This window comes from Anolis sagrei, chromosome 5 (genome assembly GCF_037176765.1).
Source record: "Anolis sagrei isolate rAnoSag1 chromosome 5, rAnoSag1.mat, whole genome shotgun sequence".
NCBI classification, from domain to species: domain Eukaryota; kingdom Metazoa; phylum Chordata; class Lepidosauria; order Squamata; family Dactyloidae; genus Anolis; species Anolis sagrei.
The window spans coordinates 102,484,989-102,629,167 of record NC_090025.1 but is presented as its reverse complement, the minus strand read 5'-3'; the positions used below and the strand labels follow the sequence as shown (position 1 = coordinate 102,629,167).

Here is a 144,179-nt window from a genome sequence, read left to right as displayed (position 1 = left end):
CACCTATGAGGATGCTTGCCATAGATGCAGGCGAAACGTCAGGAGAAAATGCCTCTAGACCATGGTCATATAGCCCAAAAAAAACTCCCAACAACCCAGTGATTCCGGCCATGAAAGCCTTCGACAATACATTAGCCACATTGGCCAGAACTGATTAAAATCATGATACAAAACATATGAGGTATACCAGGTGGTGGGTGGTGTTAGATTTTGGTAACTACACAAATGTTTTCCCCAAGGTTGTGTTCTATACAAAGCAAAACTCAATCCTACGTGAGTGATCATTGACTTATGTTGACCTCCTGAATTTCATATGTTTTTCTCAGACAAGGAATATGCAGAGGTGGTTTTGCCAGTTCTTTCCTACAAAATAAAGATAGCAGTGGGAAAGAAATCTCATAGTTGGAATAAAGGGCTGAGTCACTTTTTAAAGTATAAGCTTTTAAACCCCACAATTCTTAGAAGCAGCTCTAAGTATCTTAGTGGCTTCACCTCCTGAAAGCAACATAAGCTGTTGTAACATCTTCTGGTGAAATAAAACTTTAAACTGTATCCAACATTAGCAGTGCAAGGCCCTGGGTCACAGTCATTACTTGGATGGGAGAGAAAGGAGCTCTGAGTGCACTACTAAGCACTAGGGTTCAAAAGGCCAGAGGTTTTAAAAAGTAGTCAGGGAATAAAATGCAATTGCTAAAATTACATGCAGAGAACCTCATCTCTCTACAAACCAGCCACCCAAGTGAGCGCTTACTTACAATGTAAATTCTAAAACCAACCATGAGAATTTAGGACATGCTACTGCTGTTAACTGATACTAATATTTGCTAGGTCGGAGAAACAAATTAACCAATGACTTTATTTATATTGTGGAGCCCCCGGTGGCGCAGTGGGTTAAAGCACTGAGCTGCTGAGCTTGTTGATCGAAAGCTCGCATGTTCGATTCCGGGGAGCGGCATGAGCTTCCGCTGTCAGCCCTAGGTTCTGCCAACCTAGCAGTTCGAAAACATGCAAATGTGAGTAGATCAATAAGTACCACTCCAGCGGGAAGGTAACGGCGCTCCATGCAGTCATGCTGGCCACATGACCTTGGAGGTGTCTACGGACAACGCTGGCTCTTCGGCTTAGAAATGGAGATGAGCACCACACCCCAGAGTCAGACATGACTGGACTTAATGTCAGGAGACTACCTTTACCCACCTTTACCTTTTATTTATGTAAAAGGGACATATATTTCTAGCGTACCTTTTTGTCAAAGATGGAACACATGTTGGGCATTACGCAGGATTTCTAATCATGCAAATGTGTTGTAGTACAGCGCGATAGTAACGTTACTACTACTGGTAGAAGGGAGAAGAGGGTTGCACAGGTGTTGGAGGAGGAGCAGCAGCAAAAGCGGATTAGAGACATATTCATGGCTCCTCCAACTGATTCTGAGTCCTTCGAGGGTTTCTCAGATTGTGAAATGGGGGAAGGAGAGAAAAGCAGGGGAGTTAAGCGGGCTACTCGAGAACAAGAATCAGATGAGGAGATCCAAAGGAAGCGTATCCGTGATATACTTAGCGATCTCATATGGCCTACTGTATTTTAACAATTTGTTTCTATATAATATTTTATTGTCTTTTCCCTTCATTCTCAGTATTATTTCACCAATCTACACCCCCCCACACACACACACACATTAAAAATATCTTTGTTTTACATTTTTATTGTGACAGAATTTTTGCTTCATTTATCCCAGTCCATTTTCAATATTTGTCTTGTACACTAGACCATCAACCAAACACAAAAATGCAGCCTATATGAGAGATATAGATAAAGACTTTTGTGGTCTTATCTTTGTTCAGTCATCAACATAGATTTGATTCTTACTCGAAAAATTTTTCTATTATGATAACAACATCAATGTCCAACAATTGTCAGAAGGCATTTTATATTGGTTTGCTGGTTTCTTTCCTGAGAAGTGAATATTTCTCATTGGCTTATCTTACCTCTGATATACAAGCACCCAGGCCATTCAGGACAATTTTATACCTCCATGCAGAGGCGGCCCTAGGTAATTTTCAACGGTAAGCAAACAGTATTTTGGTGCCCCCCCCCCCAACTGATCACTGGTATATATTGTCTGTTCGTCGTGGGAGTTCTGTGTGACATATTTGGTTCAATTCCATCATTGGTGGAGTTCAGAATGCTCTTTGATTGTAGGTGAACTATACATCCCAGTAACTACAACTCACATGTGTCAAGGTCTATTTTCCCCCAAGAGCGCCTCAGGAGCACCCCTGGGCAAAATCAACTATACTACGAATGCTTACTTTGCGTAATGGGTTGAGCCACCCCTGCCTCCATGCTACTTGCAAATATTAATTCAGCTACAACCTACAATGTTGCAAAGTTCTGTGCAGCAGCATACAAAATCCATCAGGGGATGACTAATCCCAAAAGTTAACTGTGTGTCCAGTAATCTTCCCTGAATCTACAATTTGGTGATGGATCTGGGCATTGGATATTTTTACCCTGTTTCCCCTTCCGCTCCCTCACCCAAATTGTGCTTCAGTAGTTATATTTATATTTTTAATGTACCAAACATACCAAGTTTGTATGAAAATGTGACTCTATTTCCTGTGCTGGTCAATGACCGAAATAAATGATTTGATTTGATTTGATCATTGGTCCTCAAATTTGGTTTTCAAATTATTAGTAAAAAAAAAACCCCAAAGGTTACTCAAACAATCAGCATGCATTATCTGGCATAATCTGGTCTTGTTGTTGACTCATGTTTTAACTTCTTAAAAGTGTGGGGAAATCAGCTGTCATGTCTTTCATGATGACTTAACAAAACCCACAAGCACATATTTCTCATCAAGGGTAAGGGCTGCGGCATTAGGGGAAAAGTTTTCTTAATTTATTGCTGCCATAGACTGAATAATTCATCACCCTTCAGGACCCAAGTAAAAGGTGACGTGCAATTATTTTACGTTTTTCTAGTTGTTCATTATTCAGCTCAGCATTTCATGTCATTAGTCATCTGTAAGCAGTTGCATCGGAAAGGTACAATGAAATCAGCAAACTTATTTATTTCCTATATTTATACCCCACCCTTCTCCCCCTGAAAGGAGACTCAGGGCGGCCTAACAAAAGCATCATACGATACTAGCATCATAAAAACAACCACAGGACAATCAACATTCTTTAAAATTAAAACAATTAATTAAGACACATCCATTAAAATCAAAATCCAAAAACCAGTCCAGGTCTATTCATTGCCATAAGTTGTGTGATCTTCTTCCACTTGCTGCTCACTGATCAAACGCTTGGTCCCATAACCAGGTCTTGATTTTCCTTCTAAAAGGCAAGAGGGAGGTGGCCAATCTGATATCTCTAGGGAGGGTGTTCCATAGGCGAGGGGCCACTGCTGAGAAGGCCCTGTCTCTCGTCCCCATCAACCGTGTTTGTGATAGTGGTGGGATCAAGAACAGGGCCTCTTCTGAAGATCTTAAACTTCGTGATGGTTCGTGGCAGGAGATACGTTTGGACAGGTAGTCTGGGCCAGAACCGTTTAGGGCTTTAAAGGCTAAAACCAGCTCTTTGAATTGTACTCAGAAGCTGATAGGTAGCCAGTAGAGTTGACGTAATAAAGGAGTGGTATGTTCCCTGTACGTCGCCAAGGTCGTTTGCATTGAACAAAACTAACCCAATTTAAAAAATGCTAAACCAAGTATCCCCCATCCTGTAAATGTGCATTTGGTTTTCTGTGGCCTAAATGTCATGATTTGTGCCTGTTGGGAGTTATAAAATTGGGGGGAGGGGATTCTAAAAGAAGAATAATTCACATACTATTTATTTATCGATCCCTTTGATCATCTGGGGAGGCTCTGCTCTCGATCCCACCAGCATCACAGGCGTGGTTGGTGGGGACAAGAGAGAGGGCCTTTTCGGTGGTGGCCCCTCGACTCTGGAACTCACGCCCTAAAGACATCAGACATGCCCCAACCTTGGCAGTCTTTAGGAGGAGCTTGAAGACGTGGTTGTTCCAGTGTGCCTTCCCGGAATAATTATCCCATAGCACTTTGTCCTCCAAAGCACTTTACACTTTTTAGATCTGCTCGTATGCCCTTCCACAAACGTCACTATCACCTTTCGTCCATGTCCCAGCATTATTTCCATTTTAACTTTACATTTGGCCTTCCCACTGTTTTTAATTGCATGTTGTCTTATTGATAATGTTGTATATTTTATTGTCTATGTTTTTATTTTAATTGCTTGTACTGTTGTTGTTTTGCTTGTATTGTTGTATTCGGGCTCGGGCTCGTGTAAGCCGCACCGAGTCCCTTGGGGAGATGGTAGCGGGGTACAAATAAAGTATTATTATTATTATTATTATTATTATTATTATTATTATTATACTAACATAGGATTTGTAGTTTGGTGAGGCACCAGAGCTCTCTAGCAAAAAAAAAAAAAACACCTCTGAATTAGATTTGAATTAGATCAAAATTACATCTATCGTCAGTTGTTATGCTGCATTCTAAGGTCAAGGGACTGAAGAGAACCCAAGGCTGTAGAGCTGGATGAGTGGTCTTCATCCTTTGCATAACTTCAACCTCCCTTAAAAATTAACTTTTAGTATTGACCCACATTTTACAATTGCCCATACTTGTAGGTAGGTAAAGTTAAGGTAAAGGTTTTCCCCTGACATTAAGTCCAGTTGTGTCCGACTCTGGGAGCTGGTGCTCATCTCCATTCCTAAGCCAAAGAGCTGACGTTGTCCGTAGACACCTCCAAGGTCATGTGGCCAGTATGACCGCATGGAGTGCCGTTATCTTCCCGCCGGAGCGGTACTTATTGATCTTTTTACATTTGCATATTTTCGAACTGCTAGGTTGGTAGAAGCTTGGGCTAACAATGGGAGCTCACGCCGCTCCCCAGATTTGAACCTGTGACATTTCAGTAAGCAAGTTCAGCTGCTCAGTGGTTTTACCCACTGTGCCATGGGGGCTCCATATTGTGGGTACTGCTCTTGAATTGGCACAGCGGGGACCATGCTAATTAAATATTCAATTACTGTCACAAACACAAAATAAATTTGCATGAATTCATTGGGTTCACATTTTGAAGGTCAATATTTTGAAGGTCAACCACTTTACATTACCACTTGAACTCATTTGCATATCAATATCTCCATTTATCCATGTTTCTGATCAAAGTCCAAATATTGTTAAAAGCATACAGGTGAACATAATATAGTTTTATATATTGTTTGCATATTTTACAGATCTATATAAATAAAAATGTAATGTTCATTTGTAGGATTAACATAACTCAAAACCACTTAATGAATCGCCGCTAAATTTGGCCACAAGACACCTACTAACCCAAGGAGTGACCACCACGCAAAAAAATTGATTTTGTCATTTGGGAGTTGTAGTTGCTGGGATTTATAGTTTACTTACGATCAAAGAATATTCTGAACTCCACCAACAATGGAATTGAACCAAACTTGGCACACAGGGCTCCCATGACCAACAGAAAACACTAGAAGGGGGTGGTGGGCATTGACCTTGAGTTTGGGAGTTGTAGTTTGCCTACATCCAGAGAGAACTGTGGACTCAAATAATGATGGATCTGGACCAAACTTGGTACGAATATTCTGTATGCCCAAATATGACCACAGATGGAGTTTGGGGAAAATGGACCTTGACATTTGGGAGTTGTAGTTACTGGGATTTATAGTTCACCTACAATCAAAGAGCATTCTGAACCCCACCAATGACAGAATTGGGGCAAACTTCCTACACAGAACCCCCATGACTAATAGAAAATACTTAAGGCCACCCAGTCCAACTGCCTTCACCAGGACAAGAAAACGTAATCAAAGCCCTCCTGACAAAGAGCCATCCAGTTATAGATATAGATAGATATATATGGTTTACTCACACAGATATAGTCTCATAGATTTGAAAGGGACTCCTAAGAAGGACAATGATATGTTGCATGTTCCAGAGTAGGCAAACCAAACAATCTCCACATCAACACTGACAAAGAAACAACAAGAAATACTGTTTACCCACAAGGATAAAGAAATTACATATATTAGAAACCAACACTTTCTCATTACTTTATTTTCCAGACCACCAGACAGGGGACGGCCAGTATCTATGTAAAAATGTTTTTTATAGAAGAACATGGATGCATTTTGAAACATGGATAAAACTGCACACTTTGGGGAAAAATTGCATTTAAAAACAGAATGAATTTTCATGTAGATGAACAGTAAAGATAATTTGCAAACAGTAGTGGAAAAAACAAACTTAATGTAGGAAAAAAATATTTCTACCTACAGAATGATAGAATCACAAAGTTGGAAAGAGACCACAAGGTCTATCCAGTTCAACCCCCAGTTCAACCCCCTCAAAGTATACACAAAGCGCTCCTAACAGATAGCCACCCAGTTTTTCTTTAAACTCCAAAGAATGAGTCTCCACAATAGAATGAAACAGAATATTCCATTGTTGAACTGTTCGGTTGTGGATAATTGGTGGGTGCTGTGTTGCCTAGAGGGAAGGATTGTTGGCTAATGAGCCCTTCCTTCCCGAATTTCCTCCCTCTACCTCCCCTTATGAGCTTCCAACTGGCTTAAGGAAGTGAATAAGCTTATAACCGTGTCAGAGAAAAACTTCCATTCTAAAGAAGAAATTTTTACACACAGCAACTCAACTATTATTGGCGTAGCAGCTTTACTATTCAACACTGTCAATATATTTTCACACTGTAGATATTATTAAAATTAATTCACAACTTTACTCAAATCAAGTTCATTGAATCTACCTTCAGAAGAAAAATCCCATTTTGGCTTTAATAATAATAATAATAATAATAATAATAATAATAATAGTCTTTATTTATTTATACCCCACCACCATCTCCCCAAGGGAACTTGGGGCGGCTTACATGAGACCAAGCTCAAAAATACAGCAATGCAAATAGACAACATACAATGACAGTAAAATATAAAAATAAAAGTACAAAATAAAATACAAGAAACAATATAAATAAGCTGGTAGTAAGCATTAAAAGGTTTAAAACACTATGTGAGAAGGCAATGTATTGTATCTGGACAGGGGATCAGAAGGACAAAAGTAGGGTTTAATTGCACTAGTAGGTAAAAGATAAAGTGCTTCCGAGGGCATTTTTTGCAAGGTTTGATCAGGTCAGGGTTATAGTTCAGTTCATTATTCCTTGAAGGCACACTGGAACAGTTAAGTTTTCAAGCTTTTCTTAAAGACTGCCAGGGTGGGAGCTTGCCTAATTTCTCTGGGGAGTGAATTCCAGAGCCAAGGGGCCACCACAAAGAAGGCCCTCTCTCTTGTTCCCATAAGTTGTACTTGTGATTGAGGCGGGAGTGTGAGAAGGGCCTCTCCGGAAGATCGAAAGGATCATGTAGGTTCATAAAAGGAAATGCGGTCACAAAGGTAGGCGGGTCCCAAACCATTCAGGGCTTTGTAGGTAAGTACCTGCACCTTGATTTGGGACCAGAAAATGAGCGGCAGCCAATGGAGCTCCTTAAACAGGGGGGTAGACTGCTCCCTGTAATTTGCACCTGTTAGTAGACTGGCTGCCACTCATTGGACCAGTTGGAATTTCCAGGCCGTCTTCAAGGGCAGCCCCACGTAGGGCGCATTGCAATAGTCCAATCTAGAGGTAACTAAGGCGTAGACCACTGGCAATTAATAGAAATGTATTACGTTTGTCATACACTTCTTTTAAATTTAAGAGAGAGGATAGAACCATAGAGTTGCAAGAAACCACAAGGGCCATCTAACCGAAATCCCTGCCATGCAGGAAAAGCATAATCAAAGCACATCTAACAGTTTACTATCCAGTCTTTGCTTAAAAACCTCCAGGAAGAGACTCCACCATGCTCCGAGACAACATATTCCACTGCCGATAAGGTCTTGCAGTGAGGAAGTTCTTCCAAACATTTAGGTGAAATCTCTTTTCCTGTAATTTGAATCCATCCCACTGTGTCCTACCACTTCATCACATTAAATAAGGGAACCATTTGGCAGAGTAGAGCTCCATTTTGAAATGAAGCAAATGATTTCCCTACCTTCATCACACTTTAAATCGATCAGTGTTACTCCACATTCTTTGAGTTTATTTTCTATCACACTACAGAGATTTGGCCCTGTGCATCTCCCCTATGTTCTTTGTTGAACAGGCGAAATATCAGGAGATAATGCTGCTAGGACATGGCCATACAGCTTGGAAATCACACAACACTCCAAAGTCTGTGTTTCATCATCCCTTCATCAACATCCTCGCAGAGCTGAAACTGCTGGAAAAAACCTTCCAGCTAGACAGAGTACAAGAATTTAAAAAAATGGCTAAGTAGTGTAAAAGGTTGTTGTTGTTTATTTGTTCAGCCGCTTCTGACTCTTCGTGACCTCATGGACCAGCCCACGCCAGAGCTCCCTGTCGGCCATCACCACTCCCAGCTCCTTCAGAGTCAAGCCAGTCACTTAAAGATACTGTCATATGTTCTGCAGTTGATGGTGCTTGGTGATGGAAGGGTTAATCTGTAAGTAAGAGTTCATGGGTGAAAGCCATTAATGGTGGAGGTATGCAAGAGATAGGTTGTTGTGAATATAAGGAGCAAGCTTGGAAATGAACTTTGGGAGAAAAGTATTGTCATATTTTGGTGGTGGATGCTGCTGGTTTTTCCCCCAGGTCTGTTGGATTTTTGGTATCCTGACCTGTTTCCTGTAATCTTAGAACCCTGGAACCTTGAACCTTTGGACTGGCTTTTGACTACTGTATAGATTCTTCATCACTGGACTTTGTTTATTGAACTCTCGGCATTTGACCACTGGACTGGACCCTTTGACTACGGTGTAGCTTTTGTTATCAGTTTTTGTTTATTCTGTGGCTGAGTGCTATCTTTATGTTTTATATTTTTGTCTATTAAAACAGTCAGCAAGTAAGTGCTGTTTTAATTAAACTGTTTGATAAAACTGGGAGTTTGGTTCATCTCTACCTAAATAAGGCAGAGCCCTGGCAACATGACAGATACCACCCATCTTGACCATGGTTAGTCCCTCTTCCTTTTTCCTTCCATTTTCCCCAGCATAATTGTCTTCTCTAAGCTTTCCTGGCTTCTCATGATGTGGCCAAAGAACTTCATCTTTGCCTCTAATACCCTTCCCTCCAATGATCAGTCAGGCTTTATTTCCTGAAGTATGGACTGGTTGGATCTTCTGGCAGTCCAAGGCACTCTCAGAACTTTCCTCCAACACCACAGTTCAGAAGCATATCACTTCCTTCGCTCAGCCTTCCTTATGATCCAGCTCTCACATCCATAGGTTACTAGGTGGAATACCATTGCTTTAACTATGCAGATCTTTGTTGCCAGTGTGGATCAGTACAACTAGTGTAAAAGGACTTTGTAAAAAAGATCTTCTTTATCAGATTGTTTATTAATTGAGGTATTTTGAAGAAATTCCTACAGATAAAGCAGCTGACACAAATATAAGGTGTGCATTATCATTGTATCCTAAATACCCTAAAGTCACCAGATCCTGTCTAATCTGGGAAGCTAAGAGAGACCACCAAGGAATAATGGGTATTTTAGGCTGTATTTCGGAGGGAGAAACTGGTAAAAGTCTCTGAGCATTTCTTGGCTAAGAAAACCATATGAAATCCATGGGATTGCCATAAATTGACAGGCATAAAGATACGTATTTCCTCTTCCTCCTCTTTCATTACAGTGATGGTGATTACTCATTACTTCTCAACATCTTTCTGCTAGACACTAAGATACATGCACATGCCTCTTAATTTTCAAGTATGACTATCACATTACTATCTGTCTGATAGCATTATGTGCCAAGCTTATGAAAACGTGCACATGATTCCTGTTGGAAAACACAGAAGCCCTTTTGTGAGATATCCAACAAATTCAGATCATTTTACCATTGCTGCTCTCTTCCTGGCAAAGAAACCTACCTTGAACACAATGGATATTAAGTTACTGGATAGAGACTGACCCCCACCCCACCCCCTCTTACCCCACATGAATAGCAAATGACAGGGTGGTGATGGAAAGTTCTGATGGGCAAGCACAAGAAAGACGGTTGTTCTTCGTCAAGAGGGATTGACTTTTCTTATCTGCTCAAATGTTTTCTCTGTGAATAGATGCATCCTTTCATTACTTTAATATGAAAAATGTCAAATTGTCTTTTGCCTGCACTACACAGCTCTTCAAAGAGAGCATCTATGGACTCATTGTGAATGCTTTGGTTATCACATAACCCCATGCACGCAGTTCAAAATTGAGATGCAGAAATTACTATAGCACACTTCTCCTCAACTGATATTGTCTTTAACAAGGAGTCGGACCAAATGAAAACTGGGGCTCATTTGCACTGACCACTTTGTTTCGTTCTGAGCTGAAATAGCAGAAACTGGTTTGACATTTTGTGGATAATTAGACTGCAGTTAATACCAGAAGTTCACGGAAAAGATGGTGATTACACTACTACTGGAATGTAGCCCTGAACCCATTTCTAAATCCGCAGGTTTTTCTCCTCGAACTTTCCTAAGGGAATGTGCATCACCACATTAGCACTGCGCTGCCAGTGGTGAGCCTTCCTTTGCCCACAGTTGGCCCTATTGGCCAGATGTTGAACTGGGAAGTGGTCACATCACATCTGCCAGCGCAACCACACACTGACCAATCACCCAATACAACTGCACACTGACCGCTCCTCAGCTTGCCTTCGTGGCTGCCCACACTGAATTGGCACTGGCAGTAATAAGTGGGAATAATAACCCCCAGTGCAAAAAGGCATAGGAATCTCTGGACAGCTACTTCTTACTATCATAATTATGGAAACAGTTATTTTTCAGATAGAAGAGAGCAAAGAGTGACTGCATGAGGCCCTAGCCTCCAAACTTTAAAAGGAATTTTATTTTTTTTCCTACCATTCCCACTCCAGAAATTGCAGGTCCTGCAAACCTTATTTATTTGTTTATTTATTTACTTATTATTTCCGGTATTTCTACCCCGTCTCTTCTCAACCCCCGAAGGGGGACTCAGGATGGCTTACAATTAGTAGCGATTCAGTGTCGCTACATATACACAATTACAATGATCCCACAGTGATCAAAATACATAAAACAATAATTAAAACAGTACAAAAAGCATTAAATAAACCAGTAAACAATATCATCACCTGTAGCGCCTTTCCAGTCAATTTCTAATCACAGTGCTAAATTATGTCTGTTGTCCGAAGCACTGGTCCCAAAACCACAACTTCAATTTCTTCCTAAAAGCCAGGAGGGAAGTAGCTGATCTTATTTCATTCGAAGCACGTTCCACAGGCGGGGGGGGGGGGGGGGGGCATGGCCGAGAAGGCCCTGTCTCTCATCCCCACCAAATGCATTTGCGATGTTGGCGGGAGCGAGAGCAGGGCCTCCCTGGATGATATTAAATTACGAGGTGGAATGTAGAGGCAGATGTGTTCGGACAAGTAAGTTGGGCCAGAACTGTATAGAGCTTTATAGGTCAAAACCAGCACTTTGAATTGACGTGGAGCTGACAAAACAGGGGGGTGGTATGCTCCCTGTATGTCGATCCTGTTAGTAATCTTGCTGCCACCCGTTGGATGAGTTGAAGTTTCCGAACCATCTTCAAAGGCAGCCCCACATAGAGTGCATTGCAGTAATCTATTTGAAATGTAACCAGAGCATGGACGACCATAGCCAGGAGCCACAATCTTTTTTAAAGGCCACAGGTTCTTCCATTCGCTTTTTAACCACCTCCTCCTTTTCCAAACTTGAAGTGGATTTTGTGTCACTTCTCTTTTCATTTTGCTATTTTTGGTTTGAGATTTTTGCATTTGGGGCATGCCACCTGTGTCATTCTGGGGTTGCACGGGGTCACTGAAATTGCTCATTTCTCATTTAAGAAGTAAAGGAGGCACCAGTCAACATCAATACTTTCTTAAAGGTATTTTCCTCCAGGTACCAGCCCATGCTATATGTGCGGTTATCCTACTGAAACTGAAACCCAGGTGGGAAACTGGATCTTAGGAGATCCCTTAACTTTCATCCAAGGGACCATTCATTTCTCATGGCCAGAAGTAAATTTCTAGTCCCAATCTTCAGGTGGAATCTCCTTTCCTGTAATTTGAACACATTGCTCCAAGTCCTTGTTTTCAGAGCAGTAGAAAACAAGCCTGCTCCCTCTTCTTTATGACATATTTTCAAATATTTAAACATGGCAATCATATCTCCTCTCAACCTTCTCTTCTGCAGGCAAGACATCCAACTCTTTAAGCTGCTCCTCATACAGCATAGTTTCCAGACCTTTGATCATTTTAGCTGGGGAAAAAGGCAAAACAATTGGGTAGCTCCAAAACACACTTTCCTCTCTGTCATGGAGTAGAAAGATTATTGCAATGCTTCCCCTCCACTTTGAGAGAAAGCCAGCATCATTTGAAGGTGCTCAGCAGGCCCCATCTCAAAGAGGGAAAAGCCCTCCCATGTGAAGAGGTCCCTAGAGGCACCTGGCCCACATAAGAGTCAGACTGGTGGCTCAGAAAAACACCAGAAATTGGTTTAAGCAGATGGGCTGGGACAGGTGGACCACCCTACACCTGGGCAAACCAAATGATTTTGTGGTCCTTATATGTCTTGTGGACTGAACATTCTCCACCTCTGTATTACTGCCTGTTAGGAAATTCATGCCAAAATTGCCATGGGTAGAAAGAGCCCAAATGGCAGAGTAAAAGCATAGTAATTAGAACCCTATTATTCACTGGGACAAGGAAGGAGAAGGAGCAAGAAGGGAAAGCCTAGCTCAAACATAGTAACCTGCCTCTCACCTCCTGCAGTGCTGCCAATTCAACAGTCCACCATCCCCAAGCCAACCATGCAACCACAACAAACCAGGCAAAACAGATCCACACAAATCATGATGGATCCAGCCTCAAAAAGAGCAAAAAGAGAGCCAGAGGAGGGCAGACAGGCCATCAAAGGTGTTCCCTCACCCACAGCAGCCACAGCCACATGGCCTGCTTTGATCTTTGTTCAAATCCTGCCTTGAAACATATCCAATGTTCACATCATTGACTCTTGAGGTCTTTTTTGTACTTTAATATCCTTACTCTTCATCTGAGATTCAATATTTGCAAGAATTGTTAAAGGCAACAGATGTGAGTCAGTACTTGGGTAAGACACCAAGGGCCAGATCAAAAAACGGGGGGGGGGGGGGGGGGTTTGTATACAGCGGGCCAGACATTGTCCACTCCTTTTGTAGAGCATTAATACCTGTGGAATTTTTACAGGTTCAACATTTCTTTTTATATACCCATAATGTAGTTCTATATATATGTGTGTGTGTGTGTTAATAAAAATATGTTGAGAAATGATTCCCAACATAATTTAAAACAACAGGAAGATGGGGAGAGACTGATGAGCTGGAGGCTGCTGCTCAAGGAAACAAACTACAAGATCTGCAGGAAGAAGTGAAGGAGAAGTTCCTGTGAGCAAGGACTGAGATGGGGAGAACAGTACATGAACAACAGCAACAACAACAAAGCCTTCTGTAGTGATAGTATGGAGGAGCAACTAACAGCAGAGATCGAACAAGATGAGGATAATAACCAGGTTTTGAAAAATGAAAACATGAAAGAAAAAGGTATGTAATACAAGGAAAATATTTGAAATTGAATATTTTATTTTTTATTTTATTTTATTTTTATTTATCGTGTCATCAGCTACCATTGTATTACAATTCTAACAGAGCAAAACAAACACAGAGATTAAAAAGAAAAAGGAAAAAAACACACAGATTTTGCAAATTTGGTATTTGGTTAAATGTCCTTTGACCAGTATCTGGCCACTTGGAGTGCCTCTGGGGTTGCCGCAAGAAGGTCCTCCATTGTGCATGTGGCAGGGCTCAGGGTGCATTGCAGCAGGTGGTCAGTGGTTTGTTCTTCTCCGCACTTGCACGCCGAGGATTCCATCCTGTAGCCCCATTTCTTAAGATTGGCTCTGCATCTCGTGGTGCCAGAGCGCAGTCTGTTCAGCGCCTTCCAAGTCGCCCAGTCTTCTGAGTGCCCAGGGGGGAGTCTCTCATCTGGTATCATCCATGAATTGAAGTGGTGGGTTTGAGCCTGCCACTTTTGGACTCTCGCTTGCTGGGGTGTTCCAGCGAGTGTCTCTGTAGATCTAAGAAAACTATGTCTTGATTTAAGCCGTTGACGTGCTGGCTGATACCCAAACAGCGGATGAGCTGGAGATGTCTCTGCCTTGGTCCTTTCACTATTGGCTGCTACTTCCTGGCGGATGTCAGGTGGTGCAATACCGGCTAAGCAGTGTAATTTCTCTAGTGGTGTGGGGCGCAGACACCCTGTGATAATGCGGCATGTCTCATTAAGAGCCACATCTACTGTTTTAGTGTGGTGAGATGTGTTCCACACTGGGCATGCATACTCAGCAGCAGAGTAGCACAGCGCAAGGGCAGATGTCTTCACTGTGTCTGGTTGTGATCCCCAGGTTGTGCCAGTCAGCTTTCGTATGATGTTGTTTCTAGCGCCCACTTTTTGTTTGATGTTCAGGCAGTGCTTCTTGTAGGTCAGAGCACGGTCCAAAGTGACTCCCAGGTATTTGGGTGTGTTGCAATGCTCCAGTGGGATTCCTTCCCAGGTAATCCTCAGAGCTCGGGATGCTTGTCTGTTCTTAAGGTGAAAGGCGCATGTCTGTGTTTTAGATGGATTAGGGATCAGTTGGTTTTCCCTGTAATAGGCAGTAAGAGCACCTAGAGCTTCGGAGAGCTTCTGTTCCACCATCTCAAAGCTCCCTGCTTGAGCAGTAATGGCACGATCATCAGCATTGAAAGATATGGACTAGTTATATTTACTTGAAGTTAAAATTAAGATCTGGAAGAGAGATTTATACAATATACAGTACAAGTAATTCAAATTTGTTAAGAAGATTAGAGTTATGGTAATTTAAGATCAATAACATAGGGCTGGGTGAGATTTTATTTTTTTAGATAAAAAGATAAGATGCAGGAAATGGAAAGGACTAATAGGATATGTTTGTCAATTAATGACCTTGTTTCACTTTAAACATTTTCTTGAGTAATGAATTTATGAGGGTTTTAAAAATAATGATTTGAGTTTTGTTTGGAGAAGTTATTTGGTGGTATTATGTATTATTTCAAGTAGTTATTTGTACAGATATTGTGTATTACTCATGTATTTGGATGTTATGTACTAGGATAGGTTTAGGGGTACTGACAGGAAAATTTAACAAGAAGTTAATAATAATAATAATAATAATAATATAATAATAATAATAATAATAATAATAATAATAATAAACAACTTTATTTATACCCCGCCACCATCTCCCCCAACGGGGACACAGGGCGGCTTACATGAGGCCAAGCCCGAACAACAAATTACAATAGAATAAGATACAAATTGCAATAAAATAAACAACGTCGCATTAAAGTATAAAACATATAAGCATATAAACTGTTGCAACTCAGGATAATATTCACCTTGCTCCAGACACCACACCAAAGCTGTAGGCTTTTGTAGTTTATTGAAAAAGGCAAAATCAAAATAAAGAAATAGAAATGCAATAGGTCCATAGGCAAAACAGAGACTTAAACTTATCTTCGGATATTGATTTTGCAGGCCATGTATAATTTATTGGAGTCTTATTTCTTTTAATTGTTCTTTAATTTGTTATCAAATCAGTTCTCTGTTTTAATTGTCTAAATGTTTGTTTACGTTGTTATTGTTTATTCGTTCAGTCGTTTCCAACTCTTCATGACCTCATGGACCAGCCCATGCCAGGGCTCCCTGTCAGCCGTCACGACCCCCAGCTCCTTCAGGGTCAAGCCAACCACTTCAAGGATACCATCCATCCATCTTCCCCTTGGTCGGCCCCTCTTCCTTTTTCCTTCCATTTTCCCCAGCATCATTGACTTCTCTAAGCTTTCCTGTCTTCTCATGATGTGGCCAAAGTACTTCATCTTTGCCTCTAATATCCTTCCCTCCAATGAGCAGTCAGGCTTTATTTCCTGAAGGCTTTTATGCTTTCTTCTTTCACCTTGAATAGAAGACTCCTCAACTCCTCCTTGCTTTTGGCCATCAAAGTGGTATCATGTGCATATCTAAGGTTGTTAATGTTTCTTCCAGCAATTTTTACCCCAGCCTTGCATTCGTCAAGTACCGCACATCACATGATGTGTTCTGCATACAAGTTGAATAGGTTGGGGGAGAGTATACCACCCTGCCGTACACCTTTCCCAATCCTGAACCAGCCCGTTGTTCCATGGTCAGTTCTTAGTGTTGCTACTTGATCATTATACAGATTCCTCAGGAGAGAGACAAGGTGATTTGGTATGCCCATCCCACCAAGTACTTGCCACCGTTTATTATGATCCATACAGTCAAAGGCTTTAGAATAGTCAATAAAACAGAAATCATGTTTTTCTGAAACTCCCTGCCTCTCTATGTTCTATGTTTAATATGATTTTAATTGGTTTAATTTATAGTTATATGTTATCGTTTTAGTTATTATGCTTGGCTTTGTATATATGTTGGAATTGAATCTTGTCATTATTTGACGTACACCATTTTGAGTTTCCCCAGAGGTGAGAGAAGTGGTATATAAACACAGTAAATAAATATCACTAGTTTCAGATCTTGTTGGGCAACTATCCTATTTGCATGGATTCGGAAAGGGGCCGTTGCTTCCCTGGAGCTTGGTTTCCCTTTGTTTACACCGTTGCTTTAAGAACGCAGTTCCGAACCAGATCCAGTGCTGCCCATTCCGTTGCCAAGGTCAAGGTGGAAGGGAGACATTCTGCTTCCCTGACTCGGTCTGTCTCCTGCCATTTTGTTCCTTCTGTTGCTATCATCTGCGAAAATGTCCTTCAGAGTGATCCTTAAAGTAAGTATAAGGCCATAAGGTTTTAATATTTTTGTGTGTGATTGCTTATATGTGAGTTATATTAATTGTACTGTTTTATTTGCTTGCTGTTTTGTTGTTTTACTGTTGTGTTGTTGGGCTTGACCTCATGTATACCGCCCTGAGTCCCCTTGGGGAGATGGTGGCGGGATATAAATTATTATTATTATTATTATTATTATTATTATTATTTATTAAGGCCAATACTCATATCTTCTTAGTAAAATAATCTTTATTTATTTTCTTAAAACAAATACAGAAATTGATAGAGATAGTGTTGGAAACTTTTAAAACTTGTAAAAGTTTCTCACTATGCTGGGGGGAAAAGAAGAGGGGGAAAAAGGGGGGGAAGAGAGGGGGTGAAAGTATAGATATCGTAGAAAGTATCCAGTTTGTCCTGTTGTCCAGGGTCTCATTGCGTTGAGGGAGCTCTGGTTTCTTATTGTGTGTGCAGTGTAAGAAAAGAGATTAGAAATGCATAGTGGGGGGTGAGGTGGTGTGTGGTTATTGTAGATGTTGTGCTTGACTTCCTGGTATCCTCTGGAGGATTTTAATCCTTTTCCTTCTTCTTTCTTCTTTCTCCTTCATTTTTTGTCTTGCTCTCCCCTAATTCTATGTTCTCAATCCTGTCCCTTTAAATGATTATTTTCATATTCTTTTCTTTTATTAGGAATGTTGTTACATGCTTCCAATCTATTTCCGCCATCGGAGTGCCCTTCTTTTTTGATAATATGTACGTCTGCTTATCCATGTTTCTTATGTCTAATATTTTGGTTAACCATTCTTCTTCCAATCTTAATCCAATTTTCTTTGAGCTCCATTGCTTTTGAATATTTTAATTTCCTATTCCATACTTCTTCCCATTCTTCTTTCCTTATTTCTCTTCCCAGATTATCCCTCCATTTTTTCATATAATTTTTCCTTCTTCTTTCTTGTTTTCTTCTTCTATAAGTTTCTTGTATATTTTAGAGATTAGTTTATTTTCTGTTTGCATTATTTTGTCCCAAAAGTTTTTTCCTTCCTCAAATTCTTTTTCTTTGTCATTTTTGAAATGTGCTTTAATTTGTTCGTATTGGTACCAGGAGATTCTGGAATTTATACTTTTTAATTCCTCTTGAGTTTTCATCTTAAATTCTCCTCCTTCCTTTCTTATTATATCTTTATATTTGGGCCAATCGTACCATCCTGTTATTCTTCTCTGTGATGCTTCAAGTGGAGATAGCCAAGTTGGTATCTTTTCATAGAATTTATTTTTATGTCTGTTCCATATTTTGATTAAAAAGGAACGAACGAAGTGGTCTCCGAAGTTTTTTTCCTTTTTCGCCTGATCATATCCAACATATGCGTGCCATCCTAGTCTTAACCCTTCTCCTTCTATATTTAGAATTTTCTCCTTCTCTAGTTTAATCCAATCTCTTATCCAGATCAGCGCACAGGCATCGTGGTATGATTTAATGTCTGGGGTTGCTAGACCTCCTTTGTTTTTCCCTTCTATCATGTTTTTGTAATTTATTCTTGGTTGGTTTTTTTCTGCGAAATGAATCTCATTATATCTTTTTTCTAATCGTTTAATACTTTTTGATTTCTGATTATAGGTAAATTTTGAAATAAAAATACTAATTTTGGGAGTATTGACATCTTTATAGTTGCTATTCTCCTGCATTGGCGTCTGCAAACCAGACCATAAAAATTTAGTATGGATTGTTTCAAGACGCACTGCCCAAAATCTTCAAAATAGCTACTATCGTGTTTCTGAGTTGCCCATCATTCCTGAGGCTGGATGCTCTGATGGAAGCGAGAGTGAGGATTCTTGTGAAGATATGAGCTGCGGAGAAGAAAGCCTGAGCAGCTCTCCCCCAAGCGACCTGGAAGGCTCCTTCTTCTTTGACCTCAAACCGAAGTCAAAGTGGCCGGCTCTCTCCTTTGACTCCTAGGTCGGACTCTTAGTGCATTACAGTACTTAGGCAATACGTATCTGAGCACCCTCTGGACCTTGGCACAAGGCCTCATTGAGTCTTCAAAACATGTACTGCGCTTTCCTCCTTAGTGCGATAAATCAGATTGTAGCAAAGTAGCATTTAGGGGCCGTCTTCATCGGCAAGTATTAACGAGTGCTTGCCGCCTGCCATCAGGCGATACGATAGCTGGCGTGCTTGATATGCACTTGAATGCTCTGCTGAATTTAGAGACTGAGGCTTAACAGTGAAGTATTTTGGGGACAGGCTCGGTTGCAAAGAAGTATATGTTTTTTTTCTTTTCTTTTTTGACTAAAGTACTTTAACCAAAACTTTCATTGTGCATACTTTCCAAGAAAAAGCATCCTTGTTGCTTTAAAACTGTTCACTTTCAGGAATTTCATTCAAATTTAATCAGGCATAAACTTAGATTATTTAGGGAGGAATAAGCTGCTCATTTAAAATATGTTCTAGGCATCGTTGGTGTTAAAAGATCTATAGGCCAGCTTTCATATCCTCAAATTAGGGATAAATTGTATTCAGAAAGTTTAGTGTTAATGTAAAAATATAGGACATATTACTTAAATTAGAACTGTAAAGTTCCAACTTCCCTTTACCTACTAACTCCCTCAGTTCATTTCAATCTTTTTAAAATTGTCATAAGTAAATCCATAGTCATAATATGTTTGTATGCTTAAGTGAAAGCTGTTGGCAGAAAGGTGGTAAAATGTGAAGTTGATAAAATGGTTGTTAATAACACTTAATTGCTTGCCATTTTTTTTCTTTTAAAGCTCAGACTTATATAGTTGCGTTACTTAGTATCTTGACATATCTGCAAAAAAAGAGATTTATAGTCCAATGATGTGAAAGCAAGGTCTTGGTAGAAATGAAGCAGCAACAAAACTTAGGATTCGTAGCATTGTGTAGCCATCTTGAAGTGCAGATGTGAATGGTGTTGATGTGTGGTGTGCTCTGATTTTTTTAAAGCAAAAAAAGTTTACAAAAATTTGTAAAAAATGTAAATTAAAACCTGTATATAAAAATTTTTTTAAAACAAAATAAGCTGAAAAATATTGTATTTTTACAGTGTGTATGTAACTTTCTTATATGTATGTTGCATGTAGATATTAATTTATTGTATCCTGTATCCTGTACATGAAATACATACTGTACATTGAAGGCTTGCCTTTTTGGTACTACATGCCTGAGTGTTAAGACGTTTTCTGAAAGCTATTTTCTCTCAAAAGATGACTCAGATGATCTCTGCTTCTGTTCAATAAAACCAAATGCAAAAAATGGATTTGCAGGGGTTTTGCTTTGGCTGAATCCTGATGTCTTTTGAAACATATGTATCAATACATTTGCTGAATCTCATATACAATTTAACAAATCAGTCCAAATATATGTTTATTTTTTCATATACTAAACCAAAATAAAAATGCAGGGATAATAATAATACTTAATAATAATAATAATACTTTATTTTTAACCTGCCCTATCTCCCCGAGTAGACACATCTTTTTCAATTGACAAATTCAGTAAGAGGCTTATAATGCATATACACTAGAATAAATGAAATTTTAGAAGGTATTTAGCCTTCTCTTCCAAAGTGTACTGATGCTTCAGCAAACTATAAATTCCTGGATTCCATAGCTTTGAGCCAAGGAAGTGGCATCCATCTGCATTAACTCTACGAGGGCTGAATGAAAAGTAATGCCTCCACCTTCGTAACTCCTCAACAGATGGCAGTACGGGTATGCGGCAGGTACTGGCTTATTCAGTAGACTTTCCTCTACAATTCCATATTGGTTCAAAGCCTTAGCATTGAACTGTTGTGTTGTTAAAGTGCGAAGTATGAAACCCTGCACAGACAGTCAGTCAATGCGACTTAAGCAACGTACAGTTATTGAATTCTTGACAGCAGAATGTGTCACCCCAAAAGAGATTCATCAGAGAATTCAAGGTGTTATGGTGATTGTGTTGATGTGAGTACTGTGCATCGTTGTGCGAGTAAGTTTAAAGATGTTGAGGTGGGAACATTTGACTTGCATGACAAACAAAGAAATGGATGTCCTGTGCCAGCAACCACCGGGTTTCACAAGCAAAAGGTTGACAGATTGATTCAGGATGATCGTCGTATCACTCAGAGAGAAATTTAAGCATAATCGGCATTTCACAAGAACGTGTGTGTCACATTATTGCTTTGCTTGGCTATCGGAAGATCTGTGCACGATGGGTTGCAGAGTGTCGACTTCTTCCGTGACGGCTTCAGAAAACGTGTTCATCGTTGGCAGAAATGTATCCAATTGTCTGGTGATTATGTGGAAAAGTGAATAGTGGTAGTTAAAGAGCACATTCTAAGGATTATTTCTGTGTTTGATTTATTAAAATATTCCCATCCAAACCCAAGTAACGAAGATGGAGGCATTACTTTTCATTCAACCCTCGTATAGTGTAGGTGCACCTTTATTTGTCTGCTTTCAGTGTCTACTTTGGTAATCAATATTTTAACTTGTCAGCGCTATTATTTCTCTCTGTATCAATTCATATATTATAAACAATATACAAAGGGATCTAATTGAGACTGAGGATGCATCTACTCTGTAGCGTTAATACAGTTTGACCTTTAGCAATGGTCAAACAAAGGTCCATGGTAAACAGTTGAAAACAAGACCCAAATCCCAGACTCATGAAGCCAGAAGCGTGCTGCTAAAAGCCAAGGAAAATCTCCAGAAGTTATCATGGGAAGAGCAATGATAGACTGACAAAGACTGCCTGTCAGCTACAAGACTAAATACCCTTTGCGAACATGAAAGCATTGCGTTGACCTTTAGCACCTTTGGCTTCTCGCTTGCTGGCCAAGCGAGTGCTTCTTTGAAGCCTTAATTGCAAATGATCTGGTCTGCTCATTAATTCATTATCTTCAAGGCTATCCAATTCCTTATCTGGGTCCAGCTGGGATGGATCCTCCACCTGGCCATGTGGGATTTCACTCTCGCTATCAGTCTCTCTAACTGCAGGAACATTCCTTTCCCCTGAGAACTGACTTGCTGTTTCTCCTTCAGCAGCCACGCTATCAGGCCCTGAAACATGTACAGGAATCTGCAACCCACCAGCCTCCTCGTCATCCTGTAGGCCAAAGTCAGGCTCAGAAGGCCCAAACAGGCCAACTTCCTCAGCTTCAGACTCAGAGTCAAGCTGAGTCACAACACTAACAATATACACAAAACATAAAGAAAAAAAAGCAGCAAACCAAACATAATGACAGTGAGCGGGACGCATGTACATAAAATGATTTAAAAACTCAGGGTAAGATAAAGGAGCAGAATTATTTGTAAGGGAGAACTCATAGAGAGACAGGGAAATAAACAGACCTTTGTACAAGGGAGGGGGTGTACTCCTAGGACAAGAACATTGAGGGAGCAATCGCATAAGATTATGTGACTACTCTCCAAAAGCGCAATGGCAGGGCCAGGTCTTGAGATCCTTTTTTAAGGTTTCTAAAGTAGGGGCTTTCCTAATCTCTCCGGGCAATGAGTGCCAGAGTCGGGGGGCCCAGAGGAAAAGGCTCTCTCCCTTATACCCACTGGCAAGGGTTAAAGGAGGGCCTCCCCGAAGATTGAAGAGTTCGGGCTGGTTCATAGAGAGAGAAACAATCACGAAGTTCAGCTAATAGTTAAAGTAGAGAAGGTAAGATAGTGACATTTTTAACCATTGGCTAGAAAGTTAGAAGCTATGTGTATTTCCTTTTCACTTTTGTTAGTTATGTTTTTTTTTTTTTGTCACAGCGGCATGAATAAATGCTTTTTGCGGCAATGACACCAGCAAAAGTATCCTTGGGAAAGGAGCAGGAAGGGAGAGGAGGATTCCTCTCATTTTTCCAGATTGCATAAGCACCTTTGCTGATGTCAGATAAGGATGGCTCAGGTAAGTTTTTTCACAGGAAAACGTGGGTGGCAGCACTGGCCTATTTGGATACCTAGACTAATTCAAATTAGAATTGGTCCAGCTGTCCATGCAAATCCTGAACTGTGAAGCTGTGTCAGAACATTTCTCAACTTAATATGGGGGTAAAAATGTGTTAATTGCATTGTGGGAGAGAAATCCCTGAACATTGTGTGTACTTCGAGGAGTGACCTCTGCCCGATTTGGAGTTTTTAGCCAGTGTAGATAGGTCCTTCATATAGTTTAGTTCTTATTATAGTTGTGTATATTTTGTTTATTTCTCTTTGGTTTAAAGTTACCGTTACTTCTTTGTTCTAGTTGTGTTAGAGGGAGAATTGTTCTGCCAAAAATATTGGCTGAGTTATTATTTTTGGTTAAACTAAGTTCTTCAATTATCTTCAGCCTCACAAACAGAAACCTAGATTGGAAAAGAGTAAATATTTTCAAGAAAATCAAAGTGATTAAACAAGATAAATACTTGGCACTCATAATTAATTTTATATCTGATTGAAGAGATAGCTATTTCAATTTTAAATATTTATTTCAGTTGCCAGTTACCTGCCACGCGTGGCATGATCGTTTGCATCTTTTAGCAAATCGTTGGAACACAATAAGTACTTTTGTCAGGTACAGATGAGGCAATGGGTTTTACTTACAATAACACAATAACACTCTATGTATTGGAATTCTGACTTGTTTGTTCAGGCTTGTGATTCTAACATGCGTGCTTCCAAACAGCCTTCTATATTAATTTGAACCACATTGCTTTCAACAAAGATACAGATCATGGTGGATAAATGATAACAGGCTTATATGTTATCCACCCCAAACAGTCCATGTGCCAACTCAGAATCATTTAATTCCTGATGAAAGTCACCTTCTTTTTCACATCCTCTGATTTAAAATTTAATCCTGCTCTGGCATTCAAAGGAAAAGTTGTTCTCAAACTACTCACACGGGAAGGATATGTAATAGATATGCAACTTTGACCAAGTTTTCTATTTTTTACCACTTCTGATGCTGTGAACATTCTTCTTGTTTCTGTATATACAACAAAAATCTGCTTCTGTTGTGGTTTGTATATCTCCCTCTCGTTTCCTCTCTCAATCTCTCTCTCTTTTATAACCCTACCACATGGACGAGTATAACAAAATGAGAAGCCCTCCTGAGCCCCACATACCGGGGAGGCGAGGAAAGTGTCATCATGCATGAAGTGTCTTCAAGACTGAATTTAGATATTGAAGAATGGATACAAAAAATACTTGATATAAGAAATATGGACAGACTCACATTTTAATAGACATAAAGAAACACCGATAAAAGAAACAAACTGGGGAAAAATAACAGAATACTTAAAGAAGAAGAACTATAAGACAATAATTTAAAATAACGGACTGGACCTCAAATGAAAGAAGGAGAGAAAGAGTATAAACCAAAAAGAAGAAAGGAAAAAGAAAAGGAAGACACCCCTTCCGACGATACCCAGGAAGTCATAAAGAACTCAATTTTTATTTTTATACTTTTTTAAATTTTTATTTTTTTCTATTTTTAGATTTTTTCACTTTTCTTTTTATTATGTTTTTTATTTCTATTTCTCTATCTATCTATCTATCTATCTATCTATCTATCTATATTCCCTCCCTCTTTCCCTATTATTAGTTACTATCCTTTCCTACTGTCCTGTCTTCTTGCAATTGTTCCCCCACTTTCCCTGTAACTTTTGAAAATACCAAATAAAAACTATAAATAAAAAAATACTGAATTTAGATATTCATGAAGTAGGTCTCAGCAAGAATGCGCAGGATAAAATCTTTGAATATGCCCCTGCCCCACTGAGCACACTAGTTGCAGTAGGACAAGAAGTTGTCTCAAAAACATAATGTGCAACATGATATTTGAAGGAAATAATATAGATGCTATAATGAAATGTCTAATTATAATGTATGTTTTAAATATGTTTATTAATGTTGTGATATGATAAGTGCAGGCCAACATTTACTATGGCTGCTTAATTGATATGGTGTCGTAGTGACAGAGCTTGTTGTAGGAATGTAACCAAGTTAGCTGAGCCACAAGTCAAAATGGGCGGAACTAACTGCCAACTGTAAGGAGCAGCCATTTTAAAAATTCAGTCTTTGGCCAGTGAACCAAAGTGGAAGGTGGGTTCATTGAGAAACCGACCCAAAGGGTTTAAGTCTCGAAGCAGGAGAGCTAAAGGGTGGCCCTAGGTATGAAAGGGCAGGATTCAGGGATTCATTGCAACCAGTTTAATCTTCAGCCTTGGTATTTTAAGAGTAAAAGTAATTAACTTTGAAGTATAATCTAGCTGGTATGCTAGAGGAAAGGGATTCCCGATAGTTTTATTGTGACTTCAGTGTCAAATCTGAAGTAATAAAAGTGGGAATTTGAATTTGATGTCAGTCGGAAGGACTGAGGTGAAGGGTGCTCTTCAAGGAGTAAACATTCAGTTGAATTATAAGTAAGTGAAGAAACTATAAGGTTAAAGTGACCCAGTCCAGGGACTGAGAAAAGAAACCCACCGAGATCTTGCTATGTTCCTGTCTTGTTGTACTGGAAACCATCTAGTAAAAACATTTGAAAGAAATGACACTTGGTTTTCTTGCCAGAAATCTTAGTCTAGATTGAATGAATATCCAGTAAAAATTTAATTCCAAATACATTTGAGCATTTTAGGGCCTAGTTCACACCTCTTTGTTTCTATTTCTGGTTCTCAGTGAAGGAAGTCCATTAATTATCAGTTAAACTATTAGTCATTTTCCAGGCCTATTCTCCATTACATCTTTCTGCTGGAAGACTTCCTGAAGACTCATACTCTCAATTTGTTGCTCACCATGAATGACCATGAATCAGCTTTTCTTCAGAAGAAATGGCTTAGTGATTGCTGTCACTAATGATGCTGATGTCAAAATAAGTTCTTAAACTCCAAATGAAAAGGTAGGAATTATTATACTAGGAATAAGAAATCATAATCTATAATGACAGTGAAAGGAAAGAAGAAGGGGTAGTGGAGCATCATCATCATTGTCACCATTGTTATCACCACCTTATAAAATATCAACAATGTATAAAGATTAAAAAACAAGGCAGTGCCTACAAATAGTCTCACAAACATAATATATATATAATTTCATTTCAGAAACAAGACAACTCTTCCAAATTGTTCTGAAGAAGTTTGATTTTGGATTTTGCTGAGTTTTACCAGTTGTTGTGTCTTCAATGCATGTTTGTTCTTCCTTTGTCCGTGTCCCTCTTCCATCTTTTCTTTTCTTTACTGTATTAATTCTTAAATGTACAAAATTATATCAAACGTACTGTGAAGGCAATCGCTCCCTCAATATCCCCTATTTACATAACCTTACAAAAACGGAAATTGCTGAACTATTCGAGAGTTCCCAGTGATTTCCTGGACATGGTAAGACAATTTACTTTGCACATGTATGAAAGACAAATGATCCCTTTATCACAAGGGATGTGTTTCTACTGTTTACCTGTTTAAATGTGAATGGAAGCTTATAGATCACACAGAAGATAAAGCTGACACAAAGATGACTACATTAGCCTTCTGAAAGGGCAACCAAGCCTCTGGTTACTCAACATTACCACCTTTTGTTTTCTAGGTCCTAGACCATTGTCATCTCAAAACTGAATGCTTAACTCAATCAAGGAATCATCTGCATATCCACGTCATCATTCTCTTCAGTTCTGTGCCCTCCACAGGCACATCTCTACAATGGACTGGACCTTTAAACCTACCAATAACCAGCTGTTCTTCTTTCCGCCATGGGAGTCTCCACCTCCTGTCTGTGATGTCAAGAAACCTCTCCCCGCCAGGCAATGCTACATGGGTTCTAGCCAGTCTGTTTCTCAGCCAATCAGGAGGAGGTGCAGGAAGTCTGAATAGCTTTCAAAGTTTTATAAAATGTATTTTATTTTACTGTGAATGTATGCTTGTACATTTTAAGTGATTACTTGGTATTTGCATCCCTTTTGGCCAAACCATAATAAATCCTGTAGTTTGCCTTCAATCTGGAGTGCTTGTTCTCTGTCCTGGCTGATCTGGTTTAGCAGAAGCTCACTGGGCACAGACCTTCTTATTTGTGATCCTACCTAAAATCACTACACTTTTTATTTTTTTAAAATTTTTAAATAAATAAATAAAAATATTTTTTTAAAAAAATTCTGTAAAGTTATGTCACAAAATTACAATTTAATGAATTCGCAGATATATATCCAATTCACTTCTTTGGGGCCCATGGGCCCAGATAAGCAAAGAGGGAACACAACCCTTCTCCCAAATCCCCCCCTAAAACCTTTAGAATAAAATAAAACTTACTGGGCCACTATTATGTGCTAGGAGGCGTGGGGGGGGGGGGGCTGCTCCTCCCCCCTCCCCCCCCCCCACAACATCAGTATGCACCAGGAAGCTTACAGAGACATGATGGCAGCCATGGAAGTTTTTATTTTATTTTAAAGGGTTTTTTTTGGGGGGGGGGTTGTCCCCATTCCAGCAAGGTAGTTACCGTGCTGCAATGAGGACAAGTGACAGGAAAGTCTTTGGGGGGGGGGGGGCATGTGGACAGCAACGTGGGCAAAAACAGGTTATTTTAACCCGTTTTAGCCCACAATAGATTGCTGTCTGGAAGCACCCTCAGGCTTTGCCCTTTTAAACATTTTGAAAGTGAAGAAGCAAATACGGGCCAGAGCACCATAAATCATATTTGTATGTACGTAATTAGGGGCATGAACCTCAAAAGCTGTTGTGAACTACAACCACTGATGTGCACCTGCCCCTTGGTATTTCTTTAGCTTTGATTTGGAGTTTTTTAAAAGTTCATTGAAGGGTAAAAACCTGGTGCCAGGAATTATGAGGAAATAGTCCAGAAGAACAACTACTAACATAATCATTTCATGTCTAGTATGTTATTTCCTGGCTCTGGTCATTCCCATTCTTGCACTAGGATGTTGTTTTGGTCTTGATGCAATAACTCTACATTTCACAATTCATTTGTCATTCTGGATCTGCAAGAAAAGCTAGAATGAGCAGAAGAGGGCTGGAAGTCTGGTGTGTGTGACCGTAGTCATAATATCTATCTCGCATTCAGCTGATTATAACAAACCTGCCAAATTTCATGATAATATTCAGCATCACTATTCAAAATCCCCTTTAAGCACAGAAATGGATGGAGCATTGAAACATTGCCCTGTGTAATGACTGCCCTATAACCTAACAATCTGCTTCTTTGGTTCAGTTTCCAGCTATTCACATCAGAGAGCCCAGACTGCTGTCAGTACATAGAAGCTGACTCCTGACAGCAGCTGGTTTCTGGGCTACAATTTTAAAATTGCTGCTTTAAGGTGACTGATTTGTCAAAGTAACTAGACACCTCCATATGCAAAGAACTCCATCTCTAAACATCAAATGTTTACATACAAGGGCTGGCATGTTGTCCATGGCATATGCAGGAATACGTTTAATTTTGGTGGTTGCAGGGGGTGGTATCCCTTTCTTCCCTGTGCATTGACCAACCCTGTGGAACGACCATAGACCCATTGAACCCGTCACAGACATTCTGTGCTGGCATCTGGCCATGGTCATCAGCTAAATGTAAAATGCACACATTAGCCACTGAAACTTCTAAAGGAGGTTAGCAGGCGTGTTGTCCAGAATCCCATGGGGTCCATTCCCAGCATGCCAGCTCCAACTGGTTCCAGTCAAAACACATAGAGATGAGGGTGCTTTATTGCTTCAGCTGCCAAAGAAGGATGCCAAGAGAAAATCACAGATCTGGCATAATAATAATAATAATAATAATAATAATAATAATAATAATAATAATTGATTTATACCCCGCCACCATCTCTCCAAGGGGACTCAGGGCAGCTTACATGAGGCCAAGCCCAACAATACAGCAAAGCAAATATCCAACACAAAAATGCAACAATAAAATATAATGAAAATAAAATACAAATTACAAGATAATACAATAAACAATACAAGTAAATGCTTGGTTACAGGCATCAGTACTTTATAGCCATTTAAAAATAATAGACATTATTCTGATTGGTAGAAACTATGGTCCACTCTTTCATTGGTTAGAATTACATTAATTGTTGCCATGTTTTACAGCCTGTGATTGATGGGAGTGTGTATGGCAGGAAACTTAATATGTATTGGAGGACAATCTGTGTCCATCTGCTGTATCTGCCCCCTTTTTCCTGGCGGGGGGCTTTCTGGGCAAGGAAGTGGATGTCGCTTGGGAGCAATAGTGATGTGATTGTTATTGGGGAGGAGTAGTCCTGAGAATGATTGACAACTGGAAAATAGAGGGAGAAACCGTGCAGGCCGTGACAGACTTTGTATTTCTAGGTGCAAAGATTACTGCAGACGCAGACTGTAGCCAGGAAATCAGAAGACGCTTACTTCTTGGGAGGAGAGCAATGTCCAATCTCGATAAAATAGTAAAGAGTAGAGACATCAGACTGGCAACAAAGATCCGCTTAGTCAAAGCCATGGTCTTCCCTGTAGTCACCTACGGATGTGAGAGCTGGACCTTAGGGAAGGCTGAGCGAAGGAAGATCGATGCTTTTGAGCTGTGGTGTTGGAGGAAAGTTCTGAGAGTGCCTTGGACTGCAAGAAGATCCAACCAGTCCATCCTCCAGGAAATAAAGCCCGACTGCTCATTGGAGGGAAGGATACTAGAGACAAAGTTGAAATACTTTGGCCACATCATGAGGAGACAGCAAAGCCTAGAGAAGACAATTATGCTGGGGAAAGTGGAAGGCAAAAGAGGGGCCGACCAAGGGCAAGATGGATTGATGGCATACTTGAAGTGACTGGACTGACCTTGAAGGAGCTGGGAGTGGTGACGGCCGACAGGGAGCTCTGGCGTGGGCTGGTCCATGAGGTCACGAAGAGTCGGAGACGACTGAACGAATGAACAACAACAACAACAGCCCTGAGATAATGAGATTGCCTAGTCTTCCTTCATGAAACGATGGAGAACAAGGCTGTGATGATGAGCTTGGATCCCCTTTGAGTGAACTTCATTGTGACCTATATGATTGGTTTGCCATCTGATTAACTATCTGCATTCTGATCTTATTGTTGAGCCTGATGGATCAACTGAAGAAGAAGTTCCTGTAGTCTTTGGTAATTTGTGCCTATTTTGTGGTGTTGGGAAGAAGAATTGGGCTTTCCAGCAGGAGGTGTTTCCTGCTTCCACAGTTGAGTGGGGTAGCAAGAGGTCATTATCTGAGCCCTGATTTCAGGGCTCTGACATTTCACAGCCTGGATTTCAGATAATTCATGGTGTAAGCATCTTACATCAGGCTATGTGGACACAATGTGATTTCCTTCCCCCAACTCTCCGCTAGGAATGGAATGCCACATGGGAGGAGCAGCAGCTCTGTAGTAGGTCTAGGCCAGTGGTGCCCAACCTGTAGCCCATGGACCACCAGTGGCTCACAAGAATGAAAATATTTTCCATGGCCTCACTATCACTACATCGTTGCCTCGAAACCATGCAGCAACGAGAGTGACTGGTCTTGTGAAACTCTCTTATAGTGCCAAGGCAATGGGGATGTTGGGAGGGGAAAGGCTGACTACCCACAAAAGTTAACTACTACCACGTCAGCTCTAGTTTATTAAATATGGTTTTTTGTGGGTGAGTAGATGTAGACTACTAGATGGCATATGTTCTGTATCAGAAACTAGAGCTGATGTGGTTTATCCAATGCAATTTTCTGAATCAGTACTCCAATAACCAAACCAAATCTAAAGTTGATCAAAAACTTATTCGTAATCCTTTTCGTACTAATGTTGGAGAGTGGTCCATGGTCAAAGGGGTCCCTGTTCAAGTGGTCCCTGTTCAAGTGGTTCCTAGTCAGAAAAGGTTGGGAACCACTGGTCTAGGCCATGGTGGTAATATCCCAGTGTAGCATATTTGGCATATCAGAGCCGCCCCCCCCCCTGCCCCCACAGCACCAACCGCTGCTCTGATATCAGAGTGAAGAGAGGGGCCATGAAGGCAGTTTCATCTTTCCTCCAGTGTCATCAGTTGGGAGCCCCCCCCCCCTTCAGCTCCAACTGCTGTTCTGAGATCAGAGTGTAGAGAGGGGCCAAGAAGGCAGTTCCATCTTGTCTCCTGCACTGTGAATATAATAATATAAAATATAATATAATATAATATAATATAATATAATATAATATATTGTATATACATATAATATTGATATTATAATATAATACTATATAATACTACTAATAATATGATAATATAATTATATATTTTATATTATATGTAATATTACTAATAATATTACAGTATAATGTTATAGTACAATATTGTATATATAATATTAATATTGTGCTATGGTAATAGTATAATTTATTGTATTAACATTTTACTTGTAAGCTGCTCTGGGTCCCCTTCGGGGTGAGAAGGGCAGCATATAAATGTCATAAGTAAATAAATAAATAAATAAATAAATAAATACTTCACTATGCTGAGCCCTGCAGGATTATGACCCAGAGCAGCAAGAACTCTTCAAACACCAGTGCATTTGTTTTCCACATTTAGATTTCTTTTACGTTAGGGTATAACTGACTATTCAAATTAAAACAAATGACTTCCTTTCAGGATACCACTCAATGAAATATCAAAACAGGTATTTCAAATTGAGGGAGACAAAGCAGAATGAAGATGAAATCTGGAACAAAAGAAACGGCCAATAAATCTCTGGTTTTTATGAGGGTGGATCATAGCTACAAGGCACTGTATTTCCACCTCCTTCTCTGAAGGCAAAATAATAATCCTTTCTGAAAGCAGATAAATACCTTATTAAAAGTCAAGCTTAGGCATGTGCTCACTGACCCAGACAATGGGTTTTAGCAAAATGATGATCACTGAACAAAGCCGGATGTTACTAAAATACTAGAGATATTGGAACTATGTCTTGAGGCAGAGAACTGATTGAGATTTTAACACCATAGATTTAAAACGAGGGGAAACATCAAGGAAGTAATGCTGTGGTTTAGATTAAAACTGTCCAATCTCTTCCTGCCTCTGCACTGATTATACCCCAGGGCTATTTCAGGTATAACTCCTGTCATCACATGCCATCCCAACAGAAATGAGGTAAGCCAGTCATAATAGCAGCTTTATTAAGCTAACAAACATACATGCTGAAATGACTTCTGAAAAGTAACATTATCGTTGAAGCCTTCTGAGTTTCAGGAGAAAGAAGGCAGGAAGAATTCAAGCTGAATCCATTGGGCATGGGAATTCCAATATTCTGATATTTTCATTCATTGTGAACTGGATGAGGATGAGGAGAACTTTACATTATTTATTTTTGTCATGTCAGGAGCAAGTCGCTTCTGGTGTGAGAGAATTGGCCGTCTGCAAGGACGTTGCCCAGGGGACACCTGGACGATTTGATGTTTTTATCATCCTTGTGGGAGGCTTCTCTCATGTCCCCGCATGAGGAGCTGGAGCTGGTAGAGGGAGCTCATCCGCCTCTCCCCGGATTCGAAACTGTGACCTGTCGGTCTTCAGTCTTGCCAGCACAGGGGTTTAACTTACTGTGCCACTGCGGGCTCCATGACTTTATATTAAAAGAACTGCAAAAGATGACAGTCCATTCAAAATTTTCACTACCCTGACACTAACTTGGTGGATCTCCCCTTTCCTTTCTCCTCTATTTGTTCCTTTATACATTTGGGATATTTTGGGGATTTAAATGCCATCTAAGCACCATTTTGTAAAAATTCCCTTTTAAGATTATCGGATAATGTAACTTTTAGTCCTATTCTGTCACTCATCACTCTTCCATCAGCTCTTCATTCATTTTGAGTTTAGGTTGGCTATTTTACCATTTTAATGAATCTTGATGTATTAACCATCTTTCATTAATATTTATTTCATTTCCGTTGGATGCATCCTGCACTAATATCCATAGTGGAATTTTGTAACTTAATCCTAAATTATATTTGCCCCAAATTCTTTCCCAACATAACGATTTGCCAAATCTATAGCTTTGTCATACCACAAGTATGCATGCTAACCAAATCTCCAATTATGTCCCTCTTCATTTAACAACTTTTCATATTTCAACATTATTCAAATTCTTTACCCATATTAAACAGAAAGTTGCAAAATATCTGCTTCCTTGGAGACTGGGACGCGGAACAATGGCTTCAAACTACAAGAGAAGGGATTCCATCGGAACATGAGGAAGGACTTCCTGACTGTGAGAGCCGTTCAGCAGTGGAACTCTCTGCCCCGGAGTGTGGTGGAGGCTCCTTCTTTGGAAGCTTTTAAACAGAGGCTGGATGGCCATCTGTCAGGGGTGATTTGAATGCTACATTCCTGCTTCTTGGCAGGGGGTTGGACTGGATGGCCCATGAGGTCTCTTCCAACTCTTTGATTCTATGATTCTATGATTTAGGCCTGGGTAACAATGGAAAATTTGTTTCTAAAATCGATTCGTTTTTTGGGGGGTTTTGCGTTTCGATATTTAAAAGAATTCCGAAATTTTTCTTTTAAAAAGTTTGATATTTACGAAATTTCGTAAATGTAAAAAAAATTACGAAACATTAACGAAACAATTTCGAAACAAATAACGAATCGATTCGTTAATGGCGGACGCAACCGCGCAATACGCTAAAAAACCTCCAAATGGGACAGGGGGAACTTCTGAAGCTTCCCTTTCCCTCTGTTGTTGACTGTTGGTGTGATATTATAATTTTTTTTCACTAATTAACCAAAAAGCAACTATAAAACTTGCCCCAGACATGCGGAAATAATAACGAAATGACTTCAAACTGATAACGAAACGAATACATAACAAATCCGAAGCATTTACGAAACGAATTTAAAAATTCGTTTCGTTTTTAAGTTGCTCCAGAATGGTTCGTTATCGCTTCGTAATTAAAAAAAATAACGAATTTTTAACGAATTACGAATTAACGAAATGAAACCGCCCAGCCCTACTATGATTCTATGTTTTCATATCCAGAAATTCTAAACCTCTTTCCCCCATCATATATTGATATCTTAAAAAGTATTATCAGTTTCTTTCTCTGCCATATAAATTAGTTAGATCCTTTTGTCAATTCTTAAATGGCTTGTCTTTTACTATAATTGGGATTGTTTGGAACAGAAATGACATTTTCGACAGGATGGCAATTTTAATTTAAACAATACGTCCTAGTAGTGATAATTGTAATTTTTATCTAGCCTTGGAGGTCGTGTTTAATTTTATTGTACTTTCCTTTCTCCCTCCTCCATCCCATGAAAATGTCTTTGCTTTTCAAGCAAGACACTTACATGTGCACATGCACACAATCCAGAACTTTGCTTCCGTTTCTATTTCTAATACAACTTTGCAGAAATTGGAGAGTAGTGTTTGAACACGATCCATTATAAGTTATAGGTCAAGAAGTGTCAGGAAACAATCTCCCTATACAAAATGTTATAAATGCCATATCCTAGTGGTCTCTGGATATGAATTTGTTGTTGTTATCATGTGATTTGTCTGCTAGTCAGCCATAGCAGAGCACCTGATGAACTAGCCTGGACACAGCATATTATTTGAGAACACAGAAATGCTGGACCACACCAACAACCACCATGTCAGACTACACAGAAAAGCCATTGAAATCCACAAGCATGTGGACAACTTCAACAGAAAGGAAGAGACCATGAAAATGAACAAAATCTGGCTACCAGTATTAAAAAAACTCTAAAATTACAACAGCAAAACAGCAGAGAGGAAACAACCAGGCACATCTTAACACCTCTCAACAAAACATTTTCCCAGGCTCAGCCAGGCCTTCAAATGCTAATGAAGGTGGTCAGTTGAAACATTCACACCTAGCTCCAGCAGAGAAGAGCTCTTTGTCCCACCCCAGCCATTCCACAGATATATAAACCCATTGTCCTAATTCCAACAGACCTCACTACCTCTGAGGATGCTTGCCATAGATGCAGGCGAAACGTCAGGAGAAATGCCTCTAGAACATGGCCCTATAGCCCGAAAAAACCCACAAGAACCTAGTGTCTGCTAGTTGTTTTCAACTTGTGGTGATCCTAAGGCAAACCTATCACAAGGTGTTATTGGTAAGATTTTCTCAGTGGGAGATGTCTTTTCTTTCCTCTGAGGATGAGAAAATGTGATTTGCCCAAGGCCCGGGCCATCTCCATGGCCAACAAAGGATTCAAACTCTTTCTCCAGATTCTTAGTCCAATCTTACACCACACTGGTTCTCCAAACATCAAAAATACACGAACTTGTCCAGAGATGCCATAAACAAAGAAAAATCTCGAAAAATCCCAGGACTAGATGGCCTCCCAGCAATATTCTACAAGTATTTAGAAGAAAATTTACTTCTGCCACTCTATGAACTTTATCTTAAAGTCAGGAAAATTATTATTTATGCAACAGCACATACACACACAGTGTGTGTGTGTGTGTGTGTGTGTGAGTATCTGAAAGAAGTTAAGGACTTGACAGGTCTCAAGAATTATAGAACAATTCTTTATTAAATAATGGATACAAATTTATATCAATCTTGACAGAAAGATTGAAAGTGATATTACTATAATAAAGGAAAAGCAGATAGCTTTTACCTCAGAGGAAACTGAGGGATAATACAAGATTGTTATAGAAACACAACGAGAACTCAGCTACAAAGGTTCTAATAACATCAATTAGACTTTTATTATGACAGTTTTATAGAAAGTGGATGTTAGAGATAAAAAAAACAACCCCTGATTAATGGATAAATGAATACAATTTATAAAATTCAAAGAGGACCCAAACAAGGTTGCCTCTTGTCTACTTTATTACTTATACTAACTGGAGAGGTGATAAGAGAAGATAGCAAAATTTAGGGCCTAAATAGAAAAGATGAAGATTTCAAATTGAGAGCCTTTGCTGATAACTTAGTAGGTGATGTAGACAATGTGATGAATATTTTAAAGGATGATTAGCAGACTAAAAATAGAGGAAAAAATGGCTATTTTCTCCAAAATATTAGAAAAGAGGATTGCTAGTTATTAAGTGAAAAAATAGTATTTAAAGTGGAAAAAAGATGAAATGCCTGGGTATTACTATTTCAAGTAGTAAATGTAAATTATTTCTAAATAAAAAGTCCAAGGGCAATGTGGACTCAGATAATCCAAATTCAATGTCAATTTTATACAGCTGTGTGGAAGAGGCCGGTATGTAGAATAAGACAAGGCAACATTTTGGGAAAAGATGGAATTGAGCTTGTTTTTGTTACTGAAAATGTTATTTTTGTTTCAAACAATACTGGTTATAACCGTTGAGGCCGGTATGTAGAATAAGACAAGGCAACATTTTGGGAAAAGATGGAATTGAGCTTGTTTTTGTTACTGAAAATGTTATTTTTGTTTCAAACAATACTGGTTATAACCGTTGAGTCGCCTACGCGCTGAGAAACTGCGGTATACAAGCAAAGTAAATAAATAAAAATAAATAAATAAATAATGGAATGCCATTTAAAGTTTTTTTTTCACATTTTATCTGGCAAGGAAAAAGCCAAGATTAAGACTTAAATAACTGCAAAATGAAAAGAGCAGAAGAGCTTATGGACCCCAAGATTTGAAACTATGCCACTCAACCTAAACTACTTAAATGATGGGTAGAATTTAGAGGAGGAAATTGTTAAAATTAGAAGGTTTTGACTTGAAATATGATTTTGAAATCTGATTATTTTAAAATCAGCTAAATGCTGATTTCAAAATCACTTTATTGGATTATTGTTAAGATTGTAAAATGAATATAAACTAAGAAAATGCACAATAATTTCTTTATGAGTGTCACCAAATGAGGCTCTGCATTTCAGAGAACAAAAATATAAATTATTATTATTATTATTATTATTATTATTATTATTATTACATACATTTCTACCCTGCCCTTCTCCCCACAAGGGAACTCAGGGCGGCCTCACATGAGCATCAGATGATGCTATCAACATATACATTACAAGAATTACAATTAAAACAGTAAAATCATTTAAAAACTATATACAAAATTGTGACGGCGCAAGTGGCGCCACCTATATGTAGAACTGTAAGTTGCAGGATTTGAACTGTTGTATCATGCCTGATTTTGCCTTTTTACCCTGTAAATGTATAGTTGGATTGATTGGTTATTTATAGCTGTCAATCAAAGTTGTTTGCACCAGTTGAATTGTTCCTCCTGCTCAATTGTTTGACCCCACCTCTTCCTAGAGAGCAGGACAGTGTTTCCTTTTCCACTCCACCATCAAACATTCTATCAGATGGACGTGAGAGAGAGACTTGGCTCTGAAGCCCTTGATTAAGTTACCTCTCAGCACCAATTCTGAGTTTCTTACCCTTGAGACTTATGCTTCATGTTCAGATCAACCTGGACAACGCTGAGAAGTCTCAAGCGCCTTCACACCAGTCCTTTGGCACCTTCAAACATAGGCCATTTGGACTGGGGTTGTGGATTGCTCCGGCATTCACAGCCATTGAGAAAGAGGGACCTGGAAAAGCTTCTCAGCTGCAAAACTCCTTGGACCCAAGACAACCAGAGACTGTAATGTATATTTTCCTTTACCCCTTTGAAACTTCCAGCTTATTGCCTTAAAGGGATAACACTTTGTGAACAATTAAACCTATTTTGAGTTATCTATAGTGCTTTGGGAGTTCCAGTTTCCTAAAGGAGGGCAAGAAGCAATCTCCTAAAGGAGGGCAAGAGTTATAGCCCCCAGGCGCGATGGCACAAAAATCAGCAATTAGATACATTTAACAATAAATTAACGTTCCAATAAAACCAAAACCAAGCTGGGAAGATCTAATGTCGCAAATGTCCACATTTATTTTCCTATTGCTGCTGTCCTCTAGTCGAACGCCTGGCCCCAAAGCCAAGTCTTCAGTTGTCTTCTAAAGGGCAGGAGGGAGGTCCTTTAGAAGATGTCCTTAGGGAAAGAGTTCCAGAGACTCTTTCTGCCGAGAAGGCCTGCCGAGAAGGCCTTGTTTCTCATGAGGTTCATAGCAGGAGATACGTTCGGACAGATAATCTGGGCCAGAACCATTCAGGGCTTTAAAGGTTAAAACCAGCACTTTGAATTGTGCTCGGAAGCTAATTGGTAGCTAGTGGAGCTGGTGCAACAAAAGAGTAGTACGCTCCCTGTATGCTGCTCCGGTTAAAAACCTGGCTGTCGACTGTTGGACTAATTGGAGCTTCTGAGAAGTTTTCAAAGGCAGTCCCATGTAGAAAGCGTTGCAGTAGTGTATTCGGGATGTAACCAGAGCATGGACCACCGTGGCAAGTAGAAGTATATAATAACAAATAGATTTTGGAAGGTGTCAATTTAGAATGAAAATGGTGGAAGAGTGACAGGATATAAAACTTTGACTATATTTTTATGGAGAATAAATTCAAATATTTAAGATGTGTAAGAAAATATATGGTTTTGAGATAAAATCCATGTTTGAAATATTCTATATTACTGATGGAACCGCTAATGGTTAAATGTTTGTATTATTGTTAAAAATAGAGATGAAGAAAGCAATGGAAAAATGGGCACAAAATGTAGGTCATAGTATAAAATGCCACAATGGAAAAAGATGTAGGAAGACGGTCTGAAATTTACACCGTTACGGTCTTTTAAAAACTGTAATAAAATGATGTACTAGTGGCATTTGACCCCAGAAAAAGATTTCAAAATATATAAAAGTTCTTCAAATATATGTTGGACATGTTTTTAGAAAAGATGAAGAAGACGAGTGTGAAGGAAATTATTGTGCTGTTAATCATCCAAGAGTATGGAACAGATTGGCACTACCAGTGGAAGCACCTTGTTATTTTTCTTCATGGCGGCTACTTCATTAAACTCTCTTCAACAACTTGGGACCACCTTTAAAGCAAGTGTAATCTTGGTGCCAAATTAGTCCATAGACTTTGGTGAAGCTGCCAAGGTGGGAGAAGTTACACTGGTGTTCATAATGTAGATATTTGCCACCCACTGAGAACCAGACTGAGAAGCCATCCATTCATGGATTTATTCTATTTATTTAATTACATCATATCAGGTATGGTTCCTTCCTGAGCCTTGAGCTGAAAATACCCCCAAGAAATGCTTTCAATTTTAAGTGGTCTTTCCATTAGTCGAAGTCTCACGCCTCCTGATACTCCAAATTTCTCAGTGAAAATAGTAACAAGTATCCCATTATAGCCTTTGAAAATGTAACCAATTTAGTTTAGACTGACAAGTGGTATAGGTGTAAATGTGTTCTATGGCCTAAAGTCTGATGCTTTATTTTTGTCATGTCAGGAGCGACTTGAGAAACTGCAAGTCGCTTTTGGTGCGAGAGAATTGGTCGTCTGCAAGGACTTTGCCCAGGTGACGCCTGGATGATTTTTGATGGGTTTTTTTTTATCATCCTTGTGGGAGGCTTCTCTCGAGTCCCCGCGTGAGGACCTGGAGCTGATAGAGGGAGCTCATCCTCCTCTCCCCGGGTTCAAACCTGCGACCTGTCAGTCTTCAGTCCTGCTGGCACAGGGGTTTAACCCACTGCGCCACCGGGGACTCCTAGTCCGATGCTGCTAGGGACCATTATGTAGGGATGTGTCCAGAAAAGGGTGATCAAAAGTTCTGGAAACCATGCCTTATGAGGAGCAGCTTAAGGAGCTGAGTATGTTGGAGAAAAGAATGTTAAGAGGGGGCATGGTAACCATGTTTAAATACCTGAAAGGATGTGATAATGTGGTAACTTGTTTTCTGCTGCTGCAAAGAATAAAGACCTCAACAACAAATTCAAACTACAGTACAACATTCCTTCGAAACTTTAGGAAGACCTTCCTGATGGTAAGAGCTGCAAGACAGTGGGATATGCAGCCTTGGAGTATGGTGAAATTCCTTTTTTTGGAAGTTTTTAAACACAGTCTGGATGGCCATCTGTTGGGACTACTTGATACTTTCATGATGGGGGTTATAATAGATGGCTCTTCTAGTCCAGGGATCTCCAAACTAAGGTCCAGGGGTTGGATACGGCCCTCCAAGGACATTTACCCGGTTTTCATTCAGGGTCAACCTAAGTCTGAAACGACTTGAAAGCACACAACAACAACAATCCTATTTCATCAGCCAAAAGCAGGTCCACACTTCCCATTGAAATACTACTAAGTTTATATTTGTTAAAAATTTTCTTCATTTTAATTATTGTATTGTTTTAAAGTGTTTTTTGCACTACCAATAAGATATGTGCAGTGTGCATAGGAATTCATTCATGTTTTTTCCAAATTATAATCTGGCCCTCCTACAGTTTGAGGGACTGTGACCTGGCCCTCTGTTTACAAAGTTTGAGGACCCCTGTTCTAGTCTCTTCCAACTCCATGTTTCTATGATTTTATGAAGAGCTCTCACCCAGGACCACATTTCAAATGAATTATTTCTCATTCTGTCAGCCTTCTTCACGGTCCACTTTTCACGACCAAGATCTGGTCTAATTTGTTGTTCATTCGTTCAGTTGTCTCTGACTCTTCGTGACCTCATGGACCAGCCTACGCCAGAGCTCCCTGTCGGCCGTTACCACCCCCAGCTCCCTCAAGGTCAGTCCAGTCACTTCTGGTCTAATAGGAATGGTGAAAACTGGAGTCCAAAACACCTGGAGAACTAATGGTTGGGAACCACTGCACTAGTAGCCCCTCCAACTCACAAGGTATATCAGAATAGTCTGGGTGTATTCAGGACCTTTCTTGATCTGACCAGATTGCTACTGATACAAAGTGGCGATACAACCCACTGTCTACTTTGAGGGTGCCTAGATAGTCATCCCACATCATCAAGTGTTATTTTGCTGCTCTATCTAGCCTGTTTGTCAAACTCTCACTTCATGTGCAGGAGCTTCCAGAACGTTCCCCTCCCCCCCCCCCCCCCCCCCCAGCACCGAGTTATGATGTTTGTTTTGTATCAACTGTGATTGTTGATTTTACACCAAATGGTTTAACTGGAAGGCTCACACTGCCTCAGCCTTGGAGATAACAATTTTCAAATATGCCAAATACATTTTGGCATTATGATGCCAAATCGAGGCTCACTCAATAGCATGGATGCCTTCCTTAATGGGTTGCTGTGAGTTTTCCGGGCTGCATGGCCATATTCCGGAAGCATTCTCTCCTGACATTTCACTCACATCTATGGCAGGCATCCTCAGAGGTTGTGAGATCTGTTAGAAACTAGGCAAGTGAGGTTTATTTATCTGTGGAATGTCCAGGGTGGTAGAAAAGCCTTTCCTTAACGCCTTTGGCATTTGGCCAAATCAGGGGTGGCATTGTCTGTTCCTACTAAAGATGCTATTTTATATCATTTGGTGAGAGAGGTACAGTTCTGCCTGCTCCATACTGAGTTTGAGTGCCACTAAGGTGGGTGTTATAGTTTTCTTTCCTGTCCCACTTGGTGCTTTCTAGAGAACTGCCAGTAGGTACCTCATTAGACGTTGCTATTAGAGAGAAGTAACTGCAAATATAAAGCTTAGAGACGACAATTATGCTGGGGAAAATGGAAGAAAAAAGGAAGAGGGGGCGACCAAGGGCAAGATGGATGGGATCCTTGAAGTGACTGGATTGACCTTGAAGGAGCAGGGGGTGGTGACGACCGACAAGGAGCTCTGGCGTGGGATGGTCCATGAAGTCATGAAGAGTCAGAAACGACTGAACGAATTAACAACAACAAACTGCAAATATTTTTAGGATTTCTAGGATTTCCCTTATACAATGAATCACTGAAAAGTTTTTTATAAGGGTTCTCCTATATGGCTGTAGCTGAACTACGATAATTTGTCATGCATTAAGTTGATGTGTTTTCACTCAAGGAAGGCTCCTGCATTTAGATTTGCTTATCACCAAAAAAAACCAATTAAATAGGCAACAGGTAATAAAGTTGCCTTATTTCACCCAATCTCTGTTGTCTGGTCTTTTTATTTGATGGGCTGGCAGCATAAACTTTCATTACACATCTACAGCAGTTCTGGAAGACCTAAACAATGTTGCTGTGGTTGCTATTAGATGAATGCATATAATTCTCATATTGAAACATACATGCCTTCAGGGTGTTTATCTGGTGGTTTCCAATAAGTGAGAACTTTTCTCCATCTTCCCGTTTTATGATACATAATATTAACGGAAATGTAGACTAATAAGCTCTCGGTGGAGAACCTTTCATATTTGCTTGATATTACAGTGCAAAACAGAATGATAATTGATATTCTGGTAAACAGATGAAAACGTTTCTCACAAAATCCAGCAAACCAAATTGTGTTGTCACATGGAATTGTTTCGTGAGAAGATCTAAAAACAGATTCTCACTCGTCTACATCAATATCCTTTCACAGTAGTTATGTGGTATGGCAGAACTGTACTTTCATCTTCAGGCCAGACTTCTCTTCTCAGATTACATTTCTGTCTCAAAAGAATCCTGAACAGCAAAAGCAAATGGTCCAGGGGTTTTTTTTTTAGTAGTCCCTCCTCCCTCTCTATATGAAACATTCAATTCTAGTTTATCTTGTCAAGCCCAGAGAAGCCAATTTTTATTGTGATAAAGCAGCAGATAGTACTGATTATCTACTATTCTGGGGTTTGTAGTTTAGTGAGGCTGTTAAAAGCTCCTCCCTAAACTACAAACCACAGAATTCTGCAAGAGGCAGAAACTGGATTTTAAGTAGTTTTTTTTTCTAGTGTGATGAGGCCCTAAGTAGGACATGGGGAGGGAGGCGGGATTTATGGAAACAAGAACAAAAAAATAAATTTAAATTGCAATTTGTCTCCACTTTAAGTGCAATGCCTCAATGCTATGGACTTACTGGAGTTGTAATTTTAGATGATCTTTAATCTTTTCAGCCTTAGATATGCAATGATACCACTTTGTTGGCCAAAAGCAAGGGGGAGCTGAGGAGCCTTCTAATCAAGGTGAAAGAAGAAAGTGCAAAAGCTGGGTTGCATGTAAACATAAAAAAACCAAGATTATGGCAACCAGACTGATTGATAACTGGCAAATAGAGGGAGAAAAAGTGGAGGCTGTGACAGACTTTGTATTTCTAGCTGCAAAGATTACTGTAGATGCAGACTGCAGTCAGGAAATCAGAAGACACTTCTCGGAAGAAGAGCAATGACCAATCTCAATAAAATAGTGAAGAGTAGAGAGCTGGACCTTAGGGAAGGCTGAGCAAAGGAAGATAGATGCTTTTGAACTGTAGTGTTGGAGGAAAGTTCTGAGAGTGCCTTGGACTGCGAGAAGATCCAACCATCCATTCTTCAGGAAATAAAGCCCGACTGCTCATTGTAGGAAAGGATGGTAGAGGCAAAGATGAAGTACTTTGGCCACATCATGAGAAGACAGGAAAGCTTAGAGAAGACAATGATGCTGGGGGAAATGGAAGGAAAAAGGAAGAGGGGCCGACCAAGGGCAAGATGGATGGATAGCATCCTTGAAGTGACTGGCTTGATCCTGAAGGAGCTGGGGGTGGTTACGGCTGACAGGGAGCTCTGGCGTGGGCTGGTCCATGAGGTCACGAAGACTCAAAAGCGACTGAACGAATAAACAACAAACCTTTTCAGCCAAAGAGTGGTCACAGCTCACCAAACTACACATCCCAGGATTTCATCGCATTGAACCACAGCAGTTAACGTGTCAAACTGTATTGATTCCATAATGCAGAGCCAGCCAGAGTTTTATTCTTACATCTTTACCATAATGTCAATCCCATATCAATTCCATATGCTCCTTATGCCTCCCAAACCCAAAGGACCATTTCAAATTACACAGTTATAGTGCAATTATTCTACTTGAACCGCCATGGCCATATTTTATGGAATCCTAAGACATGGAGTTTGGTGAGACAAAAAAAAAAAAGAACTCTGGCTCAAAATGCAAATTCCATGATTCCATGAGATAGCGCCACAAAATCATAATGCTGTAATTTTGTAGTGTGATAGACATATCCTTCAATATTTCCCAGAGGAAAAGTGGGTCACATATTCAGATTGCATGTGTACATTTTGTCTATATAATTTCTCAACCAGGTATTTCAATAATCCGGCAAGCATATTTTCACACTTAGGCTGCATCTACACAGTGACATGATGTCACTACACAGTGACGTGAAACAAGATTAGTATGAGCTGTCCAGATGATGTTTCAGGCTAATCCTTTTAAACCTGGAATAAACCTGATTATCCAGGTTTTAATAATACCTACAAAGTCTGGATCTTATTGAAAAATCCGGACCTTGCAGGTAAAGAGACAGTGGGGACTGTTTCCTGGGATCTCCATTCAGGATCCTGCATAATCTCAAGACTTCATCTAACAGGATAACTTGGCTATCATACAACGATCTTACTCTACTTGCACCATGGAGTCTGACAGCTCCTATTCCATGACATCAAACTACTTGTGGTGGGGCTCCGTGATAAAAGTAGAGTAGGACCATTGTACGCTGGTGCAGCAGCAAAATAGGAAGCTATCCATGTTGCATAGCCAACAACGGGGAGAAGCCAGGCAGCAGACACTTTCCTCCATGGGATGGTACAAGAGGGAAGCTGTACGAGGCAGGGCGTAGGGTGACAGGATCCCCACGCCCACACCAGGCCCTGCCGGATTCGCCACGATGCATGGTGAATCCCATAGGTAATGTGATGTGATTGAAAATGTAGTGTAAATACCCACATTATGTAGTCCTTAAACTGAATACTATTGGAGCACATCAACTGAAACAGTGAATACACTTAGCTGCTGCCTCCTTACACAATGCACAAACGCAGTATGCAAAGTGCAGCATTGCTCTAGGTACATTATCTCAAGGGTTCCACATGCAAGACTGTTCTCGCCACCGTCTGGCTACATCCATTTTCACAATCAGCTGACAAAGACCATTCCACATTGTCCAAAATGATACTTTGTTTGGGTAGCACAACTTAGATCTGACCATGTAACCATTAATATTCTGTTCCAAATGACCAAACCAATAAACCTGTGGCATGCTAAAGATTCTTTGCACCTCTGAATAATGTTCCAATGTCACAGATTAACTTCAGTGATTTACCTAAATGCTATAATCTCTCATAAAGCCATCAAAAAGTTGGGCCACCTTTTGTAATACACTTTCCTTAGTTTTTGAACTGACCTTTTTTCATTGTAGAACAACCTTCTAAAACTTAAAAGAAATGAAAGTTTGAATGAATTACAATGTGCGCTTATTTTGACTTGCACTGATTAGGGTCTGCTTTCTTGTTGAGCAACAAGAGGGAATCAGGATATTGTCTCTCAAATCTATTTGATATGATAGCATTCATTCCAACACACATTCTGAATTCTGATTGGGGAGAAAGGGATATAAGTTTGAATCTATATAAATAAATATGTAATGTTCGTTTGTGGGATTAACAGAACTCAAAAACTACTGGACAAATTGACACCAACTTTGGACACAAGACACCTAACAACCCAATGTATGTCCTTCACTCAAAAAATTGATTTTGTCATTTGGGAGTTGTAGTTGCTGGGATTTATAGTTCACCTACAATCAAAGAGCATTCTGAACCCCACCAACGATGGAATTGAACCAAACTTGGCACACAGTTCTCCCACGACCAACAGAAAATACTGGAAGGTTTGGTGGGCAGTGTCCTTTGGTTTTGGAGTTGTAGTTCACCTACATCCAGAGATCACTGTGGACTCAAACAATGATGGATCTGGACGAAACTCTACACAAATACTCAATATGCCCAAATGTGAACACTGGTGGAGTTTGGGGAAAATAGAATCTTGACATTTGGGAGTTGTAGTTGCTGGGATTTATAGTTCACCTACAATCACAGAGCATTCTGAACCCCACCAACGATACAATTGGGCCAAACCTCCCACACAGAACCCCCATGTGGGCCATAGCAACGCGTGGAGGGGACAGCTAGTGCTAAAATGAATTTGGGATTGGTTGTAGAATCTCCAGCTGTAGAAAACTCTCTATAAAATGTAAGATGGCTGCTGCGGCTACAGTTTTGTAGACAGTTCTTTAGGCAGTAGACAAATGGTCTTAGTTCAGTGGTTCTCAACCTGGGGTCCCCAGATGTTTTTGGCTTTCAACTCCCGGAAATCCTAACAGCTGGTAAACTGGCTGGGATTTCTGGGAGTTGTAGGCCAAAAACATCTGGGGACCCCAGATTGAGAACCACTGTGTGTGCTGCTACCAACAATAAATACAGTAGCAACAGCTAAGAAATGGCCAGGTCCTGGCATTTCAAAGTTCTGTGTTCATTGGTAGAAAGCCTTACTGCTCACCATTCATGGCTCATGCTGCCTTAAATGGCTTACTTCCAAGGTACATCTGAACCCCCTTCTTCCCATAACAACTGTGCACACCCTGTTATCTCAAAGAGAAACACTTCTCTTGTCTCAGTCATGAAGCAGGCACAGCAAATGGTAATGACAGAAAGGATATGTTCTGTTGCCACACCTATATTTTGGAATTCTTTGCCCTTAGAGGCTTCGTTGACATCTTCTCTCATGTTGTTTTGCCAAATGGGAAAATGTTCTTGCCTAGGCAAACTTGTTTAAACAGATGGATAGATTTTTATCTCATGTCCTTGTTTTGTCTGTTACATCTATTTCATTATATTTGTTTAATTGGAATTATTATGTTTCAGTGTTTTGAATTGTATAACTGTAATTGATACATAAGCACCAAAAGACCATATATTTATCTATATTTATCTACATATATTTATCTATACTGAATATCTGTGTACAGTGAGATATAGATTTAGACATTCTAACTCAGATGTCTTTTTTGTGCAAAAAAAAAAAGGTTAGAGAGTAAGGGGTGGATCAGAGTTGACTTTGTCTTGAAATTGGGAACCTTAACTTGCTGACCTAGCTTGTCTTTTGTCCTTAGTTATAACCTGGCCAACCAGAATGAATAATAATATAAAAGAAAAACAATTCAGGAAACTAGCAATTTAAGGTCTCAGCTGAGACTAGTCAAGTTTGTGTGTACTTGTTTCTAAGCAATGTGCATGTAATGTTCCTCTCAAGGCAATATTCCAAAAGCAATGAAAGTGCAACTTAAATAACTGGAATGGTTTTCTAAGCAAGTTTCACTTCAATAATGCCAAGATTGTTTCATTTTTAAAATTTATAGATCTGAATTTCTTCCAAAATAACGACTCAGAATAGCTCATATTAAAAACTTTAAAATATGCTGGCAGTTCACTGAGATCCTTAACTAAGTTTTCCAAATAGCATGGGCAATATTGTCAATAGTGTGGTCCCTCATGACAAGAAAGTTGAATTCACAGTGGTCACAGGGTCATTTTTCCCCCTCTAAAAGGCTTCTTGCAAAGATTTTTGCCAGGAATTTGACACTTTTGATGATGACAGAAAGAATGGAAAGGTTAACTTCTAACAATAGCTCTCATCACTCATTCCTTTTCTATAGAATCGGCCTCCCCAGATTCTTTCAATGGCACCCTTGCTTTGCGGGCATCTGACTCTGCAGCTCTGAACTCCCTGTTATTTCAGCCACCTCCCTGCACTATAGTGCAGTGGACTCTGCAGAAAATGCTTCAGCTGTACTCCATAAAAAGGAAAATGTTGATTTGTTACCAGTAAATGTTTTATTTTTATTTTATATCGGAGCCCCCAGTGGCACGGTGGGTTAAACCCTTGTGCCAGCAGGACTGAAGACCGACAGGTCGCAGGTTCGAATCCGGGGAGAGCAACGTCCTTGGAGACGGCCAATTCTCTCACATGAGAAGTGACTTGCAGTTTCTCAGGTCGCTCCTGACACGACAAAAAAAATTATACCAGCCCGAGTCGGAGTGAGCTTCCGACCAAAATTGTGTAACATGTTGTCGACCTTTGCAGCCCAAAAGACAGTTGCATCTGTCAAGTAGGAAATTTAGGTACCACTTATGTGGGGAGGCTAATTTAACTGATTTATGAGGCCATAGAAATCTCCAGGAAGCATGCAAAGAATAAGGAAATACTTCATCAGTGTCACAAACGGACAGTGAAGCGACAGCTCCCCTGGTGGCCAGAAGCTGGAATGTTAAATAGCCTCTGAATGTCTGTCTATATATGTTGTGTGTCTATGGCATTGAATGTTTGCCATGTATATGTACATTGTAATCCGCCCTGAATCCCCTGCGGGGTGAGAAGGGTGGAATATAAATACTGCAAATAAATAAGTAAATAAACATTTTGTAAGTTTGAGTTAGTGTTAGCTTCCAAGTCCTAATCATGATTCAACAAGGTTATGTGGACTGTCAAAAGGTGGTCATGGGGACCAACCGAGTTACAAGGGGGCAAGAAGGCTTCAGTCCTGTCTTGTGATCACTGACAGGATTAGCTTTCATTCACAAAGTTTAGCTTTCATTTACCTGAATTTCCATTCATTCAGATTCTAATTCTGATCATTTAGAACTTTGTGTATGTGAACATAAGCACACTTTATAATATATTCTGTGAAAACATTAGTTTAGATACCTATGGCTTGTTGGTTGAGGAGAAAAATAGATGTTTGTGTGTGTACATTTTTCTTTATGCTTATCCGCCATTGCCACACTAAAGTCATTGTTTTTCTCCAGTTTGTCTCATATCATTCTAGTCAGACATGTTTCTAGACATATAATGAGTACCTGGAATGCACTGACAAATATTATACCCTAGGGCTGCAGTACCATATGCAATACGCAGCCTGGTATGCCAAAAGGCATAAATGGAAACAGGAACCCAGATTACATTCATTCCACCTTCAAAGAATGGGCAGGTCTTTGCTAAATCTAGCCCTCTAGCACAGAAGCACCCTATAAATGGCTTTAATATCTTTTGGGGAAATGCTGTGATTCACTGTTAAGTCTCATAATATCACCAGCACAATAGACAGAGGGGAGTTAATTTCTTCACTGACTAATTTCTGTTTTGTAACATTCCAAAAAGAAAAAGATTTGCTATCAAATTAGTACAGTAACAGATGAGATAAATTCTGAAAAGGTCATCATATAAAGAAGGAAATGATTCAATTCTAATGAGAATCAATCTCATCCTTTGTCTTCTGTGGAAATATCTGAAACGTCTTTTTAAGAATCAAAGGATTTATTCATGTATGTCTACTAGCTTGGACAATTAACACGACACCTCTGCATGATTAATACATAAAAGGAGTTTAACTTATTGACACAGAAATACTTGCATGGGATGTAGTAAAGCAACATTCTCTTTTATGGCTCCATCAAGTAATGAGCAGGAATATGTATTCAAATATATGAGACATTCAAATATATGAGACAAATATATGAGACACATCCAAAGCAAGGCTTTGGCAGTTCTGATGGAGGTGGGATGTCCCAACGGAGATAGGATGCCCTGACGGTGGTGGACGGTCTCGAAAGTGGTCCATCTGACAGTCTTCCTGGGATGTCCCTGTTGGGACGTCCCAATGGAAGTGAACAGTCCCGACAAAGATGGGATGTCTCAACATAGTTCATTTATTTATTTATTTATTTGCTGTATTTCTATACCGCCCTTCTCAGCCCCCAGGCGACTCAGTTGGGGTGTCAAGACGGAGGTGGGATGTCCCGACGAAAGTGGGATGTCCTGACGGAAGTGGACGGTCCCAATGGAGGTGGAATGACTTGAAGGAGGTGGGAGGTCCGAAGGCGGTCGAAGGTCCCGAGGAAGGTGGGACATCCTGACAGAAGTGGATGACTGATGGAGGTGGGACATCCTGACAGGGATGAGATGTCCTGATGGGGGTGGGACATCCCAACAGAGGTGGGATGGTCCCAGTGGAGGAGGGACATCCCAACGGAGGTGAGATATCCTGACGGAAGTTGACAGTTCCAAAGAAGGTGCAACGTCCCAACAAAGATGAGACGTCCTGACAGAGGTGGGATGATCCTGACAGAGGTGGGGCAGTCCCAATGGAGGTTAGATATCCTGACGGAGGTGGGACATCCTGATGGAGGTGAGACATTCCTATGGAGGTGGGATGGTCCTGACCAAAGTGGGATGTCCCAAGAGAAGTGAGATGTCCTGAAGGAGGTGAGGCATCCTGACAGAGGTGGGATGTTGGAACGTCCTCATGGAGGTGGGATGTTCCATCGGAAATGGACAGTCCCAACTGAGGTGGGACATCACAACAGAAGTAAACAGTTCTGAAGGAGATGAGACATCCCGACGGAGGTGCAATGGTCCCAATAGAGGTGGACATTTCTGAAGGAGGTGAAAAGCCCCGACAAAGGTGGGATGTCCTGACAGAAGTGGGACATCCTAACAGATGTGGGATGTCTGGATGGAGCTAAGATGTCCCATCAGAAGTGGATAGTCCTGACAGAGGTGGGATGTCCTGACAGACGTGGAATATCCTGAGGTGGACAGTACCGAAGGAGGTCCACCTGACAGTCTTCCTGGGACATTCCACTTAGGATGTCCTGATGGAAGTGAATGGTCCTAATAGAGGTGGGATGTCTCAATGGAGGTAGGATGTCCCGACAGAGGTGGGACGTCCCAATTAAGGGAGGATGTCCCGAAAGAGGTGGGATTACCCATGGGAGTGGGACATCCTAATGTCTCAGATGGGATGCCCCGACAAAGGCAGCTCATCCCTAAGACTTTGTGTCATTGTGGATGTGAGATGTGCCAAAAGAAATGTGATCATTCATATTAGCAGCTCCAACTGTCTCTTGAGTCTCGTGAACTTTCCGTTGCTGCCGGCGCGAGCGCCGGGTTATTACCATATGTGTAAATCGCAGTGACCACGTGGGGAAATTTCAAGCTAAGCCCAGCTTTTTCCAGTGTTTTCAAAATAATGTCTGCATGACTTCCATCTGTCATATCACTTATCTTCACAAAGCCTGTATAGTCTTCTCTTCTTCCTGCAGCTTCAGCATCAAACGAGCAATGACTGTTCTGAGGTACTCATATCCAAAGTTTCATCTGCTAAAACAGAGGAACACTGTGATGCATTGCATCTTTCAACAATTTTTAGACTGTCTTGGCAAATGTCTATTAGTTCATTCTGATTTTGAGGACTAGTATACTGGACATTCATAGCTGCAGTTTCAAGATGACTTTTCAGGTCAGTGTCTCCTGATTTCACATAAGATCTAAACAAGGCTATCATTGCCATCGTTGTACAAAAGTTCTTCACAAGTATTAGGTTCTGAATCATTGCTCCCTCTTAAAGCCAGTTCTTCTTGGCCACAATGGACAATAGTTTGCACAATTGGCAAAAAAACTTTCTGTTTTCTTCTTTGCTTTATCATGATGACAGGTTACATCAAGACGTTTTCCACTGTGAATTAGCAAGAAGTTTCAGCCAAACATAATTTGTTCCGTAGATTGTTTTTTGAAGACTTGTTATTGCATCTTCCCATTGCAAAAATCTCACACCATCTCACACCAGAAGTGACTTGCAGTTTCTCAAGTCGCTCCTGACACACAAAAATTGCAAAAATGCAACCAATGCACCAAGCTTCTGATGACTACTTATTCTCCAAATACCACAGTACTTACAGAGTGCAACTTGAACATGAAATGACTAGGCTAACCAGGAAATCTGTTGAACCATTTGGGTTGAAAACTTAGATGGCTCTTCTTATCCACAGGAAATACATATCCTGACAATGGGATATGTGGATTTTGCACTAATTGAGCTTTCACTTGGTCTTCAGAAGTAGTCTTGTTCATGTAAAGTCTAACAATGACACAGCTTCTTGTCTTTGCTCCTGTTCCATGGTGTTTTGTTTTTTTTTTAAGCAGGGCTTGTATTAGATGAACCAATGATACACAGATCAGTTTCCAGTTTACACTTGCAATCCAGGTCAAATTCCCCCTGCGCCTTAGGCTTTTTCTGCCCACTGTGGGTGGGCCAACTTGGTTCCACTATGTCAGCAATTGCTGCTATGCGATCTAAATTGGCAGAAAGGTGAGGAATGATAGTGTGACTACATTATCAAAATTTGGTTGAGATAGAGCTTGCAGTTCTGGAGGGACTCTAATTTCTGCTTCTCATATACTTAGCATGGGGATATGGTTAAGCAGTTAAAATTCACGAGTAAACTGGGTTGTTTTTTTAAAACCTGAAAAATTTCGGGGATGTTTTGAATCCCTAAACCACCCCTTTGGCTACAGATTTGTGCTCCAGCATATTGTAGTTTGTGGGAACCCACAATACTTTAACCTAAACTAATAGATGGGAATTAGAGTGGCCAACAGCATATTGTAGTTTGTGGGAATTCCCACCAATTAGCACCCAACACCTGGAAGATAAGGAAGGGGAGTCTGAGAAATGTGAAGCTGGGAACCAAAGTCATTTTCTCATGTGAACTGGTTGTTCAGACAAGTGATGTAATATTTAGATTTATTAGTCAATTACCAAAAGGCTGCAAAAATGAATGGATGTTGTGTGCCAATGAAAATGTACACATGAAATATTTGAATGCAAAGCCTTTATAATGTCTATACTATATGGCAAACTTTAGTCCTGACAATGACAGGATGCTGAGCCTGTACTGTTTCCTTTCAATAAAGTCCTTCCATTCTTTAAGTTGGACGTATACATGAGAGACAGATTAGGTCTGCAGCTGACATACGGTTTCCAGAGTTGTCAGACTTCTAAAATCTCTATGGGATTGACTTTGTTTTCTAAAATATCAATAAAACTGTTTAAATCCTGTTTGGCCGTGTTTTATGTGGGGTTTTCAAAACCCTGCTAGTGGTTTAGCTATTAGAGGAACATGCCTATGCCCTCCACTCTCTGGACTCATAGCCTCGAGAAGTATTAACTGAACTAGCGATAGGCTAGAATGAACCTGAAAGTCATTGGAGTGGCAGCTTCCTAGAAACAGATGTGAAGTCTAGTATTTGTGGTGAGAAATGTCAAGGTTACTTTAACCACTGTGTTTTGGTGGCTATAATTTGGTCAGGAATTTGTTTTGAGACAGAGAGCTTTCCATGCTCAATCACTGCTTGGAAACATTTTTTTCATTTTCCACTTGGCATTTGGAAAAATACCACAATTTACATGTAAAGCTCTAGCCTTCATCTCCCTCTTCCCACCCTGAGGCAAGCATTCATTTTGTATCTTGAATGACAGCTTAAAGAGATAAATTGAGCTCGTTCAGTTATGTGAGGCTGAAGAAATCACGTCCCTCCTCATACTGTTGAACTGATGCTCACATCAGACCAATGATCACAGCCAAACAGTTAAACAAAAAAAAGAATACTTAGCCTAAAATGTTAAGGTTCCCCCAGCCCAAAACAATACCAACACTTACCAATGACAAGTTGGCAAAAATATATTTCAAATTTTGTTTGGTTGAGGAACGCAAACCAAAAAGGAGGTACCAGATGCAAACCAAAAAAGAGGTCTAGAGCTTCCCAACTAGAAATATGGCTAGATCTACACTGACCATATAATGCAATTCTAAACTACATTAGATGGCAGTGCAGATCCAGCATGTTTATTTCAGCCTGTTGTCTACTCTGGTTGAAAGATCGGACCACTCTGGAGAAAAAAAAAACGACTACCACAGCTGAAGTTTCATTGACATGGAATTATTTGGTGTGATCAAATAAAAGCAAATATTGACTTTAATCATTATGTATGATTATGTATGATTTCCTTGTGGATTTCTCTCCACGAAGCTTTATGTAGTAGAGAATCATTTCTTAAAGACAACTGTATAATTTATATATATCTGTTATCGTTGGGGAAAGGGCAATTAGAATTAAAATAAGTGATGAATTGGAATTGGTCATACCTGAGACAACTGGGTTCTTGGGGATACCTCATTCATGTATTTTTGGAAGCATACATACCATGTTTACATGAGCATCCTGAAATACGAGGGTTGAATGAAAAGGATGACTCCACCTTCATAACTCCTCAATAGATGGCTGTACTGGTATGCGGCAGGTACTGGCTTGTTCAGTAGACTCTCCTCTACAGTTTCATTTTGGCAGGAAGCCTTAGAATTGAATGGTTGTGCTGTTAAAGTGCAAAGTATGGAACCCTGCGCAGATGGTTGGTCAATGCAACTTAAGCAATGTGCAATCATTGAATTCTTGACAGCAGAAGGTGTCACCCTAAAGGAGATTCATCAGAGAATGTAAGCTGTTTATGGTGATTGTGTTGATGTGAGTACTGTGCATCGTTGGGCGAGTAAGTTTAAAGGTGTTGAGGTGGGAACATCTGACTTGCGAGACAAACGAGTTGGGTGTCCTGTGACAGCAACCCCCGGGTTTCACAAGCAAAAGGTTGACAGATTGATTCAGGATGATCGTCATATCACTCAGAGAAATTTCAAGCATAATCAGCATTTCACAAGAACGTGTGTGTCACATTATTGTTTTGCTTGGCTATCAGAAGATCTATGCACGATGAGTTGCGGAAACTGAGTGTCGACTTCTTCTGTGACGGCTTCAGAAAACTTGTTCATTGTTGGCAGAAATGTATCCAATTGTCTGGTGATTATGTGGAAAAGTGAATAGTGGTAGTTAAAGAGAACATTCTAAGGATTATTTCTGCATTTGATTTATTAAAATATTCCCATCCAAACCCAAGTAATGAAGGTGGAGGCATTACTTTTCATTCAATCCTCATATCTCTATGTAGATTTGGTCTGGCCGATCTTTACGCAATTTCTTCATCTAGCTCTATAGTTCCTTGCAGTATTATTTAATACAATCTGAGAACAGAGTTCTGTAAAATGGGGTACTGAGGAACTGCTTCTCAATCTTTTGTATGCAGTCCAATTTGTTCATGATGATATTTAGATCCTGTTAAAATATGTCAGTATTGTTTGTAGTACAATCATGTTTCGTATAGCTAAGTTTTTATGATAAATTGTGTTGTCTGCTAATTATGTCAGCTTGACTGAATTGGCAGAAACAGTCAATATACAATCTAGTCCAGATTTGTGATGATTCAGAAGAATCTGTGCAGAATTTGTCTTCTTGTAATATGGAAATAATAAGAATAAACTTTCTATATGTTTATTGATGCCTTTTGTGTGTGTGTGTGTGTGTGTGTGTGTATGTGTGTTTATATTTTCTAAGTTCTCTTGGGTCTCAGCAATGGAAAAGGATATAAATAAATCAGTCTTAGTATGATGATAGGATGAATATCTGTTATATGTCCACATATTCCTGGAAAGAGAGATGACTGTGTCTCTGTGAACTGATTAGTGCTATGATGACGTTTGGTTTCCTTTCATGTTATGCCATCAGAAATACTTTGATTGTATTTCCTTGCAATGGTATGAAAAAATGTGGACACGAATTGTATAATGTAAGAAGAATAGGTGTTTCAATACCATTGGGATAATTTGTCAGAAATAGCTTTGTAGAGGTGTGCAAATCGGCTAAAGGGCATACCGTTTCGGGGTCCATTTTTGGCTAACCCCTCATTCTGTTTACTAAGAAGTTACTTGAATCGAGAGGGGTGTTGTCATTTTCATTCTGCAAAGATTTGGCCCATTGACTACAACTTTAAAGGCTTAATCCTCAGTCATTTTAAGGCCTATCTGCATGAAACCTACCTCAGTTTTAGACCCCATTTACAACTGCAGGCCTGCAAAGTTTAAAAACAATTCATCAATCTACTGACTTTTTAAGAATTACTTTAAGTTTTAACTGTAACATTTTCAAAAACAAGACAAATCGCAATCAGCCAATCAGAGCATGGACACAACTGAGGTTGAACATGACCCCCTCCCCACACCCAATAAAAGATAGTAACTTATACTTTTGCTAAGGACAAGGACCCTTCCCAGATAGTGTGTATCATTTAATCAAGGTTTTTATGCCCTATTTTCACATATTTATAGCAGAAGGTAACAGATTTATTACTGAAAACCATGCCACAAAAGTATTTTACTTTTTCCATCCGACACACAACTGGGCCAGAGAGTTAACAACTCTCCAAATGGTTCCCCATCTCAGTCAATGACTCACAAACAAAAGGGACTCTCTTTTGAGCTGAGAAACATTTACATATCTAGGCTAAAGGTTAGCCAGGAGAAACATTAAGCTTCTCTCAACCAAAACTGCAAACCAGATTACTCTATTGTCCCCATATCACGGCTCAAGAAAAATCTGGATTCTGGCCATCTCGCCAGACCTCAGTGTTGATTACCACCCCTCATCACAATAAGCCGGTCAGCTGGAAGGCCCCTGAAGACTTGCCGACCACGTGGACATCACATATTTCCATAATCCACTCAAGTTTTCATTGTTTCCCTCTCATCCCACCTCCCTCTCTCCTGATTGGCCGGGAGGCCGAAGCGGCGTGAGCTCACCCATTGGTTAAGGTGCTCAGTAGGTAGCTGAGTTTCCTCCCAGCTGTAGAATGCCGACCAATCAGCACCAAGCCGGCTGAGGGGCAGGGAGCGGGAAATTCAAATCTGACAACTCTGTATATGTATAAAAAGGCTTTACTCTGTATTCAATGTATGTCTGCTTAACAAATGATCGCGGTATGACATCCTTTCCAGCTGGATCGCAATAAACAACTCGGTGGCTTTTCTTCAACTTGGTGAGACCTTTTATTGGGAAAAATCAAGGAAAAATATTGGGTGCTTCTTTCTGTCTCGCCAGGGCAACGAACTCTTTGATGAATTTGATTGGTCTCTGCCTCCTGGCAAAGACCCCTAAATTCTTGCTCGATATCACAACCAGGCTTTTTATTGGCTGAGAAAAAGAGAGAGAAAAAACTTCAGCTCCCATAATGCTCCAAGAGGAACTCAGAGACTTTTCAATGCCTGCCCCATGCAAGTGCTGCTGGGAAAGTGAGTTCCCAGCAGGGCCCTCCATGGAGGAGAAGTCTAGGAAACTTTTAAAAAGAAAAGGACCGATGCTGCTGCCAGGGAGAGAAAAAAGACGCTGCAATAATCCCATCTTCTCCAGAAGTCCCGCTCAGACCCCTGCCTCAGGTATATTTCAGACTTAACTCCATCCTCTCCAGTAGCCAATAAAATCTGGCTCTCTTAATCCATTTTGCCGAGCTTTTCAGTTCTCTCGCCCCCTTCTGTTTTTGGAGAATATATGAAACAGACCACCAAATATTACAAATCATTTTTGTTCAAAGTGACTCAGGCCCAAGCCTAGTGCTTTGAGTGTTGGATTATGACTCTGGAGACCAGGGCTCAAATCCACACTCAGCTATAAAAACCCACTGGGTGATCTTGGCCAAGTCACTCTTTCAGCCTCAGAGGAAGGCAAACAAATCTTGCCAAGAAAGTCCTGTGGTAGGTTCACCATAAGTCAGAAATGACTTGAAAGGCACACAACAACAACAGGCATTACAAAACTGGTATCATTGGAGTAAATTAATGGAATTTTGTATATTTAATCTCTATTAGTTTTTCATTATTACTGAAAATATAGCTGCTGCATTTTCTCCACAGTAACTGGGAACATTCCTTCTTCGAAATCACCCACATACCCAGCTCAGATACAGACTTATAGAGAGAGAGGCCAATCTTTTTTTAAAAGCAAAGACTCCAAGAAGGTAAACATATGTGAATGTTTATATCAAGAAAAATGGTGCTGGAAGGTGCTAAGAACTACTTTTAAATATTGGAAAGAAGCTCAGAGTAAATTTTAACAAAAATGAAAGCAGGCTATTGAAGAAGTAGACTTATGAATATGATGTGTGGCATATTTTCAGATCCAAAAAGTTAGCCTCGATTGCATCATGGCACCATTACAGCATGCAGTAAGCCAGTCAACTTTTTTGGTTGAAACACCGGCTAAGTTCTTCTATGAAAAAAGGCAAGGCAAAACAACAGTTGAACAAGAAATCTATGGAACTGTACAATTATTTGCGGTTAGGACACATCCATGTAAGAAGACCCTTCTCTGAAAGTTCCAAGATACTCAAGGCTCTGTTGCTTAAGCAATTTGAAGTGTTTGGAGATCTATCGCTTGAGTTGCTGACATAATTAATGATTTCATTAAGGCTATGAAAGGGGGCATTTGTATTCGTTCTGGCATGGACAAGCCTAGTTCATGTCTTAAGCCATGTTGCCTTTGCCCATCTAGAAGGCTGGGCCTCTAACTGCCAAAGTTCAAAGCCAAATATTATACTGGGCTATGATATTCCCCACCATGTCAAGAACCTGACATATGAGCATAAACAGCCACTATGGATTACATGTTGGCAGAGAATTGTTCCAAATTTTGAACAATAACACAAATATGAAGAATCTATTTCCAGTAGCCTGATTCTGTCCCCTTCCTTCTTTTTTTAAAATTAAGTTATTTATTTTTCAATGAGTATATGTATATAAGTTATGCTTGGCTAATCCATCCCTTCCAATGTGTGCTGTGGATCCTTGACAATTTATAGAAAACTACAAGAGTTCCTCACTGGGTTAAACATAAATGAACTACATTTGTTTTGTACCTAGTTAAGAATAATCTTCTCATTATAAAGTTTTCTCTATCATTCCATATTCTTAAACAAAGTATCACTGAGGTCATTAACAAGACCGAGTAGATAGAGGTAACATTACTTGTTTTCTGTAAAGGTTAAATCCAATTTAAAAATTAACTATAGCCAAGACCTCACATATTCAGGGGAAGAAATACTGTTAGGGTTGGCTCACACATGGAATAAACTCTCCTGTCCTTTGGAGCCGGGATCATCATCATCATCTGAATTTTCTTCCTCATCCTAACTAATTGGTAGTAGAAAAAGCATCAACATTTCTGAGGTTGCAAAAGATGGAATAGGAAAGTAGATAGCTATATATAGGTATGGTATGACAGGCCACCTAGTTTTATATTTATTGATTGATTTACTTACGACATTTATATGCTGACCTTCTCACCCTGAAGGGGACTCAGAGCAGCTTACAAGTAACAAGTAAATACAATATATTATATTATTACCATAACACAATATTAATATTATATATTGTCATGGTTGGTCCTGAAAAGGTCCGTTAGTTGTTTTGCTTGCTTGCTTGCATGCTGCAAGTTGCTTCTGGAGTGAGAGAATCAGCCGTCTATGAAGACGTTGCCCAGGGGACGCCCGGATGTCTTGCAATCCTGAGAGGAGGCTTCTCTCATGTCCCCAGTTCTTAAGAAATGGGGCTACAAAGTGGAATTCACGACATGCGAGTGTGGAGAAGAGCAAACCGCTGACCATCTGCTGCAATGCAACCTGAGCCCTGCTACATGCACAATGGAGAACCTGAGGCACTCCAAGTGACCAGATACTGGTCAAAGGACATTTAATCAACTACCAAGCTTGCAAACTTTGTGTTTTGTCTGTTTGTTTGTTTTGTTAAAAATGTAATACAAATGTCTGGTTGCTCCTGACACAATAGATAGATTAGATAGATAGATAGATAGATAGATAGATAGATAAATTATATTATATATTACATTGTACTATAACATTATAATGTAATATTATTAGTAATATTACATTTAATATAAAATATATAATTATAATATCATGTTATTATTAGTAGTAGTAGTATATTGTATTACATTATAATATTATCAATATTACATGTATATACAATTATATTATATAACATTACATTACATTACATTATATTATAAGCACAGTGCAGGAGACAAGATGGAACTGCCTTCCTGGCCCCTCTCTTCACTCTGATCTCAGAGCAGCAGTTGGTGCTGGAGTGGGGGGGGGGGGGGGGGGGCTCCCAACTTATACCAATTTAACTGCTATGACTCATTGTTATGGAAGCACGGGAATTGTAGTTTTATGAGATCTTTAGCCTTTTTTGCCAAAGAGTACTGGCGCCTCACAGAACTACAGATCCCTTGATTCCATTCCATTGAGCCATGACAGTTAAAGTGGTGTCAAACTGCATTACTTCTACAGTGTAGATGCACCCCAGTCTCAGCCATGGTGCTCCCAAGGCATACAACCTTCCTCAATAAAAGTCCATTCAAAAAGAAGAACAAAGTATTGTTGACAGTAGTGTAGAATTACTCAAAAATTTATAGCTAAGGAAGTTCATATTGCCCTCCTAATGTAGTTGGACTGGAACTCACATCAGCCCTAACCACCACTGCCAATAGCGAAGGATATTTGATGTTGTACTTCAGTCACATATTTCCTTTTCTGATTTTTTTAGAAAGATAACACAATCAGAGATATAGGCACACATTAAAGAATAATCAACATGTTTTGTTGTTAATTGCTGTCATGTTGGCTTCAACTTATGTTGAAGCCAACTTATGTTGAAGCCCTATAGCAAAGTTATCATCAACGCTACTCACATCTTGTAAACTCAGGATTGTGGCTGCCTTGATTGAGTCTATCCAGCTGTAATTCATTCTTATTCTTTTTCTACTGTCTCCCAGTTATGAGCTTTGTCTTCTAATGATGGGGTCAAAATACGATATTCTAAAATTGGCATTTTTGTTTCATAAGAAGAGCTCAAGCTTGAATTGCCCCTCATTGTTGTTGAATGTTTTCAACTCATTCCAGATTTACGGCCATCCTAAGGAAAATCTATCACAAAGTTTTCTTGGCTAGATTTGCTCAGAGTGGGTTTTACCTTTACCTTCTTCTGAGGTTGAGGAAAAGTGACTTAAGGTTACCCAATGAGTTTCCATTTCTGAGTGGAGATTCAAACTCTGATCTCCAGAGTCATCTCTCTATACTAAACCATTGCACTATGCTCTGTTTGTCATTTTAGTCATCCACTATATCAGACTCTCCTCTATTTCATTTCAAATACATTCATTCTCATCTCTTCAGCTTTCTTCACAGTCATACATAAAAATCAAAACTACAAAGCCATGGATAATCTTGATTTTGATATTCAATCATAAAGGATTTTATCAAATTCCTTTTTAACTGTCCTTTCATAACCTACTCTTCTTATTTCTTGATTTCTGACTCAGCCAAGATATAGAAATTATTTGATGATAATGTGATCCCTATATTTATGGGAACAGTATCTATAGTTTTATTTATCTGTGTCTAACAAGATATGTCATCTTTACGCATTTTTATGAGCCCACCTAGTGGCTGTTTTAGACATTTACACAAATTTGTTAGCAACAATGTGCAGTATGGTATTTATAGTGGACTTTCCAGAAAATGCTCCAGCTGTACTTCATAAAATGGAAAATCAATTTGTTTAGCAAATCTTGCAACTGCTGATTTATTATCAGTAAATGATTGACTTTTACATCTATTCCATATGCTTATATATGCAGGGTCATGTTAAAACGTCTTGGACAAAAAGGGGTCCCAACTGGAAAAAAAGAGATCTGACCAAAATATAACATAATGGCACTATTACATCAGTCTGGATAATATACTCCTGTTGATGGCGTCCAGACTTACTTTGGCTTTTTTGGTTTATTTTCCAAACTATGTAAGCCTGTACTTAGTTCAGAAAATGAGCTGAACTAAGATAACCAAAGGAAAACAAACTATACCACTGCTATTGTCAGGGCTGATGAGTATTACATATTTATAAGTAACACAATGAAAATAATGCATGGACTCTCACCTTATCTGTCAGGATTACATCTTTCATGTTCTTTCCCTCCATTGGCCTGTTAATCAAATCACCTCTTGCTCACTTCCAGTGCCAGGCTCTCATGGAAACAGTCTTGGAACATTGTACTTCCCATAATAGACCCATGAATCTGTCAAAGCAAATTCCTAGCTAATGAGAACTTGCAATCCGGGTTTACATCAACATTGAAAAACAGAATTTCCCCATCATTCAATATACATGCCTATAGCATTAGGAACACAAAAGTGAACAGAGACATAGAGTACACTAATGTTCTGCCATACAAGTTTACCATTCTGCCATACACAATCAAAGCACTCCCAACAGATAACCATCCAGCCTGTTTAAAAACCTCCAAAGAAGGGGACTCACAATTCTCAGAAGCAGTATAGTCCTCTATTGAACAACTCTAACTGTTAGGAAGTTCTTCCTGTAGTTTGAATCCATTGGTCCATGTCTCTGAAGCAGAAGAAAATTAGCTTGCTTCATCTTCAATATCATCCACAATTATTTGTTTCTAGAACCTTTCCTGGTATCGAAGTCAAACTGACTTGTTGCTCAAGTCCTCATCAAACCCCCCCCCCTTTTTTTTTTATGTTTTGGAGCAACACTTGCCTTTTTCCAGTTTGCTAAAACCCCTTCTCTAATCCAACAATTCTCAAAGATTTTTTGACAGTGGCTCTGAGATTACTTCTGCGAGTTCCTTTTGAATAATTTGGTGGAATTCATTTGGCCTTGGAGACTTGAATTCATTTAAAATAGTAAAATGTTCTTTTTAAATACTTTTTTCTATTCTGACCTGTATTCCCTTTACTGCACAATTTAGTCTGTGTATTATTAAAGACTTTCATGGCCGGAATCAGGGGTGTTGGGTGGTTTCTAGGCTGAACAGCCATGTTCTAGCAGCATTTTCTCCTGACATTTCACCTGCATCTATGGCTGGCATCTTCAGAGGACCATCTGAGATGCTAGCCACAGATGAAGGCAAAATGTCAGAAGAAAATGCTGCTAGAACATGGCCATACAGGCCGGAAACTACACAACACCCCCATTTATTCTATTTTTGCCAATTAGAATGTCGCTTTCCTTTTGGGACAAGACTGAAACAAAAAGGGTTATAAACAATACGATCTTTTCTATGTCCATTAGCATTTCACTATCTTCCTTCCTATTACAGGATGTTTCAAATGATGGATCCAATTTCAAAGCAGTCAGATGATAGCAGTTTAACAGTTATAAACAGTTATCAAGTTTTCAAGTTCTACTAACCAGGGAAAAAAAATCTAAATGATAACTCTAAAAACGGAGACTAGTTCATTAGGTCTTATGTTGTGGGGCCACCATCTTGTGAATGCCAGGGCATGGGGGAACCAGACCTTCAAGTGTCTCAACTTCATACTTTTTTGTACATGGAGATTGGGGAAATGAGCCAGAATTGTGGTCAGGGCACAGTTTCAGGGAAGAGGACTGATGATCTTGGGGTCAATCTTACATCCCACACGTGCTGCAGAAGCTGAATTCTAAATCTCAGACCTTCCAAATACAAAATAAAAACATTCTCAGCCCAAATTGCTTTCCTCAAAAAGGAAACAGGAGAAACAAAATAATAGGGGGCAGCATGGTGTAGTGGTATGAGCATTGGACTATGATGGAGACCAGATTTAGAATCCCTCCTCAGTCATGAAAATCCTCAATGTGACGTGGGCAAGACACACTCTCTGTTTCAGAGGGAGGCCAAGGTAAATCTCTTCTGAATAGACTGTGCCAAGGAAACCCTGTGATAGGGTCACCTTAGGGTCACTATAGCTCTGAAATGACTTAAAGACAAATAAAACATTAAAATATTAGTATTGACAAACTTTTATATTTGTATTCTTGTCTATTAGTCATTGCCTTTGGCGGATGGATTGGTTTGTCTCTGCTGAGTGCTAAGATTAATGACCTGTGAACTATTCTATACTTGGTTGTTGTAGGTTTTTTCGGGCTATATGGCCATGTTCTAGAGGCATTCCCTCTTGACGTTTTGCCTGCATCTATGGCAAGCATCCTCAGAGATACTGAGGTCTGTTGGAACTAGGAAAATGGGTTTATATATCTGTGGAATGACCAGGGTGGGACAAAGAACTCTTATCTGTTGGAGCTAGGTGTGAATGTTTCAAGTGACCACCTTGATTAGCATTTGATGGCCTGGCAGTAGTTTGGTGTGGCTTGTTGATGCCTGGGGGAATATTTTGTTGAGAGGTGATTAGATGTCCCTGATTGCTTCCCCTCTCTTGTTTTGCTGTTGTAATTTTAGAGTTTTTTTTACTAATGGTAGCCAGATTAATCTATTGATCTCTCACTCGCTTTCTGGTATCGGTTATTTTTTATTCTGACTAGTCTATTCCCTTTAAGAAATATTAAATAATTACACTTTTACATTTAATAATATATGACTAGCTCATGAACCCGCATTTTTATGCCTGAAACTTCCACACTATCTCATTTTTCCCCTCTGCCTTTCTGAAATTGACACTGTGTTCTTCCTTTCTACCCTTTGCCTTCCTTTTGGTGCCAGTCTCAGAAGAAAGAAACACATTTTTATGAGATCATGCTTAGCACTTGGCTTGCTCTCTGAAATTCCAGTGTTAGGAAATAGCAGGTGGGAGCAGGAAGAAGCTATGCAAAACCTTTGGTTTCTGTCAACCAAATCAGGTTCCTACAAGTACAGATATTAATGTGTGCCTTGAGTTCAGATTAAGTAAAACGATAGGTTGCTATATGTTACATGGAGTACGTGATTATGTGTGCAGTGATTCAGCAGAGAGAGGGCTGATAATGTTGCTTTTTAGGACTTTTTGATTAATGGAGAAGTGATGTTGTCGGTCACCCCAGGTTTCCCAGCTTTCATGTCTCCTCCAAACTGAGGTGTAGTATTTACCGTAACTGCTAGGTGCCCGCAAAGATAGTATTGGCAGCTTTTGTCTAAGTATTAGGTTATTAGTACCTGGAGGGTCTGTATGCCTTTTTCCTTGAATGAGCTGTTAAGATCCATTAGGCTAACAAAAGACTGGCTTTCAATAGAGATGAAAATATCCAGAACAGGTTTGTTCAGTTGTCTGCATTTTTAGATACTATTCACGGGTATGGTGATGGGGACTAACAACGAGTTTCTGCATTTTATAATCATTGTTAAATAACCAGATTTGTGCACTCTTTGTTAAAATGTTTTATTGGTTTGTTGTAGGTTTTTTGGGCTATATGGCCATGTTCTAGAAGCATTCTCTCCTGACGTTTCACTTGCATCTATGGCTAATATCCTCAGAGGTTGTGAGGTCTGTTGGAAACTGGGAAAAACTGTGTTTATATATCTGTGGAATGTCCAGGATGGGAGGGACTCTTGTCTGTTGGAGTTAATTGTGAATGTTTCAGTTGGCCACCTTGATTAGCATTTGATGGCCTGGCAGTTTTTAGGTGTGGCTTGTTAGTGCCTGTGGGAATATTTTGTTGAGAGGTGATTAGATGTCCCTGATTGTTTCCCCTCTGGAGTTCCCCTGTATTTGAGTGTTGTTTTGCTGTTGTAATTTTAGAGGTTTTTTTAAATACTGATAGTCAGATTTTGTTCATTTTCATGGTTTCCTCCTTTATGTTGAAATTGCCCACATGCTTATGGATTTCAATGGCACTAACAAGCCACACCTAAAAACTGCCAGGGCATCAAATGCTAATCAAGGTGGCCAACTGAAACATTCACACCTAACTCCAACAGACAAGAGTCCCTCCTCCCACCCTGGACATTCCACAGATATATAAACCCAGTTTTTCCCAGTTTCCAACAGACCTCACGACCTCCGAGGATGTTTGCCATAGATGCAGGTGAAATGTCAGGAGAGAATGCTTCTAGAACATGGCCATATAGCCTGAAAAACCTACAACAACCCAGTGATTCCAGCCATGAAAGCCTTTGACAACACATCAAAATGTTTTATTTTATATCTTCACACTAGACATTCTCTTAGAGCGCTTTTTTTAAAAGTATAGAATATGAACATGAAAGGCACTGAGGACTACTTCAACCAAAGAAGTCAGCCATAGCAGAGCACCTGATGAACCAACCTGCACACAGCATATTATTCGAGAACACAGAAATGCTGGACCACTCTCACAACCACCGTCAGACTACACAGAGAAGCCATTGACATCCACAAGCATGTGGACAATTTCAACAGAAAGGAAAAAACCATGAAAATGAACAAAATCTGGCTAACAGTATTAAAAAAAACTCTAAAACTACAACAGCAAAACAACAGAAGGGAAACAAGGGACATCTAATCACCTCTCAACAAAAGATTCCTCCAGGCACTGCCAAACCATCAAAGGCTAATCAAGGTGGTCAGTTGAAACATTCACACCTAGCTCCAGCAGACAAGAGTTGTTCTGGTACGGCTGTACCAGGAGCTCCAATTTTGTTTGCTTTGCATTAAATGTTTGTTTGCAGTCCTAGGTTTCAGAGACTCTGCAGATAGGTGGTTTCTTTTGGTTGCAGTTATAGGGCAAGCCACATGTCCATCATCATTAAGTTTTGGTCCCACCCCTTGCTCAGGGCAATTGGAAAGGGAAGGGAGCCATTTTTTAGTTAGTCTTAGCCAGGTTAGCCTATGTACAGGACGTGTGTAAACGTCCCCTCTACAAAAGCTTCAACCTTTAAGAATTTCCAGGGTTACAGAAATTCCAACAGAAACAGAAGGAAAAGAGTCTCCAAAGGCTTTCCGGGGAAACAGTCCTAAAGATCAAAGAACTCCAGCTGAAGAGACTACAGCCCTTGCTGGTAGGTCCACTCGATGCTTTGAGACGCAGTTCAACGTGGTAGTGGTGCCCACATCAGTTAGGTTTAAGTTTACAGTCAGCCTGGGAGAAGTTAAAAAGGGGGTTTTCCTTTAAAGTAAAGAAGTTATTGAAGACAGTTGCCTGTCCTTCATGGGCAAGATTAGGAATTCACCAGTTACCTAAAAGCTTGGAATCATTTACTTAACTTTACTGAAGACAAGAGAAGTTTCTGTTTGATTGTTCATTAATAGAGACTTTGTTGTACTTTTCAAACCATCTAAAGACTGTTTGCGGTGGAAACCTCTGAGAACTTCTCTTTGGGCCCCCTGGCTTCCTGTTGGGCAAAGGTTGCACGTCCTGTTTTAAAGACAACTATTTACAGGCCCACATTAACAACCTCAGATATGCAGATGACACCACTCTGATGGCCAAAAGCGAGGAGGAGCTGAGGAGCCTTCTAATCAAGGTGAAAGAAGAAAGCGCAAAAGCTGGGTTGCAGCTAAACATTAAAAAAACCAAGATTGTGGCAACAAGAATGATTGGCAACAGGAAAATAGAGGGAGAAAATGTGGAGGCCGTGACAGACTTTGTATTTCTAGGTGCAAAGATTACTGCAGATGCAGACTGTGGCCAGGAAATCAGAAGACGCTTACTTCTTGGGAGGAGAGCAATGTCCAGTCTCGATAAAATAGTAAAGAGTAGAGACATCAGACTGGCAACAAAGATCCGCCTAGTCAAAGCCATGGTATTCCCTGTAGTAACCTACGGATGTGAGAGCTGGACCTTAGGGAAGGCTGAGCGAAGGAAGATCGATGCTTTTGAGCTGTGGTGCTGGAGGAAAGTTCTGAGAGTGCCTTTGACTGCGAGAAGATCCAACCAGTCCATCCTCTAGGAAATAAAGCCCGGCTGCTCATTGGAGGGAAGGATACTAGAGACAAAGCTGAAGTAATGTATTGTCGAAGGCTTTCATGGCTGGAATCATTCAGTTCTTGTGGGGTTTTTCGGACTATATGGCCATGTTCTAGAGGCATTTCTCCTGACGTTTCGCCTGCATCTATGGCAAGCATCCTCAGAGCTGAGGTCTGAAGTACTTTGGCCACATCATGAGGAGACAGCAAAGCCTAGAGAAGACAATTATGCTGGGGAAAGTGGAAGGCAAAAGGAAGAGGGGCCGACCAAGGGCAAGATGGATGGACGGCATCCTTGAAGTGACTGGACTGACCTTGAAGGAGCTGGGGGTGGTGACGGCCGACAGGGAGCTCTGGTGTGGGCTGGTCCATGAGGTCACGAAGAGTCGGAGACGACTGAACGAATGAGCAACAACAACATTTACAGGCCCAACGCGCGACAGAACATGAGTCCTTTGTCCCACCCTGGTCATTCCAGAAATATATAAACCCATTTTCCTAGTTCAAACAGACCTCACTACCACTGAGGATGCTTGCCATAGATGCAGGCGAAACGTCAGGAGAGAATGCCTCTAGACCATGGCCATATAGCCCGAAAAAACCTACAACAACCCAATATTACAAACTACAAAAGGGCGAGAGGTGTTTGCAGAATCCTATTGTGCAAAAGTAGGTGCTTCCCAAGGCTTACCCAATGAAGTGACATGTCCTGACCACTGTCAAAGCCTCTTTGAGCGCACTCACTAACGCCTCCCCTCACAGGCGTTGCTAACTTCGAAGAGGCCTTCGCGCGGGTCCCTCCGCTGGGCATGTGTGGGCGCGCGCCTCTGCCCCGCAGCACGTGACGTCACGAGGCCGCGACAGGGAACGAGGGAAACCAAGGCCGAGGCACGCGCCTGTGTCCTGTGGGCCACCATGGACAGCTCACCGTCCTGGGCCCGCCCTCCAGGCCACCCGCCGGCCTTCAAGGCAAGGCAAACAGCTCCGCAAGGAGACAACCCGGTCCTGTTTTTTCCCCGCCTGGACTTCCGCCAGGCTTCCCCAGCGCGTGCCAGCAGCATTCACCACGGAGCTATATATAGAAGGAAACAGACTTTATGAATTAAATAACTGAATCCTTGCCCTCTTCGAAATTGAAAGTCAATCTAAAGGGGGGAAACGAGGGGGAGGGAGGGAGGGAGGAGAGAGACACACACAGAGCCTGCTCGAGTCTAAGAAGCAGGCTGCAAGTTTGGCAAAACATCCTTCGCTTGGTTGTTGTTTTTTCTTTCTTTCGCGAAAAAGAGATAAAAGAGGAGCAGCTCCGACGGGTCGAACCTGCTCGTGGAGCTCAGCGGTAGAGTTGAGTTGGAGGCAAAGATGGGATCGGGAGGCAAAAATATAAACACAATGCCAAAGGGGGAAGCGGCTCCCAGTTCCAAGGAGCAATGGCATCAAACTAAAGGAAAGGAGATTCCACCTGAACATGAGAAAGAACTTCCTGACTGTGAGAGCTGTTCAGCAGTGGAACTCTCTGCCCCGGAGTGTGGTGGAGACTTTGAAACAGAGGCTGGATGGCCATCTGTTGGGGGTGCTTTGAATGCTGTTGGGGGTTAGACTGGATGGCCCATGAGCAGACATGTAGCGGGGGGGGGGCGCTTTGGGGGCTTCAGCCCCCCCCCCCCCAAATTCTCATGGTGGCCCGCGAAAAGGCCTTACTGGTGCATTATTTAAACTGTTATGTTTATTCATATCATGATCTGATCACCATACTCAATATATCCCATATGCATGGGGGTATTGGGGTAACAATACAAAAGGTTTGCTAGGGTAAACACTCTTTCACTCAGACTCAGCCCCCCCCCCCGAATCAAACTCAGCCAGCCCCCCTCCCCCCCCCCCCCCCGAAACAAAATCCTGGCTACTGGCCTGCCCATGAGGTCTCTTCCAACTCTATGATTCTACTAGCCGTCCCCTGCCAGGCGTTGCTGTGGCCCAGTCTGGTGATCTGGAAAACAAAGTAATGAGAAAGTGTTGGTGTCTAATATATGTAATTTCTTTATGTTTGTGGGTAAACAGTATTTCTTGCTGTTTCTTTGTCAGTATTGATGTGGAGATTGTCTGGTTTGCCTACTCTGGAACATGCAACATATAATTGTCCTTCTTTAGGGGTCCCTTTCAAATCTAGGATACTATATCTGTGTGTGTGTGTGAATCATATATATCTATCTATATCTATGGCTGGATGGCTGTTTGTCAGGAGGGCTTTGATTATGTTTTCTTGCCCTAGTGAAGGGAGTTGGACTGGATGGCCTTAAGTTTGGGGGTTCTGTGTGGGAAGTTTGCCCCAGTTCTGTTGTTGGTAGGGTTCAGAATGCTCTTTGATTGTAGGTGAACTATAAATCCCAGTAACGACAACTCCCAAATGTCAATGTCTATTTTCCCCAAACTCCATCTTTGTTCATATTTGGTCATATGGAATATTTGTGCCAAGTTTGGTCCAGATCCACAGTGCTCTCTGGATGTAGGTGAACTACTACTCCCAAACTCAAAGTCAATGCCCACCAAACCCTTCTACTGTATTCTGTTTGTCTTGGAAGTCCTGTGTGCCAAGTTTAGTTCAATTCCATCAATGGTGGGGTTCAGAATGCTCTTTGATTGTTGGCGAACTGTAAATCCCAGCAACTATAACTCCCAAATGACAAAATCCATTTTTTGAGTTATGGTCACTCGTTGGCCTGATAGGTGTATTGCTATGGCCCACATGGGGGTTTTGTGTGGGAGGTTTGGCCCTATTTCTATTGTTGCTGGGGTTCAGAATGCTGTGTGACTGTAGGTGAACTATAAATCCTGGCAACTACAACTCCCAAATGTCAAGATTCTATTTTTCCCAAACCCCACCAGTGTTCACATTTGGGCATATTGAGTATTCTTGTAGAGTTTGGTCCAGATCCATCATTGTTTGAGTCCACAGTGATCTCTGGATGTAGGTGAACTACAATTCCAAAACCAAAGGACACTGCCCACCAAACCCTTCCAGTATTTTCTGTTGGTCATGGAAGAACTGTGTGCCCAGTTTGGTTCAATTCCATTGTTGGTGGGGTTCAGAATGGTCTTTGATTGTAGGTGAACTATAAATCCCAGCAACTACAACTCCCAAATGACAAAATCGTAATTTTTTTGAGTGAAGGACATACATTGGGTTATTAGGTGCCTTGTGTCCAAATTTGGCGGCAATTTGTCCAGTGGTTTTTGAGTTATGTTAACCCCACAAACGAACATTACAATTTTATTTATTTAGATAGATAGATAGATAGATAAGGTAGGTAAAGGTAGTCCCCTGACATTAAGTCCAGTCATGTCTGACTCTGGGGTGTGGTGCTCATCTCCATTTCTAAGCCAAAGAGCCAGCGTTGTCCGTAGACACTTCCAAGGTCATGTGGCCAGCATGACTGCATGGAGCGCCGTTACCTTCCCGCCGGAGTGGAACCTATTGATCTACTCACATTTGCATGTTTTCGAACTGCTAGGTTGGCAGAAGCTAGGGCTGACAGCGGAAGCTCACGCCGCTCCCCGGAATCGAACCTGCGACCTTTTGATCAACAAGCTCAGCAGCTCAGTGCTTTAACCCACTGCGCTACCGGGGGCTCCCTAGATAGATAGATAGATAGATAGATTAGATAGATAGATTAGATAGATAGATTAGATAGCTAGCTAGCTAGATTAGCTAGATAGATTAGCTAGATAGATAGATTAGATAGATAGATAAGATAGATAGATAAGATAGATAGATAAGATAGATAGATAGATAAGATAGATAGATAGATAGATGAGGGCTTTTGCAACCCCGCTCCGTGGAGATCGAAGCAGAAACAGGCAAGCCCACTCAGATCTCTGTGGAGAGCTCTTTCCAGCTCAATGTGGACCGTTATTTGGGAGTAAGTAGAGCTTCCCTTGAGGGAAGAGGTCGAGGCTTCCTGCCGAGCCCCTCCCCCCCTTTCCCTTCGAGGGCAGTTTCACAACTCGAGAGTGGCTCCCTCCCCGCAGTGCCAAGATTAGGAAATCAACAAAGACAGCCTTCCTCGGAAGTGAACGCTTGACAAACTCAGGCGTAAAATCAGATAAAGCGGTGCAAACTCGTGCCTCGGCACGTTGAGGGAAGGAAAGAAGGAAAGAAAGAGGAGGGAGACTTTGGAGCCTCTCTCACACTGAGGAGGAGCTTCGAGGTCCCAAGCACCCTTTGTGGACCACTTGGAGACCCCGAGGGGCGGGGACTCAGGTGAGGCGGCCAATGAGGCGACGAGGGCGTGGTTGGCTCATCTGCTTTGAGGCACGTGGCTCGCGCCGCCCAACCAGTCTCGCGCCCCTGGGCGCGCCTCGGAGAGCCCGCGTGAGCGTCACGTGACGGGAGGACAACCCCAGCGCGCGGGCTCGACGTCTTTGGCGAGTCAACCCAAAAAGGGGAATCTCCCCCCACCACTCTCTCTCACCCCCTCCTTTTCCTCGCTTCCCTTATATAGGAAGAGACTCCCTCTCGGAGCCTTCACTGAGGCAACAGGGAGGCGGGAAGGAAGCAACTGCTTCATCGTTATGACAGAAAGGAGTCAAACCTAGAATCGGATTATTCGCTGCCACTGGCCTGTCAGAGAGAGAGAAAGAGAAGCAGAGAGGACCCCTAGAAGTGGGTGCTGCCCAGGAAACGGGGCTGACTTCTAGGAAGGCAAAGGAAAAGTAAGGCTTCGGGGTTGTCTTGTTTGTCTGGGTTTTGGTCGTGTCAGGAGCGACTTGAGAAACTGCAAGTCGCTTCTGGTGTGAGAGAATTGGCCGTCTGCAAGGACGTTGCCCAGGGAACGCCTGGATGATTTGATGTTTTTATCATCCTTGTGGGAGGCTTCTCTCATGTCCCCGCATGAGGAGCTGGAGCTGAATGAGGGAGCTCATCCTCCTCTCCCCATATTCGAACCTGCGACCTGTCGGTCTTTAGTCCTGCCAGCACAGGGGTCCTGCCAGCGTTTGTCTGGGTGCAAAACAACTATTCCAAGAGTGATGAGGTAGAATGTGGGGATTTGGGACCGGTGTGGCGCAGTGGGTTAAAGCACTGAGCTGCTGAGCTTGTTCACTAGAAACGTTAAAAAAGAATCTTAAAACCTGGCTCTTCCGCTGTACCTTTGGTGACCATGACATTTTGCACCCCCCAACGTTTTCTGCTACTGGATTGTGCACCCTCCAAATGGGAAGTTTAGCCTAACAACTCTGTGTTTTTATGAGTTTCCCGTAAATGTCCTGCTCCTATTTTATCTCATTACAGTCTTTTAATTGTTTTATCCTGTATATGCGGCCCACCCATTGTTATCGTTACTGTGATTGTCTTTATTACAATGTTATTTTATGATTGCCTTTTCCCCCTTCTCTTATGTAATTATGATGATGTTGTAGTTTGTTAGTTGTTTATGTTTTGATTTTATTGCTGTAATATGTTGTCCGGGCTTGGCCCCATGTAAGCCGCTCCGAGTGCCCACCGGGGAGATGGTGGCGGGGTATAAATAAAGTACTGAAGACCGACAGGTCACAGGTTCGAATCCGGGGAGAGCCGGATGAGCTCCCTCTATCAGCTCCAGCTCCTCATGCGAGGACATGGGAGAAGCCTCCCACAAGGATGATAAAACATCAAATCATCCAGGCGTCCCCTTGGCAACGTCCTTGCAGACGACCAATTCTTTCACGCCAGAAGCGACTTGTAGTTTCTCAAGTTGCTCCTGATACGACCAAAAAAAGTATTATTATTACGGACCAAAAGGTCACAGGTTCAAATCCGGAGAGCAGCACGAGCTTCCGCCATCAGCCCCAGCTTCTGCCAACCTAGCAGTTCATAAACATGCAAATGTGAGTAGATCAGTAGGTACCGCTCCAGCACTCCATGCAGTCATGCCGGCCAGATGACCTTGGAGGGGGGTCTATGGACAATGCCGGCTCTTCGGCTTAGAAATGGAGATGAGCACCACACGCCCAGAGTCGGACATGACTGGACTTAATGTCAGGGGAAAACCTTGGTGGTCCAGGATGGGGATTGAGGGAGTCCCTGTCTGTGGGCCTCCTCACAGGCAGCGCTTCTCTAAACAGCTCTGGCCCAAATAACCTGTCCGAACACATCTCCCCCTATGAACCATCACAGAGATCCTCCGGGGAGGCCCTGCTTTCTGTCCCGCCATTGTCACAGGCGCGATTGGTGGGGACGAGAGACAGGGCCTTCTCGGTGATTGCTCCCCGGCTATGGAACTCCCTTCCTGGTGAGATCTGGTCGGCCCCCTCCCTCCTGTTCTTTAGAAGGGTGGGAAAGACTTGGCTGTGGGACCAAGCTTTCGGGACAGGGCAATGAAACGACAATGGGAAAGATGACAGGGCCAATTGGATTTGATGCAGATGGCTAGGAAGGTTTTAAATGGTGTATTTAGTATTTTGATAAATGAGTTGTTGTAGGTTTTTCCGGGCTATATGGCCATGTTGTAGAGGCATTCTCTCCTGATGTTTTGCCTGCATCTATGGCAAGCATCCTCAGAGGTAGTGAGGTCTGTTGGAACTAGGAAAATGGGTTTATATATCATCATCATCATCATTTAATTACTTATTAATTGCCCTCCATCCAAGATGCTCTCTAGGCGATTTACAAGCTAAAATGGTAAAGGATAAAAATACATACAGATATTGATAAAATTAACATAGATCATATATCTGTGGAATGGCCAGGGTGGGATAAAGGACTCTTGTCTGCTGGAGCTAGGTGTGAATGTTTCAACTGACCACCTTGATTAGCATTTGATTAGATGTCCCTGATTGTTTTCCCTCTGTTGTTTTGCTGTTGTAATTTTAGAGGTTTTGAATACTGGTAGCCAGATTTTGTTCATTTTCATAGTTTCGTCCTTTCTGTTGAAATTGTCCACATGCATGTGGATTTCAGTGGCTTCTCTGTGTAGTCTGACATGGTGTTTGTGAGAGTGGTCCAGCATTTCCGTCTTCTCAAATAATATGCTGTGTCGGTTGGTTCATCAGGTGCTCTGCTACCAGGGACATCTAATCACCTCTCAACAAAAGATTGCCCCAGTCACTGCCAGGCCATCAAATGCTAATCAAGGTGGTCAGTTGAAACATTCACACCTAGCTCCAGCAGACAAGAGTTCTTTGTCCCACCCTGGTATTTATTTGTCGTGTCAGGGCAACCAGTCAGTTGTATTACATTTCTAACAGAACAAAACAAACAAACAGAAAAAAACACAAAATTTGCAAGTTTGGTAGTTGATTAAATGTCCTTTGACCAGTATCTGGCCACTTGGAGTGCTTCTGGTGTTGCCTCAAGAAGGTCCTCCATTGTGCATGTGGCAGGGCTCAGGGTGCATTGCAGCAGGTGGTCAGTGGTTTGCTCTCCTCCACACTTGCATATCGAGGATTCAACTTTGTAGCCCCATTTCTGAAGGTTGGCTCTGCATCTCGTGGTGCTAGAGCGCAATCTGTTCAGCGCCTTCCAAGTCGCCCAGTCTCCTGTGTGCCCGGGGGGGGGGGGGGGAAGGGAGTTTCTCATCTGGTATCACCCATGGATTGAGGTGCTGGGTTTGAGCCTGCCACTTTTGGACTCTCGCTTGCTGAGGTGTTCCAACCAGTGTCTCTGTAGATCTTAGAAAACTATTTCTTGATTTAAGTCGTTGAGGTGCTGGCTGATACCCAAACTGGGGATGAGCTGGAGATGTCTCTGCCTTGGTCCTTTCACTATTGGCTGCTACTTCCCGGCGGATGTCAGGTGGTGCAATGCCGGCTAAGCAATTATTATTATTATTATTATTATTATACATGGCTATCCTATCTCCTCTCAGCCTTCTCTTCTTCAGTCTAAACATGCCCGGCTCCTTAAGCCGCTGCTCATAGGGCTTGTTCTCCAGACTCTTGATCATTTTAGTCGCCCTGAGCCCCATTTGGGGTGAGAAGGGAGGAATATAAATGTTTTAATTAATTGATTGATTGATTATCGAGAGACGCAGAGGTCACGCTCCCCGCTGGGCAGCAGGCCTCAGGGCGCGAGCCTGCGGCGTGGGTCGCGAGGGCACTGAGGACTCCGGCCTCCTCACAGGCATGGCTTCTCGCGAGACCCAGAGGTCACGCGCCCCTCTGAGCAGCAGGGCTTGGGTCGCGAGGGCACCCTTCCCTCCTCGCGAGGCATCCCTCTCTCCCTCACGCCAGTGACCACAACCTCGCCTTGTGAGGAGGAGAGGTTGTGTCTTAGGCCGTGAGGGGACCCATTATGTCCAGGGGGAGATTTTATCCTCCTCCCCCCACTCTGGAGAGCCTTGCAACGCCCCGCTTGAGGGAGGGAAGGAGGGAGGAAGGGAAGGAAGGAGGGGGCCGCCTTTGGCTTAAACGCGGCTGAGAGGGCGGGCGCGGGAGAGACGGCCTCCAACCGTCGAGCTCTTATTCGGAGCCTCAAGAGGAAGGCCAAGAGCCTCGAGGTGCCTCTCTCAGTCTTGAGCTTCGCCGGGATCCAAGTAAGTGGGGTAAGGGAGTTGGACAGCCTCCAGTCGCGCTTTCCCTGCTGTCAATATGTTCCCAAGCGGGGCCTGCCTGGAGAGATGCTTCTTGCCGTCTCAAGTGCGGTGCGCTACATAGTGGGGATTTCAAGTAGGAGGGAAGGAGGGGGATCCCAAAAGAGCCCAAAGAGTGGCCCTCCGATCACAAGCCAAAACGCCTCGTCCTCCTCCTCGAGCAGGTTTCTCCACAGTACGGCGAGGAGGAGGAGGAGGACGTCCCAGGTATTATTCCAGACCCCGGCAGAGAATTGGATAGGAGCCCAAAGGGAGGGGGAAGTTGGAGGCGAGGAAACGGATTGGCCGGCAACGTTGTGGAAAACTCCCCCTGATTCGGGAGCGTCCCAAAGCGAAGCTTCTCCCCCTCACCGGAGCTTCTCCTTCGCAGATTCCAGAGAGAGAGAGAGAGAGACCCACCGCGCAGCCACGATGTTTCCGAGGCTCTTCCACCAGTGGAGTTTCGTAGTCTTTCTTCTCAGTTCCTGCGTCCCCTCTTCGGGGAAATCGCTGGAAGGGAACGGGCGCAGACTGTAAGTTTCTTCTTCTCTCATTTCATTATGTATATTTATTTTTCCTGCGGGGAGAAAAAGGGGCGCAAGGATATCCTCACTGTCTCCATGTCTCTGAGGCTGTTCTATATCCCAGGTTCTGATCCCAGATTATCTGGCAGTGTGGACTCCCATGATCCAGTTCAAATCTCTGAGGCTGGATCAACACTGCTCTATATCCCAGGATCTGATCCCAGATTATCTGTCAGTGTGGACTCGCATGATCCAGTTCAAATCTCTGAGGCTGGTTCAGCACTGCTCTATATCCAGGATCTGATCCCAGATTATCTGGCAGTGTGGACTCGCATGATCCAGTTCAAATCTCAGGCTGGATCAGCACTGCTCTATATCCCAGGATCTGATCCCAGATTATCTGGCAGTGTGGACTCGCATGATCCAGTCAGGGGCAACTCAACCCATTACGCAAAGTAAGCATTTGCAGTATAGTTTATTTTGCCCAGGGGCGCTCTTGAGGCGTTCTTGGGGGAAAATAGACCTTGACATATGCGAGTTGTAGTTACTTGGATATATAGTTCACCTACAATCAAAGAGCATTCTGAACTCCACCAATGATGCAGCTGAACCAAATATGGCACACAGAACTCCCCGACGAACAGAGTTGAAAATTACCTAGGGCCACCTCTGGATCCAGTTCAAATCTCTGAGGCTGGATCAACACTGCTCTATATTCCAGGATCTGATCCCAGATTATCTGGCAGTGTGGACCTGCATGATCCAGTTCAAATCTCTGAGGCTGGATCACCACTGCTCTATATCCCAGGATCTTATCCCAAATTATCTGGCAGTGTGGACTCGCATGATCCAAATCTCCGAGGCTGGATCAACACTGCTCTATTTCCCAGGATCTGAGCCCAGATTATCAGGCAGTGTGGACTCACATGATCCAGTTCAAATCTCTGAGGCTGGCTCAACACTACTCTATATCCCAGGATCTAATCCCAGATTATCTGGCAGTGTGGACTTGCATAATCCAGTTCAAATCAGATAATCTGGGATCAGATCCTGGAATATAGGACAATGTAGATCCATCCTGAGGCCCCCTTCCATATGGCCCCTTTATCCCAGGACCTGATCCCAGATTATCTACTTTGAATCTTACATGAGTCTCCATTGCCATATAATCTGCAATGAACAGTTAGTGCTGACTATGTTCGATGTTCTATTGCTGACCATGCTTTTAAATGTACTTGTTTAGTGATTAGTTGAATGTTTTTATTTTGATATTTAATTTCATTTGATTAGTACAATGCTGTTATTATTCCATATTATGCTCATTGCTGCAATGTTTTGGTATATACTGTGCATTGAATATTTGCCATTGTATGTGTTAACTGCCCCAAGTCCTCTGGGGGAGATAATATGGTCTGAAAATAAATGTCATTATTATTATTGTTAATCTGGGATCAGATCCTGGAATATCAGACAGTGTGGATCCAGCCTGAGACAGGGCAGGACTTGACTCCACTGGTCCCTGGGTTGTTATCTCTCCTCCTCCTCCACACTCACTCCAAAGAGCAGTCCTTTCCCAGTCTACTCGAAAACAAACCCTACTGGCTTAACTGGAGTTGCTCCCAAGGAAGTGTGTGATAGGACTTGCAGCCTGTCAAAAAGATTAGAGCCTCCTTCTTTGGCTTTCTTAAAATAGTTGGGATTCCGTTTAGAGAGAGACTAAGAAGGGAATTCTTGCTTTTTAAAACATAACCACATTTGTGTTGAACTTTCCCTTTTTTTTTTGCATTTGTAGCCTTTTTCTCCGACAGAGTGTCTCCCTTTTCCCATCTGAACAACATGGGAAAGGGATAGTAACATGGTCTGGAGACAGAGCATAATTTTCAGAGGAATTGGGAGGAAAAATAAATTTCACTCAGTGATTGTTGGCAATACATAAGAGGAGCAATCACTGTCCTTAAAGGACACGGTGGGGTGGGGAGGTAAAGCCCTATGTGGGAATGGATACTCATTTTTCTTGCATTGACTGCATGCAGATTAAGCACACTTTAGAACGCTAAACATGAGGAACTTTGTAGGCTTCAGAGGCTAGAAGAGGCTTGTAGGCAAGTTGGCATAGGCCCCAGCAATAGGGATAGCAGTGTAGGGTAAAATATATGGCACCTCAGTCACAGACATTGCTTTCACTCACTTGGGCTTGGGCCAGATAAGTAAACCTGAAGGACACAGAACTCCCAGCACACACACAGACCGGTACCATATTTATTAATGTGAATCATCTTACTGTAATGTCAACAAAACCCAGACAAACCACCCAGGTCAATAATCCTACGCTGTGTTTCTGTGCCCATGCTCTGAAGAACTCTGGTCACTAAATCCTCACTCCTGCTTTATCTTTACTCTAGTCCAGCTACTCAGACCTCTGATGCCAAGACAGTTATAGAGGAGACAGTGTATGGAATAAACCTAAAGGTCATAGATTATTTACTGGAGTGAAAAGATAATGGGGGAGGAGGGAAATTGTGAAAAAACCCACTGCAAATTAGTTTAGGAAGAACATCTTTGAACTTTACTCCAAAAGACAAACCACCTTAAGCAACTGTAGCAGAGAAGGTTGTACAGCAGATAAGGCTACAGGACATCCTCTTCCCATTGACACTAGTTGCCTGCTAGCCTTGAGCAGTCCTTTATTTGGAAATCATGTTTCTCGCTGTAGTTCTACAGCAGATTCATGTTTAGGTTCATGTTGCATCCTTCCCTTGGATAAAACATTCTGGTTTGGAATTGACCCATAAAAGTTTGCCTTTATCAGTGGTATCTTTCTTCAGAGGCAAGGGTTCCTGCTTCAACAGATTATTTCCTCTCCCATTTAATATTAATGGTAAATCTCATTCTCACACCTCTGCGGGCCAATGTTAAACATATTCTGAGTAACTGTTTGTATGAAGTGATATTCCTGAATAATAAATAAATAAACTTTATTTTAACCCACCCTCTCCCCCAAGGAGACTCAGTATGAAAATCCACAAACAAGAATAAAGTACTTAACATATTCTATGGAGCACCTTCTTTGAGTCAAAGACCCTTAACTTACTATGAGTTTTCTCACAGCAACTCAGTGATTCTGGCCATGAATGCCTTCGACAACACCCTTAATTTAGTTTGGTAGATTTGACTAAATGCAACAAACTGCCTGAAACAGAGCTGGGACCCATACGCTGTGTCCTACAGTGTGTACCCCATAAAACCCTCTATTGAAGGAATCAAAGGGTAAATTGTAAAAGAGGACTTCACTTGACTTGGTTAATAAACATGAGAATGCCATCAAAACCACAGTATACCCCACTGATCTGTTATCCTTCTCAAGGCAGATAATGTCTTGGTGTGTTTCTCCCTAAAGGCAAGTTGTAGTTGCTGAGAGTGGTTTCTTTTGGAAGCCAGTAAAAGAGAAGGAGGGCTGGGGTGGCTGTTTGAAGTTACTGCGATCAAGACATCAAGAGTGGACACTTTCCTAATGATGACTGGTTAACCATTTTTCCTCAGGGGGTTAGAAAATTAATCCAACCAGCATGTTTATGATACCAAATTCATACCAACCAGGACCACATACACAAGACTGAATGATAGCTCTGTGAATGTGGCATATAATGTATACAGTAATTTGTGTGGGTACTTTTGGGCAGCAAGAAACCATAAGCTCTCAACTCTTCTTTCAAAACTGCTTACCACATGTTAGCACTGCATTAACTTCATCTGGTTTGGGGTCAGACTTGTATTCATTTAACAAGCTAGCTTTCAGTCTGGAAAGGACAATCCCTTCATTTTCTCCCTTTTTGCTGCATGAATCCCATCCAGTGATTAGGTGCGCACAAAAGGTTTATACTTTCTCCACGCATTTACATAGGATAATGCTGGAAGTAGCATTTTTAAACCAAAGTGCATCTAGCGTCGGTTCTCAGTTGTTTGCATCAGAGTCTTTGGGCAATGCCTGAATTGAAATCCCTGGGAGAATGCCACCAGCTGGGGAATCCTGTTTTATGGGCACTCAGGGCATTTTTCGAGTGGGATTCAGATCTTTCTGTTGCTTATTTTAGAAAGAGTTTAGGAAGAGAGAGAAACATATCTATTTAAACTGATCTTTTAAAATGTTTTAATGCATATTACTTATTGAATTGACTTTAATGACATTGTTTGGTTTTAGTGATGTCTATCAACCACCATGAGTGCTGTTTTTTAATGGACAAACAGACGTATAATAAAACAAATAAATACCTTGTGTTTTTAGAAATATAACCAAATATCACTCTTTACATACTCAGTGACATGGAAGTCAGCCCATTATCAAATTTGAGCTATATAAGATAAAGGTGGTCACTGCTCAATGAAGTAGTTGTGAGGAGCGTGAAAGGAATATCTTGGTTTACAATGTCAATCCCCCCCCCCCCAATAATACAAGGGTTAAGTGAGAATACAGTGGCTTTAGCTTCTGTGACAGAAACACCTAATTCACAGGAAAGCAGAAAATACTTTTCTCACTTCAGTTTTGTTCTTATTCTCCTTAATTGCCATGAATTCGTTGTTGTTAACTGCCATCTCTATTTCAAGGTCACTATAAGCTGAAGTTGACTTAATTGTAATCAGGAGAACTTCAACTTATAGTGACCCTATGAAAGAGAGACTTCCAAATCACCCTGTCATTAGCTGCCCTGTTCTGGTCTCACAAGCTCAGAACCATGGCTTCCTTGATTGAATCTATCCATCTGAAATCCAGTCTTGCTCCCCCCCCCCCCCAACCTTCTAACTTACGTGTTACTGTCATTCAAGTCGTATGTCATATTTTCTCATAATATATCCAAAGTACGGCAGACTTGGTTTAGTCATCTTGACTTCTTCAGACAGTACAAGTTTGGATTGCTTATCCATGTGTATATTACTTCAAGTCGCCTGCCAGTTTATGGCAACCTCATGAGTTTTTCATAGTGTTTTTTTTAAAGAAAGGAATACTTGCTTCTCTCTTCTTCTGAAATATAGCCTGCAATACCTGTTACTTTAAACATCAGAAATGATCTAATGGCTTTAAAGCCAATTTTTGGTCTTTTTGTAGTACATGGTATTTGCAGAATTCTCCTGTAGTGCTACATTTCAAGTGAGTTGGTTTTCTTCCTGTCTGCTTTCTTTACTGTCCAGCTCTCACAACCATACCTAGAAGTTAGAAATACAATGGCTTGGACAATTCTAAACTGAGTATTCAGTAACATATCCTTACATTTGAGGTTCTTGTTCCTTCAAAGCTAATATTCAAGTCATGGTCTGACTCTGATTTTTTATTATCTCCATTATGATTAATGACCGAGCCAAGGTATGGAATTAAAAAAAACTATTTCAATATATTCATCACTTGGTTTAAAGTTCTGTTAATCATCTGTGGTCATTATTTTTGTTTTCTTACTATACAACTGTAAGCCTTCATAAAACGCAGCTTTCCCGATCTCCTCCTCGATTGGAAACTATTCAATTTCTTCATGTTCTATCTTGACAGTGGCTTCTTATCCTGTGTATAGGTTATGCATCAGGACAATCTAATGTTGGGGGACAACCATTTCTTTGTAAACAATCTATAGTTTTTCATAATCTACACAATCAAGACTGCTATAATCTATAAAGCACAGTCTGATTTTCTTCTAAATTATTTGGTGAGTTCCATTATCCAACATATGTTTGCAATGTGATGTCTACTGCATTTCTCACTCCAGAAGTCTAGGTTGTAAAATGTTGAGCTTGCATGGAGGAATAATGCAGCAGACCTATGGCTACTGCAATCCCTAATGTTTCTTTTCTTGAGGATTAGAATTATGTTTTATTATGTTGTTGTTACTACTACTACTACTACTACTACTACATTCCAATCTGTGCAGCTTCAGGTTTTCCTTTTGCCACTGTTCATCAGAGTGGAAGGGACCAGAGTTGTCTGCTCTTCCCCAGTAGTTTGCTGAGTGCTCTCTGAGGCGGGAGTCTCATTTTTTGGCACTATATCTTATTTCATTTTTGTTTGTCTCATCATAAGGTTTGAATGGTAAAATATTTTCAAAAAGGAGGATTATTGTGCCTCCATCTGTACAATACTAACAAGCATTAGCTATTGTACTACTGCCATTTTCTCTAAAAGATTATCTATCAGTATATCCTTTCACTACTGCTGCTGTCCAGTAGCTGGTTGGCACATCTACTCTGTATCCTCAGCAAAAGGCTGCCTACACTGGAGTCCCAGCCAGTACGATTGCTGCTTTCAACATAGCTCCTTGTCTCATAGGAGCATACAGTCCCACCACTACAGAAAGCCAATGCCATAGGTGGGTTCAGTTTTGTATTTATGATATAAAAAAATCAATATCCCTTCTTACTGTACATTGGGCTACCTCTTTACCAAGTTCAGAAGCTCCAGTTAGTTCAATACATGGCATCCATATTGGTTGTAGGAACACTTATGAGTGATCATACATCAATATTAAAACCACCCTACTGGTTGCCAGTTAGTTTCTTGGAAACTAACTGGCAACCAGTCCACATTACCTACAGGATTGTCTTTTCCCTTATAATCAGCCCCTCATACTTACATCTTCTGGGGGCCATTTATTTTAGCTAACCAGAACTCAACTGAAAACTGTCTCCCAAAGGAACTTTTCATTGGCCACCCCAGACTGTGAAATGACCTGTTGTAAGTGGTCATAAAACAAGCTGTCAAATTTTAAGACACTTTAAAGACCTAGCTCTTTCATTGAACCTACCCAGTCAATTTTAAACAGTTAATTTTAACTTTATATTTTATTAGTATTGGCATTTTAATCATTGTCTTATTTATTTCAGTATATGTATTTTAACGGTATTGTGTTTTACCTGTGTTCTTATCTATTATACCCCACCATGAGGAGAGGTGGACAACAAATAAATTTTTTTATCATATTACCTGATCCCACTGACTGAGCTGATGTGAAGTGATGATCATAGCTATATGCTAAAAGAATAATGCCTGACCCACAATCAGCTTCTATAATGAAACTGAAACACAGATCCCTGAGAGAAAAATTGCAGATGGAGCCTAAAGATAGGAGTCAATATTAAGATAAGGATGCAGGAAGAGATTGGGAAAAAATAAAGAGTTTGTGAGAGGCATTGTGACCTGATTAGAGATACATCTTTATTTCAACACACCAGGCCTTTGAGCGTTGTATTTTGAATGAGATTTAAGCTAAGAATTTAAAGTGTTAAAGGGTGAGAAAAATATGATGAAAGCATCCTGAGAAAAGCCAGTAGGGCTATATATGTCACCATGACCAGAATGACACAGTTGAAAAAAGTAGGCTAAACTTGTTTGGTTTCAAGGAACTAAGTTAATTTAAACAATGTTGTTTTGAGAACATAAGTGGTAATCACCATGGACAGATACAGGACACAGTGGTTACTGTAAGAAATGTACCCTTTTGGATTAGTTTTAGAAGGGCAATTTTAAAGAGGACATAATAAAAATCCATATATGTAGTATTTTGGCTAAAACCATAATTCCTTAAGCATAGACACATCTTTAATCACTTCAGGAGTTTTTTTTCTCCATAGTGTACATCAATGTTTTTGTTTAAAAAAAAAAACACAAGTATTTCTATTGTTAATATTCTAGAATGTCCACAATATGAACCTCTAAGGCTTGAATAACAGATTTCTTGAGTTTGACCCTAGAAATCACCAAACTATTTTGTGTGTGTGTGTGCATGCATGTACGTGTGAGAGAGGGCGCGCATACACACGTGTGTTGTTTTGCTTCTTGTTTTTTTTTAAATGTTAAACTGATAATATCAGTAGGATTCCAAAACATTGCATTGATGCCAAGGTCTCAAAGGCTGATTTACTGACTTGATGAGTATAACATCCTGACATGTTTCATGCATGAAGAAGTCATTAATTATAGGAACACTAACACTTGGCCGGTTTACAGAACCCTCAGACATTCAAATCAGTTCATGAACATTATTTCAGTGAATAAATATTATTATCCATATATTATGGAGAGAAACTGAGGAAGAGAGAGAATGCAGTGTTTCTGAGACTAGCAACTGAGCTCAGGGCTGACTTGAGATTCAAATGGAAGACCACCTAGCATGTGTACCTCCCTAAGGACTACTGCAGATTATATTACACTGATAGACTGGTGTCACTTAAAACACAATATATCCCCCTGAAGTCATGTTTCACACATGTAAATCATAAAATGCAGAGTAATCAAACAATAAGAACGGAGTAGGTAAGCCATGGGCTCTTTATGGGGTGGACAATAACATGCTTTCCATTTTAATATTGAAGACGTCTTGATCCTTGACCTACACAAATATCAGTAAGTCTCTGTATAGTTCTAACACCAGAGGAACAGTAATCATCAAGGAGATAGATGAGACAAGTAATAACCAGATTTGTTGCTCCCATGACTGACATAGATTAATGTTCTTCAGTGTAATAGGTTAATAAGACTGACTTACAACACAGTTCATTGGCTTCAAGCAAAACATCACAAACTCTTACTAGATGTTCCTTCATTTATAATATATTCAGACAGAAGCGGTGAGTTCATACTTGTGCCTTGGCACATTCTCCCTAATGCAGATTGGAAGGATAGCTTCTTGAGACATTCTTTGAAAACATTCCACCTTCCATTTTTGCCTGGTATTTCACAGCATATCCACCTTACCCTGAGGGAAAAGTACACCTTTTCCCATAGTTAATTATTCCTCAAAAAGCTCTTGGATCACCTGTTGGACCACAATATGGTTTCTGTGGACTGTGCTTCCCTATCTTCCTGGTTATTCACTGATTGCAAAATGTCTGATTAAACCATTACTTAACTAGACTGAAAGAAAGCTCACATGATAGGTGGCAAATGTTACCTTAAAATGGGGATAAGGGAAAATTAGCACAGAAAATGTAAAAGGCAAATATTGCAGAGGCAAATGGGTGAACAGAAGGTGGGATATTTGAAAACAAGGTATCAAGAACATCGCCTGGAAATTTTCTGCCAAGACAACATGCCCTACATTAAAGATGGCCAATGGAAGCAAAATATAGTCTTTAAAGCATTCCGACTCAGTTTTGTTTGGCTGTACCAGATTATAATTACAGTGTAGTAGCAGGTTTGCCTGTGGTTTTTCTTAAAAAGAAAAGAAGGGAAAGACATATTTTCAAGTTGTAAAAGAGATCTACTCTGTGTAAGAGATGTCTATGGCCTCTTGTACACTGTTATATAAAGTCCAGATTATCTGCTTTGAACTAGATTATATAGCAATGTAGTCTCATATAATCCAGTTCAAAGTAGATAATATGGATTATTTTATTTGATAATTTGTTTTCTGTTGCAGTGTAGAAGGGGCCTATGTTTCTGCAGTGCTCTCATAATAATAGCTGGGTTCTCTATAAACCATGCTCCTCTTACTGCTCCATCACTTTATAAGGAAGTCTAACCAAGAGTTAGACCAATGTATTCAGCGAAATATATCTTGTATTGGGTCGGCTATATAATGGACAGCAGAGAAGGCAAAATTTAGCCATTCTGGGTCAATTTATCCAAAATTATCTTTAAGACTGGAGTGATGTGCCCTCTACACTACACTTTGTATCCAGTGTTGTGGAATTCCTGCCATTCACCAATATTTTTTTCCAGTCTAACTTCTAGCTGTCACTTTCTTTTTCTAAGGGCCCTTCTACACTGCCATATCATACAGAATATCAGGGCAAATAATCCACATTATCTGCTTTGAACTGAATTATCCGAGTCTACACTGCCAGATAAAAGGCATGCATGATTATGGTGTTTGTCTAAGCCAAGCCAGTTCTGATGTTATTTGCTACTACTGTGTATAATTTTAGCCCCTGTTGATACTATTTGAAAGTGCATATCTGATTGGGAGAAGCCCATTACACACCTTCTTTTTAAGAGTATTGTGTGAATTCATGTCATTTTTGACTTATGGTGACCCAAAGGCCAATCTATCATAGGACTTTCCTGACAAGATTTGTTAGGAGGGGATTTCCCATTTCCTTCCTCTGAGGCTGAAAGAATACGACTGACTAGATTACCTTATTGGGTTTCCATTAGTAAGTGGGTATTCAAACACCGGTCTCCCAGACTTCCAATCCAACGCTGAAACCACTACATCACTTTAGTGTTGCCACTGCTAGAAATTCAAAGGGTGCCAACACAGAAAAAAAAACCATGTCATGAAATCTGTCCAAATGGTCCAATGATTTTGATATTACAAATGTAATGCAAGAGAAAAACATTGTATCAATGCAAATGCCATAAAGATGATGTCAGAAGAACCTGAGTGTAATTTTGCTCCTAATTTCATGTGTTTACTCACATTATATAGAGGAATGCTGATTTTTAGCTATAATTAAGTAATTATTTAGCAAAGATAGTTCTTGACACTTTTTTTAAAAAAAGCAGTGGGTTACACATAAAATAGTTGATGAATTATGCCAGTTTCGATTTTCTGATTCTGTGCAGAACAGCTAAGACATAGTAGTTATTTCAGAATATTTATTAGTTGCCCCAAAAGGTAAAAGATGGGCACATTGGGTTGTTTTTCTATAGTTACTTATTACACTGGCAAACAGATGGGTTTTTGACAAATGGGCTCCATAACAGCATGCCATTGGTGATTTAGTAACATAGGGTTTTGCTTTTTTTTAAGCAGCAAAAGGACTGTATCGGAATATCAGCTGTTACATGACAAAGGAAAGTCTTACCAAGATATGCGAAGACGAAATTTCCTGCAAAATCTAATTGAAGGTGTAAACACAGCCGAGATTCGGGCAATGCCAGAGGTATCACCAAATCCTAAACCTGCCACCATTGCAAAGAACTATGCCATTCGGTTTGGCAGTGATGACGAAGGCAAATACCTGACTCAGGAGACCAATAAAACTCAGATGTACAAAGAACAGCCTCTTAAGACACCAGGGAAGAAAAAGAAAGGAAAACCTGGGAAACGTAAGGAACAAGAGAAGAAAAAGAGAAGAGTTCGTTCGGCCTGGCTAAACTCCAGAGATTCTGGAAGTGGAATGGTACAAATCCCGCTTTTGGACATCTTTGCTACTACACATATTAATAAAAGGTAAGACCTTCAGTCTTTAAGACAGTGGTAGGAATTTTACAACTCTCTGGTGTTGTTAGACGGAGACCCCCAGCATTCTCATCATTGGTTATGCTAACCCTAGCACTGCTGGGAGTTGAAAAATATGCAAGTTTTAAAGCAAAATCCATTTTCCCCTCTGTCCAAGTCTTGATTCCCAAAGCAGTATACTGCCTGTGGTGAAATACCACATGGGAAGTTCTCCCTTGTAAGCCCCTTGAAACAAGAAAGAACTGTGCATGAGCAGTCTGATTCTTGGGTGCATAGGGCTTACACAAGGAAAACTCAATACAACCCCAAACTGTTGCTTGAAAGGATCATACCTTGCCTCAAAGTAAGAATGTATTCATATTTCCCCTAGATTACAGGGAGAGGGAAGGAGAAGCGTTTGAGGAATTCTTCTGCACCAGCAGTTACTCCATTTGCTTTAAAGTATCTTACTATGATAAATGATATCTTTCTTCTGGAGAACAAGAGAGGGCCAACCATTTTTTAAATCATTGATACATAGTGTGTTTTATCCAGCAGCAAAGTTGTAAATCGCATTTCAAGACCTGAAGTCCACGCATTACTATATATTCATTTGTTTAAGGAATTAATCACAGAAAGCTTTGTATTTATAGAATGATAATGCATCTCAAGTGTATATGCATTATTGCATTATAGTTTAAAATAATGCATTTTACGTTTATTATTTCTTTACTTATTCAAATTTAGCAACATTTTCCAAACATAGGAATCAAATACTTTCCAGATTATGAATCTGAAAATCCTGTTTAAATGTGTACACATGTACAAATAGGGTTTGTTTTCTTCTTAATAATTTACTTCACTTAAACAGAAATTCCATGTTAACCTTAGGGGAGAACATGGAAAGTTTCTCTTAATAATATCTTCTAACATTGGCGAGCCTTCTGTTATAATATTTTCCCTGTCTTTAAGACTTGTTAGTTCAGTTCCAGTTTTGCTGCCAGCTTGTTAAACAATTACATTGCTGCTGAAAAATGTTGAGCATTATCCTGGGTGTAGATGAAATGTGCTTCTCTCATATATGACAAGGAAGGTTTTCGAATAAGTGGAACAATATAAGAGCAGCAACTTAGCACAGAGTCCCTATGACATTTTTTTTCTAAACCAATTACTAAAGATCCCAGTCTTTCAGAAAGAAAATATAGGATGCTTCTACACACCCAGTTAATTCAGAGCAGAATGTAGATGATAAAAACCTGGTTTACTCCTAAGTGCTTATACAGGCACCACATGAATCAGCTGGAAGATATGAGTGGGACCATACAAATCCACTGGATCTCTATAATCCACATTCTACTTTAGATTAATTAGCTCAATTGAAGCTCAAGATTTTTTTCTCTTACCTTCTCACAGAAATTCATCTATACCAATAGCTTCCCAGTGCTTGCCTCACAGCAAAGCCAGGCAGTGAAATTGAGCATCCCATGGAAATGCTGTGCTTTCACTTACAAGGGGGAAGCATTTGTTACCTTCTGGCTGGGCTGTGTAGCTCCTTTATTTATTTATTTATTTATTTATTTATTTATTTATTTTTTACTGTGGGTTACACATAAAACAATTTGTTAGGAGGGGATTTTCCTCCTAGCAGTATAAATGTTTATCTTCTTCCTGTGCTGTGTTTGTACACAGGAGGGATTCAGCAGGTGCTCTCCATATCATTTTGATGACATTTTCATCAATCCATGACTTTCAAATGGCTAGTTTAAAAATGGTTTATTTTGTACACAAAAAAAGTAAAGTCAAGATGACCATTTGTTTTTAAATATTTCGGTAGATAACATTCACAGGGGTCCTCATGATGTTCCAAGGATTGCAGCTTTTGCAATTCTCAATCTATCCTCTATGTCAAAATTCCAAATGCAGCAAAAGCAGGAGATAGAGTAGTTTGGGAGTTATCTAAATCTTGAATCAGAAGTCAAGTAGAGGAATAGAATAAGTTATTGTGCAACTGTTCTGCAAGTTTGAATTCCATAAAATGCATGCATAATTAGGACACACGGTTTTTGGTATTCTCAGTGTTTCTGTGAAGTGGCAACTTGACATGCGCTCCCCTTGTTCACACTAATTGTGCCAGTCACCTCCAGAGATGCGTGATGCTGATTTATGGGTGCGGGGGGGGGGGGGGTTAACCATGCAGCTGTCATATGTCCAAGCATTGTTTTGCTTTCTGGATGCAATCCTCTGTGGGTGTGTGTTAACGTTGATGTATTTTACTTTAGCTATCCATATAGCTTGAGAATGTCCACCGCCAAGTCATACATAGTAAATTTGGCACCAATCAGGACGTTTTTGTGGTGTTTGTGAAATTGGCTACTAAAGCTTCTAAAAATGTCCTACAGGCAGAAAAATGTACCAGTATTAGCATAAGCACTACTGAGAGCGCATTTTTATATGCTGTTGTTTCATAGCCAAGTACATTTGCTAGTACTGCACATTTGCCCAACAAATCTGTTTAATTTAGAAATCACCCTGGCATGTACCAAATGAGACCCTGGCTGCATTCAGATGAGAGAAGATTTCCTCATCAAAAAAGAAGCCAAGTACATGGAACTTAAATCAGAAAAGTTGTACTCTGTTGATTGTGTTTATTTCCCCATGGACCTCTCTGCCTTATGTCAGGATCTAGGGTGGATTCAAACCACCACCATCTGAGAGCTGATGTGCAGAAATCTTCCTTTTACTTGGCAGCATGACAATGGCAATTGGGTCACCATAGTGTGAAGGCTCTGCTTGTGGGGCATTTGCTCATGTATACTGGCATAAACAACCAAGGGGGCCATGTGCACATTGGTAAACTAATACTTTTATCCTACTTGTAGTCCCTGGCATTCTGAAAGATCATTCAGAAATAGACTGGATAATACAGTTCAAATCAGAACATCTAATCCCAGTGGCCACCCTCAGTAGGAAATGTAGAATAAAGTGACAAAAATGGAACAGAGTCATATTCAGGAAACAAAACTGAACACACATGCATGGGATTTGGCTGCCTGATGTAGACTTGGAAGATGGATTTTGCAGCTTTGCAGCTTTGCTTCTGCTTTTGCCAGCTGGTAGACCTCGCAGTATATTCCCAGGTTAATTTGTTTCTTTTCAAATCAGCATTATGGCCTTTGTTGAGATTTTTTATCCCACACCTAGTTTCAGTGGAATAACCTTAAATGGTGATTAAAATAAGATGCATTGGTAATAAGTATAGCAGGAGGAATATCTCAGCTGCAAAGGATCAGCTACTTGGAATTGATCTGTAATATTTTGCTTTGCTAATATCATTGTATTGAAAGCAATGTACAGTAGAGACCGAACAACAACAAAAATACATAAATGTATCCAACATTCATCATCTCTTCCAGCAGGCACACCCTATTTTTGAGACTAGTAATGTTGCCTCCAGTTATTTTGTGTGGAAAAAATAATTTCTCCTTTTCCTCTTGTCTTTCTTTACAGGAGGCGTTGACATCTTCAGCTGAGATATTTGGAAAACACATTGCAGTATTCTGTAATAGTGAACATATGCAAAGTGTTAGAAGTATTTATTATCTGTAAATATTGTATCAAATAAAACCTTGGCCACAGATGCTTTTCAAAACTGCACATCTGAACATTGTGAATATGGGGGGATTTTTTTGTGCTATCTTCTTGTTACATTTACCATAATTTATTTTGTTGAATAATGTATTTATTTCTATGAACTTTTATCTTGGTGCTGCTGACTTCTATATTTTTGTAACATAATGCACTTTAGATATACATGTCTTAATAAGACATAAATAAACTATTCCTATTTTTAAAATCTGTTTTAATGAGTTTCCCCAGTACAATGGTTTCAACAATATTTTCTTACATGCATGTATAAAAGCCAGTACTTTTACAATTTGTAAAGAAGTCCAATAAAATGTAATCTAATTAAAATTATATCATGACTCAGAGAAAGAAATGTGTCCTCAAGGACTTTAAGGACAAGGAACAGTAATTTCCCCCTCTACAACATCTGAAAATAGTCTTTAAACTTAATATGTTTACATTGGTTTGGGTTCCATTTTCACATTAGCTTTTAGTTAAAAATCACTTACAGTATATTGTGCTCCAGCATTTGGCAGTAATACAGTGGAGAGGCTGAACCGATGTCTATTCCTAGTGGAATAGAGTTCTCTGCATGGGAGGAAATGGTCCAGCCAGTCTTACATGGGAGAGCAAATCAGCTCCATGACCATTGGTCCAGAGTTTCCCAAGGCTGAGCAGAAGGGATGGAGGCAGACGGAGGAGGTCAGAGGCAGAGGCAAGGGAGTTACAGCTCCACCGATTCCGTCCAGCAACAACAGCAACAACAAAAAACAGCTGAAGATGAAACAAACAGGGATTCATGCAAGCCAGGAACTATTGCTGCCTTGGAACATGTGAAGTGGGCTTTTGAAAGATTGCTCATTAGAGAAAAAGTTTCCCACTTCATTCCAAGGTTATTTCCAGATGCTGCTACTTCTACTGTTGTATTAAGGTAAAAACCAAAATGCTCAGTAGAATCTATTGATACTTTTCAGACAGTAGCAGAGCACAAAGGTGCATATTCTCCAACTGTCCTGATTTGGCAGGGATACTCCTAATTATCCTCACTTTTTCAACTGTTTTAAAATATCCCAGTTTTAATCTCCCTCCACTTCCCCATTGTCCTCAATTTACTTTGGTTGCTGCAAACTTTAATTACAGGAAATACCGCAGGGGAAGAGGAGGGGATGGAATCTTGCTCTTCCCTTATAATCAGACAAAAGCAAACTGCTGCATCCTCTACCAGGCCCCTTCTATACTGCCATATAATCCATATTATCAAAGCAGATAATCCTCATTGCTTCCAGACAACACCAAAATGCGTGTTTTAAAGCGGGTAATAAATCCAGGGACCTGACAGCAGGTCCACATACAGACCTAGTGGTCTTAGTAAATGGACCCTCTTCATCCACACAGCCTTCTTTTGAAATGGATCAAGATGGAGGGTGCACGGGGGACATCTGGCGGAAGTTTTTTTAAAAAATAAATCACTCCATTATGCGTTGGACCTCATATGCACACATGTGAATATCTTAATGTACACACAAGTAGATTTCTTATCTTTTCACTCAATTAAATTCAAGCTCTGTTTCATATTATAAAATTTAAAAGAAAGAGTTTCCAGGAGTTCTAATTGCTTTTCATTTGTGTTTTCCTTGAGCCACCTGTGTGTCTGTGGCTCCATGTTTTCCCAGCCCAATCAGCTAGCTGTTTTGAGCTTTTAAAAAGTGTATGTGCTCTGATAGAGTCTACACAGAGAAGGGAAGGAAAGCATGTTATTTGCATGGCTGCAGAGATATACATCTTGAGGAAGTGTACATTTTCCCGGCAGAATCAGGTTTTAAGTGCATCTTTTTAACACGTGCTTTTTAGTTGTTAACCCGAATCCACTCGCACTTGGACTAAATTTCGTTTAGCCACCATCCCTCTTAACCCGGTTACTTCTGGGTTTTTAACCATGTGTAGAAGGGCCCTGAGTCTACACTGCTCTATAATCCAGTTCAAAGCAGATAATCTGGATTTTATATGGCAGTATAGAAGGGGCCAGTCATTTCATGCCAAACTGAATTCAGGATTATGAAAGGATATGCCAAGCAACACAAATGAGACTTGGGTCCTTCCACAAGGGATTATTAACACTGCATGGGAAAGGAACAACATTTGAGTAACTAGCATGGCCTGAGCTCCAACATATGTACTATGAATAGGAAAGCTGAGAAATCCTCCCAAGTCTCCAGTACAATGAGAATGAAAGCATCTTAGTATTTAAACACAAATTATACCCTCACATCTATACCCCTTATAAATAATTAGACCTTATGGGTTGGTATATTCTGCATTACTTCTCAGTTGATACATAGCTGGATTTTCTAGATATTTCTCAAGAGAAATGGACTGTCCATCAAACTCATTTTAAAAATGAACACAAAATTACAATACCATAATATTTAACCACAAGTAAGTTATATCACAAGTAAACTTATCAAGTCCACTGGTCATCCCCCTTTCTTGTTTGGTCATGTGGGAACCAATGATACAGCAAGGCATAGTCTTCAAAAGTTTAGAAGGGGTTTTGAAGCTGCGAGAGAAAGCTAAAAGATCTTACTGTACAGGTTGTTTTTTTTCAACTCTTTTGTCAGTTGCACAATGCAACCCAGGAAGGGTGAGAAAAATAGTAGAGGTGAACGACTAGCTCTGAGGATGGTGTGGTCAAGAACTATTGTATTTTGCTTCCTGGGCCATGGTCTGCTTTTCCATGAAGATGGGCTTCTGGCATGGGTTGCTTATCACAGAAGTTGTCAGGAATGTTTTTGCTGAGAGACTCACAACCTGATCAGCGGACTTTAAATTAAATTGTGTGTGGGAGCGGGGAGGGTAACAATATTCTTGGAAACAGTAGTTTATCAAGGCCTGCAGGGAACAGACCAAAGGCTAAAGAGAGAGATAGACAAACAGAACAAATACCAAGCAGTGAGGGGACAATAATCTCAAAAAGCTAGTGGGGAGCATGTCTCATGGGCTTAGATGTCTCTACACTAATGCACAGAGCATAGGAAATAAGATGAACTCAAACTCTTAGCACAATAAAAACAGTTATGTAATAGGCATAACTGAAGCCTAGTGGGATGAGATATATAACTCTATTTAACACAATTTTTATTCCTGGTTTATAAATGTCATTTCCTAATTGGGTCTATAATAAAAATATGGAAAAGGTTTATTAAACTACAAAAAACTCTGTTTATGTGGGACATCCTGCAGCACATTTTGCTATAGTTTTTCAGTGACTATCTCATAAGAGTCTCAACCAATTCAGCATAGTTTGTGCCAACCATAAAAATGAAGTTTCAGAAGTATAACAACTACTTTCAAAGTAAGTACCATAAAATTAAACAGGAAATAACACTTCCAAACCAGAAATTCTTCACTTGTTTTGCAAATAAATTTATTATCCAGAAGGTGGAAGAGGTAACAAGAGGATTAGCTATTCCAGATCTCATCCTAACCAACTCTGAGGACCTGGCCAATGGAGTGATAATATAATAATTTATTTATTTGACCAGTCATATGACCATTTCAAAATACAACATGAATAAAAGACAAATCAAAAAGGAGAGGACAGCAGCTAACCTTCTATTTACAGTCAGAGTCGTATTTTCCTGGTTCTTCTGTCAGGAAATGTGCTCTTTTCTTGAGAGCTTTCAGAATAAAAAGACTTACTCTGATTATGGTGGATCTTTCCTGTCCTTTCAAGAGAAATGTCAGAAAATCATTTCTGTTCGGGGGCCTGCAGTTGGATAATATTGGATGTAAATATCTGTATTGCAGTTCAGTACATGCTGGACAGTCAATTACGAAATGTTTGATATCTTCCACTGTTCTCCCCATACGCAGAATCTCTCAGAATTTCTCACTTCTTGGGATGTTATAGTAACACCCAGTTTGCATCATAATACAGAGTTGTTCAAACCTAGCCCTAGTATATATTCTTCTATGGATGTGAGGGCGATCTTGCTGTGACGTCTGTCACCCCATTGATCTCGCGGGTTGATTCGGCTGAGACGGGTCTCCCCTTCCTCCCTCACCGCTCCATGTGCATCCTGAAGCTGCACGCTCGGTGGAAAAGGACGATGTCTCAGGTATAGGAGTGTACCGAGGTCTCCTGTCTTCGGTCCCAGGTATACGATAGTTGCGCTCCCCTGCTAGAACCTCCAAACAAGCTCATGGTCAATGGAGTGGAAGTGGTGGGATCCTTAGATGGGAGTGACTATGTTCTCCTGAAATTTGTGATAAATAGGAAAGGGGAAACTAAGGGCCCTGCCACACAGCCATATAGCCCAGAATATCAATGATATCAAGATAATATCTGCTTTGAATTGGGTTATCTGAGTCTGCCATATAATCCAGTTCAATATAGATTTTATGCAGCTCTGTCGTAGGGGCCATAGTAACAAGATCTCTTGCCTCCTGTAAGAAGGACCACGGGGGAGAGGGGGTTCAGTCCAGCATACCCTGAAAGAGACAGTGAAGGTATGAGACAGCAAAGGGGGAAACAGGGAACACAGGTCAGAAAAGCAGAGATGTGAAGCTCAAGGGGACAGCAAAGAATTGAACTGGGGACCCTTCCACACACATTTTCTGCTTGGAACTGGAATATATGGCAGTGTGAACTCAGATAACCCAGTTCAAAGCAGATATTGTGGGATTTTCTGCCTTGATATTCTGGGTAATATGGCTGTGTGGAAGGGTCCTGGGAGGAGAGTTCTGGCTTGTAGATCTTCTGAATGCCCACCGACTATGTTATCATCAGCATATTGAACTATAACAGATACTGTTGTGACCTCAGTTTTGGCTTTCAGTCTGCTGAGGTTGAATAGCTTGCCATCTGTTTGATAGATGATTTCACCTCCGATGGGAAGTTTCCCATCAACTAATGAAGTATCATAGTCATCTAAACATCCACTGTGAAGTGGTGAGAACGTCACTCACTGTTCTTTGCTGAGGCTAATAATTACAGTTATAGTAGACTTATTTATTAAAATAACTTTTGGAAGTGTGTGATGTTTCCAGGATTTTGAATTCCTAAGTGTGAGGGGTCCAAAACCATGCTTACCTTTTGCAGCTGTTAAATATTACTTTTTACTAAGCACTCTTGATTGGAAGAAAACTTGTCCAGACTCATGTAAGGACCAAAATGGGCAACCTCCTCTGAGAGTAATTCTATAGAATGATCTAGTGACATAACGTCCAGATAAAAATCGGGCCTGACTGTATCCAGAAGAAGTGGACTAAAAGGAGGAAAGACCAGAATTGAGAGCAATACTAGATATGATTGTGCCTGTGTGACTTCCTCTTTAACTTTAATTCATTTGCTGATTATGTATGTTTCTGATTGCAATAATAAATTTCCTTTCAGAAATGTGTTGACTGATTTCTTGTGCTCTCCCACAGCACACATTTCTAAAATTACTGATGTAATGGAGCTGGTTCACAAAAATACCCCAAAGATGTTTTGGAGAGGGTGCTGCATTACTGTTTTGTTGGTCTTTTGGACTTGTTAGGTTTGATCTTTGGCCAAACAGGATACTTGAGTCACTGGAGATATTTGGGAAGCTTCAAACATTTCCTTTAGCCCAGATTTTAATTTTTTTCTTTTCTTTCAGACAAAAGGAAAGTGGCAGATGTTTAAAAATGATGGGTGTTGCCTTAAAAAAACAATGGCTCAATAAGATTAAATTATTGAAAACCCACTGAGCAAATGAGCATACGCAGATGTGTCCAAGTTTATTTCAAATATTACTTTTCAACAAAACATCTTCCCACTCACAGCCAGCATCTGCTCAGAGAACTACATAAAGCTTGTAGCACAATTTGAATTCTGGTGCAAAATTTCCTTGCTGCTTTGATATTCTGTGCCTTGGGAGGGTGTGATGAAGTGTGCAGAAATTCCATACTAAAGTGAACTGAGGACAGTTCTGTAAGGAAAGACTCCTTGTTTGCAATGGTACTTGTTGAATTATATTCAGTAAGCATAAATGGATGCAATTTGAGGAATCCTCATCTCTTTACCCCAGATAGAGCATTTGGTAATAAACAAACTGTTTATTTCTGTTCCGGCATTGAATGTTTGCCATTTTTGGTATTTCTTGTGAACCAGGAAGAAAGGTTGCTCTATAAATAAAGATGATGATGATGATTATTATTATTTAATACACAACAAGATTAATACACAGTAAACAAGTTCACTATGCTGGCTTTGGTATTCAATCACACATCGGACACTTCCTAAGGGTCTAGGACTGTGTGATGTATCAGTGAATAATGCATATAGATCCGAGTAGGGTGGCCTTTTGCAGCTGACAAATGGTAATTTTGTCCGTGCCGATTATTATTGTTCAGTTGCGAGCTGGACCTGTAAAGAATTGACTTTAGAACAGGACGTGCAACCTTTGCCCAGCAGGAAGCCAGGGGGCCCAAAGAGAAGTTCTCAGAGGTTTTCCACCACAAATGATCTTTAGATGGCTTGTGAAGTATAACAAAGTCTTTTATTAATGAACAATCAAACAGAAGCTTCTCTTGTCTTCAGAAAGATAACAAATCATTCCAGGCTTTTATGCAACTGGTAGCTTCCTAAACTTGCCCACGAAGGACAGGCAACTGTCTTCAATAACTTCTTCTTTACTTTAAATGGAAAATCCCCTTTTTAAATTCTCCCAGGCTGACTGTAATCTAACCCTTACTAATGTGGGCTCCGCTACCGGGTCAAACTGCATCTCGAAGCACCGAGTGGACCTACCAGTATAGGCTTAGATGTTCTCCAGCTGGAGTTCTTTGGTCTTTTCCAGGGCTGTTTTCCTGGAAATCTTTGGAGACTCTTAAGACTATTTTCCCCTGGAAAGTCTTGACGCTCTTAAGACTGTTTCCCCCCTGGAAAGTCTTAAGGGTTGAAGCTTTTGTACAGGGGAAGCTTGCACACATCCTGTACATTAGCTTTCCTTGCTGAGACTAACTGAAAATGGCTCCCTTCCCTTCCCAATTGCCCTGAGCAAGGGACGGAACCAAAACTTAATGATGATGGACAGGCGACTTGCCCTATGACTGCAACCAAAGGAAGCCACCTATCTGCAGAGTCCCTAAAACTCAGGGCTGCAAGCAAACATTTAATACAAAGCAAATGAATTTTGAGCTCCTGGTACAGCCGTACCAGCACAATTATTATTATCATTAGTAGTAGTAGTAGTAGTAGTAGTATGTGTACAAAGAGATATACAATACCATTTAAAATGACTTCTAATGGCTGACTCAGAAGGTGATCTAGATCTGTGCTAGGGGTGCCGAGTTGCATAGCGCAATGTTAGTCTCTCTGGCACCATCTACACTGCCACATAATGCAGTTTGAAGTACATTATATGGTCAGTAGACTCATATAATGCAGAATGAACTGCATTGAACTGGATTATATGAGTCTACACTGCCATATAATCCAGTTCAATTCAGTCAATCTGCATTCTGAAACTGCATTATATTGCAGGGTAGATGGGGCCTCTCTCTCTCTTTCCTTACCCCCCCTTCATACACACACACACACACACACACTTTCTTTCTCACCCACACAGGAAACAACTTCCTCAGTTATTTTGATCTGAGTCACCTTCAAGAGACAATACAAATTGCAGTGTTCAGAGCCAGACAATATTGGGCAGAAGGGGAAAAGTTCATTTCAAACCGAGGAAAAAATTGAATTGAAAATATAGTTGTCCCTCCACATTTGTGGGTTTGACATTGCCATTTTATTTTTTTTTATTTTTTTTCCTATTTGCAAATTGATCACCCCACCCCTCACCCCACCTCCCAAGGTGGGAATGTAATGAATAATCCCCGAGCCATGGGTGTTCTATAGCATTTTTAGGTATGTTAATAGATTTTTAATGGTCTCGATGGTTTTAACTGCTTAACAGTTTCAATGTTTAATTCTATTTTAGTATTTAGATTGCTCTTAGATTTTTAATTGTATTTTACATTGTTGTAGTGTTGTTAGATACTTTGAGTCTCTTTTTAGAGAGATAAAAGGGGATTTAAATGTAAACATAATAAAATTTTCAGGTGACACTCCAAAATTAACTATTTCCGGTTCTTCATGTGAAAGGCAATTCCACAGCCCTCATGATTTCACTCCACCAAATGGCCACAACTTTGCTGAAATTTGCTCTTACTGACTGGATTGTCAGAGTAAACTGCTCCATCTTATTTTGACCCTAGTTATATGTGTTAGAGTAAACAAGACATTATCCTGGAGATCTCTAACTGCAAATGCTTGGAGCAAACACATGGTATGAAGAGATCTAGAAATTAGCAAATTAATGGCACTGACCATGGACTAACAATATGTGAATTCAAGCACTCACAACGAAACTATCACCTCACATGCCCCACGTGAAACCAAACAAACAAACAAACTCTGGCACCATTTGTGTGAAGGTCTACTAAAGCTCTCATTTTAAATTCAACATTCTCCTTACACAATGACAACCGTTACAATAGAGTCACGACTCATTCTTTTTCCCCTGTAAAATATTTGTTTATTTTTTCCAAAATTGTATTGTAGAAATTGCATTTGTTTTCGGGCTGAAATGGGCGGGATAGAAATAATGTAAATAAATAAATAAATAAATAAATAAATACGATGGCATTGTTGCTTTCCCTCCTCCTCCTTCCTCCTTTCCTCTCACCTTGGTCTTCTCAATTTGATGTTGAACACAAATTTAGGGGGCCCTGCCAAGACAGAGGCTGGCCAGACCCGTAAAAAAGGACCCCTACACCTGGTGAGACGGAAATCACCCAGAAATATTTTCCCTAAATTTCCCAATAAATCTCACCAAGTTGAAGAAGAAGCCACTGAGTTGTTTATTTCATTCCAGCTGGCATGGATGTCAACCACAGTCATTTGCCCAAGGAGTCGACATAACTCAATGGGTGAAGAAACACAATATTTATAGGAAATACAGAGCTGTCAAATCCACATTTCCCGTGCCCACTCCTTATCCTGGCTTCATGCTGATTGGTGGAAGGCATCAGTTGGTTGGGAGGAGCGGCTGTGGGTGGCATTGCTCTGTCCAATCAGAGCACTTATCCCCACTTTGGCTCCTCAGCCAATGGGAAGGCAGGAGGTGAACCAGGCAGGAAACAATGAAAGGAACAAAAAGATGACAGGATTAAAATGACTGATGTTTGTCCAAACAGTCAGTGATAGCTTAAGCCCTCGAGCTGAGCCAAAGTTATTGTTTATATCTTTTGAATGAACATCTTGGTCTAGCTCAGGGGCTAGATTTTTTGTTTTCTTCCTTCCTGGATATGGGATCCATTGTTGCTGATTTTGGCCAGTTGGGTTAGCACAATGAAAAGGCCTCACAGACAGGAAGACACCCTTTGTGTTGAGTAATTCAGATGTCTATAGGTCTTATCTTTCCAGATGGTCTAGCCTTTGCCCTCCGAGATCTGGTCAGATAAGAACCATTCATTTATTGTCCATGCAACGTGTTTCTGGTTGAGCCCTTTGTGTAAGGATTAACTGGCTCAGGAAATTGGGAAACACTTCCTGGAGCCATGAGATGCTGGATTCATGAAGAAGGTGGCTTTTCCTTCATTTTTCAAAATATAGACACACCACATATAATGATATGGAGAAGGGGAACATACAAGGAATTCATAAGGGATAAATCATGCAAAGTCAATGGGGAACCATGTCAGCCTTCCCTCCCTCCAAAGTTCATCAAAAGTCCATAAAGATTGGTGAAGGCCTTCCCCTTTCCATCTCCGGTGACTGGAGGCGATGCCGGAGGTGCTCTTGTTCCATTTTTCCATGCTGAGGAACCTGTTGTCCATAGACTTTTCCAATTCTTGCCAGCATGTCTACACATCTGCATGGGGCACCCTTTTTACCTCCCCACCAAGGCAGTACCTATTGATCTACTCACATTGCATGCATTTGAACTGCTAGGTAGGCAGAAGCTAGGGCTGATGACAGGGAGCTCATCCAGACTTGCTACTTTGAACTGCTAACCCTCCAGTCAGCAGATTTCCTGCAGTTAGAGGTTTATAACCCACAGCGCTGTCTTCTTGCTCCAACTATCATGTATTGTAATGTATTTCCCATGGTGTAATAATAGTTCTGAGTCTAATTGGACTGTGACTTTGAATTTTTTGCAATGACTTTTGTATCTGGTACCAAAACTGTTTTGCCTTTGTACAGGCCTATCATGTGAAAAAAATCCTATTTCTTTATCACATTTCCAGCAAGTATTGGAAGAGCATCAACAATTTAAGATATGCAGATGACACCGTCATATTAGCAGAAAACAACAAAAACTTTGTATGTTCACTGAATAAAGCCAAGGAAGAAGGTTTATAGTTGAGCATTAAGAAACCAAAGAAAATGGCCATAGAACATTTACATAAGATGATGAAGAAACTGAAATAGTTTTTCCAAACCTCAGTTCATTAATCAGAATAAAGAATCAAGAAAATGGAGAACTTTGATTTGAAAAGGAAGCTATGAGGGAAGTAGACAAAATCCTAAAACATCAAAAAATGTCAATGAATATTAAAGTAAGGATTGTCTATATCCTTGTATTTTCAATTTCTATGTATTGATGTTAAAGTCAAACAGTGAAGAAAGCTGTTAGGAACAAAAGTGACTCATTTGAATATGGTGATTGAGGGGAGTTTTACAACAAAACAAAGAAAAGTTGGGATTGCTTTATATTCACAGCAGATCTTGGATTTTTTTGTTGTTGTACTACAACTCCCGTGTGTTGCTAAAGCAGGACTTCAAAAGTAATTGGAAATGTTTGGGGGTTTTTTCAGTTCAAAAAAGTACTATAGGACTACAACTTCCTCATATTGCTAAGAGTAATGCTTGCAAATATGTTTTTAATAGAGCTAGGAAAAGTTTGAGGTTTTTCTGATTAGACAGGTTGGAAAGCTATTTTGGTCGCATTACAACTCCCACATGCTCTTTAAAGAAGTGCCTGAACAAAACAAAACAAAAAAACTCTAGGCGGAAATGATTCCTTTCTGCTGGATGGAGAGTTTGAAAATTTAATTTCCAACCCTATGACAGACTTGGTTTTGTTTTTAATTTAAATAAGATCCCGTAGAGAGCGGACCAGTGGGGTGCCTCAGAGTTTTGTCTTGAACCAGGTGCTGCTTAACATCTTTATAAAAGATACAATATAAGGCATGGTTATCTAATTTGCAAATGGTATCAAGTTAGGGAGAGCAGCAAATCCCACAGGGAACAGAATCAGAATTCAAAGCTACCTTGAGAGAGTAGTGGAATTGGTCAACAAGAATAAAGACTCACAAATATAGCCTGGCTTGGCCACAGTACATGTGAAAAAGATCCAGGGATCTTAGATCACAAGTTGGACATGAGTCAACTCAATGCAATTCTAGGAATACAGTGTCCAGGCTGAAGGATGTAACAGCCCCACTTTATTCTGCTTTGGTCAGATCTTGCCCAGAATGCTGTAAATTCTGTATCCATTTCTGGTCACCAAAATTGAATAATGTTGTCAAGCTGGAATGTTTTCAGAGGAGGGTAACGGAGAAGGTAAAATGTCTGGAAACAAGGCCTTGTGAAGAACGGTTATGGTAGCAGGGTATGTTTAGCCTGAAGTAGAGATGGAGAGGTGATAGATTAGCTGTTTTTAAATATCTAAATGGGTATCATGTAGAAGATAGAGTAAGTTAGCTTTCTGATATTGCAGAGACATGGGACAAATCTACATCAACAGGTAATTCTGAGGCCAGTCCTGAGCAAAAATGCACCCTGCCAAACTCTCAGCAGCAGGTTGATGTCCACATAGTCCATTTGGGAGTTGTAGTTGCTGGGAGTTATAGTTCACCTATAATCAAAGAGCATTCTCAATCCCACCAATGATAAAATTGGTAGGGTTGGGCGGTTTCGTTAGTTAATTTTGTAATTCGTTATTAATTCGTATTTAAATTAGCTTACGATCCGATATTGAGCCATGCAGGGGTAATTAAAAATCGAAACGAATTTTTCCAATTTATTTCGTAATTGTTTCGTAATTGTTTCGTAATTGATTCGTAATTGATTCGTAATTATTTACGTATGTCTGGTGCAAGTTTTAGGGTTGTTGTTTGTTTTATCAGTGATAAAAAAATAAATTATCACACCAACAGTCAACAACAGAGGGAGAGGGAAGCTTCAGAAGTTCCCCCTGTCCCATTTGGAGGGTTTTTTAGCATATTGCGCAATTGCGTCCGCCATTAACGAATCGATTCATAATTGTTTCGTAACTGTTTCGTAATTTTACGAAATTTCGTATATTTTGAACTTTTTTAAAGAAAAAAAAGAAAAAGAAGAAATTTTAAAGAAATTTTAAAGAAAATTTCGGAATTCTTTTAAAAAACGAAACGCAAAAACCCCCTGAAAACGAAACGAGTTTAGAAACAAATTTTTCCGTTGTTACCCAGCCCTAAAAATTGGGCCAAACTTCCCACGCAGAACCCCCATGACCAACAGAAAATACTGTGTTTTCTGATGGTCTTTGGCAGCTCCTCTGACATCCCCTTGCGACCCCCCAGGGGTCCCGACCACCAGGTTGAGAACCACTGACTTAAAGGCATACAAGAGCTACAACAACAGTCTTAATTTACTTGCCTATCTCATTAACCAAAAGCAGGCCCACATTTTCCACTGAAATACTGATAAGTTTATGTTGGTTAAAAATCGTTCTTCATTTTAAAGATTGTATTGTTTTTTGATGGGTTTTTTTCACTACAAATAAGACATGCAGTGTGTATAATAATTGGGTTGCTGTTTGTTTTCCAGGCTGTATGGCCATGTTCCAGAAGCGTACTCTCTTCTGGAACATGGTTATACAGTCTGGAAAAATCACAGCAACCCAGTGATACTGAACAGGGTATAGGGTTACAGGCTGTGCTCGATGGGGTTACACTCCCCTTGAAGGCACAAGTTCACAGCTTGGGAGTCCTCTTGGACTCATCGCTGAGCCTGGAACCTCAGGTTGCAGCCGTGGCTAGGGGCACTTTGGCACAATTAAAACTTGTGCACCAGCTGCGCCCATACCTTGGGAAGTCAGACTTGGCCACGGTGGTCCACACTCTCATTACATCCAGGATAGACTTCTGCAACGTGCTGTATGTGGGATTGCCTTTGAAGACGGCTCAGAAGCTTCAAATAGTCCAATGAGAGGCAGCCAGGTTAATAACTGGATGACATACAGGGAGCTTACAACTCCCATGTCATGTCAGCTCTACTGGCTGCCTGTTTGCTACCGAGCACAATTCAAAGCACTGGCTTTGGCCTATGAATCCCTAAATGTCCCCGGCCCAGTTTACCTGTCCGAACACATCTCTCTTTACGAGCCACTGTGAAAATTAAGATCTTCTGGGGAGGCCCTGCTCTCTGTCCCTCCACCATCACAGGTGCGTTTGTCGGGGACGAGAAACAGGGCCTTCTCAGTGATTGCCCCCTGGCTATGGAACTCCCTTCTTGGCAATATTAGATCAGCCCCCTCCCTCCTGTCCTTCAGAAGAATGGCGAAGACCTGGCTGTGGGACCAAGCCTTTGGGGCAGTGCAATGAGGCAAAATGGTGTCCTGAGATGGTTTTAAAGCAACTTTTGATGTGGATATAGGTGATTTTAATGTTTTTATATATTTATGTTTTTATGTCCTGCCATTGAATGTTTGCCATATATATTGTTCTGGTACGGTTGTACCAGGAGCTCCAATTTCATTTGCTCTGTATTAAATGTTTGCTTGCAGTCAAAGGTTTCAGGGACTCTGCAGAAGGGTGGCTTGCTTTGGCTGCACTCCTAGGGGAAGTCACCTATCCATTATCGTTAAGTTTTGGTCCTGCCTCTTGCTCAGGGCAATTGGGAAGGGAAGGGAGCCATTTTTAGTCAGTCTCAGCAAGGAAAGCTAATGTACAGGACGTGTGCAAGCTTCCCCTGTACAAAAGCTTCAACCCTTAAGACTTTCCGGGGAAAAACAGTCTTAAGAGCATCAAGACCTTCCGGGGGAGAACAGTCTTAAGAGTCTTCAAAGATTTCCAGGAAAACAGCCCTAAAGACCAAATAACTCCAGCTGGAGAACATCTAAGCCTTTACTGGTAGGTCCACTCGTTGCTTCGAGACGCAGTTCGACCAGGTAGCGGAGCCCACATCAATAAGGGTTAGATTACAGTCAGCCTGGGAGAAGTTAAAAAGGGGACTTTCCCCTTTTTAAGAAGGAGAAGTTATTGAAGACAGTTGCCTGTCCTTCGTGGGCAAGTTTAGGAAGCTACCAGTTGCATAAAAGCCTGGAATCATTTGTTTAGCTTTATTGAAGACAAGAGAAGTTTCTGTTTGATTGTTCATTAATAAAAGACATTTTTTATACTTCACAAGCCATCTAAAGATCATTTGTGGTGGAAAACCTCTGAGAACTTCTCCTTGGGCCCCCTGGTTTCCCGCTGGGCAAAGGTTGCACGTCCTGTTCTAAAGGAAATTCTTTACAGGCCCTGTCCGCAGCAGAACATATATGTTGAGCTCTGCCCCAAGTCCCCTGCGGGGTGAGAAGGGCGGAATATAAATGTTTTAAATAATAAAATAAATAAATAAATCCAGCCATGAAAGCCTTCAACAACACATTGTATAGGAATTTGTTCATGTTTTTTCCCCCAAATTATAGCTTACCTCCAACAGTCTGAGGGACTTGAACTGGTTCTCTGCTTAAAAGTTTTGAGGATCCCTATAGCCCTTAACCTTAACAATAGGTGAGAAGGGGGCACCAAAATCCCTGTCATGGGGGTCCACTTCAGGATATAGAGGCTATACTCGAGGAATAAAACAGGAGTCACTAGGAGAATAGCATACCTGTCTGAAATGGAGTTTAATTAATCATCACAATTTGGGATAGTGCTTTACAGATGTTTCAAAACCCAGAATATTTTAACTTTGCTACACATGCACAACCCAAAACACAACTTTATCTGATCTCTGTGGACGTCAGTCACATATTGCAGTCTCAGCCAGGACCCTTGATCTCTTGGCCAACCACAGGAGAGACTGGGCTGAATTGCTACAATTCAATAACCAGGAGGAATACTGTAGTTATGGTGTTTGAAAGTTTAAAATATCCTATTCAAACATAAAACTCAGTGCTGTTGAAAGGTGCTGGAACTGTATTTCAGGATACTGCTGGCTTGTTTAACCTACTGTGTGGATGTTACACTGGCACAAGGAGAGCAATCTTCCTGTACCGTCGTGCCATGCCCAAGTGGCTCAAATGTAAACTTTAATAAAGAGAAAAGGACCACCTCTAAGAAAGAAGCGAAGAGAAGTCAGTTCTAATGTAACAGGACACATTCTATAGACCATAATATGGATTTATCTATTTTTAGGTTTTCCACAGTAACACTTTCCCAGCATTACCAATGCCAAAGGCATTGCACAGCTGTCAAGTTAAATAAGAATGATAAAAATATTAAACTTGAAAGATTTTTTTGTAAAAAAAATGGGATTTCAAAAGCATTTGAATTTTAAACTTAGAAACAAGACTTTCTGGAACTGTACAGGTTTAGCTCAATACCCTTTGCATGCAATGGTATCTGTATGGGCCTTATTTAAAAAAATCTAGAAATAGGGCACTAACATTTGAACATCATACAGATAAGACATCCAAAGCAAAGGTTATATCTTTGTTGTCAAATTTTCAAAACGAATGTATTATCGCTTTATGCGAAACAGATGAATGATTTGGTGCTCCACCACTGTGGTTTCTAGGCTTGGTTGATAAAAAAAATTGTTCAAAACTCGTTTCAGATGTAGAGGGCACTGGTGGTTCGATTCGGAATTGAATTCTGAATTTTCCCAAAAAGATTCGGAACTTTCAGAACTTTCCAAAATTTCTGAATCTCTTAGTTAATGGCAGATGCAATTGTGCAATAGTGTCTTTTCAGGCAACTCACAGCAAACAACAACAAAAAAAGAAACAGTCCTGAGAGCTGTATGGGCCTTTTGAGCAGATTTCACCCGCTAGGGAAGTATAGGCAGGAAACTATTGGATTTCTAGTGTCTTCTTAGGCAACTCACAGCAAACAAACAAAGAAAAAAGAAACAGGCAGGCCAGCCAAGCACAGCTGGCAACAGCCCTTCTTCCTTTCTGCTTGCTTGCTTGCCCGCCATGCTCTTCTTCCAACCTCCCTTCCCAAAGTCTTTGCCTTTCCCCTTCCCCCTTCCCCTTTCCCCCTTCTCCCTTCCCCCTTCTCCCTTCTCCCTTCCCGGCTCCAAATGAGCCTCTGAGCCATGTGCTCCCCTTTATAAACAGCAATGGTGGCCAGTGTGGAAACCCCTCCCCTCCCCAAAACTTCTCCCCTGATTGACTGGGAGGGGAAGCAAGGAGCCTCCCAGCAGGTTAGAGGGCTGAAAATACACTGAATCATTTCCGACTCACTTCCTGAGTCGTAACAAAAATTGTGGAGAAAGCTTTGGAAGGGCAAAGGGACTTCCAGGTTTTTAAAATGAATCAAAATCACTTCAAAAAGGTAACTTTAATGAAATTATTACGAGTAACGAGTAATCCGATGTGGCTCTATCCATGCCTGGTGGTTTCATCTTTCTCTAAGGGTCAGCTATGGATTGCTATTAAAGCAATGTTCCCTAACCATCTAGATCAGGCATGGACAAACCCAGGCCTACGGGCCAGACACACTCTCTTGAGCTCTTCCCTCTGACCCTTGTCTGTATCAGTTCTCCTCTCAGCATGTGGATGTGGTAGTCTGCCACATCCCTAGACTGAGAGGAGGGTCGTGTTGCAACTCAGAGTAAGCTTCACCTTGCTTCCAAATACCATCACACAAGTGCTGTAGTTTTATAGTTTATTGAGTCAAAATAAAGAATAAGCATTGCGAAGTTCCAAAGATTCGGGTAAAATGCAGAATACAGTTCCAAAGATCTTCAGGTAAAAACAAGGTACAAGCAAAGACAATTGCCCCAAGAATCACAATGCAAGAAATACCAAGCGTGCTGCTTGCCAGCTAAGGTAATCCATGAAGCTTTCAGGCTAATAAGCTACGTTGAACTGACGCTTTCCCTTAGTTTTCAAGAAGTCTAAATACCTTTCTAACATGAAAACATTATGCTCTCACCAACATGAAAGCATTGTGATGACCTTGGCCCGAGCTGGCTTCCCATCTGCCGGCCAGGCGAGAACTCCGCCTGACCCGCAAATCAAGAGGAGCCTGCCGAGTCAGGTCACTATCAAGGCTTTCTGCACTTTCAGTATCAGCGTGGAAAGGAGGCAAAAGCCTCCCCACCTGTTCGCTATCTCTTTCATTAAAATTCTTTTATTCTGAGAACCGCTGTGTTGTTGACTCTCCACTGTCTGTGGGAGACTCAGAAAAGGCCTAGAAGCAGGCCCAGAGATCTGAGGCACAGAGATCTGAGGCACAGAAAAAGAGTCAGGAATCTGAATCCCATCATCCTCATCATCAGGGAACATCTCAGCCACAACAGGTCGAGGCGGAGACATGTGGCTGCCGCAAACTTTCTGGAGAGCTCTTGGAAGTGGCGTGTCTCCTCCTCCTCTCAGTCTGAGGACACAGTTGGCCGCCACATCCCCAGACTGAGAGGGGAAGACAGACCACTGTCAAGAGCTCTCCTGAGAGATCTCGGCAGTGGCCTGTCTCCTGCTCCTCTCAGCCTGGGATTGCAGAGGGCCACCGCGTCCCCAGGCTGAGAGGAGGACCCTTTCTCCAGGCACCAAATGCCCCTGCTCCAAATGCACCCCTTGTGCCAACACCCCCTTCCTGCGTCAACTGCCCTCAGCCTCCTCCCTCCCAGGCTGGCCTGGCTCACCTGCCCTAGCCCGTAATGTGGCCTTCACCCTAAAAAGTTTGTCCACATCTGATCCAGATTTATGTTTATGTCTAAACATCAATTTTTTTTTCAGTAATTATCCTGAAAGCAAGCTCTTTCAGGCCAAAATTATATGGAGGTTGTATTTTAGCTCTACTGCATAGCTTTCTATCCTGGGTTGATCCTTTTACTGCCACATGCATCTATTGTAATCCAAACTTAAATCATTGTGGAAAACCACATCCTCAGCATAAGTCACTTCAGCATAAGAGGGTGTTTCTACTGTGTGTATGTGTTTCCCATATAGGTTTATGTTTGGTCACATGATCACAGGATCTGAGGGAGGTTTTTCCCGCCATACATGCACACATTTGCATAGTCTACTAGTCTTTCTCTATTTTCTATCATTCTGATTACCCATCTACACTCCCACTGGATTGGGTCAATACCTGAGCAGTTTCCTCAATCCTCATATGAGTTGCCTCCACCCCCTCTAATTTCCTGCCTCCTTCTTAAAAATTAATTCCCAGGAAAGTGGGTGTAGAACTGATGGCATGTGGTGCCATATTACACAGGTCTATTCAGATACAAATCTTCCTGAACTGAATAGTGTTTATTCTAAGGACAGTGTTTCATAGTGTTTGCCCCATGAGTCCTTCCCGCCCTGCCATTAAAAGGAAATCTAAAGGCAACCATTTATCCAAGACCATAGATTCAGATATATCTGGAGTGCAAAGAAGAAAAATACTTCTGACCCTTCCAGACCTCTGTAGGTGAGGGAAAGCTCAGGCGACACATTTCCACTCTGTGCCATCCAAGAACTAGCCAGCTTCAACCCACAAACCTAGTCCCATCCTCCATCTCTAACCCAAATTCCACCCTGATCATAATTTTGGGGTCAATCCACACATTTAAAAAAATAGTTCTTTCCAAGGTAACATAATAAATTGGATAACTTTTAGAAATTGCCTAAAGGTCCTTAGGTATCAAAAAGAAATGTTTTCAGATTTGGATGAGAGGAAAGTGTGTTCCAACAGAACTGAGACTGAGGCTCCTTCTACACTACCATATAAAATCCAGATTATCGGCTTTGAACTGGATTATATGGCAGTGTAGACTCATAAAACCCAGTGCAAAGCAAATAATGAGGATTATCTGTTTTGCTAATCTGATTTATATGATAATGTAGAAGGGGCCAAAGGTAAGGTCTGTGTAGGTTCACCCTCAGTTTGTCCTTGTGAGTGGACTTCTAATGTTCTTATCTTCTTTGGCATAGGTTGGCAACAGGATCCCCAGCTTGAAAAATATTTCTGCTAGACATTAACAGATCAGAACATCAGTAATATTCTCTGAAATGTATATTCCTCACCTAGTGCTTGTTCTCAATAGCTTGCCACTAAAACACCGAGCAATCTAGGCTTGTTTCATGGTAATGATAATTCTGCTAACTGTATTTAAAATTGTTTTTTTCTCTAACAGCCTTCCAGTGCTCCCAAGATGATGCACAACAGATAATGTAGATAAGCCATTTAAAAACATGAAAACAATTTCTTATGTAAGTTCCAAACACGTGCACAGTTAAAGCAGTTCCAAGAACTAACTTGGTTTTTAAGGGCCAAGGGTCAGACAGAATATAATCTTGGTCGCCTCCAACTAGTAAAAGGAGAGGGAGTCAGCTTGTGAGGGAGTTTCACAAATGAATCAAAGAATCAAAGAGTTGAAAGAGACCTCATGGGCCATCCAGTCCAACCCCCTGCCTAGAAGCAGGAACATTGCATTCAAATCACCCCTGACAGATGGCCATCCAGCCTCTGTTTAAAAGCTTCCAAAGAAGGAGCCTCCACCACCCCTGGGGCAGAGAGTTCCACTGCTGAACAGCTCTCACAGTCAGGAAGTGCTTCCTCATGTTCAGATGGAATCTCCTCTCTAGTAGTTTGAAGCCTAGTCTGCAAGGCAGCAGAAAACAAGCTTGCTCCCTCCTCCCTGTGGTTTCCTCTCACATATTTATACATGGCTATCATATCTCCTCTCAGCCTTCTCTTCTTCAGGCTAAACATGCCCAGCTCTTTAAGCCACTCCTCATAGGGCTTGTTCTCCAGACCCTTGATCATTTTAGTTGCCCTCCTCTGGACACATTCCAGCTTGTCAATATCTCTCTTCAATTGTGGTGCCCAGGATTGGACACAATATTCCAGGTGTGGTCTAACGAAAGCGGAATAGCATAACTTCCGTAGATCTAGGCACTATGCTCCTATTGATGCAGGCCAAAATCCCATTGGCTTTTTTGCCGTCACATCACATTGTTGGCTCATGTTTAACTTGTTGTCCACAAGGACTCCAAGATCTTTTTCACATGTACTGCTCTCGAGCCAGGCATTGTCCCCCATTCTGTATCTTTGCATTTCGTTTTTTCTGCCTAAGTGGAGTATCTTGCATTTGTCCCCGTTGAACTTCATTTTGTTAGTTTTGGCCCACCTCTCTAATCTGTCAAGATCGCTTTGAATCCTGAAATGAAGTAATGTATGAGAAAGTTCTCTCTTGACCACTAACCAACATCATCTTTCAGGATAACAAGGCACACAAGAAAGCCTCCACTGAACATCTTCAATTCTGGGAAGAGCTGTATGGGAAGAGATTCCAGACAGGGCTGTATGGGAGAAGATGATCCTCCAGATATCCTGTATTCCCAGATCATAGCCTAGGAACAAAGCAACCTGTAGTAACAAGAGATGCATTCATGGGCCAGAAAGATTCCACCAAAACATTCGGAAGAGCTCCCTGACTGTAATTCTTATTCAAGCATGAAAGAGAGTAGGTTTTGGTCCCTTAGAGGTCTTTAAACAGCTATTGGATCGTCATTGCCCAGAGATGCTTTAGTTATATATTTCTGCATGACTAGGGCTGGAGTAGATTATTGTTGCAATCTTCTCCAAATTTATTGCCTAGGCAAATTATATATTGGGTTGTTGTAGGTTTTTTCGGGTTGTATGGCCATGGTCTAGAGGCATTCTCTCCTGATGTTTCGCCTGCATCTATGGCAAGCATCCTCAGAGGTAGTGAAATACACAAATACACATTGAAATACACAAGCATGTGGACAATTTCAACAGAAAGGAAGAAACCATGAAAATGAACAAAATCTGGCTACCAGTATTAAAAAAAACTGTAAAATTGCAATAGCACAACAACAGAGAGGAAGCAAGCAGGGACATCTAATTACCTCTCAACAAAAGTTTGCTCCAGGCACTGTCAGGCCATTCCGGGCAACGGAGGTGCCGCGACAAAGGTAGTCAGTTGAAACATTCACACCTAGCTCCAGCAGAAAAGAGTCATTTGTCCCACCCTGGTCATTCCACAGATATATAAACCCTTTTTCTTAGTTCCAACAGACCTCACTACCTCTGAGGATGCTTGCCATAGATGCAGGCGAAACGTCAGGAGAGAATGCCTCTAGACCATGGCCATTCAGCCCGAAAAAACCTACAACAACCCTGTGATTCCGGCCATGAAAGCATTCAACAATACAAATTATATATTATCTGACTGAATCAGCATATTGGGTCCAGCTGGCCATGTATGGCTTCTTTTGGCATATCCCTATTCATTTCTTGAAATATAGAATGCAACAATAATATAGAATGCAACAATATTGAAACACTGGATGGTGTAATCCATTACTTGCTTGAAGGAATTCGTTACTTGCTGACTACTTTTGTTAAGTCTATTTTTCCAAAATAAATCCCATGGCTGCAAGGTCTGCATTTCTTGGGCCCAGTTCCCTTTATCAGCTGTCTCCTACTCACCACATTCTTCCTGTCCTTCCACTCCTGGGGCATGCCTCTCTCCCAGCTGTGCTCGGCCTCCTGCCTTTTCAAGCTCTATTTCTCTGTCTCATCCTCTCTTCCACATACACTGCTGACTATTTATCCTTTTTTTTCCTCCTGTGATCATCTCGACCAGCTTCCCTGCTTTTCCTTTACCTCCACTTTTTCTGTCCCTGGGCAGTTCCCTCTGTAAGGGCAACCCTGTTACAGGTATGGAATGGGATTGGACATCTGTGGTTGCTTGAGTCCCTTACATACTGAGCAAAACAAGCCAACAAATTTTAGGCAACCTACTGTTGCCTAAACAGGACAGGAAAAGCCCTCTGACTTTTAACACCACGCCATTGAATGGAAAACAATCCTTTTGTTGAAGATAATTAAAATGGAATATTGTAAAAAAAAAACACTGTAAAGAAATAGGTAAATCCAATTAGATAGGAAGATAAGCAGGAACAGAGTAGTCCAGGGCAATAGTCCAGCAAAGTCCATATAAACAAAGGTAAAACTTCCCAAATAAAATCCAAGGAATCAAGAAACATGAACCCAAGGCATGAATATAGACCATAAAAACCAAAAATCAAAACCATGAAACAAAGGCACTTAAAATATGAATTTCCCAAGCAAAACTTCCATGAACAAGAACGAAATCTTTACTTGATTTCAAACGATGCTTCATCTGACTACATATCCTGCACTTCGGACTTTTATCTCTGTGTAAGCTAAGTCTCTAGCATTAAGAAATTGGTTTCGTTTTAACTGAGAATTTCTTATCTTTTTCTCTCGGAGCCTGGCAGACTGCCGAGTCACTGTTCGGCTCTCCTGTTTTGACTAATCTCCTCGTGTCTATCTATTTGCTCATTATCTAGTTGCTTATTAATTTCTGCAGCTGGGCCAGATGCCGAGCTGTTTTCATGTTCCCTATCATGGGAACTCTCTGGTAACAATTCAGAAAGCACACCATCATCCCCACACCCCTAAGGGACATTCTCATGGGAAACTACACTTTGAACAGGGATCTCCTGGTCAATCTCTGCATCAAGATCACTGACTAAACCATTGCCATCTTGAAACTCATTGACACCACTCCCCACACCCAAAGCACCCTGATCCTGGAACACAATCACAGGCTGAGCTCCAACACCTACTGAATTCATGCAGTTGGTTTGTGTGCCGTCACGCCCAGGGGCTATAATTCTTAATGAAGGAGGCATGGACGTGGCATCTTTCCCCAGGGATTGCTTCTTGCCCTCCTATAGGAAACTGGAATTCTCAAAAATCCAAAGCACTGTAAATAACTCAAAATATGTTTTATTGATCACAAAGAGTTATTTCTTTAAAGCAATGAGCTGGAAACTTCAGAGGGGTGAAGGAAAATATATGTTACAGTCTCAGTTAGTCCTGGGTCCAAGGTGTTTGAAGCTGAGAAGCCTCTCCAAGTTTCCTCTTTCCTCAATGGCTGTGAATGCTGGAGCAAACCACAACCCCAGTTCAGATGGCCTATGTTTGAAGACTCAGGATCTTCCTCTGGTGCCAAAATCACCGGTTTGAAGATGCTTGAGACTTCCAACATCGTTCAGGTTGGTCTAAACACGAAGCACAAGTTTCAAGAGTAAAAAACCTCAGAACTGGTGCTGAGAGGTAATTTAATCAGGGTCTTTTGGAGTCAAGTCTCTTACTCACATCCATCTGGTAGAAACTCTGATGGCAGAATGAAAAGAAAGGAAGCACTCCCCTCCTGCAGGAAGAGGTGGAGCCAAACAGTACTGATTGACAGCTATAAGTAACCAATCCATACAACTATACATAAGCAGGGTAAAAAGGCAGGATTAAGGATGATACAACAGTTTAAATCTTGCAACTAACAATTCTACACATAGGTGGCGCCACTCGCGCCATCACAGATTGTTTTGCTGCAGTGGGGAAATCTTAAACGAGAGTGAATCAAAAGATTTGAACCTAACTCTGAGGTTTTGTACCTCCAACAAAGTAAAACTATGTTGTTGGCTTAGAATTTGAGACTAGAACATATCACCTCCCCCACCCCACCTCACCCTTCAGATGTAACAGTAAAGAGACTCCTTGACAAATTAGGACTCCTCTGCCTAAGAAAGGAGCAGTTCACTTCACATAGGACAGGGACAGCTGAATCTTAAGAGAAGTTACTTTCCTGTTGCTAATGGAGCTGAAATATTGCCTGGTTTAATTTTTTTGTTCCCAGTCCTCACAAGACCAGTAAGAGGAATAATTTCTTCATGTATCCTACTGAATCTATGATCTCTCATCTCAGACAGAATGTAAGCCTACAGTTCTAAAGTCACCACCATTTTTGTCCTCTATGATATTTAACATCTTTGTTGGATGGAAAACCTAATGAAACTTTGGAAGCTCACATATTGTGGATTTCACGTAATGTTTTATGCAAATCGTGTTTAGCACATACTTCTGTGAAGGCTATACATTCAGCTGCTTAAAATCTGATGTCCCCCCCCCCCCCCCCAAGCCTGGAAAAGGTGACCAAAAATATTGTGCAGTTTCATGGAAGTTATGCATCAAACATCCCACACAATAAGTTGGAAACTACACACACCCTTCAGAGTCTCTTTTGATCTGTTTCCTGGACTCGTCTTTCTCACAGTTCAACTAATCTTTTCCGCAGTCATTGTTAGCTAATTTACTGTGGAAACTATTCATATACTAATGTTCTCTGTGCCCTTCCCTTCCAAAAACAACAAACACCCATCCAAGATAACTGGGAACATTTTGCCATTAATGAACAGTGAAATAGTTGGATTCCTGTCCTTTGACAGACAGGTGCCCTTCAAGGCGGCTGGTTTCAAATGCCAAGCTTATGCGTTTCCTTTTCAAATTGCAATGTCTAATTTGGGTATGTGCATACAAACATCTGTCATGCAGTGGGAAACTGTCCCTCATGTCCTCAGCTGGCAGCTCTCACAAGCTGCAAAGGAAAGAAGACTTGTTTGCATTGGAAGAATGAAAAGGGGAAAATGTAAAGACGCAAAACAACTTCGAATTTATAGGCACCTTTCTCTTTCTCATGACTAGCTAAAGCTTTGCTGGATTGTGATCACAGAAACTTGAATTAATTCAGAAACTTCTCAAATGTCCTTGCGGTATGTCGAGGCAATAAGATAAGAGTGCTTGTGGTTTATAAAGAATGAGCTAGCCCAAACAGAGATTATTCCCATTGCCTGCAGCTGATGATCAGGAGGAGACAGGGAACAGAATTGAAGGGGTACAGGCACAACTAATGTGAGGGAGAAGCAAGCATCTTGTTTGGAATAGGATGCACTCCTTCCCCTCCACTGCAACCTATGCTTATTGCCACTGATAGCAAAACTCGGCCTCTATTGGAAGAAAGCAATTATGTAAGGACTGTAATAATTAAGGAATGTTTGGAAAAAATCAATGAGGAGTCTCGCTTCTCTGGAGGCATTGAGGAATCGTCTGAAGTCTGGGGATTCCCAAAGTCTGGAACAGATCATTTCAATTCTCCATGCTGTAATTTGTCATTCTTGGAACCATTTTAACCAGAAAGCTTTCTAGGTACTCCTTTGAGGTCTCTCAAGGTAAGAAAATAAATTTGAATAAATAGGTTAAGCACAAATGTCAGAACCATGCAGGTTATATTTCTTACAGAAGCAAGAGTACAGTATTATCAATTAATTTGACTAATTTTGATGGGAACTCCCATCATACATTATTAGTGTGACACAGACACTGACTAATGACACAAGTAGGTCATGCATGACAAAGAAACACAACTTACATCATGGACAACTACAAATATCACAATGAGCCAATTGTTTCTACACTCCTACAAGTTTGGCATTAGAAGATAAGAGTGTTTATGTTTTGCCTAGTTACAGAACTCTTGAATTTCTTATGTTATTGGTGACTGAGGGATTCAAAATAGCAAAAAACCTTATTGCGTTGTTGAAGGTTTTTCGGGCTGTATGGCCATATTCTAGAAGTATTCTTTCCTGATGTTTCACCTGCATCTGTGGCAAGCATCCTTAGAGGTTGTGACCTCTGAGGATGCCTGCCACAGATGCAGGCGAAACATCAGGAGAGAATGCTTCTAGAATATGGCCATACAACCCGAAAAAACCTACAAAAACCCAGTGATTCTGGCCATGAAAGCCTTCAACAATACAAAAACCATATTGTTGGTTAACTTGCTTCTTTTTAGCAACTGTAGAATTCAGATCCCTTTGAACATTGACACTTTTTTACACAAGGAGGTATCCAATGCTTGCTTGCGTGGTGGTCTTTCCTAGATTGCACAGTGGCAACTAGGCAGCACCCAGATGTAGCTCTGTCCTATCCAATGGGCAAAGATTCACAATGCCGGTGCCTTCATGCCATTGCTGGACTTTCAGCAAAGTACTTTATGCTCCATTTTGTGTCAAATGGGGTTACAGGCTCATATTCCTTTAAGCCAATGGTTCTCAACCTTGGGTCCCCAGATGTTTTTGGCCTACAACTCCCAGAAATCCCAGCCAATTTACCAGCTGTTGAGATTTCTGGGAGTTGAAGGCAAAAAACATCTGGGAACCCCAGGTTGAGAACCACTGCTTTAAGCTCTTCCATTTGCTTTTGTATGCCTGAAGCCCTTAGAGACATCTTAGCAAGTGACCTTGTGGGAAGTAAAACATGCTCTTGAGAAGAGTTGGTGTGAGGGAGAGGGAGAGGGATGCATACTGATGGTACATTCAGGACCAAACCATATCATCCATGACCAGACTGCCCTATCTTTAAAATCATAGAGTATTAAGTATGGGTAGGATTGTGCAGATGTGGTAGACCCAGGAACTAATTCTGGGACCTTATGACACTCTGGGAGCCACATAGACTGTCAAAATATCCCAAACAAGACACAGGACAGAAAACTCAACAAAACCAAAAGTTGTAGAAGGACCGTGTGTGTGTGTGTTGAAGAAAAACCTTATGATGGTAATTATTATGTGTAGCTGGTAATGTAGGTCAACCAGCAATCTTGGACCATACCTAATAGTGTACAATTGTATGGGTTTTAAGAATACAGTCTGGAGAGCTTTTTCTCTGAGAAGATCTGTGTTCAAAGGCTCGGCTCTGAGGAGCAGGTTGGAGAGAAGCCGTTATGCTGCTCTAAAGGAGGCTATGGTGGAATAGCTGTTTGCTCAAGGTTTATATTTTGCTTTCTCATTTGATTGAAGATGAAGATTCCTTATTTTCTGTTACTTACAAAGACTATGTAAGTTTCTTGTACTGTTTGTTTTTGTATGCAACATTGCAAGTTTGTGTTTCATCTCTGCTATTAAGAATAAAGATTTTTTCTGTTCATTTCTACTCTTGTCTGTGTGTCTTGTGCATGGGACGTGGCTAAGATCCGCTTGCTGAGCAACAAAATGTTCATTTCTGGGTTTGTGAAAGGGGTTTTTAAATTGTTAAACATTGCAGGCTTCCAAGAGATATGCCACAATTTGACTTCTACACAGCACAATGGCCATTTCCATTGTGCTTCCCTCCCCCCTATCAGGTCTTTATTCTTGCAGGGATAAAAAGGTCCAATCAGAAACAGTCACACAATCCCAATTCCCTTATCTCTCCATCCACCTAGCTATAGTTCATGGAATGATTCTTGGCATGTGCATAGACGTGAGCAATGAACACTAAAGGACAAGTGTGATGAAGCATTGATTTTTAACTGTAAGTTAAGTGTAGTCATGTATATGTGTCTCTATAGTTAAATATGATTGTATGTATATATATATATATATATATATATATATACACACACACACACACACACACACACATATATATATATATGCGTAGATGGTTGAATATTATTATATGTATGTGTTCAGGAGGTAAAAGACAGTTACGGATGTACATAAAGGGTTAACCATTTAGAAATGGCAGAACTAGGAGGATGGGACTAAGCTTAGCACTCTGAGTTAGGTTGCCATGGAGAAAGGGGTGGAGCCAACTGCATTTACCAGAAGCAGACATTTTGAGGCTTCAGTCCTTTGGTCATCGAGCCAAAGGGAAGGTGGTTCAAACGTGTGGTGAACCAAATGAAGGGAAAGCTTTTAGCCTGAGTGATTTAAATAAGTCAAGGGGACTTATTTAGGTTTGTGGTTTAGCTGTGTGCTAATAGGAGAAGAAATCCCACTGGGAATCCTTACTTCAGCAGGAAGCTGAAGGGAGACAAGGGCATTAGCTAACTTTAGTTAATCTGTCAAATAAGGAAACATATTTGGAAGTGTAACAACTAAAGAACTAGTTGGTGAAGTAAAAGACATCCTAAAGTTATATTAAGATTTGTTGAAACTGTAACTCATAAAGCATCATACCTCAGGAGAAGAGAACTCTGAAATCATTAAGACCCTTCCATACTCCAAATAAACTTGTTATTTAGGGCTGGGCGGTTTCGTTTCATAATTTTGTAATTTGTTAAAAATTCGTTATTTTTTTTTTATAACGAAGCGATATTGAACCATTCAGGAGCAACTAAAAAACGAAACGAATTTTTCCAATTCGTTTCGTAATTGATTCGTTATTGATTCGTTATTGATTCGTAAATGTTTCGTTATTATTTCCGCATGTCTGGTGCAAGTTTTAGGGTTGCTGTTTGTTTTCTCAGTGAAAAAAAATATAATTATCACACCAACAGTCAACAACAGAGGGAGAGGGAAGCTTCAGAAGTTTTTTTAGCGTATTGCGCGATCGCGGCCGCCATTAACGAATCGATTCGTAATCGATTTGTAATTGTTTCGTAATTGGTTTTTGATTTCCGAAATTTCGTAAATATCGAACTTTTTTAAAGGAAAATTTCGGAATTCTTTTAAATAACGAAACGCAAAAAACCCCTAAAAACGAATCGAGTTTAGAAACAATTTTTTTCCGTGTTTGGACAGCCCTATTGTTATTGTTTTAGTAACTCAAGTCTCAAGTTTTCCTATTTCAAAGGGGGAAAAAACCTCGCTACACACCAAAAGAAACACTACAGAGTGGTAGCAGTGAATCTATTTGAAAATGGAGTAATCTGTTAATAAACTAAATAGGAAACCCTTATTAATTGGTGGCAGCATAGCCTAGTACCTCACAGATGGTGGCAGCATACTATATTGAATAGAATATATCAGACAACGAAGAGGAAGCCTTTACAACAAGAGTTCAGAAATCTCATCCATCATGATTTCCATGATCTCGTGCAACAAAATGCACTCTAGAATTCATATAAGATGCTACGTCTAAGACCAGTGAGCATCAATCTCATATGTTACAGGATGTGTGCGAAATCTAGAAATCTAGAAAATATTATATAAGAGCAAGTACAGGCTCTCATGTAATACTTCAATTCATTACTTCCCTTCAGCAGCGCATAAGTTTCTAAACCAGGGCAGGCAACCAGTCTTACAGCCTCACAGTATTCAGCGCCAAGTATGAAGCAAGTGTACCATTACCACCCACTCACTGCCATTTCTTCAAATCAAAGCACAGCAAGAGACCCACCCTCCCTCTCACACCTCCCAACCATGTGAACATGACTGTGTGTTTTTTTTTAAAAAAAGATGGGGTACTCAGTGGAAGGAAGATGCCTTGCAATTTTGCAGAAATGGACCACCCAATGGTCAACACCCCTCTTATGTGCCCTAATGCTGAAGAGAACTCAGCCTTTTTGTTGCCAAAAGTCACTCGTCCCTTCTACCTCCCCCCTCCTCCCTCCAAATATACATATTTTTGATGGGATACTTTTGGCATTTCACAGCACACATTTACTCATTCATTTAATAGTTGCAAATAAAAGTTTCATGGCCACAGTTAATTATTTTGCCAGTTCAGAGAGATGCCTGACCTCTTGGCATATTCATTTAGGAGGAGCTCAGTAGAAAGGAAAAACAAAGCAAAAACTCTGAGTGATATCTCATTCCTTCCTGCCTGCCATGATTTTTTTCCATCCACCATGAAAAGCATTTAATTCATTTATTTTGCCATCTCTGTGTGTGGTGTGTAAGTGTGTATAAGCAAATGTTTCAACATGTTTGCTAAGTTTAATGAATGGAGAAGTACGCAAAAAGCAGCCATTGTGGAATCTTACCTTGTGTACGCATCATACACAACATACTGTACAGCATTACAAATTATTTTTATCCAGTAAATGTCTAGGTCTGCAGAAAAGTTGAAATAACGATACATATTTAATAACTGTTCATGTGCTCTAATATCAATTGGATTATGTAATTATCCATCTAATATGAAAACGCTTGCTACAATGGCTGGGGAATCATAGAATCATAGAGTTGGAAGAGACCTCATGGGCCATCCAGTCCAACCCCCTGCCAAGAAGCAGGAAAATTGCAATCAAAACACCCCCCAACAGATGGCCATCCAGCCTCTGTTTAAAAGCTTCCACCACACTGAGAGTTCCACTGCTGAACAGCTCTCACAGTCAAGAAGTTCTTCCTAATGTTCAGATGGAATCTCCTTTCTTGTAGTTTGAAGCCATTGTTCTATGTCCTAGTCTCCAGGGCAGCAGAAAATAAGCTTGCTCCCTCCTCCCTATGACTTCCTCTCACAATCAACAAGTGCCAGAGCAAATCTTCAAAAGATATTAGCCACTGGACATCGTCATCATAGCTATGATAACTGAGGAACAGGGTTTATAAAGCTATATATTTTATATGGTTAATTGCTGATGGAGGATGGCCCAAAGAGGATGCTACATATTCCTCCAGAGTCCCATATCTGGAATTCTGAAATCCAAAATATGCAAAAATCCCAAATTGTCCACATGTGTGACTGACATCAAATGCTAATCAAGGTGGTCAGCTGAAATATTCACACCTAGCTCCCACAGACAAGAGTTCTTTGCCCCACTCTGGTCATCCACAGATATAAAAAACCCATTTTCCTAGTTCCAACAGACCTCACTACCTCTGAGGATGCTTGCCATAGATGCAAGCAAAACATCAGGAGATTATGCCTGTAGAACATGGCCATGTGGCCCGAAAACACCTTTAACAACCCGTCTGACATCTTTATTTTCAAATGTACATACATTTTATTTCATGCACACAATTATTAAAAGTGTTTATATAAAATTATGTGTACAATACATATATGAAGCATACATTAATGTATAGATTAGGCTTGGGTGCCATCTCCAAGATATCTCATGATATACATGTGTTCAAAAACAAGCATTCCAAATAAAAAAAATCCAAAATCTAAGCTACTGCTGGCTCCAAGTACAGGGTTAGTCAAAATGAATAGGCCAATAAGAAAATTAATTGTAGCCGAATGTATGTTTACTGTAACCAAACCACAGCTACATAGCGACAGATAAACTATCAAAGTTTTTTTTGAGCAACACACATGTACGTTAATGCCGCTAGGTGTCGCTAGGAGTCGCTGTTTTCAAAATGGCGGAATCAGGCAAAGAGAAGGCGTTTTGTGTGATGACATTTGCTAAAACAATGTCAGTAATTACGGTCCAGTGAGAATTTCGAGCCAAGTATGGCAAGGAACCACCTCATCGACATTCCATTGCGAGGTGGGTAAAGCAATTTGAGGAGACGGGCTGCTTATGCAAGGGTAAAACCACAGGACGACCGCGTGTCTCCGAAGACACAGTGGAATCCATTCGTGCATCCTTTCAACGAAGTCCCCAGAAGTCGACAAATCGTGTTGCCATGGAATTGAACGTTCCGCAAAAAACTGTGTGGCGCGTGTTACGCAAACGTTTGCAGTTCAAGCCGTATAAATTGCAAATGGTGCAGGCTTTGAAAAAAGGTGACTATTCGAAACGACACGATTTTTGCGAATCAATGCAGCGAAGACTAGAGGAAGAAGGCTTTGCCAACAGACTGGTCTTCAGTGACGAGGCAACGTTTCACCTGTGCGGGAAGGTCAATAGGCATAATCTCCGCTTTTGGGGATCTGAAAATCCTCATGCCGTATTGGAACATGTAAGGGATTCGCCGAAGGTAAACGTTTTCTGTGCAATAACCAACCGTCACGTGTTTGGCCCATTCTTTTTCGCGGAGAAAACCGTAACAGGCATAGTGTACGCTGACATGTTGTCTGAATGGTCGATGCCACAGTTAGAAGAGAAAGTGCCCGATTTTGTATTCCAACAGGACGGTGCCCCTCCGCATTGGCACAACAGTGTACGCGAGTACCTCAACGAACACCTTCCCAGACGTTGGATTGGCCGTGCTGGAGTGACTGATATTCCATTCCTCCTGTGGCCCCCCAGGTCCCCCGACCTCACACCATGCGACTTTTCTCTCTGGGGGTATGTGAAAGACACTGTGTTCCGACCTCCATTACCGCTGACCTTGATGACTTAAAACAGCGCATATGTGCTGCATTCGATGCCATTACGTCGGATGTGCTGCAACGGATGTGGAATGAACTGGACTATCGCTTGGACGTCTGCCGTGTCACACGGGCGCCCATATCGAACATCTCTGAAGGTGAGACAAAACTTTGATAATTTATCTGTCGATACGTAGCTGTAGTTTGGTTACAATAAACATACATTCTTCTAAAATTAATTTTCTTATTGGCCTATTCATTTTGACTAACCCTGTATTTTGGATAAGGGATACTCAACCCACACTTGCATACAGGCCCAAATTACAGTGGAGACCCTGATGCATCACAGGGACTTCTGAAGGAATCAAAACTCAAGAATCAAAGCAATCTAAAGTTTCAACTTCTAAATGTTTAGCGTGTGCCATGCAGATATGTCAGAATATGCGTCGGAAGTGTGAAACACACAAAATAGATCTGAGTTACGATGACTTCTGATTTATTTGCACACCTCATATTGAAAGATTAAGAGGGTTGAATGAAAAGAAATGCCTCCACCGTCGTAATTCTTCAACAGATGGCATTACTGGTATGTGGCAGGTACTGGCTTGTTCAGTAGACTCTCCTCTACAGTTCCATTTTGGCGGGAAGCCTTAGCATTGAACGGTTGCGTTGTTAAAGTGCAAAGTATGAAACCCTGCACAGACAGTTGGTCAATGCGACTTAAGCAACGTGCAGTCATTGAATTCTTGACAGCAGAAGGTGTCACCTCAATGGAGATTAATCAGAGTATGCAAGCTGATTATAGAGATTGTGTTGATGTGAGTAGTGTGTGTCGTTGGGCGAGTAAGTTCAAAGATGTTAAGGTGGTAACATCTGACTTGCGTGACAAACAAAGAGTTGGATGTCCTGTGACAGCAACCACTGAGTTTCACAAGCAAAAGGTTGACAGATTGATTCACGACAATTGTCATATCACTCAGAGAAAAATTTCAAGCATAATCGGCATTTCACAAGAACGTGTGGGTCACATTATTACTTTGCTTGGCTATCAGAAGATCTGTGCACGATGGGTACCCAGGATGCTGACGCCTGAAATGAAAACACACAGACTTGAAACTTCAGAGATTTGATCTCACCACCGTATGACATCCTCCATACAGTCCAGATTTAGCACCGTCTGACTTCCATCTGTTCCCGATAATGAAAGAAGATCTGCAAGGACATCATTAAACTTCTGATGAAGATGTTGAGAGAACTGTGAGACGCTGGTTGCAGAAACAGAGTGTCGACTTCTTCCACAACGGCTTCAGAAAACTTGTCCATTGTTGGCAGAAATGTATCCAATTGTCTGGTGATTATGTGGAAAAGTGAATAGTGGTAGTTAAAGAGCACATTCTAAGGATGATTTCTTAAAATATTCCCATCCAAACCCAAGTAACGAAGGTGGAGGCATTACTTTTCATCCAAACCTCATAAATCCTAAGCAGTTTTCATTGCACAGAATCTCAAATGTATGCTGTCCTATAATATATTATTAGACAAATGAACTGTCTTGTGCCATTGAGTAGAAGAAAAACTAGTTTCATTGCATTCCAAACTGAAGTGAAAAGTTTAAGCTTACATTTTTAAAACATTGCACTTTAATGAACAATGCAGACTCTGAACTTCGAAATGAAGTTGAGGATGCTTGGCCCATGTACAAAATACTCAATAGATTTAGCATTATCCATTTTTAAAGTGCATGTTTTGCTCATGTCTTCATATTTGTGAAATAGTAAGAACAACATCAGCTGGTATCAATATAAAATGGAAATCCAAATACAGGGAGCTTTTCCTAAAAAGTTGTCAGAATTTGTTTCTGTTCCCTTTATTATCATCTCAAAACTAATAAATTTCTGAGACTGTTTTGAAAAGGGTGACCTTACAATATCAGAGAATGGCCTTCTAGTAAGTGCAAAACAGTAGGAACTGTTGAGCTGTGATACTTTTTCTAAACATTGTTCTTTCCTTTTTGCACCAGAACCATGAATCCTTCACATCCTTTCTCCAAAATGTTTGAAAGTCTAGAAAGCGTAATATACTGTTAACATGCTTGCAAGATGACTGCTGCAGTAGGCAGAGGGCACTCAGAGACTGGACAAGAAACTGTGGCAAGAACAACCACGAACCTCTGTGGTGGTGTTTTAGTATAGATGGTTCCACAGTATTCTCTCATTTTATAAAACAGATCTACTTTGCATGACTTTTTAAAAAATGGATTTTGGAATATGATTTGTTTTGATTTTGAAATTAATTATCTGGGAGGGAAAATGCGGGAGTCCCTTTTTTAAAAAAATTTGTTTGTTTATTTCAGGATTTTTTATATATGAGTATTTTCTGTTTATTTATATTGCTTATTTTTTAAACCACAGTCCCGGTTGGAGATTTTATTTCTAAACAGAAAAGAAATTCCTAAAAATCAGGGGATGACCCAAATGTTATGAAACTTGGTAGGCTAATAGTGGTAGATGTTAAGGCTGGGCAGTTTCATTCGTTAATTTCATAATTCGTTATTAATTCATATTTAAATTAGCTTACGATCCGATATTGAGCCATTTTGGAATAGTGTGAGGAGGAAATTAGATTCGAAACAATTTTTTCAATTTATTTTGTAATTATTTTGTTATTATTTCGAAATTATTTCGTAATTTTTTCGTAATTATTTTGTAAATATTTTCGCATGTCTGGTGCAAGTTTTATAGTTGTTTGTTTTATCACACCAACAGTCAACAACAGAGGGAGAGGGAAGCTTCAGAAGTTCCCCCTGTCCCATTTGGATGTTTTTTTAGCATATTGCGCAATCGCGTCCGCCATTAACGAATCGATTCGAAATTAACGAAATTTCGTAAATAACGAAACTTTGAAATCTCAAAATTTCGGAAGTATTTAGAATTTGGAAACACTAGCGCTCCCTGGGAACGAATCGAGTTTAGAAACAAATTTTTCCGTGGTTACCCAGCCCTAGTAGATGTGTCCTCCAAATGTGGTCATTTTCATCCTGGTAGCCCTAAAAATAATGGGAAGGGGAGCCCGGGGAGCCACTGCCCCCCCCCCATTGCCACCAATGGTTCAGATCTGGCTGCATTTTTCATCCGACTATTCGGCTATTGAGGTTCAGCCAAAATGCACATGCCTAATCAGGACACAGGTGACTTATTGCCTTCTAGAAGATGTAAAACAGAATACCACTGTAGTTGCTAATTAATAACCCATTTGCTGAAGACCTCACACCAATTGAAGTGTCAAGAGGCAAAAGCAATCACATATGGATTTTTCCTACATCTCCAGCACTGGTCTGAAATAATTTCAATATATGTTTCCTGCATTGAACTCTTGTCAACAGCCTGACTGCAGCGTTTTGGACTTGCTTAAGTTTTCAAATGATTTCCAAAGCCAGGCACATGGAGAGTGTGTTACACTAATCCAACCAGGACTATTTGTTTATTTAAAGCATGTTAGCCATTTTTTAAGGTGATGACCTCACCGAGTTTATGATTACACAGTAAGGCTACTCAGTCTTGGCTAAGACTGTTGGACTGAGGCCAAAAACAACTGGATTGGGACCACCGTCTTGCTCAGCCATGAGGTTTAATCAAAACTTTGGAAATGCCCACTGTTTTTTAAAAAATGTTTGCCCAATCTCTGAACAGCAGGTACACACACCTGTACCATTGTACTAACTGCTACAAAAACATCTTTTCAAATTGGATTGCCATGTGACCAAGAACATTGGTATTGGTGTTCAAGAAACATCAGATCAAAGTCCCTTTTAGGTCTACTTGAAAACCATATTCAAACTCTTTTAAGTGGGGAAGAGAAAAAGTTAACAATTCACAAAAAGTGTTTATAAGAACGTTTACCTTTCTTAAAGTAATGGAATCCTAACAAACATGAATGCTTTGATAGGGTTGCAATCTGTCACTCCTTTTTTTATCAAAGGTAGCAACAGGTAATATTTAGCATCTTCCCACTATGAGAATGTGTTCAAAAATAGTACAGCATTCAAAGACTATTTGCAATTCTGGACTTGTTGTTGTTGTTTATTCGTTCAGTCGCTTCCAGCTCCAGCGGTTTTTGAGTTATGATGTCATTCAAAACGAACAGAGTATAGATAGATATATAGATAGATAGATAGATAGGTAGATAGAAGGTTAGATAGATAGATAGATGGCAATAGATGGCAATGTTAACTGCTGAAAAAGTTAAAGTTCCTTTAAAATGTTGTTTATTGTAATTATTTATCTTTAAAAAGTAATTCATAATGTTCATACCAATAGATATGTCAGCACCTGAGAAGGCATTAACATATGTTTGTTGTTGTTATTAATTCGTTCAGTCATTTCCGACTCTTTGTGACCTCATGGGCCAGCCCCCGCCAGAGCTCCCTGACAGCCGTCACCTCTCCCAGCTCCTTCAGGGTCAAGCCAGTCACTTCAAGGATGCCATCCATCCATCTTGCCCTTGGTCAGCCCCTCTTCCTTTTTCCTTCCATTTCCCCCCAGCAACATTGTCTTCTCTAAGCTTTCCTGTCTCCTAATGATGTGGTCAAAGTACTTCAACCTTGTCTCTAATAGCCTTCCTTCCAATGTGCAGTCAGGCTTTATTTCCTGAAGTATGGACTGGTTGGATCTTCTCGCAGTCCAAGGCACTCTCAGAATTTTCCTCCAACACCACAGTTCAAAAGCATCTATCTTCCTTCACTCAATCGTCCTTATGGTCCAGCTCTCACATCCATAGGTTACTACGGGGAATGCCATTGCTTTTACTATGCGGATCTTCATTGCCAATGTAATGTCTCTACTCTTCACTATTTTATTGAGATTGGTCATTGCTCTCCTCCCAAGAAGTAAACGTCTTCTGATTTCCTGGCTGCAGTCTGCGTCTGCAGTAATCTTTGCACCTAGAAATACAAAGTCTGTCACTGCCTCCACATTTTCTCCCTTTATTTGCCAGTTGTCAATCAGCCCAGTTGCCAGAATCTTGGGTTTTTTTTATGTTTAACTGCAATCCAGCTTTTGCACTTTCTTCTTTCACCTTGATGAGAAGGCTTCTCAATTTTGGCCATCAAAGTGGTATCATCTGCATATCTAAGGTTGTTAATGTTTCTTCCAGCAATTTTCTCCCCAGCCTTGCATTTGTCAAGCCCCACACATTGCATGATGTGTTCTGCATACAAGTTGAATAGGTTGGGCGATAGTATACAACCCTGCCATATGCCTTTCCCAATCTGTTGTTCCATGGTCTGTTCTTACTGATGCAACTTGGTCGTGATACAGATTCTGGACTTACCTTGGGAAAATTCACATGTGCCATTTTTGTGCAGCAAACACAATTGTACTGAAGTATTTTCTGCACAGAAATACATATGCAAATTTCATAATAACTGAAGTTTTTTTCAGTCCACAGTTCTTCTCACCAGTATTTCTCGACCCTCAAGAAGCATGTTTGTTAAAACTATTAATTTTTTAAAATATTATTTCCATGGCTACACTTGGGTTTGAATAGCAAAACCCCCAAACCTACACCCTTCAGTCTTAATAGTAACACTCATGTCTTCTCCTGCATGGGAGGTCTCACCTGGGGAATACTTTCCAGGCATTTGTGTTAAATGTATCAGTGCAACTAGCTTTTTTATTTCTCTATTAAAAAATCCCCCAGCTTGTTTACCGCATGTCTCACCAGCAAGCCCAGTGCCAGTTCCATTAATTTGTTTTTCCAGTGGCAGAAACGATCTGTATGGAAAACAGATAAAAACGGAAGACACGAGAATCTGCTAAACCAACAGTTGAAAACCAGAACTGAAAAAAAGTGATCTAATTCTAGTCATCCAAGAAAAAAAGGGGTGCAGGGAGGAACTGGAAGAGCTGGAGCTCAGGGCATAGGAGAGAACTGCTCAAACAGCAAGGGGGAAATATCAAAATGCAGATGCCAGACTAGACATGGCACAAAGAATCTATGAAGAGTTATTTTAAGGTGGTGATAATGCTCACAAGGAATGGGTGGGTTGGGACCATTGCATCAGGAAGTGTCAATGCTTCCAATTAAGTGCTCCTGAATAAAACACCTTCCTCGCATCTCCAACCACCAGAATCTTGAGACGCTTACCTACAGAACTTCCATGTCACAGCATTTTGGCCTAAGAGTAATCTTAAAAAATGGTCTGCAAATGTAATCCAAGAGCTACTATCAATCCATCATCTTTGAATAGAGATCAGAAGAGTTCAAGCAATTTGGAGAGCAAATTTTGTCCCAAAAGGCCAGTGTAGTATACTTTTGCCTTAGCATTGCCCTAAGTCAGAAAAAAAAAACTTGAAGGCATACAACAAGAACCTTTGTCCCCATCTTCAAAGAGAGGAACTGAGCAGTCAGCTTGAAATCAATACCAGGAAAGGTTATTGACAGATTAAACAGTCAACGTGGGCATGCTTAAAACGGAAAGCTATGATTAATAGGGAAGTGCACAACATTGTTTTGGTGTTTCAGATTTGGGAGATTTGTCACAAATATGCAGTTTGTGTTCTTTCTTTGTAGAAGAGGGGAAACTGAATAATCTGTACACTTGTCACGATGCCAGGGCTCTGCCTTATTCAGGTAGAGATGAACCAAACAAACTCCCAGTTTGTGTTAAACAATTTAATTAAAGCAGCACTTACTTTCTGGCTGTTTTAATAGTCCAAAACATAAAACATAAAGATAGCACTCAGCCACAGAATATTTATTATATTTATTATTTTATTTGGGGTGCTTTTACCCTGCCCTTCTCAACCCCCTAGGGGGGACTCAGGGCGGCTTACAAAAGGCACAATTCGATGCCTAACAGTTACAACATACAATGGAATATACAATACACAAATTTACCATATAAAATCACAGTTATCACTAATTAAAACAATCACAATATACTAGCAGCAGTAAAACATCTTGTGGTCAGTGTTCACCAAATCCAGTCCATAAACCATTTAGCGTTGTCATTGTCCTTTCCTACTCTGGTCATTATTGGTTGTCTTTGTCCATCTGCCAGCTTACCCGAAAGCCTGATCCCACATCCAGGTTTTTAGCTTCTTCCTGAAGGAGAGGAGGGATGTTGATGTCCTAATTTCCCTGGGGAGTGCATTCCACAGGTGAGGGGCCACCACCGAGAAGGCCCTGTCCCTCGTCCCCACCAGTCCCGCTTGTGATAAAGGTGGGGCCGAGAGCAGGGCCCCCTCAGCAGATCTTAAATTCCGAGGTGGGGCGTAGAAGGAGATACGTTCGGACAGGTACGCTGGGCCGGAACCATAAAGGGTTTTGTAGGTCAAAACCAGCACTTTGAATTGTGCTCGGAACTGGATCGGCAGCCAGTGGAGCTGACATAGCAGGGGGGTGGTATGCTCCCTGTATGACGCTCCGGTGAGTAATCTAGCTGCCGCCTGTTGGACTAATTGAAGTTTCCGAACAGTCTTCAAAGGCAACCCCACGTAGAGCGCGTTGCAGTAATCTATTCGAGATGTAACAAGAGCGTGGACCACCGTGGCCAGATCTGACTTCCCAAGGTACGGGCGCAGCTGGTGCACAATATAAAACAAAACTGACAGCAAACGCTGTTGCAGGTTCAAGATAACACTGTAGTCAAAAGGTCCAGTCCAGTGGTCAAACGCCGAGAGTACAATGAGCAAAGTCCAGGTATCAAGAGTCTATACCCTAGTCAGAAGCCAGTCCAGAGATTCAAGGTTCCAGAATTCCAAGAATACAGGAGACAGGTCAGGATACCGAAAATCCACAAACCTAGGGGGAAACCAGCAGCATCTACCACCAAAATAAGACAAATACTTTTCTTCCAAAGATCAGTCCCAAAGCTAGCTCATTATACCCAGAAACACCCAGCTGCAGCCTATCTCTTGCACACCTCCACCCTTAATTGTTTTCACCCATGATGTCATATTTACAGATTACTCAACCCTGTAGAACTAGGACTTACATTAACCCTTCCATCACCAACCACCATCAACTGCAGAACGTAAAACATGACAACACTTGAGACTATAGTTCTGAAGAAGATAACAGTGACATCAGATTTGGGTTTTAACACCATTTTATTCAGCATTTAAAATCATACATTGCCTTGGCACAAGGTAGTCACACGTTCTTTCACACTCTCATACTCACTAAGCCTCTCACATAGGGGTGATCAATTACTTGTAGAAGTGGTGGGTCACAGATGCAGTGCTACATTCGATGACAAAGCCATATCGGAACAGATCCTCCTTTTATATCATTTAGGAGCAATTCTACTCTGTGGCTTCTTTGTCTTATGGTAATAAATATAATGTTCCTTTTCATGTAATCTCACAGTTTCTTTCATGTTTTGGTTCTGGTACGCTCTGCTGCTCTGGTATCAGGGAGTGCCCTTTGTTATTCCTCAACTTAGTCCATGCTTAATAAGTCAAGCTGACGGGACAATTTCTCATGTCCCCCTCCAACTCAGTTCATGTTCAATCCATCATGTCAAAGGGCTATATTCTTTTGGCTGTACCAGTCCTTGATATTCCTCATTTATCAAGTTAGTAAAGTTCAATTCATGGTTCAAAGTTTCCTCGCTTTGGCTGCCAGAACTTCCATGCCATCACGCATTGCGTTTCTCCATTTTGACCTGTATTCTTCTGGTCTTCCGCTTTTTCTTCAGCCCAAACACGTTTGCTACAAAGTGATTCTGGATCACTTATAAGTCATAGGGAGGAGGGAGCAAGCTTGTTTTCTGCTGCCCTGGAGACTAGGATGCGGAACAATGGCTTCAAACTACAAGAGAGGAGATTCCATCTGAACATTAGGAAGAACTTCTTGACTGTGAGAGCAGTTCAGCAGTGGAACTCTTTGCCCCGGAGTGTGGTAGGAGTTCCTTCTTTGGAAGCTTTTAAACAGAGGCTGGATGGCCATCTGTCGGGGGTGATTTGAATGCAATTTTCCTGCTTCTTGGCAGGGGGTTGGACTGGATGGCCCATGAGGTCTCTTCCAACGCTATGATTCTTTGATCACTAAAAGTGTGTCACTTAGTTCTTTGCTCGACTCCTTATCTAAAGTTGCCATTTCTGGCTCCTCTGACTGACCTTGAAGGCCTGCACTTTCTGAATCAGATTTCTCACAGAGAGAAGTATCATTTTCTTGACTTGAATCTTCATCACTTTGAGCCTCAGGAAATCTACACAGGCAATCTCACAATTCTCTCTAAATCATCAGTGAACCCATCAGTCTCAAGAGTCTCAGGCTGATCTACAACAATTTGTGCATTTCTGCCTAAGTGTAGTCTCCTACATTTGTCCTTATTGAGATTCATTTTGTTAGTTTTGGCCTAGGATAAAACCCTGCATCACTCCACTAGTTGCTTATTTCCAGGATGAAGAGGAACCATTGGTGAGCACCTTTTGGGTTTAGTGGCTTAACCCAGAGTTTCTCAAACTATGCTCCTCCAAATGTTTTGGACTTCAGCTCCCACAATTTCTAACAGCTGGTAAGCTGGCTGAGATTTTTGAGAACTGAAGTTCAAAACACCCGGAGGAGCACAGATTGAGAAACATTGGCTTAACCAATTACAAATCTATCTAATAGTAGTATTACCTAGCCCATATTTTACTAGTTTGTTTGCAAGAAGATCATGGGGGGCTTTGTCAAAGGCCTTACTGAAACCAAGATATGCTACATCCACAGCATTCCCTGCATCTACCAAGCTTGTGACTCTAAAAAAAAAAGAGATAAGATTATTATGGCATGACTTGTTTTTTGAGATATCTGCGTTAACTTTTAGTAATCACTGCATTCCTTTCTAAGCAATTACAGATTGCTTCCTTAATGATTTGATCCAGAATCTTTTCTGGCATTGAGGTCAGGCTGACTGGATGGTAATTGTTTGGGTCGTCTTTTTCCCCTTCTTGAAGACAGAGATGGGACTTCTCTTGTTCTCTAAAATTTCTGAAAGGTAATTGCCAGTGGTTCTCAAATTACTTACATAATTATTTATTTACTTATTTACTATACTTGTATACCGCCTTTCTCAGCCTATCGGCAACTCAAGGCAGTTTCTTCTGCTAGTTCCTTCAATACTCTTGGAGGAAGTGCATTTGGCCCTGAAGACTTGAATTCGTTTAGAGTACCCAGGCATTCCTTGACTACTTCTTTACCTATTTTGTATATTTCCTATTGACTTGTTCGCTCTATATTGCTTAGGCTAAACACAGGTTTCCTTTTTGGGAAAAGACTGAGGCAAAAAAAGTGTTGAGTAGTTCTGTCTTTCCCTATCCCCTGTTAGTATTTCACTACCTTCTCAATGCAAAATAACACTAGTCTCTCTGAGATCAAGTACTTTTAGGAGAGGTGTTCAAAAACATTCAAAAGTCACATTCTAAAAGGATAAAGTGTCTTCCTTTGAAAGAAAAACAGGCTCCACCTTGGACAGAAATGGTCCATAGGGTCATAATATGGTAAATAAACATTTTGATCTCAAACAAATAATAAATAAATAAATAAATAAATAAATAAATAACCCCAAAGATTTTTTTAAAAAAATCTACAACACTCCACAAGACCATCACTTACGCTTGAGGCTCAGGCGTCGGCGGTGTCTGGGAGGGCTTTTGCACAATTGAGACTTGTGCGCCAACTGCGACCGTACCTCGTAAAGGCTGATCTGGCTGGGGTGGTCCATGCCTTGGTCACCTCTAGATTGGACTACTGTAATGCGCTCTATGTGGGGCTGTTCTTGAAAACGGCTCGGAAATTTCAGTTAGTCCAACGGGCGGCAGCCAGGGTGTTAACTGGTGCTCCTTACAGAGAGAGGTCAACCCTCCTGTTCAAGGAGCTCCACTGGCTGCCGTTCATTTTCCGGTCCCAATTCAAGGTGCAGGTGCTCACCTACAAAGCCTTAAACAGTTTGGGATCTGCCTACCTGTGTGACCGCATCTCCGTCTATGAACCCACGCGTTCTCTTCATTCATCTGGAGAGGCCCTGCACGCGATCCCACCTGCGTCGCAGGCGCGTCTGGTGGGGACGATGGACAAGGCCTTTTCTGTAGTGGCCCCACGACTTTGGAATACCCTCCTCAAGGACATCAGACAAGCCCCTATACTGGCAGTCTTTAGCAAGAGTTTGAAGACCTGGCTGTTCCGGTGTGCCTTTCCAGAATAGGAAACTCCAGCAATATGTCCCAGAAGCACTTTATTAGAGATTTAAGATTGTCTGCACATTGCACTTACCCTATTTTCACCTGTCATACTCAGCACTTTTTAATCTGTACCCATTACATTTGGCCCGTCCCTAGTTTTATCGTGTTATGGTGTATTGTCTTATTGTTTACTGTTATTGCTTAACGTTTTGATTTGCATGAAATATGTGTATTGTTATGCTGTTGTTTTTATTGAGGCCTTGGCCTTTGTAAGCCACATCGAGTCCTGTGGGAGATGGTAGCGGGGTACAAATAAAGTTAATAATAATAATAATAATAATAATAATAATAATAATTGTGACTCCTGGCATTGATTTTTCCCTGGCCTAAGGCTGCTCAGATTTTAGAAAGAAGCAGTAAGAATAAAGAATCACCGTGCATGCAATCTTAATATTTGCAAGGAGATTATGCAAAAATGTTGCTTACATAGTTTGCTATCAGAAGGCTGAGACAGCTTGAATATAGTAGGAATAGAGTTCTATATTTCCTTAAGCATCCATCACTACTGACATTTCAGGATTCACCCATGTGGGATTGCCAGATGTGACACTTGCAAAGCTGAACCAATTTCACTGAGAACTGTTTGTGCTGCCAAATTGAACACCAGAGAGCATAGGAGGCGAAATGCGGGAGTACTAGACAAGACAATGAAGGATCTGGCAGGAACTTGTGTTCAGATCTTCTTATATACTTCCTCACAGTAAATAACAAATTTGCATCTTGCAGTAAAATCTTGATTTTTCTTCTGGGCCTTTTGCATTGTTTTCAGGTAAGTATTTTCCCCCATTGTTTAAAGTGTGCATCATTAATTGTAATTGGAATATTTTGAAAAAGAAATAGCATGTTTTGTAATACATTTATATTAATTTCTGATTTTTTTCAAAATGGTGACAACTTTAATTTATCCCATCTTTGTACATTTATTTTTCTTTCTTTACATGTCTTTCCTGAAAAATTGTCCTCAATTTTGCAATATGTCATATGTACATTTATGGAAACCCACCTTTGAATCCCCTGCAGAAGGAGACATGCACAAGCAACAAATCCATGCTGAAAAGGGACCTAAAAGTCCATCCTCCCTTCCTGCTCATCACAGCAGTGAAACAGAGGATAAGAAAGGGACAGACAAAAAGCAAAGCATTTCACATGGTAGAAGAAAGTATTAAAATAAACAAACAAGACAAATTCTTACAAAAACTTTTAACAGAAAAAGAGAAAAGTGAATTAAAAGAAATATCAGGACTACAAATCAAAAAAGTAAAATACCTAGGAATAACATTCTCAAATAAGAAGACAACGCTTTCATGACAATTATGAAAATAAAATCAAGAAAGGAAAAAATTAGTGATCATTATGTAAAGTTTACTTAGATGCAGAAAAAGACTTTGATAATTTAAATTGGGAGTTTTATTTTCAATCAAAAAAGGCAAAATCTATCAATTGAGAACACAGGATGATGGAGATGATGATAACAATACCTGGATTGGAAATTCAACCCAACAGATGTCATCTAAGTAAACTTTACATAAGAATCACTGATATTTTTTCCTTTATTGATTTAATTTTCATAATTGTCATGAAATAGTGTTGTCTTCTTGTTTGAGAATGTTATTCCTAGGTATTTTACTTTTTTGATTTGTAGTCCTGATATTTCTTTTAATTCACTTTTCTCTTTTTCTGTTAAGAGTTTTTGTAAGAATTTGTCTTGTTTGTTTATTTTAATACTTTCTTCTAATGTATATTGCAAATTCTCTATGATTTCTATAGGATCTTCTAATGATTAATTCATCTGCAATTGTTTTCAGTATGAATGTCTCACTCCTTACTTTCAGCCTTTTGATTTTTTTTCCCATCGTCCCTTAATGACATGTTAAATCCCTTTGGGATTTTCCATTCTTTAGGAAGTTCTTAATTCACTAAAATTGTATTTTATAAATTGCTCTAATTCATTTTTATTACATTAGTTCCAAGTTCCATTTTTATTAGGATTGAAAATAAAACTCCCAATTTAAATTATCAAAGGCTTTTTCTGCATCTATGAACACCAACACTACATTTTTTTTCATTATGTAAACATAACTGGAATTCAAGTATTCTCAAACGTCTTGAATTTGCCTTTTAGGAAGAAATCTAATAGATTTTCATGTATGAATTTTAACATGTTTCTCTCACTGAAATGGGCTCTCAAAAGGTCCACACAGACTCCTTCTATGCAGATTAGCCCTCTTATGCCAGCTTTGTCTGTGTGTTGTTGTGAAACATGAAAACTCAAACATACTTTCCTCCAGGATGTTATGGGATTTGCTGTTTTTCCTCAGTTTGAAATCTGTATCCACTTGTTTACTTCATCCTCATCCACATATATAGTCTATTTATAAGAATCTGCTTGTTTTATTCCCTCTGGTTTATTTATCTCTTTTTTATAAACTGGTAACTGGAATTCCTTCCTTTATACTCTCCTGTTGTTGATATCATTGCTCCTTTTCTGTAATTTGTTTTGTTTGTTAAAATTTGTTTAACTTCAGCTATTACATCTTTAAGATCTTACTTGAGAAAGTTTTTTTTAATGCCAATGACATTTGAAGATTTTGTAATTGTGACATCTTTGGATGATGAAAACAAAGGGTGGAAGGAACTAATTACAGCCTTTCTAGCAAACAGTGAATTTAAATTAGTTGCTGTTAAGATTGCTTGGTCCTACACAGAGAGTGGCATTATTTCCAGCAGCAGATGTAAATTATTCACTTGTTATAACTTGTTTATCTCCTCTTGGAATGAAGACTATTCATTATAATCTTTATAGTTCAAAGTATCTTACCTTTGGGGTTGTTTAAAAGCATCATCCAATTAGTTCAACTCAAACCCATTTTGCTTAAACCTGGAATATAATAATAATAATAATTTATTATTTATTTATTTATTTATTTATTTATACCCCGCTCCATCTCACCCAGGGGGACTCGGTGCGGCTTACATGAGGCCATGCCCATCAATATAGTACACACATTATAAAACAAAAATATAACAATACCTGAAAACAAAATACATTAAATACAACAAATCAATATAATAAGCGAAACAACAGTATAAAAACAAACAATTAAAAACAAAAGATTCCACAGCGCAGGGCCACATTCAAGGATAAGATTTTAAAACATTGGGAGGTAGGACAATGCAAAATTATCAGGATGAGGATCCGAGTAAGGGAGGATTTAATTGCATCAACCATAGATAAAGTGTTTCTAAGGACATTTTGTGCAAAGTTTGGTCAGGGAGTATCTAACATTCAATCACTGAAGGCACATTGGAATAGCCAGTTTTTCAGATTCCTCCTGAAGGGGGCCACCACAGAGAAGACCCTCTCTCTCTTCTCTGCGAGTCACACTTGAGATGCAGGCGGGAGCGAGAGAAGAGCCTCTCCGGAAGATCGAAGAGATCGTGTGGGTTCGTAGATGGAAATTCAGTCGCGTAGGTAGGTGCTTGCCTAGCCCCGCTTTCTATTGCACCACATCACATCACACAGAAGCTCCCAACAAAACAAAAGCAACTGGACAATCAATTTTCTGTAAACAAACATATAACAAGGAACACAGATAAGGAAGCTACGAGGTTTAAAGAAAAAAATCATGAATGTAGATCAATGACCAACAACAATTCTTTATTGATTAGTCAATTTTGACCATATCAAAACATGCAAAACATACAAAACATACACACTTGCCCATACATACAGTAAAACCACATATGAATACAAGGCATTCCGGCCTACTGTCCTGTCGACCTACTCCTAAATAATTGTGCAACTACAAGATAAAAAGATTTAAAGATTAAAAATTGGTTAATTCCTTAAAGTAGGGTTTGGGCGGGGGCTCAGGTAGGTAAAACTAGTGGCATGTCCATATTAAGTTTTTAAGTTGGAATTTGGTTGATGGCAGCAAGGTCACCTCTCTCTGCTTCCATCTTCTCACGGATGGCCAGCGCTTTTTGCGTAAAAAGGGTCAATTTTAAAATAGAGTCAATAACCAAAAAAGAAGAACCCTACATTCATCTTAAAGAAAAGCTATACTCATATGTTTTTGTATTTTACTGTGTTGTTTGTGTTTCAGTTTTATTTTTATTGTATTTTATTTTATTGTAATTTGTTGTTTGGGCTTGGCCTCATGTGAGCCGCCCCGAGTCCTTGTTGGGGAGATGGTGGCAGGGTATAAATAAAGTTGGTTTTTTATTATTAATAATAATAATAATAATAATAATAATAATCCTGGATTCAATGGGACCAGGCATGTAGCCAAGGGGGTGCTTGGGGGGCTTCAGCTCCCCCCCCCCCCCGAAATTCTCATGGTGGTTCACGGAAAGGCCTTACTGGTGCATTATTTAAACTGTTATGTTTATTCATATCATAATCTGATCACCCTACTCAATATATCCCATATGCATGGGGGTATTGGGGTAATGATACAAAAGGTTTGCTAGGGTAGACCCTCTTTCACTCGGACTCAGCCCCCCCCCCCCCCCCCGAAACAAACTCAGCCCTCCCCAGAATCGAAATCCTGGCTACGGGCCTGAATGGGACAAGCAAGTCACTCTGTAGTAGCAGCCTTAAACCTCAAGATCATTGACTGGGGTGGCCCAGTTGTTGCTTTGATGGTTCACTTAAGCAGCCAGTCTACATGTTTCCCACTGTTCGCAAGCTACTGTTCAAATTAAACACTGTTCTTTTATAAGAAACTAAAGCCTGAAGTTTTACTTCCTAGGATTGCTTTCCACAAATTTTATGGAGGATGTGTGGCATCATGAATTTGTGGCCGGGACCATAAATTCTCATCACTCTGCAATTACCTGATAATTTGAAGAAGAAAAAGAGACGAAGTGGCCCTAACTGGAGCAGCAGCTGAGAAAATGTAACATTCAGTTTCTCCACACAAGCCACGGTGTCTCTAGTGCCTGGGAAGGGCTCAAGATGTTTTACAGAATTTACATTTTCCATGCTGCGGTGAATTTGGAACCTCTACACAGCTAAGACAGAATAAATTTTAGTTCAGCAGAAACCTCTTGATCATTCCCTCCTTCAAATGGGGGAAAAGAGCACTGGGAATGTGGAAAGTGTAGAGCACATCATAAATCCAGGGACACAGGAACTCAAAAAGCTGCATAAGGCACATACGGTCTGCTATAAAGGAAGCACTGTGCTTTAATATTATTTTCTGTTTAAATATCTACATGTGTGGTTTGGGACAAAGGCCTTTTGGTACGGCAATCAGAAGCTTCAGTGTTGTTGTTTTTTAAGACCTCCTCATCAAACTGATTTTTCTTTGAAGAGACAGAGAAAAGATGGGCTAAGGGTTCCAATGCAGGGTAAGGAACACCAAAAGAAAACTGATATATTATGATGCATTCATGAGTCCTCTGGGTCATGCCTACTGTGTTCACCTAAGTTCACAGGACTCATTTCTGCATCCGTTTGTGTGGATTATAAAATCAGAAGTTTTGAGTTCCATGTAACAATTGGCCCCCAAATATAGATTTCCAAATTTACTTACTTACTTACTTACTTACTTACTTAGGCAATCCCTCGTTGGACGAGTAAGATGGTCTTCCATCATGCGTTTCCTTGTGGGTTCGTAGGTGGCTGTGGAGCCCTATTCTTGACCCGCATCTTCTCCCACAGTGAGGGCATTGGTTTCCAGGTGGAAGGCGGTCCCGGTCGGGGTTGGTTGACGCGCCTTCCTCCTGGCACGTTTCTCTCTTTCGCCCTCCACTCGTGCCTCCTTGAATTCTGTAGCACTGCTGGTCACAGCTGACCTCCAGCTGAAGCACTCAAGAGCCAGGGCTTCCCAGTTCTCAGTGTCTATGCCAGAGATTTTAAGGTTAGCTTTGAGGCCATCTTTAAATCTCTTTTCTTGTCCACCAACATTCCGTTTTCCGTTCTTAAGTCAGAGTAGAGCAATTGCTTTGGGAGACGGTGGTCAGGCATCCGGACAACGTGGCCGGCCCAGCGGAGTTGATGGCAGAGGACCATCACTTCAATGCTGGTGGTCTTTGCTTTTTCCAGCACACTGACGTTAGTCCGCTTGTCTTCCCAGGAGATTTGCAGGATTTTCCGGAGGCAGCGCTGATGGAATCGTTCCAGGAGTTGCATGTGACGTCTGTAGACAGTCCACGTTTCGCAGGCATATAGCAGGGTTGGGAGGACAATAGCTTTGTAGACAAGCCCCTTGGTATCCCTACGGATGTCTCGGTCCTCAAACACTCTCTGCTTCATTCGGGAAAATGCTGCACTCGCAGAGTTCAGGCGGTGTTGTATTTCAGTGTCGATGTTGACTTTGGTGGAGAGGTGGCTGCCAAGGTAGCGGAAATGGTCAACATTTTGTAATGTTACACCATTAAGCTGTATCTCTGGCATTGGGGAGGGGATGGCTGGTGACTGCTGGAACAGCACTTTGGTTTTCTCGATGTTCAGTGACAGGCCAAGCTTCATGTATGCTTCTGTGAAGGTGTTTAGAGTGGCTTGTAGATCTTCTTCTGAATGTGCACAGACGACATTGTCATCAGCATACTGGAGTTCTGTAAGAGATGTTGTTGTAACCTTGGTTTTGGCTTTCAGTCTGCTGAGGTTAAACAGCTTGCCATCTCTCCGATAGATGATTTCCACTCCGGTGGGAAGCTTCCCGTCAACAAGGTGAAGTATCATGTCAATGAAGATGGAGAATAGAGTTGGGGCAATAACACATCCCTGTTTGACACCCAGTTCCAACTTTACACAATGATAGTGACAATTACAATAATGAAAGCAAATTTGTTAATAATAATAATAATAATAATAATAACTTTATTTTTACACCCCGCCAACCATCTCCCCTAGGGGACTCGGGGTAGCTTACAAAGGACAAGCCCAAAATTACAAGTAAAACACACCGATTAAAATCATCAGATAACATAATAAACACACACAATTGTAAACAACATCAACACAATATCGCTGAGAAAAAAGAAAATAGCTGAGGTATGGACTCACTGAGTGCAATACATTTTGACTGGAACGCAAGGAAAGTGCAACAAGTGCCCGTACCTTGGGAAGTCTGACTTGGCCATGGTAGTTCACGCTCTGGTTACATCCCGTATAGACTACTGCAACGCTCTCTACGTGGGGTTGCCTTTGAAGACTGCTCAGAAATTTCAAATGGTCCAATGCTCAGCAGCCAGGTTGCTAACAGGAGCGGCACTCAGGGAGCATACAACTCCTCTGTTGCGCCAGCTCCACTGGCTGCCAGTTTGCTACTGGGCACAATTGAAAGTGCTGGCGTTAGCCTATAAAGCCCTAAATGCTTCTGGCCCTACTTACCTCTCCGAATGCATCTCCTCCTATGAACCAACTAGGATTAAGATCACCAGGGGAGGCCCTGCTCTCGGTCCCACCTGCATCACAGGCGTGCCTGGCGGGGACAAGAGACAGGGCCTTCTCAGTGGTGGTCCCTCGGCTGTGGAACACCCTTCCTATAGATATCAGATTGGCCCCCTCCCTATTGGCATTTCGGAGGAAAGTGAAGACCTGGCTGTTCAAACAAGCATTCGATTAAGCAGTGTAATGAATATAGGAACACGGATTAACGGATGATGAGATTGGATTCTGATATTACTGATGAGACGCTAATCATTGTTACATTGATGTTTAATTGTTGATGATGCTATTGTTTTAACTGTCCCATAATCATTTATGATGTTTTGCATTGAATTTTACTATTGCTAACCGTTTTGAGTCACCTGAGGGCTGAGAAAAGCGGTCTATAAATTAAGTAAATAAATAAATAAACAATCAAATAGGCAGGGCTGGAAATACTGTCATCATCTTTTTCTACAATTTCATCATTTCCTCATCATTACTTAACAGACAGAAGAATTGTATGGTTGACAGAACAGTTGGAGGTTAACATGTGCCAGGAATTCAATGGAGGAATTAATTCCTTTTCGTTCTTCTGAACCATTAACCTATAAGTAGACTGAATTGGGAAGACTGAAAAGGGAGACAGATGAACTGGGATAAATTTTAAAATTTCAGTCTGAGAATGGAACTGTAAAAAGAGATAAATTAAATTATCGCATGAGGGTTGAAATGTGCATGAGTAGTTTCGTAACAATTGTTACAGTAAGTCATAGCAGGATCAAGTATGTGTTAAAGAAAAATCTTATGATGTTAATTATTATGTGCAGCTGGTAATGTAGGTCAGCTAGTATGTTTGGGCCTCACCCGGTGGGATATAACTGTATGGATTTTAGAATACAGTTTGGAGATAAGCAATATGTTGCTCTGAAGGAGATACAATATGCTGTAATGCTGTAATGATCAAACAGTGATGCTTTTTGCTATGGTGAAATAGCTATTTACTCAAGATTTATGTTTTGCTCTCTCATTTGAGTGAAGATGAAGAAGCCTTATTTTGTGTTACTCACAAGGACTATGTAAGTTTGTTGCACTGTTTGATTTTGTATGTAACACTTCAAGTTTATGTTTATTGCCTCTGCTGATAAGAATAATTTTTTTCTGCTCCTTTTTCCTCTTGTCTGAGTGTATTTTGCATGGGACTTGACTAAAATCCGCTTCTGTGCAACAATGACTGGAAACATTCTTTTCTCACAGTGTTGTCCCAATTGAAGCAGAAACTAGTTCTCCACTCATTATTTAACCATATGTTTCAATGCATGGAGGAATCCCACGAAGACCCTACAAAAAGTGCCTTCTTCCAGTGTTGGCAGTGGTGTGATTTCATAAGTGCTATTGCAGCCAAACTGGGAGAATACATGTTGATGTGGAGTGGACATGTGGCTGTCCCTTTCATGTGTTTCAGTTTCTCATTCCCCAGCTGCTGGCCATTCAATTTCCACTGAGCAGATGAAAAAGACCCCTGACCACATAGCCATTATTTTCCACTTTGGCCCTGTTCGCTTCCTTTAAAAAATTTAAACAAGTTAACTGCCCAATTTTGCAGTTTATTCCTGAGACCATTGTAGATATACTTTGTTGTATAAGCATTTCCATATTGCTGGAAATATTTCCAATATAATTTTTACAAACGTTTCTGCTTCCTATCTTAAACCAGTTAGTCAATCTCAATCTGATCTATGTCCCAGAGTTTAGGTAAGGATAAATAGAGGAAAAACGCCTCACCAAATACCTGGTGCTATAGGTTATGGAGGGGCCCCCGGTGGCGCAGTGGGTTAAAGCACTGAGCTGCTGAGCTTGTTGATCGAAAGGTCGCAGGTTCGATTCCGGGGAGCGGCGTGAGCTACCACTGTCAGCCCTAGCTTCTGCCAACCTAGCAGTTCGAAAACATGCAAATGTGAGTAGATCAATAGGTACCACTCCGGCGGGAAGGTAACGGCGCTCCATGCAGTCATGCCGGCCACATGAACTTGGAGGTGTCTATGGACAACGCTGGCTCTTCGGCTTAGAAATGGAGATGAGCACCACACCCCAGAGTCAGACATGACTGGACTTAATGTCAGGGGACTACCTTTAGGTTACGGACATTATCACACGAAGCTCCTGAAATAGTGTCTCCCATTACAAACTTGTCTTGCTTGAAACTAGACTATACCTGCTTAACCCCTCTTGTGAAAGTGCTTTGATAAAGCTCAAAGCACATTTAGCTTATCACATCTACAGAGATATAACTCTTCCTAAACCATGTATCCCCCATCTTTGTCCAGCTCTGCACCTCTATACTTTCTTGTTTTCAAAATACAACACCACCATCTCTATGACTACTTTAAAATTTGATTAAAATAAATACGCATTTTGCAATTAAAAGCATTTGCTTTTTGTATATTCTGCAAGAGGAAGGTATAGTTTTGACTTGGAAATTTTTTTAGTTGTGTACAACCTTGCATGAATA

At 40.7% G+C, this 144,179-nt stretch overlaps 1 protein-coding gene and 1 long non-coding RNA gene across 5 annotated transcripts; one reads left to right on the top strand and one right to left on the bottom strand.

Annotated features, from left to right (window-relative positions):
* Positions 1 to 56,420: 56,420 nt before the first annotated feature.
* LOC137097085 (uncharacterized) lies at positions 56,421 to 68,192 on the bottom strand. Its single transcript, XR_010909964.1, has 3 exons — positions 67,896 to 68,192; positions 61,482 to 61,620; positions 56,421 to 56,661 (listed from the first exon to the last, which is right to left on the bottom strand). It is a non-coding gene; the product is annotated as an uncharacterized lncRNA (long non-coding RNA).
* A 3,534-nt stretch (positions 68,193 to 71,726) lies between these two features.
* On the top strand, positions 71,727 to 91,387 carry PTHLH (parathyroid hormone like hormone). 4 transcript variants are annotated; one of them, XM_060778116.2, is made up of 4 exons: positions 71,727 to 71,914; positions 76,139 to 76,280; positions 87,002 to 87,424; positions 90,920 to 91,387. In XM_060778116.2, the coding sequence occupies exons 2-4, from the start codon at positions 76,180 to 76,182 to the stop codon at positions 90,927 to 90,929; spliced, it is 534 nt and encodes a 177-aa protein (XP_060634099.1). In that variant the 5' UTR covers positions 71,727 to 71,914; positions 76,139 to 76,179; the 3' UTR covers positions 90,930 to 91,387. The 4 variants fall into 4 exon arrangements, with proteins under 4 accessions (XP_060634099.1, XP_060634098.1, XP_067325036.1 ...); XM_060778115.2 differs by lacking the exon at positions 71,727 to 71,914 and adding an exon at positions 75,595 to 75,711; XM_067468935.1 differs by lacking the exon at positions 71,727 to 71,914 and adding an exon at positions 75,595 to 75,720.
* The last annotated feature ends 52,792 nt before the right edge of the window (positions 91,388 to 144,179 follow it).

Excerpts from the sequence above, each read along its gene's own strand:
- PTHLH (XM_060778116.2), top strand. The coding sequence starts at position 76,180 with ATGTTTCCGAGGCTCTTCCACCAGTGGAGTTTCGTAGTCTTTCTTCTC. Across the intron at positions 76,281-87,001 it reads GAAGGGAACGGGCGCAGACT|CAGCAAAAGGACTGTATCGG; the intron begins GTAAGTTTCTTC and ends CTTTTTTTTAAG.